The sequence below is a fragment of the Carassius carassius genome, chromosome 27 (genome assembly GCF_963082965.1).
Source record: "Carassius carassius chromosome 27, fCarCar2.1, whole genome shotgun sequence".
Lineage (NCBI taxonomy): Eukaryota > Metazoa > Chordata > Actinopteri > Cypriniformes > Cyprinidae > Carassius > Carassius carassius.
Genome location: NC_081781.1, coordinates 9,948,392 through 10,083,421, shown reverse-complemented (window position 1 = coordinate 10,083,421; position 135,030 = coordinate 9,948,392). Strand labels below are relative to the sequence as shown.

The 135,030-nt window shown below is 38.0% G+C and overlaps 4 long non-coding RNA genes across 8 annotated transcripts; all 4 read right to left on the bottom strand.

The window, feature by feature from the left end:
- Positions 1-35,082: 35,082 nt before the first annotated feature.
- On the bottom strand, positions 35,083-59,778 carry LOC132106677 (uncharacterized). 2 transcript variants are annotated; one of them, XR_009424178.1, is made up of 7 exons: positions 59,627-59,778; positions 58,113-58,250; positions 49,760-49,996; positions 48,817-48,922; positions 38,936-38,979; positions 38,163-38,299; positions 35,083-35,099 (listed from the first exon to the last, which is right to left on the bottom strand). It is a non-coding gene; the product is annotated as an uncharacterized LOC132106677 (long non-coding RNA). The 2 variants fall into 2 exon arrangements; XR_009424177.1 differs by lacking the exon at positions 38,936-38,979 and having other exon boundaries at positions 59,627-59,774.
- A 2,456-nt stretch (positions 59,779-62,234) lies between these two features.
- LOC132106680 (uncharacterized) lies at positions 62,235-97,542 on the bottom strand. Of its 3 annotated transcripts, none has more exons than XR_009424184.1 (7): positions 96,892-97,542; positions 90,788-90,898; positions 87,627-87,740; positions 77,162-77,264; positions 64,595-64,772; positions 63,953-64,066; positions 62,235-62,492 (listed from the first exon to the last, which is right to left on the bottom strand). It is a non-coding gene; the product is annotated as an uncharacterized LOC132106680 (long non-coding RNA). The 3 variants fall into 3 exon arrangements; XR_009424182.1 differs by having other exon boundaries at positions 62,236-62,492; positions 77,162-77,269; XR_009424183.1 differs by lacking the exon at positions 90,788-90,898 and having other exon boundaries at positions 62,237-62,492; positions 77,162-77,269.
- An 8,224-nt stretch (positions 97,543-105,766) lies between these two features.
- Positions 105,767-116,045, bottom strand: LOC132106679 (uncharacterized). Of its 2 annotated transcripts, XR_009424181.1 has the most exons (4): positions 114,944-116,045; positions 112,228-112,290; positions 105,934-106,056; positions 105,767-105,849 (listed from the first exon to the last, which is right to left on the bottom strand). It is a non-coding gene; the product is annotated as an uncharacterized LOC132106679 (long non-coding RNA). The 2 variants fall into 2 exon arrangements; XR_009424180.1 differs by lacking the exon at positions 112,228-112,290 and having other exon boundaries at positions 114,944-116,042.
- Positions 116,046-116,674: 629 nt separating this feature from the next.
- LOC132106678 (uncharacterized) lies at positions 116,675-126,539 on the bottom strand. Its single transcript, XR_009424179.1, has 3 exons — positions 126,358-126,539; positions 117,996-118,185; positions 116,675-116,888 (listed from the first exon to the last, which is right to left on the bottom strand). It is a non-coding gene; the product is annotated as an uncharacterized LOC132106678 (long non-coding RNA).
- Between the last annotated feature and the right edge of the window lie 8,491 nt (positions 126,540-135,030).

Here is a 135,030-nt window from a genome sequence, read left to right as displayed (position 1 = left end):
TTCACAATGGAGTCAATGTGAATGTCCCACTTCAGGTCCTGAGAGATAGTGGTGCCCAGGAACCTGAATGACTCCACTGCAGCCACAGTGCTGTTCATGATGGTGAGTGGGGGAAGTGCAGGGGGTTTTCTCCTGAAGTCCACGATCATCTCCACTGTTTTGAGCGTGTTAAGCCCCAGGTTGTTGAGAGTGCACCAGACAGCCAGCTCTTTAACCTCCTGTCTGTAAGCAGACTCGTCACTGTCCTGAATGAGGCCGATGAGTGTGGTGTCATCTGCAAACTTCAGGAGCTTGACAGAGGGGTCCTTAGACGTGCAATCATTAGTGTACAGGGAGAAGAGCAGTGGGGAGAGAACACAGCCCTGTGGAGCTCCGGTGCTGATTGTACGGGTGCTGGATGTGTATTTTCCCAGCTTCACTAGCTGCTGCCTGTCTGTCAGGGAGCTGTTGATCCACTGACAGATGGAGGTGGGCACGGAGAGCTGAGTTAGTTTGGGCATGAGGAGGTTTGGGATGATCGTGTTAAAGGCCGAGCTGAAGTCCACAAACAGGATCCTCACATAAGTCCCCAGTCTGTCTAGTTGTTTAGGTCTGTCTAGCTGTCTAGGCAGTCCGATGTTTACTGCATCGTCCAAAGACCTGTTTGCTCTGTAGGCAAACTGAAGAGGATCTAGCAAGGGTCCAGTGATGTCTTTCAGGTGGGCCAGCACCAGTTTTTCAAATGACTTCATGACTACAGACGTTAGAGCCACAGGCCTGTAGTCATTTAGTCCTGTAATTTTGGATTTCTTTGGGATGGGGATGATGGTGGAGCGTTTGAAGCATGAAGGGACTTCGCACAGTTCCAGCGATCTGTTGAAGATTTGTGTGAAGATGGGGGCCAGCTGGTCAGCACAGGATTTCAGACAGGCTGGTGTAACACAATCTGGGCCTGGTGCTTTTTTCCTTTTCTGCTTCCGGAAGACCTGGCGCACCACATCCTCGCTTATCTGAATTGCAGGTGTGGGGGAGAGGGTGGATGCAGGAGGTGTGAATGGTGAGAGAGCTTGATTGGAGAGGTGTTCAGGGCGGGTTGCAGGAGTTGTGAATGGTGTGAACGGTTGTTTGGAGAGGCATTCAGGGTTGGTTGCAGGAGTTGTGAATGGTGAGAGCGGTTGATTGGAGAGGTGTTCAGGATGGGTTGCAGGAGTTGTGAATGGTGTGAACGGTTGTGTGGGGAGGCGTTCAGGGCAGGTGATGGTTGTTCTTTCAAACCTGCAGTAAAACTCGTTCAGATCGTCTGCCAGTCGTTGATTCTCCACAGTGCTGGGGAGTGGTGTCTTGTAATTGGTGATCTCCTTTAGACTTTTACACACTGATGCGGACTCGTTCGAAGTGAACTGAGTCCTTATTTTTTCAGAATAATTCCTCTTTTGAACTGTCTGAGTTTTGCAGTGAACCACAGTTTGTCATCGTTGTAATTTAGTTGAGTCCTGGTAGGTAACTGATATATGATGTTACAGTCTCTGTGAGTTCATCCAGATCGGTGGCAGCAGCTTCAAAAATACTCCAGTCAGTGAGGTCAAAACAACCTTGTAAATCCTGCTCTGCTTCATTAGTCCATCTTTTAACAGTCCTTAATACAGGTTTAGCTGATTTTAGTTTCTGCCTGTAGGTCGGTATAAGATGAACCAGAAGGTGATCAGAACGTCCCAAGGCTGCTCGTGGAACAGAGTGAAATGCATCCTTTATTGTTGTGTAACAGTGATCCAATATATTACTGTCTCTTTTGGGACATGTGATGTGCTGTCTGTATTTTGGCAGTTCATGGGAGAGATTGGCTTTATTAAAGTCCCCAAGAATGATTAAAATGGAGTCCGGGTGTTGTTGTTCTGTCTCTGTGATCTGCACAGCGAGTTTCTGTAAAGTTGAGCTCAAATGTGCTTGCGGAGGAATGTAAACACTCACCAGAATGAACGAATGAAACTCCCGCGGCGAATAGAACGGCTTGCAGTTAATTAAGAGTGTTTCAAGATTTGAACAGCACATCTTCTTTAACACAGTTACATCTGTACACCACCGTTCATTGATGTAAAAGCATGTCCCGCCGCAGCACGATTTCCCCGTTGATTCTGCTTCGCGATCCGCTCTAAACAGCTGAAAGTCCGGCAGGTGGAGCGCGCTGTCCGGTATGGTGTCATTCAGCCAAGTTTCCGTGAAACACAGAGCAGCAGAGTGTGAGAAATCCTTATTTGTCCGAGAGAGCAGAAGCAGTTTGTCCGTTTTGTTGGGTAGAGAGCGGAGATTTGCCAGATGGATGCTAGGCAACGGCGTTCGAAATCCGCGTTTTCTGAGTCTTACGAGCACGCCAGCTCTTTTTCTCCGTCTGCGCGTCCTCTTGAAGCGTGTGATCAGCGCTGCCGCTCCGCCGACAAGAATGTCCAGCAAAACATCAGAATGGTCGAAAATCTGTGATATATCGGGAGATGTGTGTTGCCGAATGTCCAGCAATTCATCCCTGGTGAACCTGATTGCAGGAATATAACTAAAGGCAGGACAAACTAACAAAAACACAAAAACAACTGCAGAGCACGTCACGGAGGCAGCCATCCTGTATCGGTGCCAGCGATACATTCTATTTTACATTCTATTATTAATTCTACAGTATACATCTTTTTTTATATTTTATTCTTATATTTTTTTTGGTTTACTTTCATTTCATTCTTTCATGGCTATATTTATGTATATTTTAATCTGTGTTGTATTCTTTAATAATTGCACTGTCCATGGAGCGGACCTGACTCACAATTCACTGCTGGTTATATATGCTCTATATAATTGTGTATGTGACAAATAAAAATCTTGAATCAGTTTTACAATTTGAGTTGAATTACTGAAGTAAATTAACTTTTCCACAACATTCTAATTTGAGATGAGCCTGTAAATTTTTTTACATTCCAAATAACATTTAAACTAGTCAAAAATGAAAAAAAAAAAGATCATGAAAGATAATGGAAAAACACCACTCATTCTCTTCCTTTCTCAGTGTCTCGTAAGAATGCCCGCATTTCAGCTCAGTGAAGCAGATTATAGCAATTAAGCAAAGATTAAAATAATTCAAATGCTCTTCAGGGATGGTGAAGAATGTATCACAGTTGCATAGTTTTCTTTTCGACACACAAAAAGCCCCCGACAGACAAGAGCGATTAGTAAAGCACCGATTTAAAGCTGAATATTGAAAACTTGTGTCAAGAGTTCTCGTTTCAATTTCTGTAGGTTTCAGCTTATGTCCAATTTAGGACTAATGCACTGTGCGGCTCAGTGGAGTGAGAAACCATTCTGCAATGTTGTTAAAAACCATCCTCAAATGTTATTAAGAGCAGTCAAACAGTCATTCACGCACTGCTGGAAAATATTGACGGGAAACTCAATGTACTCACCCTCAAGGAAACAAAGGTCATTGTGATTGTGGCTGTGTGTTAGAGATCTACTATTCAAAGCACTGCAGTGCTTTGAAATCAACCCATACACACATTTACAAATGATCTCACACAGTTATCATTTTCCAGTTGTCTAGACAGATCGATGCTTAAAACTGGCAACTATATCTCTCTATCAGCAGAATTGTTTGGAGATTTTAAGTGAAGTCTCTTAAAGAAGAAAGCCAAATTAAAAGAAAATGTCCTATAGTTTCACCTTACTCACTGCAATGCATTGGAATCCTCTTTCTTTCTTGCATACTTTATTCTGATTCTTGTGGAGTCAACAGATCAGACCCTTGACCCTTATTTGTTATGCACTGCTTAGCTAGAAAATTATACATAGGAAAGCCCATAAGTCTATATGCGAGGAAGAGAGAGGAGGAGAGAGAGCTTGACCTAATCAGAAAATGGAGACCCTCTTTAACATATGTTCTACATAAGACTGACTTACAGAAATATTCAACAGCTGTTCACTTTTTCACCTCCCTGAGAACTCCTGTTTGTTTTTAAAAAGCATTTATTTAGACAAAAATATAATTTTTAATAATAATAATAAGTTCTGTCCATGTCCAGAAAGGTAAGAAAAACATAATCAAAGTAGTCCATGTGACATCAGAGGGTCAGTTAGAATATTTTGAAGCATCGAAAATACATTTTGGTCCAAAAATAGCAAAAACTTCGACTTTATTCAGCATTGTCTTCTCTTCCGGGTCTGTTGTGAGAGAGTTCAAAACAAAGCGCGGTTCGCGAACAAATCATTCGATGTAACCGGATCTTTTTGAACCAGTTCACCAAATCGAACTGAATCGTTTTAAACTCCAATAAGCATTAATCCACAAATGACTTAAGCTGTTTACTTTTTTGATGTGACTCTCTCAAACAACAGACACGGAAGAGAAGACAATGCTGAATAAAGTTGTAGTTTTTGCTATTTTTGAACCAAAATGTATTTTCGATGCTTCAAAAAATTCTAACTGACCCTCTGATGTCACATGGACTACTTTGATGATGTTTTTCTTACCTTTCTGGAAATGAACAGTATACCGTTCACACAGTTTCAATGGAGGGACTGAGAGCTCTCTGGCTAAATATAAAATATCTTAAACTGTGTTCCGAAGATGAACAGAGGTCTCACTGGTTTGGAACAACATGAGGGTGAGTTATTAATTACATAATTTTGATTATTGGGTGAACTAACCCTTTAATAATAACTCCGCTCCGCGCTCACTGATACCAGAAACACCGCTCCTCCTTTTCTCTGTGGCTAAAGTATTTCAGTATGTTTGAAATGTTATGTACATAATGTAGCCTATATTTAAATAAAAAAATAAGATAACAGGAGAGTTTCAAAGTGGCTTAGGCTATTGTGTGCAAACTTTTTTTCCTACCACATGCCAAACTAATAACATGGTTGTTAGCATTAAAATGTATAATTGCTACATTCTGCTGTGCACATTTTTGCTTGTGATTAAAATAACAGTACATTTTCATCAGTTATTTCAGATGCATTTCTTACAGATTTCAAAATCAGTTACAGATGAAGAAACATTTAAAAGCACATGCAGTTAATGAGAGAGTAACTCTATATAAATGTAATGAATTATTATTATTATTATTAACTCTACCGCTGAGTTAATAATGCTATGAATATATGTGATGTTGTACAGTATATGACAGAGGCACCGGAACTGCAGCGGATAGAATGTGTGCTGTACCACGATACTATGATATTTCTTCAAAAGCAGATTGTGGAAACATTTTTATCATCCACGATCAAAAATCATCATATCGCACACCCCTAATTTGGCTTTGTTGTCCAAAAGAAAGTTGTCCAAATGAAGTTCTTAGCAATGCATATTACTAATAAAAAGTTAATTTATTAGTTTGTAAATTTTTTATTTACAAAATATCTTCATGGAACATGCTCTTTAATTAATATCTTAATGATTTTTAGCATGAAATAAAAATCAGTAATTTTGACCCATACAATGTATTTTTGGCTATTGCTACAAATATACACCCAGCTACTTAAGACTGGTTTTGTGGTCCAGGGTCACATATGTAACAATAAACATGCCAGACCTAGTCATGTGACTACTTCAGACAACAATGCTTCACGCAGCCACACAAATTTGAACCTGCATCACCACAGCTCCAGCAAACCCATAGCGCATGCACCAACAGCTGCACCACAGCTCCAGCAAGACTCCACACCTGTTCATATCCAGTGATATTGAATTTTGTTAATTTCTCTGTTTGTTTGATGAAACACCACTTGACTCCATTAAGCTGTGAGACCTCACTGCTGTTAGCATGATTGTATGTGATTAGCTGTTCAGGCAGACCCTTACAAAGGTGGAATGTGCTCCTCTTAGCTTCAGAGGATGAGAGAGAGAACGAGATGAAGAACACAGACAGAAGTACCTGGAGCATAATTAAATATTAAGTTAGCTCTTTGATTTACCCAGAACCAGAAGCCAGAGATTACCCTGTGCTCTCAATGTACAGCTGATCTAAATCCCAGTGCTGGGGGACTGGAGTTTGATATTCTGATCCTGTCTTAAAAGGACAGACATTCAGATGAAGGGACATGCACTCACACTTACAGCATAGAGGAGAAAACGGAGATCTACCTTGATCAAAGAAGGCAGAAATCAAATGAGCTGTCTAGTCTGTCCAGAGTTAGTAAATTAAGTTGTAAACTAATCTTAGACAGGACCGATCATAAAATCTAGTACTTCTGCCATGCTTTTTCACATGGCATAGTAGTCATAGATACTTTGAAACTATAGATCTCCAAACTACTTAAAGCTACTTACTTTTTAAAATAGTTAAACTACAATGAAGCTACCCTTTTACAAATTTTTCCAAACTGCAAGTGGTTTGTGAGTTGATACAAGTCCAATAAATAAATCCTAAACATTTAAAAAGAAGATAAATATATTATGAAATAAATATTATTTAAAATTGAAATAAAAGAACGTTTTTTCCGATTTTTTTTTGTTTTCCTTAGTTTATTGGAAAAAATATCCAAGATAGTGGCGCGTGCAGCCGTGCACACGCAGCGGCTTCTATCTCTTCTGTCATAACGGTGTTTTCGTGTTTTTTGTCTTGTGAGTCGCAGTGTTTTTGTATGTCTTCATCGTGTCTACCTGTCTTTAAGCGTGCATAAAGTCGTGACTTTCTGCTTGATGTCGGCAAAACCACATTTTTAGAGTTAAAATAAAAATAAACTGGACTACTACGCCCAACTCAGAGGACTGTAAGAGACTTTTGTGTTTTTGTGTTCACAGAAACATGGCTCAGCAACAGCATACCAGACTGCACTTTTCTTCTCGATCAGCTGACAAGCTATCAAGTGGACAGAGTTCTAGTCGAGGGAGGTAAGACCCACGGTGGCAGGCTTTGTGTTTACATCAGTGGTGCATGGTGCTGCAATCCTGTTGTGGTCTGCAAACACTGCTCACCCCTGGTGGAGTTTATGATTATTAAGTGCCAGTCATTTTATCTACTGAGGGAATATACAGCCAAACTGCTTGTTGCTATGTACATCCCTCCCAGCTCCAACAACAGCAACAGGAGTGAGGCACTAAATGAACTGTACCAGCACATCAGTGAGCAGCAGACAGCCCACCCTGATGGTTTTCTCATCTTAGAAGGGGATTTCAATCATATAGACTTAAAGAGTGTGTTCCCAAAAATACACCAACACATAGACTTTCCAACACGGGGAAACAACACTGGACTTTATTTACACCACCCAGAGAGGAGCTTACAAGGCCCCTCGCCAAACCAGTTCACAAACAAATACAAGTGTGGCCTGAAGGGTCATCAGAGGCTTTTCAAGACTGTTTTGGCACCACTGACTGGAATATGTTTAAGCAGGCTGCCACATACAATAACCCCACAGACCTCCAAGAGTACTCAGTCACTGTCACTGCCAACATCACCAAGTGTATTGATGTAACAGTCACAAAGACCATCACTGTCCAGGCCAACCAGAAGCCTTGGATGACAGGGGAGGTCTGAAATTGCGGAATGCTGCCTTCAGAGATTGAGATGAGGTAGGCCTGAAGAAAACTAGGGCCAACCTATCCTGAAGCATCAGAGAGGCTAAGAGACAGTATTCCAGGAGGATAGGCCATCAATTCAGTGACCGCAGAGACACTCGGAGCCTGAGGCAGGGGGTACAAACTATTATGGACAATCCCTCACTGCGGACCTGTAACATCACCATCTCCCTGGTGAATGCCACCTTCTCTCGCTTTGAGGAACAAAACAGCATCACTGCACAGAAGACTCCCCCTCCTCCTGCTGACAAGGTGATGATGCTGTCCTCGGACAGCATGAGGAGATACCTCAGCAGGATCAATGCATGCAAAGCTGACAACATTCCTGGGCATGTACTGAGAGACTGTGCATTGGAACTGACTGATGTCTTCACAGACATTTTCAATATCTCACTAAGTCAGGCTGTTGTCCCCACATGCTTCAAAGCTACCACCATCATTCCAGTCCTGATCAGCAGTTTCCATCCTTCTTTAATGACTACAATCCAGTTGCACTTACTCCTATTATAACAAAATGCTTTGAGCAGCTAGACATGCAACACATCAAGCAGAACCATAACAGAGGACCTCTCCTGGACTTACAACACCGCAGCACTGGACAAGAAAGCACAGCAGCGTCTCTATTTTCTCAGCAAACTGAGAAGAGCCAGAGATCTGGCCCCCATCATGTGCACCTGCTACAGAGGCACCATCGAGAGCATTCTGATGACTTGCATCACTGTGTGATATGGCGCCTGCAACACATCCTGCCGCAAGTCACATCTACGTATAGTGAGAGCAGCTGAGAAGATCGTTGGTGTCTCTCTCCCCTCACTCCAGGACATTTTTGGAACCCGTCTCACCCACAAAGCCTTCAGCATTGCAGGTGATCCCACCCACCCATCACACAGCTTCTTCAGTCAGCTGCCATCAGGGAGGAGAACTAGGAGTTTCTGAACTAGGACCAGCAGACTGAAGGACAGCTTCATTCATCAGGCTGTCAGGAAGCTGAACTACCTCCCGACTTTGACCCCCCACCCCCCCTTTGCTCCAGGCACCGTTAAACTCTGAACCCCCTCCCCAATTTGTCCCCCCCAGGTCCTTCCACTCCCCCCTCCCAATAACAAACTGTGACTTGCACCAGACACTTTGTGCATCATTGGTCTGCTCACTTCTTCATTCAGCATTGAACTGACCTCATTCAACTACCTCTTCCATCAGTTTAAATAAAGAACTGCACTCTGAGCTTTTTGTCACTTTAATCAGACTGAATAAGCTCTTTTGCACTACAATCATTTTATCTCCACGGTTTGTTTACTTCACTGGTTTGCTTTATTATATATATTTTTTACATGCCATTATTTGTATAGTTGTATTTTATATTTAATCTGTATCTATCTGTATTTTTATGCTCTACTGTTAGTGTTATCTGTATGTACCAAGGTCCTGAGAGTAACACAATTTCAATTCTCTGTATGTATTTGCTGTACATGTGGAAGAATTGACAATTAAGCAGACTTTGATTTTGATAGTAAACACAGGTGCAAGGACAGGTGCTGAATCTGTCAAACACCTGTTGATCAGATTTATTTAAATTAAGTCTGAACAAAGTAATTTACTAAGGTCATTCAGATGTAACAAATGATTTACTGTTTTGAATGAAGCAAACAGATTTATAAGAGATGATGAGGACAAAGTTTGTTGATTATAGCCTTGAGGTGTGGTTGCATTTACTGTTCTGCAAAATTTGTGTGATGAGGTGCATATAAAACCCAGTGTATCTTCTCAGCGCTGGCATAAATCTGTCACAGGTAAAGCAGTTTCCATACTGTATATAGCCCAGGGTCAGTGTGCTCTCAATTCCTGAGAACATTACGTCAAAGCTTAGTCACCTTTAAGACACTGAACACCTGAACTCAAACCTCTGGAAACCTGAACTCAGACCTGCCTAATGTCATGTATGCAAATAGGACATGCTCCTGGATCACAAGCCATTGTCGTTACTGAAACAACCACCAACTATTGCTCTATGACTTTAGGAGTAAGGTAAAAACCTGGAACAACACTTTTTCCATTCCAAAATGCTCTCAGACCTTGTGTTCCTGCTCATTTTTGGTGACATAATGCTGCATAGACCGTTGGGAGAAAGACCGCACCCATGTAGCCCTGACAAGGTGGAAATTAAAAATAGTGCACCCTCTGGTCTTGTGAACTTCACGATTGACAGGCCCTGTTGCAGGCATTGTTGCAGGCCCTGAATCACATTGTACCTTCTCCTGAAAGCTCCTTGTGTAACCTTTTTCAACGCACTGTGATTGCCTCCATCACACTTTATTCAACATCCTCCTCTGAACTCTTATCTAACTCCCCTGACCCCAGTTTCCCTTCTAGAAGCATTGTTTCTATAAAAATGTCAAAATTAGGATTCACTTCCACAAAACTGTCTGAACTCTGAATAGCATAATGGCATACAACTATTTTCCTTTGCTTAATATGGTAGAAACAGTAAGAGACTAGTTTTAATCCATTACTGATACCAAATTACACAACACAAGTTGCAGTTAGCAACATGTTCCATTACATTACACATTTTGTGTAATATAATGTGACTACTTTTTGATTACATTTAGATTACTACTTTTGTCCTAACTTGTCTATCACAATAATTACAATAGGATATCCTGTACCATATTGATATAAAGACGCAAAGAAAAAGAATTCCATTTATTGTAATTTACAACATGAATTGCATTAAAATATTACATTATGTCAAGGTTTCCTAAACTGGGGTCCGTAAAGTAACTGTAATCTAAAAGTAAAGAAATCTGAATACTTAATCCAGATTACATGCAATCAGTTACTAGCCAGATCTGATAGTATATCTTCCTTCACCAATACAATCATAGACTCCTATATAATTATATACCAGGACATTTTATATTACTATTATTAGAAGCAATTGTAGTGCACAGTGAGTCCCGCCTACTAATTAAAACAGCCAATCACAAAAATTGGCTGTACAAACCTAAAATATACTTTTTAATGATATTTGAGGATAAGAAACAACAATTATAGAAGTGTTTGTCAAATTTTATTGCTGATTTGAAACATGTCATTTCAATGTGAATTTGGCAATTAATTTTTGAGATTTATTCAAATAGATAGCAAAAGGTTGTGCGTGCCCAAAGTATGCAATTTTGCAAATATGCCCGTGAGTAAACTGACTTTTCTTGAAAGGGATTTTTGATATAAAGTCAACAAAAATAGAATGCTAGAAATTAGAGGAATTTCAAGGAATTAGAAGCAGAGGAACTCTTACTAAGACCTTAGGAAGTTAATGCAGGGGAGTACAGCAAGTGAAATTTACTGACACTTGAAGCCTGTGAAGTGGGAGATGATGCAAGCATGGCCCCGGGCTGTGCCAGAGAGGCGGGGCTAATGACAGAAGAGAATGACATGTGTGCAAGACGAGAGTGCTCGTGACAGAGTCGAGCTGACACACTGCCAGTGGGTCTGATGTCACATCACGTTGACATTTTGAAGACACACAATGTGTGTGAGATATTTTTCAGTCAGAAAATATAATAAATATTAAGCACAAACTGTTTTCAACATTGATGACAAGAAATGTTTCTTAAGCACCAAATAAGCATACTAGAATGATTTCTGAAGGATCATGTGACGCTGAAGACTGCAGTAACGGTGCTAAAAATTCAGCTTTGCTATGACAGGAATAAATTACATTTGAAAATACATCAAAATAGAAACATGTTGTTTTAAAATTTTATTGTTTTGTGATTCAGATCAAATAAATGCAGCATTGGTGACCATAAGAGATTTCTTTAAAAAAACATTGCTATATAGTAATATAATCTGAAAAAATCTAGAATAACTAGGCAAACCTCACTAATTTACTAGTTATTAACAGAAAGGTTTGAATGTTGGGCATTTAGCTCTTTCTCTGTAATCAACAAACAACCAAATACACAACCATGCAAGCCCACATACACACACACTGGATAAAGACATTAAAATGGCACTGCTAAACATGGCCATATTAAAGCATGCACTCCGGGGGGAAACAAAGACCTTGTTTTAATGACCACATTAACCCTAGTCATTAAGCTTGTCTACGGTTAAACACACACAAAACACATACACACACACACACACCCTCCCCATTTAACCTAAACACTGATGGCTTCTTAAAATGATAAATGAGTCCAGATTATCAAGTCAAGGGACCATGGCAATGATAACATTCCATGTCTGATCCCAAACACACATGAACATGCACGCCAGCATCCTCAAATTCATTTGCACTCATTACATCAATAACTACTTCAGAATACAAGTAAACAAGGGAGTCTGGGACACGGATAGCTGCCAAATAAAGATTCTCAATTCAGACTGACAAAGCTGCTGTCCTTTGCCAAGCGAACAGTAAGTACTCATAGGGATTGTGACATTTTGTTGCCGTTAGGCTAAGACGGATGGCTAAAATTAAGAGACAAAAAAATCCACGTCCATGTGCCACCGGGATGAGAATCTGAACACAAGTCATTGCAATGCCAAATGGGTAGAGGTCGTTTGCATAACACAGGCAGAAATTGCCAGGGAAATGCAGATAATGCAAGTCATTTCAATCAAATTCCTTTTAGGAAAACATTTGGTGAGGTAAATTACATTTATGGGAAAATTTGCAACATTATTAAGTTGTTTTGGAGAAGCTCGTAATACATCAAACAAGACATTCAAAAGCAGCTTATTAAATCAACACAAATCACTATCATTAGTGCCACAGAGTGAGAACTTAAAGGGGTCATATGATGTGATTTCAAGTTTTCCTTTCTCTTTGCAATGTTACAAGCTTTTTGTGAATAGATAAGATCTCTAAAGTTGCAAAAACTAAATCTCAAACCCAAAAAGATATTCTATTTTAAAGTTAAGTCTTGTCTACTCCCTCCTAAAACAGCTTGTTTAACAGTTTGAGCAGTATGGTCCCACATATGGGATTTTTATTTCTGTGCCCCTGGGAGTACAGTCCCCCATATGGGATTTAGAACGCTCGGTGACATCACTGTGCACAGTTCAAACTGTGCTTTCACACTTTAGCTGGTGCTAAGCCATAGAGAGAAAGGCACTGCCCTTGCATATTATCACAACTATGAAGTGTTCTTAATCAAATAAGGCAAATTTTAGGTTTCAGACATTTAAATACACATAAGTACTAGTAAAACAATACATTTAGGGTTTGTAAAATAAACACATATGTGTATGGAAGCAACATTAATTATCCATTTAAATATAATTTGCTTATGTGTTTTATTTATATCAGATACACATAGTGTAAGTAACTGTAAAGTTCACTCTATTCTTCTCCCAGTTCACTGGCCACTTATTACTTGTATTTCCTGAGAAATTGATAAATTCACCTGCTGTAAATCCAACTGACAGGACTCTCTGAACTATAGCGCGAACAAACATGGCGGCGCCCATCTCACATTATAGATCACGCTCAAGATATTTTAGAAAGATTTTAAACAAGAAAACACACTCATTTACTATTACTATATACTGTTGTCCAACTTTAACAGGGGGCCGACCGATATGTGCTTTTCAGGGCTGATGACGACTTTGATTATACAGATCAAGTAGAGCGATAAACTATCATTTTAATCAATGAACATGTCTGGTGTAAAAATGAAAATGAATGTCAAAATAAAGAATAACAATGGCTCTGGAAAAACTTTCATGAAATGCTTTTAAATAATTTTATGGGAATATCATTTTAAAAATGACCTATATCGATAAACATAAACATGTTTAATATCGACCAGGCTGATAATTGGTCAAACACAATTTTTTTTATTCATAAAAAATATATAAACTCATTTTGATTTATACAACTGCAAATACTAAAACATGTTGGTATATGTAGAAATGGAAATTAATTTAGTTAAATACTAAAAGTAATTTTTTTTTTAAATTGTAGAATTAATAATTAGTAAAATATTCATCATTCACAATATGGTTTTCATTTGGCATTCGCAATAAAGAGTAGCTAGTAGCTAGTAGTTTTAATTGAACCAAATTCACATTTGTGCCTGGGTCTAGCAGTTCACTAGACTAAACTCAAAGATCCTATGTACAGGATTGGCCTGGTTTGAGCGTCCAGTGGGGGAACAAGCAGTTGAGTCGACTGTCAAGGCAATTTGTGAAAACGAAGGAAAAAGTGCAACCTCAACAAGGCAGCAAAAAATACACACAGCTCTACAGAAATTCTCTACACCTACAATGATTTCTGCTGAGGGTAAGTATGTGTCATTTTATAGGGATGCCCTTCAGCAATTAAACCTGATGAATGTAATCGAAAGAGTTATCACATTCCACTGACAGTTACTGAATGAGACAAAATGTCCAACCACTCTCATTCTGTCTGCGATCAAAGTCATTTCCTCAATCAGACAACCGTGCAATAACCGTCCCGGTGCTTTTCACTGCTCACATGCGCTGCTTCTTTCTCTTACTATAAGCTTTGACGTTTCCTCTTAGAGAATTTGAAAGGACAGCCCCTATTATGCTTTGATAAAGTTCAACAATGCTACCTCATACATCAGGGAGATAAACACCACCGCAACGCAGCACAAGTAAACAACAACAGAGAATATAAAGCTCAGCAAACAGAACAAACAGATGCAAGACCTGAAATGCAACTCCTGTTTGGCACAAGTGAAGTCGCGGTTGCTATGGTGCTGGGTAGAATGGGCCGGTGTGCGAGTTAGGAGATGATTAGTTTGGGATACAGGGGGTAGAAGTGTTATATTAACAGAGAAACACGCACACAATCCTGTGGGCATGAACGAGCACAGTACAAAAACAGAGAGAAGCAAAAGTACCCAGGTATCGACATAAATGAAGACACACATACACCTGGGGCAAACCAGACTCCATGAACCAGACTCTGCTTCTCAGCAGACACGTGGCCTGATGCCCATAGCTCAGGGCGTACAGGCCCGGCTCAGCGCTCCCAATCAGGATTTAGGCATCTGAGTACGCGGCCTTCACATCTTGGTGAAATAGAGCCAATCCTCTTTCCATTCCCTCAATCTGTTCATTTTAATTACTCCTCCTCCTTCAGGGCATGACTTCTCATTACAACTCTCCTCATTTCCCTTCATTTTCAGATCACAAAAAAAGACACAATTAATTCATTTCATTAAGGAAAATAAAGCTATTGCCAACACTGGAGACCCGATGTAGGGATACAGCCAAGCAATAGGAAAGAAAGCCCCAACTGAGACTATTTTAAAGAGAAGTGAAAGGATAAACTGTGGAATTAAAGGTTAGACTTCATCCTTAATGTTCTGAACTAGTCAATTCCAAATCTGCAACATGCCAAAAATGTCTCTTTCCAACCATAAGCTTGGTATTCTGGTGTTTTCCACTAAATAACGCTAATCAAGGACTGATAGGAAACTGGAACTACTTAGAGAAATCTTGAGGGGCTCTTTTGCTTTTAAACCCCTGAAGTTTGAAAGTTGCATTTAATTATTCTATTGAACAATTGGTGGAGTAATCCTCTTAAAGTGAAACCAAACATCTGATGTCGTCTGCTTATATAAATATTCATTTGCATGATTAAAGTTAAGTGAAAGAATGGATTATGTGATTTGGTGGAAAATGGAATCACAGCATGTATTTTTGTAATGTGTGTTGAGTAAGATGAGTTGACTCTTCTCCTTATGTCAGAAAACTAACTAAAGAGCTATTAGGAGTTATATTAATTAGCAAATTCTTTGATTCTTGTCTATTCATCCATGCTTCTGTTCATGCATGCATCCATCTATCTATCTATCTATCTATCTATCTATCCATCCATCCATCCATCCATCCATCCATCCATCCATCCATCCAATCATTTAGAGATTAGTTTCTTTGTTAAACAAACAAAGCCTCATTTCTTCTTTTAAACATTAATAATTTCTCTTCAGAAAATGTATAAACAAGCTCCCAAAACTGTAGGTAGTTCTGAGGGGCAATAAACATTCTAATATTAGAATATTTATAATATTCTAAATTAAATTAAATGTATGCATTTAGCAGACACTTTTATCCAAAGTGACTTACAGTGCAATCAGGCTATCAATTTTTACCTATATGTGTTCCCGAGGAATCGAACCCCAACCTTACGCTTGATAGTGCAACACTCTACCAATTGAGCTACAGGAACATATTATGTTGAGCTAGTATATTTATCTGATCTCTTTGACTTTTGTAAACCAAAAGTTTACCAAGGAAAATCAGGTCATTCTCCTGTGAAAAACACTGACATATTTAGACAGAAGAGTTTCTTAGTTCTTCCATATATTCAACTCTTAAATTTACTCCTGCTTCTCGGGTACATATGGAGAGACAGAGTACACCACATAAAACGGCAGAATGACATGCTCGCACCCCCAAAGCAACATGAGGTGAGGCCAAAGAGCATGGTTAAGTAGGCAATTGGTAATCCCTGGACCAAATACATCTCATTCCTTCACACACACACACACACACACACACACACACACACACACACACACACACACACACACACACAGCACTACATGTGTGAGAATAGTCAAGCAATTCTAAGCACATGCTAACTCGCAAAGGGCTGAGCTGTAAAATGAGATTACATTCACAGTGCCTCACAGAGGAAATAAAATAATACTGAGTCAGAGATGTGGGAATGTAATAATATTTATGTGTGAAGTGTAAATCATGTTTTATGCCAGTGTGGGTATATGCATATTTTTCACCTTTCTGTTGGCCAGCAGGCTTACAGAACGGCTTGGCTTCTGAAGAACACCAGTAGGTGGATGTCTTGATAGCTGACGCTGAATGAATGTTCTAGGATCTGCAGGACCTCAATTCTGTGTCATACAAGTTTAGAATCATCGCAACAAAAGGGTCGTAACCATGCCAACATGTCCTCTGATGTTACCATATTCCCCCTGAAATAAATTAATATTAGGATTATATAAAATCAGGAAAGAAAATGTATGTACAGATAAATTACAGATCATACATAGCAATTTTTTTCAAAGATTTTTACAAAACAAAATAAAATTACTTGAAATGGATTTATTAAGTTGATGGTAAATATATCTATAAAGTTACAAATAATTTCAAATAAATGCTGTTCTTTTGATCAGAAATCATAAAAAAAGAACTATCACTGTTTTCTCAAAAATATTATTTATTACATCATAATAAATATTAGTAATAATAAGTGCTTATTTAGCACCAAATCATCATCATATTAGAATAATTTCTGAAGGATAATATGACATTGAAGGCTGAAGTAAGCAAATTAACACACACACACACACACACACACACATTTTTTCTTTCTATTTTTTCTTTTCTATTTTTATTTTGAGACACCAATATTACTAAGTTTTTTTTACAAGACAATCCACAAAGTAAATCACAAATTAGGTAATTTACAAAATGTAACATAAAAACTGTCCAAATTGTGCATACATTTGATTATTTACTCAGAAATAGTGCTCAAATATTAAATCTTAAATGCATCTTCTTAATTTTAATTTTATAATGTTAATTTGTTCCACACTGTTTAAAATGATCAAATTTGGCTCTAAAAATCTGATTGGATAAGTCTTGTTTGAAGCACCAATAAAAAGGAGATATATGGACATCTGATCGTATATCAATTTAAGTTTGCTTGGCTGACAAACCATTTTCACATATCAAAACAATTGCTTACTGTAGTCATTACTATTAGCTTTCTTTTATCGAGCTAATACTGCTTCTGCTTTATGCCGTGCCAAACAATCCCATTTAGTAGCAGAAACATCCCTGTAATTCATACTCAACATATAATGTATTTTTTACATTATTACACTAAAGCATACCTCATATGACTGTATACTACCAACTTATCCCTTCGTGTGAGGTCAAACGTACAATACTATGTTTCAATAATAGCAAAAGGGGAACACTGCACCAAAGGAAACACCTACCCACCCTGAACATTAGTGTGCACTGCTGCAACAATACCTTCCAGCACCTTCAAGGGGTCTGCGTAATCTTTCAATGTGTCCTTGTCACCGCTGAAAACAAACACACACACATACACAAAGCTTGAGTTTGGATTCAGTGTCTTGAGGCTTTTAAGTGGCTTTATGGCTGCAAACTTTGTGTGTGTGTGTACACTGAAGGTTGCGATTTTCACACTGAGCAATCTTAATGCTCTTCTGCTGATGTTCTAGCTGCAGGGCTCCTCCCTTCTCCCCTGGCCTTGTCTGTCTCCCTCCATTAAAGGTGTTTGTGTTATGCTTTTATGCATGAGGCTGCACCGCCTAATTATGTTTCTAGCTTTGTATTTTTACACCAACATTTTCTTATTCCATTCCTACTGCTGCAGTGAACACTTTGTCAGTCTGGTATTAAATAATCTGTGGTCTCTTCAGAGGCATCTTCTTCTCCATGATGTCAACAAATGCTCTATTTTGCAGTTTCCTTCAGTGCTGTAGTTGTATGTTAGACTTCACCTTCTCTCTTTGGTTAAGAGATTAATATAACATGAGCGATGCTTCGTTGGGAATGACACATTTCTGTTGTGTTGCTTCCAAAACATTCATGTTTCAACATCTTTTGTAGAATATATAATATTATTTACTTCAGCTGGATTCCCACAACTGTATCAAATCACAGTCAGTGGATGTGCTGTATAAAAGAATAAGTGATTTGTTTTCAGACTTTAATTAGCAGAGCCCTTAGTTGGGACACATTTTTCTGCTTCGCCCTTGTTGTAATCTGCACAGCAGCCCGTTTTATTGCTACAGCATCATTAAAATGTTCATGTAGTGTTAAATTCAAAGAATTGCTCTGTTACTCCTGTTATAATAAGTTTAGATGGTTTGTTTTTAATTCCAACATGAATTAGTCCTCCTTCAATCATCTAAAATATTACATTCTGATCGTAATGCTATTACAACAATCATACATAGATTACAAAGACATCAATGACTTTTCTATTATACTAATACTTAAAATATTCCACATACAGAAATATAGCATTCAAATGTTTGGGGGTCAGTAAAAACATTTTTTTAAATAATTAAATGTAAAATAATTATTTTACATTTATTTTAAATTCATGCTGTTCTTTTGAACTTTATACTCATCAAATAGTCCATAAAAAAATTTATCACCTTTTCCACAATTTTATTAAGCAAGGACAACTGTTTTCAACACTGATGATAGTTGCAAAATAGTTATTAAGACTGAAAACTGGATTAATGGCTGCTGAAAATTCAGCTTTGCCATCACAGGAATAAAATACATTTAAATATATCAAAATATAAGAAAACAGTTATTTGAAACTGTAATAGTATTGTATTGCACAATATTACTGTTTTTACTGACACAGTGACTTGTCATGGGGGGGCTTCTGCCAGCTGAGTTCACGCAGAATTTTCAACCGCCATTTTTATTCGGATAATTTTCAAAATATTACTGTTATTGTGTCATGAAATGTAGTTTTAAAAGTATTTCAAGCGAGAATGTAGTTGTTTTAAACTCAAATATGCGGTTTATTTATAATGACAGCGTCTATTTAAAAAATGTGTTTCGCCGATCTCGGAGATGAGCTCCATGCGATCAGCGGGAGCTCAGAGCTCAAGTATCCGCCGCTCAGAGCTCAAGTATCTATTAATATATATATATATATATATATATATATATATATATATATATATATATATATATATATATATATATATATATATATATATATATATATATAGGTCCTTTATTTTATTCCTGTCTTTATAGAAAAATGAACTTTTGTAATATAGCTCTGGTTGACTGCTTAACGCGGCGCGAATTGACGCCAAAGTTCAAAATTTTCAACTCGGGCGGCAAACGCGAATTCGCGTCAAACGCTTGAATGCACAAAAGCACCATTCGCGCCTAACGCGCGTATCGCGCTAAACGCCCCATTGCGCCGCGAGACCTCCAGACGCGCGTAAACGCGCCTTTGCATTGACTTAACATTGAAATCATTCGCGCCAGACGCTCTATTCGCGTTTGGTGTGAACACAGCATGAAGGTCCTTTCACACTGGACGTGATTTTGACGCGCGAATAATTCGCGCGATGGTTTTATTTTTTGATCAGCTGTTTGTGTAATGAGTGCTTTCACACCGAACGAATGTGCTGAGGCAAAAAAACGACTTTTATTTTTTTCGCTTCGATGTCGATTTTTTTTTACTTTTGAGGCGACAAAAAGGCTTCAGCCAATCACATACAAGGAAACAAAGGTGACGTCACAGCAAAAATGACGGATCTTCTGATTACTTGTGTGTGTGTTCTATGGGCTGATGTTTTTAAGAGGACAGCTCACCTTAAGCAGACTGCCAGACGCTGCTCCGGATCAATTGGTTCCCTGAAGTTTGTGGTTTGTCTCGTCAGATGCGGTGCCACTATCTGAAGGAGCTCCTCGAATTGTCCCACAGACATCCGAAAGTAAGTGCGGAACCGGCCATGATAAAGTTTTAGCTCCTGTACAAGATTGGCATACTCCCCTACAGACTCTCTGTTCTTTAGGACTGGGTGCACCCAAAACCTTCTTTCGTCTTCACTGGATGATGATGTTGAAGTGTCCATTTTCTCAACTGTCGGCGCGAAAGTTTTGGAATGTTGAAGCTCTCTGAACGTCACAGACATCGCAAATTCGCGTCGCGGCTGATGTGAATGTTTTTGACACGAACTATTCTCACGCGAACTATTCGCTTTTTCGTTTCACTTTTTCGTTACGCATCCGGTGTGAAAGGGCCTTAAGTCGTGTTATTGCCGGCCAGATATTCGAACCCACAACCCTAGGGTTAGGAGTCAAACTCTCTAACCAATAGGCATTTTCTAAATATTTTAGCACCCCATCAGTATGCAAGCATTTAAGCATCATCAATATTATGACGCAGTCTTCAAAAACTTAAAACCTTCCTTTAAAATTCACTAAAGGCAACCGCACACACATATATACTCCAGTGTCCTTGGAGGAAAACTGTGTTTCTAAAGGATTATTTACACATGAAACGTAACCATAATCTTTTACTCCCCAGATAAAAACATCAATCATGAGCAACTTTGTAGACCACAGATTCCACCTACTTTTAAAAAAAGATAAAAAAAAAACAAAAAAAAAAACAGGTCGCAAGACAGCCGAGAATGCAGTTTGATGAAATAAACTTTGCAGGATAGTTTGACAATTCCCTGTGCCCAAATAATTTCTTTGATAATTAATAATTTGCCCACCTCTGCAAACCAGTAATTAGCAGCAGAAGACAGGAACACGCTTTAGTTTTAAGCAATTACCTAGAATATGAATCACTCCAGCAGAGAGAAAAGGGGGAGCCTGCCTTTGAATAAAAACAAACTGTAATCAATCTTAATTTTTTTGACCATCGTTTTCTCTGATTCAGGAGAACTTCACTAATCCTGCTTGATTATGGATTGAGCAGAAATGTCTGATCAGTACAGACTCACGAAGCAGGATGACTAATCAGGAGGTGCAGAAAGATGGGGTCCCACTCTTTGATGGTCTTGGAGATTTACTTATTTACCTATTCAGCCTATCCAAAATAAGATTTATACATATAAGTGATGAAAAGTAGGGATGTGTATAATAAATAATAAAATTCTGTTTGAATCTGATAAGATGGCAATTATTTCATGGTTGACAATGGATGGAAAATACAAATTTATATACTATATAATATAACTTAGATATACATTTTAGCCTATACTAAGTTTTGTTTTATAATGCAACTTTGTTTTACACTTTTTAAAATACAAACATTTTTAAATGCATAATAGTTCATTTTGAATAGTTCATCCAAAATAATATTAAAAGTACATATGGTTCCATTCAAATACTAGTAGTCACTGTCTAAAAAACATTCAAATAAAAAAACTAAAGACATGTTGGCCATAAAGGCTAGAGGTGAATTTAGGCAATATAAAAATGCTAAAATTAAGAATGCACAATTTAATATCCAATACTGGCTAATTGGTTATATGTGACCCTGGACTACAAAATTATGGTGAATTGAGATGTATGATATTGAAATTGATATATGATATTGAGATTTAAAAAAATCAGCTTTCCATTTATGTATGGTTTGTTAGGATAAGACAATATTTGCCCGAGATATAACTATTTGAAATCTTGAATCTGAGGGAGTAAAAAATCTAAATATTGAGAAAATCTCCTTTAAAGTTGTCCAAAAGTCCTTAGCAATGCATATTACTAATAAAAAATGTTTTTATATATTTATGGTAGGAAATGTACAAAATATATTTATGGAACATAATCTTTACTTAATATTCTAATGATTTTTGGCATAAAAGAAAAATCAACAATTTTGACCCATGCAATGTGTTGTTAGCTATTGCTATTAATATACCCATGTGACTTAAGACTGGTTTTGTGGTCCAGGGTCACATAAATGATATATGATCCAATACTGGCTGATATAGTCATCCTCCATAATGCTACTGACCCTTTCAAGGGAACTTCGAACTGCGTCCTCTAGGGCCACTATGGGGAACATCTCGTCGTGACTCATGTCTGAAGCATACATTGAAAAAACACCAACGAGTTGGCCAGCGACAGTCTCTGACGTCACTACCGGTGCGACTATAAACAGGCATCAGGAGAACACGTCATTCTCTTCTTCGTCTTCACTGACTGTTCTGTTTGAAGCGTGCATCTGAAAGAACCGGTAAGAGGTATCTTTCTCTTTCTATCATGGTGACTACTAGCAAGCATTTAGACAATGTGTGCATCCGTGTCGGTGTTATTTGACACCCAATGACACACGCGAACTTTGCGTCATTTGTTTGGGTGAAGAGCACGCACGCAATGTCTTTGAGGAGGCAATCTGCATGCATTGTGAGTGTTTTTTCAATGAAAAAGCTAAGCTCTCGTTCGTCTCTTTTTCAAGAAAAAAAAAAGGAAAAAAAGGCGGCCATCTGCTTCCCGTGGTTCAAGACCCGCAGCTGCTGAGGCACCGTGGAGAAGGAGCTCATGAGAATTTCAGGTGGATATGTCTGAATGTTTAGACAGGGACTTTCCCTTTCGTGCTCGTAATGGCGGCGGACGAGAGAGAGCCTCGGGATGATGATGTTATATCTTTAACACTTTCTGATACTGAGGTGTGTGCTCTGCTGGGTTTTTACCCAGGAAAAGCAGGAGATATTTGAGGATGGTGAACAAGCTGAGGCTGAGCCTTCTCAATCCTCCTGGCTGTGTATGTAGAGCTGTTGGAGGTTATGGATCACGCCACGGCAAAGTTGGACTTGCCATGAAAGTGCGCTAACAGGTGGTGCCGTGAGGCCGCCTTAATGAGTGTTATCTTTCTGACCATAGCCCTCCACCTCAGGTGAGCCTTCCATTTCTGCCTGTTCTCCATACAGAGATCGAAAAGAAAGAGGCCATTTTCTTCTCACATCCATCGGTTTCGGCATAAGAGTTGTGCCGACATCAAGGTGATGTGCGAAAGTGGCTATGAGAGGATGCCCCCTGTAGATATATTTCTACGGGGGAGACATCCTCTCTTAATCTCCCTCCTTGCCATCTAAGCCCCTTTAAGAAATACATCTCGCTTAAATGGCAAGTCATACACAGCAGCAGGTCAGGCTGTGGCTTTATTACACACGATGGTGGTGCTTCAAGCATATCAGACTGATCTGCTAAGAGACCCGGATAGAGGCGAGGGCCTTTCTCCTGATCAGGTAGCCGAGCTGCGACGCACCACAGATTTCTCTCCATGCTACCAAGAAGGCCACCTCTGCCATGGGCAGGACTATGGCGGCCATGGTGGTAGTGGAGAGACATCTGTGGATGGACCTGGCAGACATCGGGAAGAAAGAAAAGGCTTTCTTCTCGATGCTCAGGTTTTCTCCTTCTGTACTTCTCAGAACCTCAGAACCTTCTCAGCTCCTTCAGCAAGCTTATGCGATAGCAAGCGGTAGCCCTTGTGTGACAGGCAAGACTTTGTATAAAATGCTAGGCTCTTAGCCATATCCCTTTAAAGGAATCTTTCCTGATTCCAAGTCTTCAGCTCTACCCCGACCGAGGCCCTAATGATTAAGTTGGGTATTTATCTTAGGCTTTTGGCCGTTATTGGTACTGTCACAGACAGCCATTTAAACGTTCCAGGGGCATCTCCCATGTGTCTCCCAGTGTCTCATTCCCTACTCAGGGAACCATGGTTACATTCGTAACCTGAGATGTTTTTCTCACATGAAGATCTAAACAAAAATCCTCTGAGAAATATTTGGCTGCATAGCTGCAAGATTCAATACTTGACACCTGCTGAATGTGACACCAAGTTAAATTATTAATCACAGTAACAGTTTGTCCACACCTCTGAGCTCTTAAAAGTAGGCAGTTGGTCTGAAACTTTAAAAAGTTTCACAAGTTGTGGTGGAAAATCAGAGATTGGTTCAAGAAATCTAAGTTAGTAGCACTACATGATCTCTCTGAATGGCTAGTATTACTAAGGACACAGTGTTATTAAGAACCAGCCAGCAGGGAAGGTGGTGACCTCCTAAAAGCAGGAGATGAAAGGTAAGAAAAAGAGAGAAAGTGAGCTGTAAAGGAGAGGGGTTAGAGGCCGGGGCAGAGGCCAATGCTGTGTTTAACTCAATCAAGCAAAAACACATCCAGCCTGACACAGGTTAATAGAGGTATAGGCCATAAAGAAACAGACTGAGAGAGCGAAAGAGAGACAGAGAAAGCAGTACTAGTGAGAGTATAAAACTGACAGAGAGAAAATGAGGGTGATATTAAGAAAACGACATCAGCAAAGAGAAATCGGCCAACTGCAGCTCATCGTAACTGAGAGCAGTTATGATTCGCTCCACTGCGTCCTGGACTATGGTCTTCGGCGACAGGTCGCTTGTTCCTACGCTTTTTACGAGCAGCTGCTGGACTGGTTCGAGGGGCTGTCTGTCCATGGCCACTGTGACGGCCAGATGGTGCACCTTAGATAACTTGGATCTGGACAGGTCATAAATGCGACTGTACGTCTGCAAGAGCTCCTTAAAAAAGACAAGAATACAAACACTTTAACTTCAAATCATGCCAGGAAAACATTTCTCTCTTTATGTTCCCCATCCTCTGGCAGTAATCAATGAGTAATATGTGTGTGGAGACAAAAACAATGCCTTAAGACAGAGAGACATACAATAGCGGTACACCTGAAGACAAGGAACAAAACAATTTGTTTGGTTGCTGAGAATCGAGGCACAAGCTCATCAAACATACAAAATTCCAAATGTAGTGCGCTCCCTACTGAGGCAGTTTTTAATGCCGTCATAAGCACATTCCTGGCTCAAAAGCTGTTCCTAAAACATTGTTATGTTTCCTAGCATTCCAGCCAGACATACACTGTCATTCAAAAGTTTGGGGTCAGTAAGATATTTTGTTAAAAATATGAATTAATTTATTAAGCAAGGATGTATTTAATCAAAAATCAAATAAAATATCATAGTTTTTAACATTATTAATAATATGTGTGTGTGCTGTGTATATGTAATAGTTATCAACCTTGCCAAGACAGAACTGTTTGTGATTCCAGCAAACCCATCGTTTCATCACAATTTCACCATCAAGTTAGGCATCTCAACCGTAACTCCTTTAAAAACAGCTAAAAGCCTTGGAGTTATGATTGATGATCAGCTGACTTTCTCAGACCACATTGCTAAAACTGTCCGATCCTGCAGATTTGCTTTATTCAACATCCGAACTTAATCCGAGCAGCTGAGTCCTTAGTCATCTTCAAGAATCGGCTTAAAACCCATCTCTTCCATCTTTATTTGACCCTCTAACTTTAACACTCACTATTCTAATATAAACTACCTTTCTAAACTTTTTGTATTCTATTTTCTTTTCATTTATTATGCAATTGTGTATGTGTGTGTGTGTGTGTGTGTGTAAAGACCTCTAACACTAGTTTGCTCTATTCTTTTTTTTATTCTGTTTTCTTTTTATTTATTATATTATTTAAAAGCCCATGCTACGTGTACTGTGTTAACCTAACTGAGACTTGTTATAGCACTTATATCATTGCTCTTTTTGTTGTTTTTGATTGCTTCCACTGTCCTCATTTGTAAGTCGCTTTGGATAAAAGAGTCTGCTAAATGAATAAATGTAAATGTAATGAAAATGTATATATAAATACATACACATAGAAACTTTGAAAATATACCTGTGATAACAGTAAAGAGAACAATCCAACCGACACACAAGATTGAGTCACTCACATGTGCTTTTTAAAGCATTGCCCTAGTATTATTTCTGAACGCATAACCAAACAAGTTTGTACAATAGCCTATGTAATTGCAGTTCATGCATCTTTTCTGCAAACAAGTGATTTTTTAATTAATTTACATCACGTTGACAATTTAATGTGTGGTGAACTGGTGAAAGGAATTAATAAAGAAAAAGTTACTTGCATCATGTTAATTTTCAAGTTGATTTGTTAAGACAGCACTAATTATTGTTAACTTAAAATGTAATATTTCACAATATAATTGTTTTTACTTTATTTTCTATCTTATAAATGCAGCTCTGAGCAGGGTAAGTAATCTCAGCGTACTATTTATCTCAATACACTGCAAAAATTTGAAGAATGAAACGAAAAAAAGAAAAAGAAAAAAACATTTTATGATTCCATTTGATTATTTAGCAAATGTCTTTAGCAAATATGTGACCCATGGGCCACAAAACCAGTCATATGGGTTAATTTCTCGAAACTGAGATTTATGCATCATCTGAAAGCTGAATAAATAAGCATTCCATTGATGCTTTCCATTGCTGTTTCCAGTGATTGTTTGATGGGACAATATTTGGCCAAGATACAATTATGTGAAAATCTGGAATCTGAGGGTGCAAAAAAATCTAAATACTGAGAAAACCACCTTTAAAGTTGTCCAAATGAAGTTCTTAGCAATGCATATCACTAATCAAACTGTAGGAAATGTACAAAATATCTTTATGGAACATGATCTTTACTTAATATAGTAATGATTTTTAGCATAAAAGAAAAATGTATCATTTTGACCCATACAATGTTTTTTGGATTATTGCGACAAATATACCCCAGTGACTTTTTCTGTGGTCCAGGGTCACATATTAGTACATTTTTATAATTATTAGAGTACTGCTCTAATAGCTTAGCACCATGCTAATTTATCATAAATCAATTGTGAGTCAAATATCCATTTGCTGTTCTTTTCAAAAAGCAGTTTTTTAATGAAAAATCTACACCATTTTAAAAACATCTTAAGCTACTGTCTGAAAAGGTAGTTTTTTGACGGCATGAAAAAAAATCTGTTTTGTGAATGCATGTTATAGATTTTATTTCTAATGATTCATCCAATCATTTTTTGTTTCTAAAATATTTACCTATAGTATGCAGGACTTCAATCATTTTTAATCTACATAAACCCGCTCCTTCAAGCTCGCATTTATCTGCATTCAATTTTAGGTGCAACGCCCACATCTCAAAATCCAATCTCCAACCCATGGATAGAACCAAGTCCAAGTTTTTCTTTTTTGATAATCCATTACACTCAGATGTACATCGAAATATGGTAGAAAAGATCTGTCACTACTTGCATATCATTGTTAATTTAAGTTAGCAGCATTGATACTTTAATTTAATGACTCCCCTACACTGGTAGGTTGCAGGCAGCAAGGCTACTGGAACAGAGATTTACACTGCAGTTTCTGGGATCATGCACATTCCTATGGGAGCACGTCGTGTGACACGGTGAGGTTGTGTCGGTGATGAGATGCGGCAGTATCTGCTCGATAAAGTGTGCAGTGTAAAAATGAATTCATATATTTCCATATACAAATGGCTCCATGTGTGCATTTAAGAAACCACAGGTTGACATGGACTGCCTGCTACTATCCTGCAGACAGGACACAAGCTACAAACCTGCCAATCAATCACAGCCACTGTCACACAGGTCAGGAAAGTGAGAAATTGTGAAGGGGGAGGAAAACAGCATGAAAGAGAGAAAAAGAAAAAAAAGGAGCTTTCTACGCACGCTTCGTGATCTCCAGCCTGGCCTCTACAGAGAGCTAAACACATACAGAAAACACACGAAAGGCATATGTTATATATAATGTTACATTTTTTTATGTTTATTTTTTATATATCAGCTTAACAAATATAATGATGCATTTCCTATATAAAAGCAGCTATTTATTTTCGTTTGCATTAAAATAAATTATTATAATATTAATATACAATATATAATATATAAAATACCATTACAACAATCTTTTTGAAAGTAGCTGCTCACTTATGCACATTTATTTGATCAAAAAACAGTAAAACAGTGATAATGTTAAATATAATCACAAGTTAACAAGCAATTTTCTAATTTAATACATTTTCAATTTTTAAAACATACAAAACAATACTTTAGAAATGATTAGAACGAGCTAAAATAGTGCTCAAGAAATATCTTATTATCAGTATTGAAGACAGCCGAGTTGATTACTATTTTAGTGGAAACTGCAATATATACTTTTTTCAGGAATTTTCTTTTTTGGATGGATATAAATTTCAAAAGAACAGCATTTATTTGAAATAGAAATTTTCTGTTATAAAGGTATATATATATATATAAAAAAACAATGTCACTTTATTATATTGACATTTTAGCAACACTTAAAGCATTTATGTATAATGATTTATAAAGGATTATTAAAGAGTTTAAAGCATTATAATTATGCATAATGTGCATTGTAATACCTTGTCGTATATAATTCTAACCAAATGCATAGTTTAACAATGAATTTATAAGTATTATAATGTATTAACTGTGGTTAAAATTATTCATGAGTTTGTACAATGCATTATGGTGCATTGCAAAGCATAATTAATGCATTGACACTTCTTTTTATAATCCAATTATACATAAAAGCTTTAAGTAAAGTGTTTTTATTATATCTAAAGTAAATTATTTAAATATTATATGGATTTGCAGTTGAATTGGAATTTATTTGTTTAGCACTTTTGACAATAAATATTCTTCAAAACTATAATGAATCAAAAATATAAACTAGTTTTCCACCAACCAAATAACTGATAAGTGAGATTGACTAGTTTATCTGCACATCCTTCTTTTGCATTCTGTTCAAAAAGTCAGAAAGATCATTAAACTATCCATGAAGTTCACATATTCAAGCAGTTCCTTTTCAGGAACTCGAGCTGCGTCGAAACGCTTTTGGGGAACGTCCCTTACGAGACCGACTCTGAATATCGTGTGCAATCAGTCCATCGGAAAGGCGTGACGTCACGAGCGGGGTGACGTAGCGACCAGGAAGCTATAAAAGCACGTGCCGTGCAGCTGGCTCCAGCTTCGAATCTGTCAGCAAGCGCTCTGTGTGTGCATGTGCAAAAGTCTGTCCTGTTGGTCCTATTTATTGTTGTCTGTCCCTTAGCTTAAAAAGATCGCTAAAACGCTCAATATGCCTAAGCAGAAGCAAAAGACCAAACATTTGAAGGGCGATTCCAAGCCGCGTTACAGACTGTGTGTTCCTCCCTGCACTCGCTACATTACGAGCGGGGATACACACAGGCTGTGCGTGGCTTGCCTGGGATCGAAGCACGCTGAGTCGGCTCTCGAGGGGGCCGACTGCCCGCATTGCGAACGTTTGCCAATGCGGACGCTTCGATCCCGGAGGGCTCTCTTCGAGGAGGGAGCCTTCACCAGCGTTCCTCGCGGTGCTGGCCCCGCTTCTGCCGAGGCAGAGCGGCTGCTGCACTCGTGGGGTTCGCAGGTGGATCTGTTAGAAGGAATGGAGACGGGCCAGTCCTTATCTCCTTCCTCATCTGCCAGATCCGGCGCCCAAGCCCTGGGTTCGGAAGCACGCTCGTCGGTTTCTTCCCCCCAGGGTGAGGGATCAGCTCTTCACCTCTCGTCTTCCGAGGAGGTCGATGTGGAGACTGTTGCTGGGGATTCGCCACCCCTGTCGCCCCAGTATGAGGAGCTTTTGGAGGTGGTCACGCGTGCAGTAGATAAATTAAAAATCGACTGGCCTGCTGAAAAACAGACTGAGCCGCAGAGAAGCAAATTAGACGAACGCTTTCTGCGGCCGAAGCAACCACCTCCACGTCGGAGCCTTCCGTATTTTCCCGATCTCCATGATGAGTTATCGAGATCGTGGAATCACCCGTATTCGACCCGCCTCTTTGGCCCTGATTCACTATATTATGGCAACGTGATGGGGCTGGGAGAGCGTGGTTATAGAGCGATGCCACGGGTTGAACAGACGCTCGCGGGCTATCTGTCACCCGGTTCGGCCTCGTCTCTAAAGGCTCCGACATTGCCCACTAAGCCGCTTCGAGTTACATCATCGCTAGTGGGCAAAGGTTATGTGGCAGCAGGTCAGGCTGGGGCGTGCCTTCATTCTATGGCAGCCTTAGTGGCCGCGGAGAGGCATTTGTGGCTGACCCTGTCAGAAATTAAAGAACGAGACAGGGTCTGCCTCCTGGACGCCCCGCTTCAAGCCTCGGGCCTGTTCGGCGACACAGTTAATACTGTCGTCGACAGGTTCCAGGAGGCACACAAGCAGGCGGCGGCGTTCCAGAGTTTCCTCCCTCGTCGCTCTCGTGGTGCATCTGGGCGGGAGATGACCACGCCACATACCGGCTCCTCACACCGGGAAGCGCAAAAGCAGAGCGTCGCCACTCGTGCTCCCCCACGTCGGGACCGAGGGCAACGACGCTCTGAGTCGGGGGCTTCTAGGGCGAAAACCGATTTAAGATCTGTCATCGAAGCCCGGAAGTCCTCGACGAAAAGATCCTGACGCCAGGATCCAGAGGGTAGCCCCTGCTGGGGTAGAGCGCGGTGCCCGTCTCACCTCAGTACCCTCAGGAGGTCGGTCTGCCAACCCTGCCAGAGCTTCAGGGCGCAGCGGCCTCCAGCGAGTGCCACCCCCAGTTACTTCCGCCCGTGAGCGTAGCGGAGCTGGGATGCTCGCCGCCCCTTCGGGGGCCTCTTACACCAGAGGTCAGTCTCGAGAGACTGATTCCCTTAGTAGATTATTTAGCAGCGTGGAAGCTACTGCCAAATGTATCTCAATGGGTCCTGCGTACAATAGAAAGAGGCTATTGCATTCAGTTCGGTCATCCACCACCGAAGTTCAACGGGGTTACACCGACTGTGGTCGGCCCCCAGCAGGCTCTGGTTATGGAACAAGAAGTGAATACCCTATTAAGGAAGGAGGCCATCGAGGTGGTCCCTCCTCTAGACAGGGAATCAGGATTTTACATCCGGTATTTCATAGTTCCAAAGAAGGATGGGGGGTTGCGTCCGATCCTAGACTTATGTCTCCTGAACCGCTCAGTTATGTCACTGAAGTTCAAGATGCTCACTGTCAACCAGGTTGTAGCTCAAATCAGATCCGAGGACTGGTTTGTCACAATAGATCTCAAAGACGCATACTTCCACATATCCATCCTTCCACAACACAGGAAGTTTCTGAGGTTCGCTTTCGGGGGCAAAGCTTATCAATATCGAGTACTTCCCTTTGGCCTCGCACTCTCACCCCGCACGTTCACAAAATGTATGGATGCGGCTCTGGTATCCCTCCGTATGCAGGGCATCCGCATTTTAAATTATATCGACGATTGGTTGATCCTAGCTCAATCAGAGCAGATGGCGGCTCGACATCGAGATGTCGTTCTCGCACACATGGGGGAGCTGGGTTTGAGACTAAACGCCAAGAAGAGTGTACTTTCTCCAGTTCAGAGAACCACCTATCTAGGCGTAGTGTGGAATTCGACCACGATGCAGGCACGCTTGTCTCCTGCTCGGATCGAGTCGATCCTCACATCAGTCGAGAGAGTCAAAGAAGGCCAGTCACTCACTGTCAAACAATTCCAGAGATTGTTAGGGCTGATGGCAGCTGCGTCCAACGTGATACCTTTTGGCCTGCTGTACATGAGACCCCTACAGTGGTGGCTCAAGTCCAAGGGCTTTTCCCCGAGGGGAAATCCACGTCGAGTTATCAAGGTCACGCGGCGGTGCCTTAGACATGTGGAGGAAACCTTGGTTCTTGAATCAGGGCCCGGTGCTGGGAGTTCCTTGTCGCCGTGTAACGCTAGCGACAGATGCGTCCCTCACCGGTTGGGGTGCGGTCATGAGCGGCCACCCTGCCCGCGGTCTGTGGAGTGGTCGCCATCTAACATGGCACATCAATTGCCTAGAGATACTAGCGGTCTATCGAGCATTGAAATATTTCCTCCCAGACCTGAGAGGTCACCATGTGTTGGTGCGCACCGACAACACATCAGTGGTCTCTTATATCAATCACCAGGGGGGTCTGCGTTCGCGCCCCTTGTACAAGCTGGCACACCAGATCCTTCTGTGGTCCCAAGGCAAACTCCTCTCGATCAGAGCAGCGTATATTCCTGGGAGATTGAATGTGGGAGCAGACATACTGTCGAGACAGGGGCCGAGGCCCGGGGAATGGATGCTTCACCCCGAGGTGGTGAAGCAGATATGGAGAGTATTTGGTACAGCCCAGGTGGACCTCTTTGCGACTCAGGAGACATCGCAATGTCCCCTCTGGTTCTCTCTAGTTCATCCAGCTCCTCTGGGACTGGACGCTATGGTACAGAACTGGCCGAGGCTTCGTCTGTACGCTTTTCCCCCTATCGCTCTGCTCCCGGGAGTTCTGGCGAGAGTACGCCGGGACGGGGCCCGTCTGCTACTAGTAGCCCCGTTCTGGCCGGGCCGAGTATGGTTCTCAGATCTAGTCTCGCTCCTCGACGGCTCTCCGTGGGAGATACCGATCAGGACAGACCTACTCTCACAGGCGCAGGGCACGATAATTCACCCTCGCCCGGAGTTGTGGAAGCTGTGGGTGTGGCCCCTGAGGGGGCACAGCTGTTAGCAGCTGGTCTCTCAACCGAGGTTGTTGAGACCCTACTCCAATCCAGAGCTCCCTCTACGAGGAAACTGTACGCCCTGAAGTGGAAGCTCTTCACTTCATGGTGCAGAGACCGCCAGCTTGACCCAGCAGACTGCCCAGTTGGTACAGTTCTGGAGTTTTTACAAGCCAGGCTCTCTGCGGGGTTATCCCACTCCACCTTAAAGGTTTATGTGGCGGCCATAGCTGCTTTCCACGTCCCTTTCAATGGTCAGTCAGTGGGTAGACACCCCCTAGTTACACGTTTCCTCCGCGGTGCGCTGAGGCTGAGACCTCCAGTATGATCCCGTGTTCCCCCCTGGGATTTGGTTGTGGTTCTAGAGGCTCTTTGTAAAGCTCCATTCGAGCCAATACAAGATATCTCAGATAGACATCTGACATTTAAAACTGCCCTGTTACTGGCAATCACCTCACTAAAGAGAGTTGGAGATCTTCAGGCCCTTTCGGTGGCCCCTACCTACTTAGACTTTGCCCCTGGTATGGCCAAAGCATTCTTATACCCTCGAGCGGGTTACGTTCCGAAGGTTCCCTCTGTTACACCACAACCTATCGTACTGCAGGCCTTCTGTCCTCCTCCCTTTCGGGAGCCAGACCAAGAGAAGCTAAACTGTATGTGTCCAGTGCGAGCACTGGACGCATACGTCCACAGAGCTGCCCTGTGGAGAAAGTCAGACCAATTGCTTGTTTGCTACGGTCCTTCTAACAAGGGTTCTCCTGCCACCAAGCAGACCCTTAGTCGTTGTATAGTCGAGGCTATCAACGTCTCCTATGAGTCCTCTGGTCTTCCCCCTCCTTTGGGGGCCAAGGCTCACTCTACTCGGAGTATGGCGGCCTCCAAGGCCTTCTCAGCAGGTGTGTCCCTCTTGGACATCTGCAACGCTGCGGGGTGGTCCACGCCCTCCACATTTGTCCGGTTTTACGATCTTGACATGCGAGCCACGCCGGGCTCTTTTGTTCTCTCGTCTTAGCTGTGCTCTTTTGACTACACACTAGGCAGGGATTTGGAAGTCTGGCAGCGTGGGCACATCGTTCCCCAAAAGCGTTTCGACGCAGCTCGAGTTCCTGAAAAGGAACGTCTCAAGGTTACGTATGTAACCCTAGTTCCTTGAAGGAACGAGACGCTGCGTCGCAGAGCCATACTCCCGGCACCCCTGCCGGCGCTTGCTTCCCTACTCGAAGCTGAAGCCAGCTGCACGGCACGTGCTTTTATAGCTTCCTGGTCGCTACGTCACCCCGCCCGTGACATCACGCCTTTCCGATGGACTGATTGCACACGATATTCAGAGTCGGTCTCGTCAGGGACGTTCCCCAAAAGCGTTTCAATGCAGCTACCCAGAATTGGCCCACAACCTAAAATGAAGAACCATTGTTCTGCGGCATATCTACTATTATAATCCCCAACAGTAATGATGTCGCATAATTCGGTCTCATCCAGATTCATCTCGCTGAGAACACTTCACATGCCTGGATTCATCTTACACTGTTTACCTCCAACACTCCCCTCCTACACTCTCCTGCTGTCATTTACGCACACACGCACATACGTTAACTGTATTTACTTCCAGTTCACACACAGTCTACGGCAGAAGCGTGGCAGATGTCATTGGTTGTTTTTCCCTGTGGTATTCTTGAGCACCAAATCAATGCGGCTCTCACCTTAATGGTTGTAGTGGGTGTGTGTTTATGGCAATGAATGTTTGTAACTTGTTTTCTGCAAACTCTAATCATTCTAACATTATATCAACATAACAATCATTACAATAACATCATCTGAACACTCCAGGGGCCACTGAGCATCAGCGATTAGCCTTTTGATTACAGAGGCTCATTTAGGATGTTTGCCACAGGGCCATGCGTATGGGTCTTTTTTGTATGCATGTGGATGTTTGACTTGCAGGCAGAATAAATAGAAAATGAAGCTGTGAGAGAAAGGAAGAAATTAGAGGTGCTTAAACATCAAACAACACTTAGTAGGCATGAACATGTCCAGAGAAGTATTTGAACACACCATACATAAGTTATGGCATATAGATGTGCATATTTTGATTTGAATGATTCATGTTAATTGTAGAAACAGACCTTAAACATGTTAGTCTGGCATTCTGGAGTATATGGGAGCATTTCTGATTTGATGCTATTAAGTGGATACAATGTGGAAAATACAGTAATAATCACTTTAAAAGTGCATTTTTAAATGGAAAAGGCAGTGGCCATTTGCCTTTGTATAGAAGTAAATACATAGTAAATACATTTATGTAACAGTTAAATGTAACAGTAAAATAAACTTTTCAACTGGACAAAAAAATTGATATTTAACAGAATCTACAGGCAGAAGTTGGTCAAAGTATTTGGCACAGGTGTCGCAGGCATGCAGAAAGTCGTGATCACACAGGTGGGCTTTTTCCAGCACATGCTGATCCCTTTCCCAGAACAGTTTATGAAGCCAGGTGGCATGTACAGCACCAGAAGTAAGCATTCCACCTCCCTTCTGGGGGATTCAAGGGGCCAGATTGGAGATTGACAGGACGTTCTGGCTTCTTATAGTCCAGACCTAAAGAACAAGACATTATGACTTCAGCAACATATAGAATACAGACTAGGGCTAGTTGCCACACTTTCTTCTGCAATTAATATTTCTCAGGATGGGTGAGTTCAATGTCTTTAATCAATTTCTATACAGGCACATACCTTTAAGTCTACAAAAAAAAAAACTATTTTGCACATTATTCACCAGTTCCCTGAACATGCTGGCCTTTTGTGACCATGCTGTCACAGTATGGGGCAATTTGACATACTGGAATCTACTATGTGAAATTTGAGAATACTTTCTCCATCTCTGCTAATTCAAAATTTATTGGACATTTGTTTTAGTTTCAAGTGTTTATGTGGCTTCTATTTGTGTCAATCTATGTGAATAGGTGTAGACTTGGCATGCCTCCAGGATATATCAAGTCAGACAGACAACATTACACTGACACACAAGGCCTCATCAGGGCATTAAATATTGAAACACCTGCCTCTGAGAATGGGCCCATCTCACGACAGGGGCCAGAAGGGCATTCAACACACACACACATACACTCTAACAGACAGGGATGTGAAAAAAAGGTGCTATCTCTCTCCCTTGGGTTGTGGCAGATGCTATGAACAGTCTTTACAGGTCTGTCTGGGAGCATGTATGCGACAGAGTGTGTTTTCAGTGCCTACTTAGTGTAAGTGTTTAAAAGGGAAGGTATATGAGTTGAGACAGAAGAGAGTGTGGTTTGAAAATTCCACTCCTGTCCTCTCAAAACACTCTCTCCAAGATTATCAAGTTTAAACAAGCAGACATCATTAGTTCAAACTCTTTTCAGAACTACTGTACACTGAGTCAAAAGGCTGTCTTATTTAAGGTACTTTTATGATATTTAAAAAGTGACACAAATCAACTCAGAACCAAAATATTTTAGTATTAGACTATGAATAAGCAGCGTACACTGTTTAAAAGTTTGGCACTGGTAAGATTTTTTTAAACACTTTTAATAGAACACTCTTACACTCACCATGTCTGCTTTAAGTGGATTGAATATGGTAAAAACAGTGATATTGTGAAGAAATCTTACAATATTTATTTTTAATAGTATATGCTAAAATGTAATTAGTTCATGTGACAGCAAAGCTGATTTTTATTTATTTATTATTACTTCAGTCTTCAGTACCACATGATTCTTCAGTAATCATGCTTCTATGCTTGTAAACAGATGATATTTAAAAGGATACAGTAGTTCACCCAGAAATGAAAATTCTGTCATCAATTACTCACCCTCATGTAGTTTCAAATCCATAAGAATTTCATTCATTTTCAGAACACAAAGTAAGATATTTTTGATGACATCCGAGAGCTTTCTGACCCTGCATAGACAGCATTGCAACTACCACATCCAAGGCCCAGACATGTAGCAAGGACATTGTTAAAATAGCCCATGTGACATCAGTGGTTCAACCTTAATTTTATGAAGCTACGAGAATACTTATTGTGTGCAGAGAAAAAAAAAAAAAAACAACTTAATTCAACAATTGTTCTCTTCCATGTCAGAAGGACTATTTTAATGATGTCTTTACTACCTTTCAGGTCCTTGAATGTGCTAGTTTGTTGCTGTCTATGCAGGGCCAGGAAGCTTTCAGATTTCATCAAAAATATCTTAATTTGTCTTCCGAAGATGAGCAATGGTTTTACGGGTTTGGAATGACATGAGGGTGAGTAATTAATGACAGAATTTTCATTTTTGGGTGAACTTTCCCTTTAATGTTTTTTGTGGAAACTGTGATACATCTTTTTTCTGGTTTCTTTGATGAATATAAAGTTCACATATACAGCAATAACTTGTAACAGAAATCCTGTGCATCATAATAAATGTCTTTACTGTCACTTTTAAAAACCTAATGCATCCTTGCTCCATCTAATTTAAGTCAAAAAGAAAAAGAAAAAAATCTTACTGAACCAAAATTGAACAGTAGTTCTCTCTGTCTCGCTATATATGTGACCCTGGACCACAAAACCAGTCTTAAATTGCTGGAGTATATTTTTAGCAATAGCCAAAAAAACATTGGGTCAAAATTATAGATTTTTCTTTTATTCCAAAAATCATTGGGATATTAAGTAAAGATCATGTTCATGAAGATATTTTGTAAATTGCCTACCCTAAATATATCAAAACGTAATTTTTGATTAGTAATATGCATTGCTAAGAATTCATTTGGACAAATTCAAAAGCCAATTTTCTAGGTATTTAGATTTTTTTTGCACCCTCAGATTCCAGATTTTCAAATAGTTGTATCTCGGCCAAATATTGTCAATAAACCACACATCAATGGAAAGCTTATTTATCCAGCTTTCAGATGATGTATAAATACGCAATTTCAAAACATTTACACTTAAGACTGGTTTTGTGGTCCAGGGTCACATATTATGTGTATGTATGCATATTTACATTTATGTATTTTAAGCAGACATTACTAACTGCAGGCACATGTAATCATATTTAGAACTAATTATTGGGTATGCGCACCAGTTGTGAATCTGGATAACATTTCACATAAGTACATAACTCTCATGCAGTTATTAGTGAATGATTCCTGTTAAGTTTGCTATTATCACCTGCATCCCATGCAATGCCCCAATACTGAGAATACTACAATCTCATGTTCTTCACAATAATATTTATTTTCTTATCAGAAAAGAACAAAAATGCATTGTATGGGGGCTAATTAACATTCCTCTTACTTTCATTGGCACCTTCACAGCTCAGTGACCCATTTCCTGTTGCTCAGCTGGAGAGAGATGTGTCATTACATGGGAAATTTCTGGTTACGGTGTTGATTGACATGCTTGCAAGCAGGAGCTAATTTATCGCTTCATTTGTGTTACCAGGTCACCTAGGTATCGACTGAATCCTCTTTTCTTTAAAACGATTTCACAGTAATTTCACTGCCAGGCTATAACCAATGTTTTTTCAACACAGGCTTTGTTCATAGTGTAAAGATTTAGTTTTCAAATCTGATCTTTAAATATGACTACCAATTTGGCAGTGATGAAATCTGATCCATAAGATTTAAGATTTTGGCTGTTACTCACCAACAGCAATAGTTTTGAGCTTCTTGAGCAGTTTGAGGTATTTAGTCATGTGCATGTAGAATTACTCTGGGTCTGTCTTTAGGGTCTCAAACAGGCCCAGAGCCTCCATTCTGTACTCAATGTCTTTGGTGGAAAGCCTGAAGGAAGAGAGAAATGAGAGATGGATGGAAATGCAAGACTGAAAGGTGAGAGAATTGAAACAATGAGCTCTCGTAACCAAGGTCTGTTGAAGCAGTGATCACTCAACCTTTGAAAATTGCTTGTAGAGAATCAATTAAGGCAATGCACAGGCATTTTTCCCCCCAATCGTCCCCCAAACCAGATGAGGTACATTAAGGTCATAGTTAATACGTTGTGATGGCCCACTTGTGCTGGAGAATTGATTTTGTTTAATCTAAAAGAACTTCGCCAAACTACTTAAAGGCAATTAAACTTTATTCACTGTGGTTTGACCACTTCAGGACCAAAAAAATAATAACTTTCAAGCAGTGAATTATAGCCTATGGCCAGCGTTTACCGACCCACAATAAATTTGATGTCAGGTTTGGATTCTATGGGTGTCATGTTTTATGTTAACGCTGCTCTGATTTCCATAATTTATCTCCACGGTGACTTCATAAGCAGGCGAGCGGACTGGCCCTCCACCTCGCTCTAATTGAATGGCTTTTCAGTAAAGATAAACAGCTTTACTGCACCACGGAAATATCGCATAGCAATTCTGATGCATGGAAATGTTTTATAGAGTTGGGTTATCAATATATTACTATGCGAACCTTCAATGACTGCCAAGTCCATTCATCCAGCAGGTCTGCTGATGCTGTACGTGAGGGCGTAAGGGGATGGAGAAAGAGTCGTAGACAGAAAGAGAGAGAAAAGACATAAAAAGCATGCTGACTCGCAAACAGGACAGGAAATAAAAGATGGAGTCAGATAAGTGGGTTGCGCAGACCTCCACAGGGGCAGAGAAAAGGGCCACTTAAAAAAAGTCTTTGCTTCTGTATTTTCTGTTTGCACATTTTTAACATTGTTATTGGCATTTTTTTATTATTGTTTTGGACAATGCAAGACAATGATCTGAAATGCAAGCATGTCTATAAGAGAACAGCTGAATGGAAGTAAATTCTTAACATAAACTCCACTAAAACGCTGATGGAGGAACCTGAAATGGGCTAGCATGCTCATAAATACAAATGCCACAAATGAAGCAGTTCTGCAAATGAGAAAAAATATTAACAAATAACTACACTAAGTATTTTGGTGCTGTTATTGCTGATAATTGCTTTCATTAATGGATACATGAAACATGCAAATGTAAAAATGTATTTAATATAAATCTCTGTGTTTTTTTTTTTTACTTTTACGCATTCATAGGTTCTGGTTGAAGTTCTAATTACATTTAGTGTAAAAATATGCAAAAAAATACATGGGAGCGCAGCACTGCAAATGAGATACTATAAGACACTTTACTTCCAGACTACTTTCTATAGAATATTAGAGGCATAAATCACGTTTCTATTGTTAGAAACATGGTGTCAGTAAGATTTGTAAAATGTTGATTTTAAAAGTCTCTTATTTGATTAAAGGTACAGTAAAAATAGCTAACTTTCAAATATTACACATTACAGTAACCGTTTTATATTTTAATATATTTAAAAATGCTATATTAAAGCTGAATTTTCAGCAGTCATTACTCCCATAAAGAAATCATTGCAATATGCTGATCTGATTATGTTTTCACAATGGCGGCCTATGGCACTTTAAATCCAGTGTTGGGGAGTAACTAGTTACATGTAATGGCGTTACGTAATTTAATTACAAAATTATTGTAACTGTAATTACAGTTACAGTTACTAAGAAAAAATGAGTAATTAAATTACAGTTACTTATGAAATTTTTAACGATTACAAAGGGGATTACATTTGAATATTTACACACATCCACATACAGATTTAACTGATTTCTTTCCCAAATTGCACTGACTATTCTGAGACATACCGCCCTAATAATTTCCGGGATGCGGAAATACAGTCTGGTTCGTAGAATCCAGTCATAAAAACGAAATGCCTAACGCGGACGGAATATGCCACATTTTGGATGACTAAATCAAAAATAGGTCAGTACACTTGAATCAAAACATGACATCGACTAGTGTCTGTGAATATTAAGCCCCAAAAATGCAATATATGACTTGCACATTCTGCGTGTCTGTGGAAATCAGGTGCGGACTGGACACCGGGAGAACCGGGACAATTCCCGGTGGCCTGGCAGTCGATTTTGCCCCACTATTTAATATCATTATTGTTTAATTGCCTGCCGAATGTACTAAAGCGATCATATGCGAATCCGCCATTTGATAATTAAATCTCTAATAAGTCATGAATTGTTAGTCATGACTCGCGCGCTCTCCGCGCCGCTGCCAAACGGTTTGGATCAGACTCAGAGTAATCAATGCGAGAGAGAATATAGTGGACTGTGGAAGCGCACAGCTGGAGCAGAGAAGCAGAATTACTGTTCAGGGTTTCAGGTCAGTTTCATCTGTAAAGATGCTTTTTTTGTCTTTGTTTTTTTATTTAATCAAGCAGCAGCACGTTGCTCATCAGTCATCACTCAAAATACTATATAAAGGACATCATTATTATCTGTTGTAATGTTACAGTAGTAATTTAGCTAAAAAAAAAATCCGATTTTTTTTTTATAGGTTTAGGGGGAGCTAGGACAGTCAACAACACAACCCTTATGAAAATTAACATTTTAATATTTAACTATAAATCCAGAGAAAATGGTTACTATTGTTTAACTGTGATAACCAAAAATGTAAAATTATTTTACAAATGTATTTATTTAAAAATAAATACAAATCCATTTATTTTACTTTTATATAGGCTAATAAAAGCATGGTAATTTTTTGTAAGGGAAAAACATGACTCGTGTACAGTATTAGGATTTTTCTATAAAGATATTGTAGTATTGTCGAGTATTGTATTGTAAAGTATAGTTTTGTTCAATCTTGAGTATTAAAGTCATGAGAGAGATGGATAACAGGGCAAAATAAAGAGACTGAAGAGAAAAAATTGAAGTGAAGGTGCAGTTCAGGAGAGAACTTTTAATTATTTTGCCTGTCCCCAAATTAAAGATTTAAACCTTTTTTATGTCAGGTCCATACAAAAAATAGTTTTGTCCATGAATTTGTTTGTATGAGTTTGAATTTTCCAGTCTGAATTTTTTTCCCAGTCCGCCCCTCCTGTAAATTAATGGCAAAGACATGGTTTAATTTACTACACATAGGCCTACTGAAGCTCGCAGTGTTTTCAACCACTGCTGCCTCAATATAGGAGTACACGAGCACATAAACATAATTTCTAGAACTGCTCTGTGTCACTTCATGTGCATTTTACTTATTTTGAGAAAACTATCATCATATACAAAGAGACAGCACTTTAAAAAAAACACCAATGTTTCAGGAGTTTATTACACAGAATACGTCACATGCTTATTAGATAACTGTATTTAAGTTGATGTATATGCTTTTATTTATTATTCTTTAATTTTCACAAATTTAGAAAAGTAATCAAAAAGTACTCAAAAGTAATTAGTTACATTACTTTAATAAAGTAATTGAAAAAGTTCCACTACTATTACATTTTAATCAGGGTAACTTGTAATCTGTAACCTATTACATTTCCAAAGTAACCTTCCCAACACTGTTTAAATCACCTTGATAAGTCCAACACCTATTTCAATAAAAATTACTATAAAAATGTATTTCTTTGTTTAATGACCAGAAGGACACTTTTACATTACAGAACTAATGGGTTTGAGCCTCTGTGGCATCCCAGTGTGCCACTGTTCTAGACAAAACACACAGAAACATTCATAGAGTACAAACAGGTCTTAGAATGTGTGTAGGTAAACACTATTCCTGCATGTTCTTATTGTGTTACAGCTAATCATATTCAGCGTTAATTGAACAAAATGAGTGAGCAGCAGGGTGCATGTGGCCATTTGGACAGAGATCAACCCCTATCCATTGTCTACAGATCGTAACCAGGGTTCTAAATTAACTTTTTTGATCACCAGCCAATGTGGCTGGTAACTTTCTAAAGTTACCAGCCAATCAGAATTTCCACTAGCCATTTTTTTTTTTCGGTAAAAATAACAAATTATGAGTGCCACTGAATGCATTTGATAATTTTATTAACATTGTTGGCATGAAAAACACATATAAAGTACAATGCATACAACAAAATATACACTGACTCAAATTTAAAATTATTAGTTCCCACCACGAAATTGCTTGTTTGTTTTTTCTTTCACGTAACTTACATGCAGCAATCCTGACAAAGCATTACGACATTCTTGTGATCAAACACAGGCCATTCATGACCTGTCAGCCATTTGACATTAAATTTTCTTTTCTTTGTTTCTCTGTCCGTAATACGGAGCCCCGCACGTCACCTGTAGGAGAAAAAAATCAATCCGTGGCGACGGTTTTGCAATCCGTCCCTTCAGTTTATAAACCGTACTCACGAATTCATAAACCGTTCCCTCGGTTTAACCAACCGTGCCCACGAATTCCCAATCCGTGCGCTCAGATTTTTTAAACCGTACCCTCGGTTTTTGAATCCGTAGGCCTACTCACGAATTCATAATCCGTGCGCACGCTTTCGCAATCCGTTCCCACGGATTTGTAAACTGACACGCATTTGTGGCCCCCACCGGCAGATTCATTTCTGTTTATTAAACATTATTTTTCATAGTATCCAACGAGACCACGATCAGCATTCACAAAATAGTCTTCTTTTTAGCGTTTATTTTACATTAATCACCAATAGGATAAGACACAGCCGCCTGTGTTTTATTGCCAAAAAATTAACGCTAAAAAGAAGAAAATAAGGGTAAAAAGCAAAACAAAACAAATAATATGCCGTTTATGTTTTCATTCCTTTTCTCTCTAACTGAATGCAATGTTATTTTTGGCCTAATTATTTAATAATAACATTAACAGTGAAACTGTTAACTCCGGCAGGTGGGTGGGGTGGATGGAGCTTAGTATAATAAAATCACAAAAATAAGTCTTCATGTTAAGAAAGAATTGTACACAAGCATTTCCAAAACTGTCAAAGGTTATTTAGAAATAAAGCAATTCATGAATTATTTTATGACAAACATTTTTACTTGTGATCATTGTAATCATTTATTTAGCCTACAAATTAAAATTATAAAAATAACTTTCTTTTTATTTTTATCATTATTATATACTATTATACAGGTTATGCATAAGAATCTTTTATCCAAAACAACTTACAAAAGAGGAAAAATAATTACTCCAGAGTCAGTCACAATGGCAGGTTTATTGTACAATAATAATCAAGTGCTATTATAAGATTATCACAAATTTAACAAGATTTTGATGCACATCTTTCTTGTTAAATCTTTGTATTCCACCTCGTACTACACTTGATAGAGAATCACTTAAGACACTTTGCTGTAGACCCATTCCACATAATAATATTCATTAAAACTGTATGTTAACACGTAGGAGCTTGCTGCATGAATCTGTGAGTACGGTTTACAAATCCATGGGAACGGATTGCGAAAGTGTGCGCACGGATTATGAATTCGTGAGTAGGCCTACGGATTCAAAAACCGAGGGTGCGGTTTACAAAATCTGAGCGCACGGATTGGAAATTCGTGGGCACGGTTTGTTAAACCGAAGGAACAGTTTATGAATTCGTGAGTACGGTTTATAAACTGAGGGGACGGATTGATTGTTTTTTCTCCTACAGGTGACGTGCGGGGCTCCGTAATATCCTCATCCCCTGCCTCGTTCCTCTTTTCGCCCCCAGAAATCTGTCCCAACCACCACCGCATTTAGTTTAATCTTAATTTTTTTCTTTAATAGCTAACTCCCTCCTCTTTCAGTCTATGTTCCCTGCTCTGGCTCCATTCGTTCTTCTTCCTTGTGTTTTCTGATGGACGCTCTATTCGTTTCCATGTTTTTTTGCGCTGGTTTAACTGCAAACTGCGTGCAGCCAATGGGCATATGAAACGTCATCACGTAGCTTTACAGCACAGTGTTCATGGGAAATGTAGGAAGTGCTGCCAGGGGGATAAATGACCGAGAACAGAGCCTCATGCCATGGATCACCAGCCAAACTGGCTAGTAAGTTTTAATTAACACCCGCCAAAATTCATTTTAACCCGCATTTGGTGGGTTGGCGGGTGTTAATTTAGAACCCTGATCGTAACCCCTATAGACCTTAACTTATGTTTAATGGATATGACTATATTGGCTGGAGGCAAAACATCCAGGGGCAAGAAAGAGCAATGCAGAGAGAAGAATGCAACACAAGCTGGAAAACAACAACAGGCCAGAACAAAGTGAGGAAAAGAGAAAGAAGATAGCAGAGACAAAACAGGTAGGACAGAAATAACAGGAAGGAAATGCGGCAGGGGAGAGATAAATAGGGAAAGAGGAGCCTCTGACTGCAGTCTGCTTATTAACACAGAATAACTGCTTTTAACAGGATCAATACTTCACTAAACACAGCAGCCATTAATCCTGTCTCCTCCTGCAGTTACAAACCCAAGAACGGATAAAGGGTGTATGTGAGAGACACAGAGGCAGAGGCTGAATTCAAACTGAATTCTTCACTCAAGGGCCGACTGAGGCTGACCACTGATCACTGACCCTTTTCAATATATATGTTTATTATTATAAAACCAAATAGTTACAGTCCCCTAATTTGATTGGTCAATCAACAGTCCAACAGCATACAGGGTATATTAGGCTACAAATCTATTTGTGTGCCTCCATCTTGGGTTTAAAATTTATGTAAACCTCAGCTTAATGAATAAAATAGAAAAGAAAGCAAAAAAGGTATTTTATGCCACCCCCCCCAAAAAAAATGTCTGTCCAATTTAACATAGTAATTATAATCTGGCTCAAAACACATTCATCTATATAAGATAATGAATTATATGGCAGTCAGTTTAGTGTCTGAATCATGAATTTGAAAATAAAATGGAATGGAATAAAAACCCATTTGATGCCTTTCATGTAGAGTTTGGTAAGTGTATCCTCAGTATGGAGGGTTTATTGGGTCAGATTATAAAATAAAAGTCTAAAACTAAAAGTCTTAAACCAAAACTAAAAATCTAAATTTGAAATTTAAGGTCCAAGTCGATAATTAATTTGGTATTTAGGATTGGGCATTTTGTATTTAGGATTGGGCATTTTCTATTTAGGGTTGGGCATTTGGTCATTTAGCCATTTAGGATTTAGGATTGGGCATTTAGTGATTTAGGATTGGGAATTTGTTATTTAGGAATGGGCATTTAATCATTTAGCCATTTAGGATTGAGGATTGGGCATTTGGTGATTTAGGATTCGGAATTTGTTATTTAGGAATGGGCATTTAATCATTTAGCCATTTAGGATTGAGGATTGGGGATTTGGGGATTTAGGATTGGGCATTTGAAGATTGAAGATTGGACATTTGAGGATTGAGGATTGAGGAGTGTATGCAAATTAGGAGGCGTGGCCCAATTACTGGAGGCTGGGTTTGAAATGGCTGGTGTGCAGAGGAACCTTATGGACAGCAGAGGGAACTCCCAGTGCTAAGGAGCACACTGTAATGAAACCAAAGGGAGCGAGTGATCGGCTTGAGCGAGGACTGTGTGATAACTTCAACTTAATGACAGCTTTGTAACATTTGTCGCCTCAAACACAAAGTCACCAGTGAAAGGAGTGCTATCGGTCTGACGACGAGAAAGCAGCAGACAGTGCAGCAGGTAAGATGCTAACATTAGCTACTAGTTATATAAGCTGATATTGCTAACATGCTTTAGTAGGGTATTATTATATTGGCACATGCTGTTTGGTTTTTTTAAACTGCGGTTAACCCCTCTGACATTAGTAGATTTGCCACTAGATGGTCTTGTTTCTGTTTTTATTTTATTTTTTTTGCTATATAGCCTATATATATTTTATAAAGATTGTGAGAGAAAATAAATTAGGCTTGTTCGACTTGAACCGGCGCTGCACACTGTAAGACCGATCGGTTTATGACATCAAAGTACTGCGAGAGCAGAGCGATTCAAAAGCTTAAGGAGCGTCTACTCTCTTTGATGTCATATGTCGTGTGTGTGTGTATGTAAATACTCTATATATAGCAAAAAAAAAAAAAAAAAAAAACAGAAACAAGACCATCTAGTGGCAATGTGAAAGGAGTGTATCTACTGTGTCTACTATGTCAGAGGGGTTAACCGCAGTTTAAAAAACAAAACAGCATATCCCAATATAATAATACCCTACTAAAGCATGTTAGCAATATCAGCTTATATAACTAGTGGCTAATGCTAGCATCTTACCTGCTGCACTGTCTGCTGCTTTCTCGTCGTCAGACCGATAGCACTCCTTTCACTGGTGACTTTGTGTTTGAGGCCACAAATGTTACAAAGCTGTCATTAAGTTGAAGTTATCACACAGTCCTCGCTCAAGCCAATCACTCGCTCCGTTTGGTTTCATTACTGTGTGCTCCTTAGCACTGGGAGCTCCCTCTGCTGTCCATAAGGTGCCTCTGCGCTCCAGCCATTTCAAACCCAGCCTCCAGTATTTGGGCCACGCCTCCTAATTTGCATACACTCCTCAATCCTCAAATGCCCTATCCTCAATCTTCAAATGCCCAATCCTAAATCCCCAATCCTAAATCCCCAATCCTAAATGGCTAAATGATTAAATGCCCAATCCTAAATGCCCAAATGCCCAATCCTAAATCCTAATTGGCTAAATTACCAAATGCCCAACCCTAAATAGAAAATGCCCAATCCTAAATACAAAATGCTCTATCCTAAATACCAAATGCCCAATCCTAAATACCAAATTAATTTTCGACTTGGACTTTAAGTTTCAGATTTAGATTTGTAGTTTTGGTATAAGACTTTTAGTTTTAGAATTTTAGTTTATAATCTGACCCAATAAACCCTCCATACCTCGGGGCCCACAGTGCAAAAAACACGCTGGGCAGAATAAGGTCAAATCTGCATTGAAAAAGTAATCAAAGATAATATCTAAAACCGAGTGACCTCAAGTATCATATACAAGTTCCTAAAACCCATTAAATTAATTCTGGGAAGAGCCCATTCAGGTGGTCTACAGCATGACTAATATTACTGAAATGACTAACAAGAACCTGGCTTAGCCAAGTGATCAGTGCACAAAAATAAATGACTAAAACAAACTGCAATGTTATTTGGCTCCAAACTGAATATATGACAACAGGGTACCTGAGAAAAAAAAAACATGATTTGGTGCAGACTGAACAGTCAGGCTGGCATCAAGGCAAAATGGATAGAGACAAAGCAGTTGTCCAGAGAAAGCAACATCATTTTGAACTGACCATCTGTCCTATGTAGGATTCAGGAAAATTGTCCCACAGTTTGTCCTGATTACTGACTGCGATAAAACTCACATACAGTATGACAAAAGGGTTTAACTCTTTCACATTTTGAGTGAATATATATCAATAAATCTAGCCAAAAATGAGGAAAACGTTTAATAGACCAAATTGTCTATTGTAATAAAATAAATTTAAGCATTTATATAACTCTGCTGTGCCTTGTGACATAGTAAACAAAATCAACCATCAAAAAAACAAAAACAAAGAACTGGCCCTTTTTCAATGCCTTTGAAATAGCATTATATAAACATATCATATACAAATCATGGAAACTGAGTAAATAAGATAAACGATGCAAAATATGTGTTTACAAGTCCTCATCAGTCAGAAAAGCCTATTTGCTGACAAATTAGCAAACAGAAACCGCAATACAATAAAACTTTTGTGTAATTGCCAAAGTTGCTCAAACTCCCCCTGGTGCCACTCTCCTTTGATAACATCTTTGATGGGGGGGGATTTTAGAGATTTCATGTTCTACACAGAGCTACGAAAAAAACAAACCAACAAAATAAAACAGAAGCCTTGGGGATGCTAATGAGCACGCAAGGACTCTCACAAGCAGAAAAAAAAAAAAAAAAAAAAAAAACATTCACAGTAAATCAGTTTCACCCAAGCAATCTGTACTAAATACGCGAAGTCAAATGAGTGCATGTTTATGTGGAGGGAGGGAGAGAGAGAGAGAGAGAGAGAGAGAGAGATTCAGGGTGATTAAACCCGGTGAGAGATGGAGAGGGAGTTGATTAAACCAGGCTTTGAACAATGATTCAGCGACAAATTTACCGTGCAGCAAGCTCAGGAGAGTGGATTTTGTTTGTGTGTGGATTTTCAAAGCTGTATTAAACTGACTGCAAAACTATTTAAAAAAACAAAGAGCTTTCTAGCCTTTACTACTAAACTGTAGGTATGGAAAATTGCACAAACCGATGGCCTGGAAGCCAGTCTCTGCAATCGATCCGTGCAATCTTCTGTTTGCGCCTCTAGAGCACAGGGTTCGCAAGGTTCTGACCTGCCGGGGGCCTCACGTCAAGGAAATAAAAACTGTTACTCGTGGAAGACATTGCTTCTAACTGAGGTTTTGCAGGCTCATTTCTTTGAAAAAGTGTTGTGTGTGCAGTAAATCTTGAGTGTGAGTGGTGCTAAAGTCTGCTGTGTGTGTATGTGTGTGTGTGTGTGAGAAAGTATGAGTGTCTTACCCGCTATCACAGAAACTTGAGGTGTGTCATGTGCACTTCTCAGAGAGGGATGCTGTACTGCTGAGCCAGAGATCGAGAGATCCCATACACACTCTTATCCAATGTCCTAGATAATCAGGTAAGAAGAACAGATCAAATACAAGACTGATAAAGAGGAAGAAAGAAAAACTTAGACAGACAGACAGACAGATAGATAGATAGACAGATAGACAGATAGACAGATAGATAGATAGATAGATAGATAGATAGATAGATAGATAGATAGATAGATAGATAGATAGATAGATAGATAGATAGATAGAAAGAACACAGCTGTAACATATTTCTAACAATCCTGACCCGTCTTGCTCTGAAAGAATGTTTGATCCCTTTTCTGGTTGCTCTTGCAAATCAGATCTGGCCTGAGCTGCTGGAACTTCATTCTGCAGTTCCTACAGTAAGTATTGGCCGATGGCAAATCTTGCCAGGCTTTAGTCAACCCAGACCTGTGACTCCAGTCCTCATAAAACTGAGTCTCAGGCTCTGTAAGCCAGAACTCTGGTTTGGATCAAAAGATCAATCCTGAAACATGATCTTTTATTCTAGAGACCAGCGGAAAGTCATATTCAAAGGACAGCCAGATTAAAAGCTGCAGGATGTGTGTCATTCTCTTTCAACTCTAGACACATTCATTGTGAATGCCAAGCATCTGCAAAGTAGTAATCTAGGCAAAAGGTCACTTCACAATGTTATATTAAAGATAACTTTACCTTTAATGTAAAATATGAAAAATATTAAATAATCCAAGACGAACATCAATATACAAATATATACAAAACATATATGGAAAAAAATAAAATTAAATAATTATAATAATATATATATTATCTATTGTTCCCTTAAGGTCACTATATACTAGAAAAAGTAATGTTTTTTTTTTTCACTGTACACAGGCACACAGTACCTACTCCACCTGTCCCAGAATAGTCTCTTTCTTGTACTGGTTGTCGCTGCTAAATGTCTTCACATCAACTCCACGGCCGAGTCCCTGTAGCACCTGAGCTTGAGTCAAATCTGTCGGTCTCTCACTGTATAGTCTCAATTGACTAATCGGGGCCTGCAGTTACTCATCTCCCCAATCCCATCCAGCGTTGTCTTTTACATGCTTGGTCACAAGACGAATAAGCTCTCTAGGATCAGCCTACATGGAAACAAAAGTCAAAGAATCAATAGTGTTAAAACAAGCAGTGAGTAAGACTGCAAAAACAGTGCTTTACTATGCAAAGTAGAATCCTACTTGGCACATTCTCTCCATAAACATTAATCCAACTTAACCACAAAACATTCTATTTCCACGGTTAAACTAAATTGTGAATCTCAGATTCATAATGTGGTCTCACACTTCTCAACCTGTACAGTACACAGCCTCCATTATTACTGTACACTATTGTAATCGTTATGCTAAGTAAGAATTTGAATTCAGTGTAATCTAGTTTGCCACGAGGAGATATGAACAGGTTAAGAGTCTTGACAGAAAAACAGGATCTAGAATGATTACTCACTAATCTATATGGAAATTATTAAAACAGCATGTTATGAGTATAACAGACTCTGAGCACAATGACAAATAAAGTGTGTTAGGGAAGATAAAGCACAGAGCATGATAAAAGGATGAGAGAGATAGAAAAGACAGTGGTACCTAAGATGAACTAGTTTTGTCTTTTACTATTATTATTATTATTATTATTAATATTAAATAAAAGGTAACACTTTAGTTTAGGGACAAATTCTTACCATTTACTAATAGCTTATTTGCATGTATATTACTAGCATGTTTGCTGTTTGTTTTTACTTATTCTGCATGACCATATTTTAGAACCCTTAATGTACCCCATTCCCTAACAGTTACCTAACTATTAATAAGCTGCAAATTAGGAGTTTATTGGCTCCAAAGTCATAGTAAATAGTTACTTAATAGTGAAAATTGGTCCCTAATCTAAAGTATGACTTAATACAATTTTAAAAACAATTTAAATGTACTTAAAATTGCCAATACTATTAATCTTAATAAACAAATAATTATATTTAAAATATTGGAATTTGCATTAGATATAATATTACATATATTAAACACCTACAGTATATACATGTTACATTCAATATTGTTTATAAGCAGTATTTACAAAACAGTATTGTTTATCCTTACAATCAAACATTAACATTTGTTAAAGGTACCATGAGCTGCACAGATCCAACAATATACATTTATTCACTTATTCACTTAGCTGACGCTTTTATCCAAAGCGACTTACAATTGCCACATATGTCAGAGGTCGCACGCCTCTGGAGCAACTAGGGGTTAAGTGTCTTGCTCAGGGACACATTGGTGTCTCACAGTGGATTCGAACCCGGGTCTCTCACACCAAGGACATGTGTCTTATCCACTGCGCTAGCACCACCCCAATATACAAAAGTATTAAATGACAGAAAAAAATTATATATATATATATATATATATATATATATATATTGTGTTTTTAGCATTTCTATTTCTATCTTTTTATTGAATGTATTTTTAACTGAAAATGATTTCTTATTAGTTTTAATTAACAATATCAACACTGGTCTATCCTCACTGCATGCATGTCCTGAATGTAGTCAGTCAAAACTGAATTTACCATGTTGGCATCTACTACTCTGGCTACTTCTTCCAACTGACACACCATTCTTTAGGTTAGCTGCATTTAAAATAATTTTTTCACCCCACTGTCTGTGTCCAGAACAGACTGGTGACTCATTTTTAGGTCACCGGTTGAGAGACACTGATCTGTGGGATGCAGAAACGAGACATGATGGATGGATACGGCAAGCATTTGAACCTCCTCTCCAAGAAAAGCTCTTTCATGATGAAACCTCTTTATCCAGATATTCCCTTTTTTGTCTCTGCCTCACACTTTGTCTTTAGAGAGTGACAATCCAACCACAAGCAAGACTCAACCAGTAGTTTATCTGTCAATTCCCATCCATCTTTTGCTCTTCTTGTTGTTCACATCTGCCCTGTGTTATGTGTGCATGCAATTGGGTTCTCCGCGGGCCTTAGTGTGCATGTGAACTATAATAACTGACCTGCGGATGATGCGCTCAGAAATTCAGGTGGGTTTTAGATGGTAATTACCTCTAATGATGTTAAAAGACCTTTTTGGACAGGTTAATGTGCGGGGTTCACTGCATATTTGCATGTTTTTAGTCTGAAGTGCAGTAAAATAACAGGCTTATCGCATTTTGCATTCGCATCACATCTATTTATGATAAATGTCCTCAGGTGTGTGTACAAGAGTGCAGAGGTGGCCAGTTTAGTGCCTCCCCGTAGGGCCTCAAATATAATAATTGATCATTCAAATTTTACAATTACAATTTTTTGAATCGCAAATCAAAATAATGATAACTGCGGCATCTGAAAACACTCAAAAGGTTTGGGCAGAAAACTAGAGGGTGCTTACAAACACCTATTTAAATATAATGGGTATGCGGGTGGGCTGAATACGTACTTTTTGTGTTTGCTGTAGGCTATGATGAACGGTTGTGTACTCGGTGGCTTGCTCTCACCCTGACAATTATGCTAAACAGTGTTTTGATTCCTTTTCTCAAAGACAGAAGCGAGCAACTTGGCTTTGCCCACAAAAAATCCTGTAGGATGGGGTTTATTTAAAAAAAAATTTTTTTTGGAAATAAATAAATAAAAATCAAAGCATCGCCTACTAATGCTTAATGCGTAAAAAAAAGAAAAGGACCAAAAAAAAACAAACAAACATGAACATACTGTAGTGTACTGTTAAAAGGAACATCCATCAACATCAAATAAAAGGCTGATAACTAATCACCGCATCCTCGCTGGTACTCAGAATGCAATATTAAATTACAAGCTCGCACTGTGTATGAAAGACAGAGCACTGGCTGTAAATGCGTCAATCGTTAATAATGCTTTTATCAAGCAACAATATCTCTGTAAGTATATTTCAAAAACCAAAGGTAGTCTTTTAGCTGTCGTGCCATTTTATAATCATACAGGAGTTCTGTCAGTTATTCCACATTAGCGAATGAATGCGTGGTATAGTATGGGCTGGTAACTGAAACTTTGGCCATACAAACCCTTCGGGGGTGATTCATGAACTAATGTGTCCTGAGCAAGACATTTAACCGTAGACACTTTATGGAGATTAGGCGGATTGGATGCCAATGCGGAAAAAATATGACAGAAAATGGGTTTTATTTCAAATTCTTAATTCATTATTTCTTCACTATCTTTACCTATGATACTGTGTGACAGATTAGGAAATAAAAAGTAATGTTTTAGGGTATCGTACATGTAGTAAATTTATTAAAACTGAATCTACTACAGAAGATGATTACAAATAATAGTTTTTAATTTAATTTATTTTTATTTATGATAAAAATAAATTGATATAATAGTTATAAATGTATTTGAATTTAATATTTGATCATTTTTACACATATACACACACTAATGTCTAAAAGTGCTAATATATATTAGCAAGGACACATTTAATTGATCAAAAGTGACAAGGTTCAAAACAGCATATTAGAAGTGTTTCTGAACAATCTTGTTAACTTTTTTTCTGGCAGTTTTAATAAAATAGACTTTGTTTTTCTGTCAACGTTAAGAGTTTTAACTTTACACTTTACACTCCATTTATGTGTTTATAACATGGTATATGGAAAAATAACTGTTTGAATAATGTTTATATATAATGCTATATATAATATGCATATACAGCATAGCATATTGAAAGTGTTAATCTGTGTCAAATTTAGCAGAACAGAACCATGTGGAGTACTGCAGAAGAATTTTGGACAAAAACATCAGTTAGGTAGTTATTAGTAAATTAAGTAGACTAGAACAAACACAAACTATAATTCAGCAAAGACTAATACCTTTGTTTTAAACAAAGATCCATCTAAACATAAGTAACTTCAAAGATCGGAGATCTTTTCTCTGGATGAATAAGAATACATTTCCAAAGATGCACTGCTTTAATTTAAGACATGCGCTGCTTTCCATTTCAACAGACTCAGGAACAGAAAACAACACCCAGTTACGGGAGAAAACACTTGCTCACTGTTAGTGGGGCGTCACAGTACAACAGGATCACAGACTCATTCCTACACAGAGAACATAATTATGCACTTAGATTTGAAAGAAACATCTTGTTGGGCTTAATTTGCAATGCAAAGGCAGTGCGCCGTATAAGATGGAGCAGAATTCATCCAGAGGCCCGACTGCATGCTCCTACGGACCTACTTACTTTCAATAACAACACTTGCATGTGCTGCCTGTGATAGTGATGATGTCTGAGGGGGATCTGCTTGGAAAAAAGGGCAGAGAAAGCAAAGGAAAGCACAAGGATGGATGTGTGACAGGCGCGAGAGAGATTATGTGTTACGTGAGAGAGAACGAGGAGGTTTAAATTAAGAGAAAAGGACGGATAAATGGATTACCATAAAGGAAATAAGTGGAGAGAGGGAGAGAAAATGCAAATGAAGAGACAAATGAATAAAGACGGTACGAATTTAAGAGGTACAAATGTCGGGGGCGTTAGAGGCCTGTTGTACAGCTTGTCTGCCGCAAGACCATCTCCTTCAACAAATATCAGCAAACACCAATTGAAATGTCACTTGGAAAGAGAACAGATGAAAATAAAACACACAGAACATCGTATTCTTTCTCTTTCCATCAGCGGTAATGGATTTTCTCTAGCATTTAACCAACGCCACTCAGAGGTACATTACCATCCATTAAGAAGAGTGCGCATGTTCATGCGGATGTGTGAATTGCCATACGGTGTACAGTAAACACTGGCCACTTATTACCTCAGCTTCTCTTTAAAAAAAACAACAAAAAAACATTCTTAGTGCACGTGTGGGCAACAGCATGTGGCTGTGGATTCAGAGAACTGTAACCTTGAAAAGATCTACGAACAATCATTCCCTTCCATTAGCTTTCGTATTGCTCTTTACAGGGGCAAGCCATTTAAAGTTTCCAGCTCGGACGTCAAAGACATTGAAAAAAGGAACAAGCTAAATTATATACCTTAAGGGTCTGTCATTATTTTATTTCCTGCTGAGGCGCAATCGAAACACAGCTAAAAGGACATAAAATGGAACCAGACAATATACTTGTGACATGCATTATTTGAGTGTGTTTTGTTTATCGCACACTCCTGGAGCAGCCCTGGGATTAACTGCGGCGCTCAAGGGTGAAACAGTTCTCGAGTGCTTTAACATTTCTTTTTTCTTGTCCTTACACAGACTCACTAAGCCTGGTTTTTGACTGGAGACATACAGTATAGTTTGGCCGTCATCGCAGCTACATTACAAAAGTTTGGGGTCAGTAAAATTGTTTAAAGATTTTGAATGCTTTTATTCAGCAAAGTCATATAACATTTATATAACATTTATGATGTTACAAAAGGTCTTCTTTTGAACTGAAAATTCATCAAATAATTCTTTAGTTTACTGTTTACACAAAAACTATTAGGCAGCACAACTGTTATGAACAATGATGAAATGATAGTAAAAAAATGTTTCTTAAGCACCAAATCAGCATATTAGAATGATTTATGAAGGATCGTTTGGCGCTAAAGACTAGAGTAATAGCTGCTGTAAATCAGAGGAAATAAATCAAATTTATTTATCAAATTTATATATCAAATAAAAAGTTAATTTATATAATATAATATAATATAATATAATATAATATAATATAATATAATATAATATAATATAATATAATATAATATAATATAATATAATATAATATAATATAATATTTCACAATATTACTGTTATTACTTTTTTTAAATCAAATAAATGGATCCTTAGTGAGCATAAGATGCTTTTTCAAAATAAAAAATAATAAAAATCACCTTTGACCTAAAGTGTAAAAAAAAATCTGTTTTTTTTTTGTTGTCCCATTCGTAGGCAATGTTAATAGTAAGAAAAAAATAGCAAATTTTTAACCAGTTTTAACTCATAACTCCTTATTTCCCTACTTCAAAACATTTAAAGGGATGCTTCACCCAAAAATAAAAATGCTGTTCCTTCAAACAGTTCGTGTGGAAAATAAAATAATATATTTTGAAAAACATATATATATATTTTTTTGTCAATATAATGTCTGTCATTGAGGTTCACTGTTGTTAGACCCCAATATTCTTTAAATTTATAGGTCATACATGTTTGGAACAACTTGATGATAAGTAAAAGACAGTAGTAATTTTTAGGCCAGGTAAAATGCCACTTTGCACACTGAACACTTGATCTTGCTGCAAACAGTGACTTTTTATCTGTGATGAAACTTTGACAGAGCCACAGTGCTGCTTTATATTTTTCACACTGCGATATAATTACAAGAACATTTCCTTGTGTTTTTTGTCATCCAAGCTGTTCAGCCCTTAGCTAAGCAGAGAGCTGATAACTAAGTGACAGCTCTCAGAAAAGAACTGTGAAGACTCTGAAACAAACACAGACGGTTTCAAGCTCACAAAAGCAAAAGTTTAATGACTTGAGTTCAAAGAATTAGCTTGCAGGTCTAGTTCATTAAAACAAAATGTCTTCAAACTGTCAATCTTGTGTCAGCAGCAGCCAAATGTTTAAACTTTGTTTAAATATTCAAATACCAACTTCCGAATCATTGTTTCCTTTCCGTATTCGTCTCCTTTAAGCCATATTTTGTAAAACTTTGTGTGTACATATTGAAAATGGATTCACCATTAGTATACGCAATCTATTCTTCTTATTAAACCTGTTAGAATGCCAAAAGCTGTGAAACATTTGTATGTAATGTCTTTTGAGTTCGTGTCGACATCCAACACAAATTGACTTGAGCACTTCTAGGTTATCCTTCAAATTCAGTGCAAGGCTCTATGCTTACATATTTCACGAGTCAAAGTCTCAAAAATTTAGGGCAACAGTCAAAGTTCAGTTTTTTAATGAGTGTAGTGTAACATTAGTGTTACAAGCAGACCAGAAGTTGCCCTCCCTGAAGTCGAACTGGGGAAGAATGAAAATTGAAAGAAGCAGTGTGAACGGAGTCACTTTTTCATGATTTCCAGGATGATTCCGAAGTTTTGAACAAATATATAAAAAGTTAGAGTCGGTGGATAGGGGGAAAAATCACTCTGACTCAGCACTTTCCACCAATACAATACACTAGGTTGTCCATTTATTTTTTTTATAATAAAGGATTATTATTATTAAAATCTTTTTTAATAACTAGTACTCTGATGTATTTCTTATGTTAATGTAATCACTAGAATAACTGAAACCATTGTTTTCTTTTAACTGTTTCAAGCTTCATGTACAATACCATAAAATAGCTCATTTAATACTTAGTTTGACCTTCTGATGTTGACAATCAACCCTTTCAGAAAGTTAAGCACTTCTTTGCTCAGACTATTTGTGAAAAGTGCCACACAATTCTTATTGCATTACAATCATCATTACAATTACAGTTCTTCATAACCCCATGCTTCACACCATAAACCTGTGAGAACACTTCAAGCCTTGATGCTTGCTCATAATGCTTGATAGGTTTTATGAAGTGTCAGCCAACTAGCACATAGACGCTGACCTATGATGAGGATGCTATGCATACTAATATGTTGTTTTCGTGAGTCAGGTGGTCAAGGAAAACACGGTGTGAAAAGTGAAGACAGAGACAGTGTTCCTTGTTAAACAACAACTTTTAAAGTGAACTGAGAGGAGCATGCATCATTATAACAGAGAGAGAGAGAGAGAGAGAGAGAAAGAGAAAGAAAATGAGAGGAGATGAGACGAGAGTTACAAGAGGAATGAGAGGGAGAGATGCTAAGGTGCAACAGAGGGTGAAAATGAAAGATGGAATTATGATAATAGAATGGAAGAAGAGAGTAAACGGAGAAATGAGTAAAGAGGGATGTGGAAAGAAGATGCAAAAATTTGCAGGGAAGCAGTAAAGTGCTGTCATGTGTAATGCAGATAAACCTGAAATATTACAAGAAAAGAGAAAAAGAACGACACCGCAGGAGCTGTGTAAAAGAGACAGAGGGGGAATGTGCAGAGAAATGGGCAAAACAAAGAGAGAGAAAAGGCTGATCCCGTTTTATCGGTCTGGTTCAAGGTGAGAACTTGTATTGTATCGCTAATGGATTCTGTTCTTGACTCGTGTAAGTGTTTTGGAAACTTGCTAAAATGCCAGATAAAGAAGAATGGCTGTGGAATGGAGGCTGACAGAGAGAAAAGTGTATGTGCAGGCTTACCCGGCAAAGCGGGCTGCACTTGTCTTTAAAGCAGGATGCGAGGCAGGAGCAGATCTGAAGAGAGTAGTAATATGCGGCTAATTGCAGAGACAGTGCTGATGGAGGCTGCTTCTCAAAACACGTTTTAGCATCCAACACCTGAAATAGAAAAAGACAAAAAGTTGCGTTCACACTCTACGTTCACACTGCACACTAATCTAATTTGGTTTCCAAAATAGAACTTTAGGAACACTAGTGCATATACAGTACTGTTAAAACCACTGACTCATTTACTACATAGTGAATTTTACATAGTTTGTTATATGGGGGGTAGAGGGGGAGCAAAAACAAAAGTATTTTCATTAACCAAAATAAAAAATAATACAACTAGGAAAAACAAGGAGACTAAATTTGAAAACATTTTAATGACCCCAATATATGTATATATATATGTACTAAATATATACTAAATAGGGGTATCGCATTAACAAAAATCATGATATTCAAATGATAAAAAAAACAAATATCGCGTTAATTAGGGACAGTATTGGCGATATTCAAAAATTATTGGTACACATGCACGTTTTGCATAATGAAATATGAGGAGACTAAACGCATTTTTAAATTTTTCATGATTTCTATAGATATCATGATAGATTGTTATTATGATTTTTTTGACTATGATAATCATGTAGTTCAAAATCTGATATCGTGACAGCCCTAAGTAACTAAAAGTAAAACTGAAACAAAAATGAATAAAACTATATTTATATTTAAAAAACATTTTTTAAAAAGAGAGGAAGAGGGGGAAAATTAATTTTAAAAATACAAAAACTTTAACTAAAATGAAAAAGAATTTTTTTTTTTTAATAAACCTATAATAGTTACTCAGTGATACCAAAATAACATTGGTTCAGACCACAAAAATCAAAACACTGATTTTATTTTTTATTTTTCTCCATTTAAAAAAAAAAAATGTAAAAGTGACAAAAAGAAATGAACCAAAGGGACTTTTGGCACTTGCAGTAATCGCCATAATAATCAGGATAAGTACTTTGAGTGACTGGATGTCTCAGAAACTCGACCCATGAGGACCATCGAGGCTAAAGCAGTAGAGGAGGACAATGGCCACACTAACTGCACATCAATTTCAACCCAGCTTCACCTGATAATGAACTGAGAGGCATCACCGGGGACATGCTATCAATTGTAAGCCCATCAAGATTTTTTTCAGATTATTTCATCAGAGCATTAAACGATCTAGATCAGGAAAATGCAATAATACTTTGAAATGGAGGCCCTGGACATAACAGGACAGAGGCTAACTGTATTAGAATTCATATTAGATTTTTACCGACTTTTAAATGGTTTTATCTTTCAATTCCGAATGCTTCTGGCTGCAGTGAGAGAAACAGTTATGAAAAACCATAATCTGAGGCACCAGAGCTCAGGCATGCCCTGCTGCACACACGCACACACACACACACACACAGTCACAGAGAAAGAGAATCTGCAAATAGAGCAGTCAGACTCACCTGAGGTAAAGCTAGTAAATAGGCCAGGGCAAGTGTCATATCTTTGGGAAAAGCATCACTGGCCAGTTGAAGGAGCACTGTGGAAATGACAGAGGAGATGGAGAGAGAAAAGAAGGATGAATATTTCAGAATTATTACTGCAGAGAAGCAAGTCCTTGCTGTACCATTACATGACGTGACAGAAGAAAAAGAGAGGGAGGAAAATGAGCCGCTATGGCTCTCAATAGCAGCCTATAAACCTGAAATGTGAATGTGACAGCAATACAGAGAGTATGACGCAGATTCAGAGGACATATTCTAATCTTCTACCAAAATACCATTTTAAAAAACAATAAGTTCACAAGCAAAATCTCCTTAACATGTTCTAACCAGACACAACAAGAAGCCACAGAATATTTTGCTATTTGCTTGGTGACCATTTCTGAGGCACTGCAATAAACAGCCCCGCCCACCATGGAAACTCATTGGTCCAAAATATTGACACTCAGCAGTAAATTAACATCAAATACATTCTGATTGGTTGTCTAGTTGAAAAGAACAAACAATGGATCTATGTAACATATTACATGATTATTTTCTATGACAACCCTTGAATGTAGGCAATTATGAATCTGTAAACTTAAACTCACTTAACAGTGAACAAAACCTTAGAGGAATTGTGGCTAAATTTGATCAATTAGGATTTGACCACAAACACCCTGGGGGGACGATTGTAAACACTCCTTAAACCTGCAGCAACACACACGAGAACAATCGGTGCAAAGCTAGTGAAAAAATGTTAGCGTTCGAAAGCAAAGGCAGACTGCTGTGCAGACATGTACAGTTCCAGACTCTCAAACACGATTAGCAGGTGATGCGAGTGTAATTTTTCAGGCAGCCCATCAGTTCCCATTTCTCACAGAACTGCAATACAGTGTTAAGTTTTATTCTGCTATTCTGAGTCTGTGATTGTATCAAAGGCATTTTGTGCATCAAATAATCCTTGGCAAGACAATGTTATCAAAAACAGCTGGAGCTGAGGGAGTCTTGTGCATGCAGTCAATCTCGCTAGATGACGACATACATGTTTGCCTCTCTTTGCTCACATACTGTATTTTAATTTAGCTAAATTGTCAATAAAACAATAAAAAAAAAAAAATTCATTTATACAATTTACTATTTCTGTTAGTAGGGATAAATATGTAATACACACTAATACACTTCTAATATCTAAATCCGTTAAAGGATTTTTAGGCTGCATTAATTAGGTAAACCGGAACTGGGAACACTTCCCATAACACCTGATGTACTTGCTACATCGTTAGAAGAATGGCATCTATGCAAATATTAGTCTGTTTCTCTCTTATCCCCTTTGCGTGCAAGGATCGGCGACGGCCCCAGTTTATTATTGTTTCACTTTCACAGCACGTTAAACATCACTCTCTTACTTGATCTGGACAAACTGTGCATCAATTGAAAGTTTAAAGACTCTAGCTTCTATATTTGACCAATGTTTTGATAAAACATTGTTGCAGTGACAGTTATTTAGTAATTTATGTCAGGAGTGCCAAATAATAAATCCGTATTATGCCACATTTTGAATAGAAATTCACCACTCATTCATATTCAGTCTTGTTGTGTTGCATGTAGTTAGGACACAGTGTAATGCTGCTGTAATGTTGTTGTTTACACAATCAGAATTGTGCAATTATAGAAAATTTTATCCAGCATAAATAAACATAAATAGTTTGATTTATTAATATTATTATCATAAACAAATTTGGGATGTAAATATATATTTTATTGAAATATTTATTCCATACTTCAAGCGTAAATCAACATGTTATTTATTAAATAATGTTATTTATTTTTTATTTATTTATAACATTTAGTAAATTGTTTACACAAACAAAAATATGTTTTTCATTTAGAACTCTAAATGAGATGAAAAAAAAAATACTGTTTCATAGTCAGAAGCTTGATGCACACATGAGGGGGAAAAAATATCACCATATCAGCAGCGGGAAGCATCCTTAATTCATAACCTTTACGCATTTCACAAATAAGCACAGAGATTAGAGAGGACATGAGCGCAATATCTAAACAAGAGCACAGAACCATGACTGTTCTTATAGGAAGAAGTGTTATTTAGCATACGTCTTAACGTGCAGGTCATTAATTTAGCGTTATCAGCCCGACGCAAGCACTTTCCTTTCATCTCACGTTCTCCCGCACGAAGGTGACTTTACGCCTGCCGTGCGAAACTGAACTGAACGACAGTGACACTGAAGGAATTAAAACAGAGCAGAAAAAAGTAAGACATAAAGGGAGAATCTATATTTGCATTCTTCCACCAAAGTTCCTGTACCCCTCCCATCACTCCGCATTGATTTTCTCATTCGCCTCATCCATCTTGACGCAAAAGGCCTTGATATTTTGACTAGCCGCTATCTTTCTTGTATCGGGAGGGTGCGCATTATTTACTGCTGTCTGCTTGTGGTGAGTACACATTAATTAATCAATATGACGCTATTCTTCCGGACATGTAGCCAGCGAGTGGTGATACATCAGTGTGAGATGAGGCCAGGCGGAGGGAACGGCTGCTACCTGAGAATCTGCCCCGGGGGCCAGAGATGATAGTATTCCTAGCAAGGACACTGCAGCTAACAAGAGGGTGATGGGGGACGGGTGAGGTCACCAGTCACTGTGATGGGAACTGATTTTAAGTGCAAATGTTTGTATACAGCCTTTAAGGAGCACTAACTTCGGTTGCAGGAAAGATATTCTGTCCCTCGATGTTGGTTTCAGCCAGTTTGCCTGTCCGCAGTAAAACTTCAGTGAAGTTTTCTTGAGGGGTGTAGTCATAAGAGGAATACACATCCTTGGACTGAAAAATTAATTAAAGGACAACAAGGGATATTACACTTTGGTTTTTACTTGTTTATTCTGACATTTTTACATAAAGCTTTGAAATTCGTCCTAAAATATCTATTACATGATAGAAGCGAATACCTGTCAACTGAATGAATTAATAAAAATGAATAAATAATAATAAAACATTTATTGTGCCATATTCCAAGTTTTCTGAAGCCATATGATAACTATGTGTGAAGAACAGTTCAGTGTTATTCACTCAAAGTTTGGAAGCTTAAGATTCATTGCACAGAAAAGTGTGACCTGTATATTACTCAAAACGTCTCCATTTGTGCTGCACTGAAGAAAGTCCACATGAAGGTAATTAAATGAAAAACTTTTGAAAATCATATTTCCCATGTTACAAAAACTGCATTCTTCCATCTTAGAAACATTGCCAAGCTACAAAACATGTTACCTGTTTCTGATGCAGAAAAGCTGGTTCATGCATTCATGACCTCTAGACTGGACTATTGTAATGCACTTCTAGGTGGTTGTCCTGCATCTTCAATAAACAAGCTATAGGTAGTCCAAAATGCAGCGGCTAGAGTCCTTACCAGGTCAAGAAAATATTATCATATTACCCCAATTTTACAGTCTCTGCACTGGCTACCTATTAAGTTCTGTATCAGTTACAAATTATCATTACTTACCTATAAGGCCCTAAAGGGTTTAGCTCCTGCGTACCTAACTAGCCTTCTACCACGCTACAACCCATCACGCACCCTAAGGTCACAAAACGCTGGACTTTTGGTAGTTCCTAGGATAGCAAAGTCCACTAAAGGAGGTAGAGCTTTTTCACATTTGGCTCCCAAACTCTGGAATAGCCTTCCTGATAATGTTCGGGGTTCAGACACACTCTCTCTGTTTAAATCTAGATTAAAAACGTATCTTTTTTACCAAGCATTCGAATAATGCATCTCTTAAATTGTGACTGCAGTTGTTTCTGATCACATGTGCATTCTTATTCTTTAGCTTGGGTTAAACTAATTAATTTTACTTTGTTGGAACAGCAGCTATGCTAATGATGTCTCCTTTTTGTTTCAATGTTTTGCCATGGGATTTACATCAAGTGTGACTGCATCATATAATAACTGCTGCTAATAATGTTCATCTGGCTGACTACGTCTTGTATGAATTTTTCTGAAAAATCCTGTCATATGCGCACAAACTGACAGTCACCACTTATAAGCTACTACTAAATATTGTAGAAACATAATTTTCTGTAAAGTTGCTTTGTAATGATTATATTGTGAAAAGCGCTATACTGTACAAATAAACTTGAATTGAATTGAATGATGACAAAAAATCTTTAATATACCCTAGAATAATGAACACACAGAACTAAACATCATACTAACAAATAAAGCTACAGTATATGAGAAAAACACAAAGAGATGAGAGCCAGAAGGATGGAGAAACAGTGAAATTTACCCTTTTGACGTATGGATCTTTGAACAGCTACTCGTAGAAAGGACTGCACCCCTGCCTCTCCAGTTCGGCGTTCTGATTGGACGCACATGTACAGTTTCTTTTCACAGCTTGTCCCTGAGAGGAGATAAACGTTCATTAAACATTCATAGAATAATCATAAAACATTCACAGACATGCATGCAGGAGCCATTAATGTTTTAGCTGCACTCGTAAATGTTCATAAGGCGCCAGAGCCTTCTGCCAAGGACAGGGGGAGATTTGGATTGTGGCCCTGAGAGGCAGTCACCAAGGAAGGCCATTAGAAATGCACAAGCTTCAGCTTGTCATCGACCGTTTCACAGGAAGGACTCTGGCAAATCTCACAGATGGAGGACACAGAAACAGGAACTCAAAAAACAAACCGCTTCACAAAGAGACACACAGACGTCGGTCAGGGAAAAGTTCGTTCAATCATGCCGGGTTTTAATGGCCTAACAAAACCTGCCAAAAAATGTGCAGGCGAGTCTCACTGTTGAGTTCTGTCCAGCCTGTTCCTGGCGGTTGTGTTTTGAAGAGGAGTGATGCATAATGGAGCGAGGCATGCGGTTACACTTCAGAGAGTGGCGAATAAAACCTCTCAGGCTGAATTTAAATGGGACTTACGTGCAGTGGGCAAAGTAAGCTGAGGGACTCCCTCCACCAATGGGAGTCACTGACGGCAGTAAGCACGACTCTGGTGGTCATGGTGGTGTTGGTCAGGACCCTGCTATATAGTGCGGGCTGTGGTTCTGTACAGAAGGTCTGTGGGGTTAATTGATCCAGGAACAGCAGCTCCGGCCTGCTATGGGCAGCCAAGGCAGGTCAAACATGAGCCGTACTGATCAAATTACAGTTGTTATAGCTGAACTATAATAAACAATATATATACAGTACTAGGTCTTTTTCCTTCTTCAGACACCTTTGACTTTCACACTAGGGGTTTTAAGAAAGAGTTTCTTTAAAACTGATGTGAAACTGTGTGCTTTATAAATAAAGGAGAACTGCCTTGACAAATCAGGACCATGATGCTGTGATTTGATTTTTTTTTTTTTATAAATGAAATGCAGAAACCACAACCAAATATAATATAATATAATATAATATAATATAATATAATATAATATAATATAATATAATATAATATAATATAATATAATATAATATAATATAATATAATATAATATAATATAATATAATTATATTATATTATATTATATTATATTATATTATATTATATTATATTATATTATATTATATTATATTTAGTGCTGGGCAAGTAATAATTGCATCCAAAATAAATGTTTTTGTGTAAATCAAACACCCGGCGCAATGCGATGCAAGGCACAGCGCAGGTGTGTTTGCTAGTTTCAGTCCGGCGCCCTTCGCATTTTCCTGTACAGCGACACGTCGTTTAATTAGCAAATGCATTTGCGCTTATTTTTGTGCCCATGGGCGTGTTGGTCTAAAAAAGAGGTGTATTCAGGTGCATTGCTGTAGGCTATACATATGTATATATATATATATATATATATATATATATATATATATATATATATATATATATATGTGTGTGTGTGTGTGTGCGCCTACATGTCATAATGGATAGTCATCGCATGTATCAGAATTAGGCTATCTATTTGCTCGCACACGAGCAGCTCCGTTTCATCTCGGAGACGCGTTCTGTCTTTGCGCTTGCCAAATCCCACCGTGTAAATGGCAAATCCGTCATGGCACGAGCACAACTGGCTGTTAAAGGGAATGGAAGATGAGACTCTGATTGGTTTATTGCAGGTTACGCCCAAAAACACCCATTACTCATTAAGAGAATAGGAACAACCCGTTTAGACCATGCGCCTGGGCGCACCAACCTTTTTTCCATCGTTAAAATAGCAAAAGTGGTTTTGGACACGGCCTGAGTGAACCTGCGACGTGAGCTTTACACTTTGCATTTAGATTGTTAAAATAGGGCCCTATATGTGTACTGTGTATATTTATTATATATATCTACATACACACATATGCATGTATATATAAAAAAAATTATATATATTTGTAATATATTTATATATAAAGTATATACATTTAAATTAGTGGTAGACCGATATATCCCATTTAGCATTTTTCAAATATCGGCATCAGTCAATACGTTTTTCTGTTAGGCCGACTTTTATTTTGACAGCTCACATTCTCCCTCTTGTTTGCCATCGTCATTAAAGTTCTGTCTAATATGGATAAAAGTCTGTCTAATAATCTGATAGAACTGTTAAACAAAGGAATTAATGTATACAAAAAGTATTATAACAACTGCTTTTATATTATTATTAATAGAAAGGCAAACATTATAATTCTTTCTCGTTTGCCATCAGCATTAAGCAAATACACATTTATATCATTTACACAAATCTTTGAATGGTTATTGAACATTTATTTTTATAAACCTTGCAAACTTAGTCGAATTCAGCTGTGCAGTTTTATCCAGCATGATCGCGTGTTCTCTGTGTGACGGTCGGTCGGTGTAAATTGAATGCTTTAAACTTTAAACTTGTGATTTAAAATTATACTGCTCTTTATGCATTTGCCCACTGTCATATTAATGTAATTTTCTCTGTGCTGTATGTAAAATTTGTGTTATCCTGGCTTTATTTGAAAATGAATCCCAATGCACACAAACTTCCCAGAATACGGAGTGCCCTGTTGGTTCCGGTGTTTACTGCCTTTTTTAATCATATTTTTTATTTGTGAAAAAATACTTTGTCATCTTAATTATGTTCATTTTACAAATTTATTTTTAAATCCATTGTCAAATGATTTAAAATTTCTTAAATATTAATAAAAAAAATTAAAAATTATATTGGCTTTACATCGGCTATCGGCCCCCACTGCTTTCCAAGATATCGGCATGGGCTGTCAAAAAAACACATATCGGTCGACCACTAATTTAAATGCATGTAAATATTATACAGAACATAATAAATATACACATTACACACACATATATTATACAAACAGAGATGTTTATTTTGAATGCGATTAATCATGATCTATCATTGCTCAGCACAAATTACATTATATTATATAACATTAGAATATATTATGGGTTAGTGTAAGATAATTTCATTTCATTTTGCTCCATTAATTTACTATACTTTATTTTATTTAGTGGACTTTTAAACAAACCAAAATCAAAGCGGGCAGTCTGGACATTTATTTTCTGCTGTTTATTCACAGACAAGTGCAACCATGTAAACTCGGGTAAATTGTTAATTGCAAAAATGGCCAAAAGTGTTGATCTACAAGCTGAGACTGTAAATATTATCATGCTGCAATTAGGGGGGGGGGAAGTATACTAATTTACTTAAGGCAAGCGTTACACAGCGGGGATAATACAGACACAAAGAAACTGGAGGAAATCCCAGCAGGGACAGAGATTTCCATTTAATCCTATGAAACAAACAAAAGTGCTACTATAGTCATCACATCGAGCTAAACTCGACATGCATTATAAATGAAGGTAAAGGCACAGAGACGTAAATTGACTCCTGAGTGAAAAAGCTCTCCGCCATCAGTGAAGCAAAGCTCTGCCAGCTCGCTGTAGCAACATGACATTAATGAAATTAATGTATTTATATGTTACCGCAATGAGCGAACTTTTCAAAAATGTCAGAAACATTGTGACTGTGTGTACAAACCCAAACCACGTATCTCACCTCATCAATACTTCATTCAGCTTTAAATAGACATTCAGCAGATAAACAATGCACACACATTTACGCAAATGTATATTTTTGTGTGCATATGAATCTTTAAACATGTCTGTGGCAACTTTTCTCATGGTAAGTGAAAACAGTGCTTGCTATGAGTAAAGCAGCTGAGCTCTGAAGCTATACATACACTGTATGAAAAATGCAGAGAGAGTATGTTATTGAAGCACTGAACTCAGAGTTCAGTCAAAGGCTGTGCTTTACAGCCCACTTTAATGTAATGATCCAGGAGAAGATTTTACTATTTTATAGCCATGAATGAAGCATTGGTGCTTAAGTAAAAATGTGTAACGAAAGCTTACAGAAAGCACAAAGCCCAAATGAACCCTTTTTACTTTCTTATTGCAGGTTCATGGTTCTATTGTAAATTATTTATCTATGCATGTTATTAGAAATATAAAAAAAAGCTTATAATCTTGTATTTATTGAATAATTTGAATAATTATAATGAAAAAATTATATATATATATACATATATATATATATATATATATATATATATATATATATATATATATTATACTTTTAATGTATTAATGCATTATACTTTTTTCCTTTAAATTCCAACCCAAAATGTTACCGTTGAAAAGCTAAATTCCATGGAAACGTACTCGGTAACTAAACGTAACCTCGGTTCTCTCGTAACCTCGGAAGCAAAAAATTATCCTTAATTTTGTATTTTTGTAAAGCGCATTTGCAGCAGTACACAGCCATAGGCGAGACGACTCGTTCGCTCATTGGCTTGTTCTGCGGCAACTGCACAGCCTATCGAGCGGAGGCTGATGCAACATCAGACCAATAAGGGCGCTTCGCGCCCTTCTTGCCACTTCCCGCTGAAACGGGTGTGGCCCAACCTATAAAAGGAGCTCGAAAAGGCTGACTCACCTGATTTATTTCATCGCCGAGGAACCAGAGTGAATCGTACGCACGGCAGAGAACGCAGTACTCGATCGCTCTTCTAGAGAGAACCGAGGTTACGTTTAGTAACCGAGTACGTTCTCTTACGAGAGCTCTCTTGTACTGCGTCTTAGCTAAGACGCTACGGGAACCCAATGTAAAACGCCGTGCGCGCAGGGATCACACACCAATAAACCTGAAGCAACGCCCAGGATTTACAGTGCACAGTCACCTGAGGGACTCCCAGAGAGTCCAGGACAGAAAGGGGGAAAGCCCTCCGTCCCATATCTAGCAGCATCCGTAGATGCGGCAATATGACATAACACAGTCGAGGCAAGGCCTGACCAATGTGGCAATGCGGGTCTTACACAATACTGCCCATATAACAGTCGGCAGCGCATAGCGCTCGTGAACTCAGAATTCCCCTCAGGGCCCTGATTCGACTATACCGACAGCAGCCTTGCTTGCAAGGCGGGAACCTCCAGGTTATAGAACCTGATAAATGAATAACCTCGAGCTGTGCACCAGCTGGAGAACACCGACCACTTCGAGGCATACAGACGTCGTGTTGACGGAGCTCTAGCCTGAGTGATGGTATTTAGCACTCCCACTGCGAGATCAGCGGGTAACCGTTGAGTGCCCACACATGGAGGGACCACAACTCCGGTTGAGGGTGCCAAATCGAGCCCCTGGCCTGCGAGAGGAGGTCCCTCCTCAACGGTACCGGCCACGGGGCGAAATCTGCTAACTGCATCAAATCTGGGAACCATGGTTGGTTCTTCCAAAGAGGTGCTACAAGCAGTATTGAACATCTCGTTTCTCTCACCCGTTCTATCACCTACGGAAGGAGGGAGACGGGAGGGAACGCATAAAGCGGGCAGCATGGCCATCTCCGTGACAGCGCGCTTTCGTTCTTGGAAAAGAACGCGGGGCAGTGAGCGTTTTCGTGGGACGCAAAGAGGTCCACCTCCGCCATGCCAAATCTCTCCCACAACAGCCGGACTGTTTGCGGGTGTAGAGACCATTCGCCCGTAGGAACATTGCCTCTGGACAGCCTGTCTGGACCCAGATTCTGCAGTCCAGGCACATGCACTGCTCTCAGCGAGCGCACGTTGCGCTGAGCCCAAACCAGGAGGCGTTCCGTCAGCCTGCACAGGTTTCGGGACCCGAGACCGCCCTGGCGATTTATGTAGGACACCACGGACATGTTGTCCGAACGGACTACGACGTGGTGATCCTTGATATGGGGACAAAAGCGCGTTAGCGCGTTCTCCATTGCCAGCATTTCCAGGCAGTTGATATGATGGAGCTTTTCCCGTTCTGACCATAGGCCAAAGGACGGTCTGCCTTCGAGCAGCGCTCCCCATCCCGAAGTGGAGGCGTCCGTCGACACCATTTTCACACTCGGGGAAGTCCCCAGGCTTACACCTGATCGGTACCAGCCGTTCGCTGTCCAAGGTGCTAGAGCCGCAACACAGCTCTGATCGACCTTGAAATGCAGCCGGCCAGACGCCCACGCTCTGCGCGGCAACCGAGCCTTCAGCCAAAACTGCAGGGGGCGCATGCGGAGCAGGCCCAGCCGCAGAACCGGAGATGCTGAGGCCATGAGACCCAGCATCTTTTGACAGTGTTTGAGCGACACGGTCGCGCCGCAGCGGAAAGAACTCGCTGCGCGCTGAATGCCCATCGCGCGCTGTGGTGACAGCCGCGCCGTCATGGAATACGAGTTCAGAACTATACCCAGAAACAGGATCATCTGACTGGGGTTCAGCGAACTCTTCGCCCAATTGACACTGAGACCGAGCTTCTCGAGGTGATCGAGTAAAACGGCCCTGTGGTCCACGAGCTCCGCTCGTGATTGGGCCAGAACCAGCCAGTCGTCCATATAATTCAGCACTCGTATGCCTCTGAGTCTGAGAGGAGCGAGCGCTGCATCCATGCACCTCGTAAACGTACGAGGAGTTACGGACAAGCCGAATGGCAGGACTGTAAACTGGTATGCCTGGCCCTCGAAGGCGAATCTCAAATATCGCCTGTGGTTTGACGCTATCTGTATTTGAAAATACGCGTCCTTCAGATCTATTGACATGAACCAGTCCCCTCTGCGAATCTGCGCGAGGAGCTTCCTGGTCGTGAGCATTTTGAAACTGCGTTTCATCAATGCCTTGTTCAGTTGTCTTAGATCCAGTATGGGCCTGAGACCCCCGTCTCTCTAGGGCACCAGAAAGTATCTGCTGTACAGCCCCCCTTCGCTTTGAGCTTGAGACACAGGCTCTACAGCCCCTTTGCTCAACAGTTTTGATATTTCGGCCCGAAGTATGTGTGCTACTTCTGTTTTGACCGTAGTTTCGACGCGCGCTGAAAAGCGCGGCGGGCGTCGAGAAAACTGTAGCGAGTAGCCTCTCTTTATAATGCCTAGCACCCAATCCGAAACCCCTGGAAGCGCTGACCATGCATCTGCATGAATGGCTAAGGGCTGGATGCGAAACGCGCTCTGTTGACTGGGCAACGGCGGCGCTCGAGTGTGCTGCGCATCTGAGGCGGGGAGCGCGCTGATCACAGCGGGCAGATCGCTCTTCCTCGACCCCGTTCCGGTGCTTAACCGACTGGGGGGAGGCTGAGCGGGTCCCATGGGACTCGATATATCTGCGAGTAACTGTGGGCTGCATGTGTGCACTTTTACCACTTTCAACTCGCTGTCTGCCTGTGCAGAATGTACATGCACGGGCCTCGTTTTTACAGAAGCCCCGCGCCGTATGTGACATAGTGTATGTGGGCACTGGGAAGTGGGCACGTTTACTATGCGGCGCGCTCGACCGATCTGTGTCGATCTTATGTGCGCTAGCCCTGAGTGCAGGGCTGTGCTTACATGTGGAGATGGGCACTGGGTAGTGGGCATGGTCACTGCATTTATAGCACCATCGGCCATGGCCGGACGAGCGTGCACGGGTTTCGTTTTTACAGAAACCACATGACGCGTGTGACATAGTAATTGTGGGCACTGAGGGGTGGGCACGTTTACTATGCAGTGTGCGCGACCGACTTGAGTCGACATTATGGGCACAGGCCCTGTGTGCAGGGCTGTGCTTACATGTGGAGATGGGCACTGAGGAGTGGGCATCGTCACAACATTTATAGCACCATCGGCCGTGGCCGGAACACCAGAAAAAACACTCTTTTTGTGAAACATCTGGGTAGCCGTGATAACGGCTTTTGTGTGCAGGCAAGCGGGCACTCGTGCAGGCTTGCGCACTGCAGAAGACACTGAGGCAGTCACAACTCTTGGAACTGCAACAGCGGCGCGCTTGGGTGAGAGCTCGGCCGCAGCGGAACTCGAACACCGGCGCTTTCCCAGCAGTGCTAGGATGCTTTCGGGGCTTCTGGCTTCACCGCAATCCTCTGCCGCGATTCCCGCGACGCGGGGCGACGGCTTGAAGAGCGAGAACGGGGTCCCGAGCTGCGTTGCTGACGCTGTCGCGATGACGCAGCAGGAGGCGGTGGGCGTGACTGAGAGCTCTGTGGGGCCGGTCTAGAGCGGCTAGCTGCAGAACTGGAGCGCTTCGGCAAGAAGTGCTTGAACGCCTGCGAAGCTTTCTGATCCTCGGCGAATCTCTCCACAAACTCGTTGACGGAAGATCCGAAGAGGCCGACAGGAGTTAGCGGCGCGTCAAGGAACGCAGCGCGCTCAGACTCCTTGATGTCAGAAAGCGTCAGCCACAAATGCCTCTCAGCCACCGTAGCGGAAGCCATAACCCGTCCCATGGCCTGTGCAGCGGACTTAGTAGCGCGGAGGGAGAGATCCGAAGCACTCCTCAGATCCGCGAGACAGATCGCTTCAGGTCCCATCTCATCCAGCTTGCGGAGAAGATCGCCCTGGAAAATCTGTAGCGTAGCCATGGTGTGTAACGCAGACGCAGCCTGTCCAGCAGCAGAGAATATCCGTGCGAGCAGCGATGACGTCATGCGGCAGGCTTTGGATGGCAACGCCGCCTTAGTCCGCCGTCCAGCAGAGGGCGGGCAAAGGTGCGCTGCTATAGCCTGTTCCACCGGCGGAAGTACAGGTAGCCTCTGTTCTTAGCACCGTCCAGTGTGGAGAATGCTGGCGAAACAGATGAGCGGATTCTCGCCGAGAATGGAGCGTCCCAAGCTTTCGCCACTTCTTCGTGAAGCTCAGGAAGAAAAGGGGCGTGCTTTGAGCTTGAGGAAGAGCGCTCATCCAGAATATAGCTACCATCCAGCCGGGAACGTGAAGGGGGCGCTGGTGCAGACCACTCGAGGCTAAGGCTCGCCGCGGCCAGCGAGAGTACACGCATCAGCTCCTTATCGATATCCCCCCGTCTGCTGGGCCTCTGAGCAGCGGGCGCGAGATCCACGGAGCTCGCCCAACCCTCACTGCCCGAAGCAAGCAGAGAGCACGTGTCTTCTTCCTCCGACGCGGGCCTGAGATCCACTTCCTCAGATGACGCGTCGGCAAGCAGCGGACGCTGAGCATCGGGAAGCGATGCAGGGGAGGCCGGCGAAGCGGAGGGAACCGGCGAGCTCGGCCGAGCTGGAGGCGGTTCTGGTAGGCGCTGCGAGCGGCGCTTCTTACGGCGCAGCGGATGATGCAGGCTTCGAGAAGGATGCCAGGCGAGTCCTCAGAGTCACCATAGGCATTAACTCGCAATGAGGGCATCCGCCATCAGCGAGCGCGAGCGCTGCATGGTCCTCACCCAGACAGGAGACGCAGATGACGTGACGATCTCCTTCGCTGAGCGGGGCTCTGCACGAGCCGCACGAGGGCATCTTTAAAAAGACGCAGCTCTTTTGTGAATGTGCGTCGCAGGGCGAACACACACACAGGATATAACAGAATAAGGATGTAAAGGATATGGGCGCCGGATAGCGCAGCAGGAACGGCAGTGGAAGGCGGCGATGCCAGCGGCTTCAGGATGGCTCGTCCTGCTGATATGCTCTTCCAGACGGCGCTTGCTTCCTCGTGATCCAGTGATGCGTGAGCTGAAGAGCTGAAAAATCAGGTGAGTCAGCCTTTTCGAGCTCCTTTTATAGGTTGGGCCACACCCGTTTCGGCGGGAAGTGGCAAGAAGGGCGCGAAGCGCCCTTATTGGTCTGATGTTGCATCAGCCTCCGCTCGATAGGCTGTGCAGTTGCCGCAGAACAAGCCAATGATTGAACTTTTATGCATATACATGCTTTTAAGAAAAAAAAAAAACAATTACACAAAACCGTCATATGCAATATTCTAAAATACCCCCCCCCCCCAATCTCTTCAAAGTGTCGCAATAAATAAAGACCTATGATGTGATGGATGCAGAAGAGCTGTTCTTTTGCTCAGACATTTCGCAGCCCGTTCTCCGGGCTTGAAAGTGATCAATCTTGTAATTTACAGCCTGGTACAGAACCTAAGACAAGAGAGGAAAGTGAAGCATTGACTTTCTCAGTCCTGCCCTTCAGCACAATACCTTTTTCTCTTCAATTTTCTTTGCTCTTAAATGTTTAATCGTTCTGGCAGTATTTATACTTGGCACGGCAGTAAAACGTATTTAAATTACTATTCCTTTCCTTAATACATTTTCTTTGGAGTGTTTCAATATGGCAACTATCTCGGTATACGTAAATCTACTTTAGGCCTTTCCTGAAAGAAGTCTGACACCAAAGCAGTCAACACAGAGGGAGACAGAGGTGACTACAGCTGGAAAGAGTGCTTAGGGGGTAATAGTATGTGTGTGTGCTGGAGGCGATTTCTAAAACTTTAAAGTTCAGTTTTAAGTCTGTCTATGCATACTGTGTCCAACACAACACATGTCTATACACAGAAATTAGGTAAGATAGGAGGTGGAAACTTGGTAGAAGTTTCTATAGAATAACTATTCAAAGCATTCCAGCTATAAATATACTGTATGAGACATCCTGTGGTTTAAACTATGATTGAAGTGGGGGTCAGGAGTTAGCTTTTACCTTGAAGTATCAATTACTAGTTATTAATTATAGGAAATATTGTAGGCCTACATACAAAATAGTATGTAGACACTAGCAACCATTTCTCTCTCTACATGTATAAAATAGTTAAAGGGACAATATATCTAGGTTGACAAAAAGGCATCTGTGTCTGAAGGGAACTGGAAGCTGTTAGCAAATTCTGGATGTTGCAGGGAGGACAGTGTGTGAGCGGGAACGCTATCAGCTCCTGACGGGCAGAAAGCTGCGAGTGCATCTCACACTGACCCAACTGAGCGCACACATCCCGACCATCACTATAGCCTAGAGTGAGAGGGGAACAAAAGAAATTTATAAAGATTTTAAACTGACTTTGGAGGAGGAGGTCAGGCATTTCTTAAGTTTTGACTTGTTTTTGAATTTTAATTCAAAAAAGAGAATGGAAATGGAATAATATATCTGCTATGCAAGTGATTTTCAACTAGAAAATGAAAGTCTGTCAATCAATGCTGGTTTGATAAACCTAGATTGAAAATTTCAAAAGTCTATAATTAGGCAAACAGAATGACAGAACTACAGATAGAATGTTAGATAAAGAATTACAGAATAATACAAAAAGATAGAAAAGAACAAAGAGTAATAGAAAGAATGACAGACAGATCGAATAAAAGAATGATAGAACGTTAGAACAGATAGACATAGAACAACAGAACTATTTACAGGTCCTTCTCAAAAAATTAGCATATTTCTTAACTTTCATATATTTTAGCTCCAAAATCTCCTGATAGCTAGCTGCATTGACCCTGCCCTTGATAAAACACAGTGGACCAACACCAGCAGCTGACATGGCACCCCAGACCATCACTGACTGTGGGTACTTGACACTGGACTTCAGGTATTTTTGATTTTTCAGCAAAAGGATTCCCGACCAAGTATTGAGTGCATAACTGAACATAATTATTTGAAGGTTGACTTTTTTTTGCATTAAAAACACTTTTCTTTTATTGGTCGGATGAAATATGCTAATTTTTTGAGACAGGCATTTTGGGTTTTCATGAGCTGTATGTCAAAATCATCAGTATTGAAACAATAAAAGACCTGAAATATTTCAGTTGGTGTGCAACGAATCTAAAATATATGAAAGTTTAATTTTTATCATTACATTATGGAAAATAATGAACTTTATCACAATATGCAAATTTTTTGAGAAGGACCTGTAATATAGAACGACAGACAGACAGACAGACAGACAGACAGACAGACAGACAGACAGACAGACAGACAGACAGACAGACAGACAGACAGACAGACAGACAGACAGACAGACAGATAGATAGATAGATAGATAGATAGATAGATAGATAGATAGATAGATAGATAGCTCTTACAACATCTGCCCAGCAACAACAAAAACATCAAAACCCACAATCCCCTGCTTCAGCACCAGCGACTGTAGCTCCACGGCTTTAGTTATAGCATAGTCTGAAGATTCTCTTGAAGTTCTATTCTTGTTTTTCCATCCGTGGCTCTTATTGCCTCATGTATTCTGTAAATCTTTCTAATCTCTAGCACTCTCCCTCTCTTCCTCATTCTCCATGAGTGAATGAATAATTACACAGTGAAGCAGGAGAGAGGCTAACCCATTTTCCAAACTGATGTTAGTGAGGCTGTGAGACCGCTGCCGATAGCAATCAGAGATTAGCAAATCTTCTGTTCTCAAGCCTGCATTAATCTACCCCAGCCTGAAGCATACACACACACACACACACACACACACACACACGCACGCAACACCAGTCTCTTTCCAATATCTGATGGCGCATTGACTGAACAGCACCACACAAGCGCACACACATAAAACACCTTTGAGCTCTGACTACAGATGCATCTGACTGGAATGATAAAGATGGGTCTGTTGATCACATTCAGAACATTTTGTTATTCAAACTTCACTTAGGTAAACACCAAAAAAGCAACTTCTAGCCAAACTAGCATAAAAATGTCTGCAGGAACCTATTTAAAAACACTGTGGGAACCCTGTAGATTCTTTTGAAGATGGTTTTATTACAGCAGAAACACAACGTTTTTTTACATTATTAAGAAGATATATTGGTGAATCTTCTTAATTTGTATTTGTTATCGTTTTGTTTGCACACAGTACCATCCAAAAGTTTGAAAAAAGTTTCTTATGCTCATCAAGGTGGCATTTATGTGATCAAATATACAGTCAAAATAGAAGCTTTGTGAAATATTATTGCAAATTAAAATAGCTGTATTTTATTTTACAATATTTTTAAATATAATTTATTCCTGTGATAAGGCTGAATTATTTAGCAGTCATTACTCAAGTCTTCAGTGCCACGTTCCTTCAGAAATCATTCTAATATGCTCATTTGGTGCATGAACAAAAAATGGAACAGCAAAAAAATATACATACTGTAATATCGTCATTTTAAAATTTCAAGGATCTTTCTTGTTAAGCTTTAAGATTTTAAAGTATAGAAAAGCCTGATCCCTGAAAATCCCCAGTGCATTTCTTGGATTTAAACAAAGTAAAAAGTGAAGAGAGATTTCGAGTCAAGCTGTGCTGGCTTACCTGCAGCCATCAGATCCTGGCAGTGGATGTAGGAGGCCTTGAAGTCCTGACAGTGCAGAGCCTGTTCTGCCAGCAGCGTGAGCACCTGACCCTTCCTCTTGACCTCATCTTCACGTAAATACACACCACAATCATGAGATATGGCAAACTCTGGAACACTGAAGGAACCGTTCACCAATAAATGAAAACTTTATTGAAAACTGACTCTCATTCAAGATGTAGATGAGTTTGTTTCTTCATCAGAACTGATTTGGAGAATTTTAGCATTACATAACTCACTGAAAAACACATCCATCATAAATTATGAATTTATTAAAAAATATACAGCATATTTGTTTGTGTTAATTGCTTGTGGATTATAGTGATGTTTAAAGGGGTTATATGAAGTTGCTAAAAGGAACATTATTTTGCGTATTTGGTATAATGAAATGTGTTTCAGTTTAAGGTTCAAAAAACATATTTTCCACAAACTGTATATTATTGTTTCTCCTCTATGGCCAGCCTTTCTGAAAAGCATAGTTTTGTTTACAAACCTCACTGAAAAGCGAGGTGTGCTCTGATTGGCCAGCTATCCAGTGTGTTGTGATTGGCCGAATGTTACACCCCTCACCATACTTGTTATGCTGCGTGTCCCAGTCAGAACACTGCCACGAAAGGACAAAACTAATAAAACCCATTACAAATGAGGGATTTGTTGCATCCAGTGGGGTCAAAATTACTGATCATAATGACTTATACTGTCTTTTTATGCGTTGAGTATCGCGTAAACAAAACCATGTCTGCATTTGTGATTGGAGGATTAAGTGCTACTCCACACTGCTCAAAACTCACGTTTGAATCATCAGTGGCAAATTTTTTATGTATAAAAACTTACTTATAGACTGTGAGTCAGAAGCACCAGACTGTCCTTGCAAAGAATAAGGAATGTGATGACCCCAGGACGCTTAAATCACATCATATGACTTTTTTAAATCAGCTGAATGTACTTTCATTCTGACAGCACCCATTTACTGCAGAGGATCCATTGGTGAGCAAGTGATGTAATGCCAAATCTGTTCTGATAAACAAACCAACTCATCTACATCTTAATTTCAGTTTAAATTAATTAAAGAGACTGTCACTCATTTCAAAGTTCACTCTTACACTCCTCAATATTCTGATCACTATCATATATTAACAAATATCCCACAAAACATTGCTTTAGTATTCAAATGTTCAGTCTGATGGAAGTGCAAAGGTCCAGAATATGAAACTGTTCAGCAGTAAATTCATTTCCTTTCAGATGTTTTTCTGATAAATTCCTGGAAGGCCGCTTAGATGTTGCACAAATATCACAATCACACCTCAGAGAATGACCTCTTACACAGCTCTGATCTTGGTCCAAAATAAAAAATAAAAAATCAAAGGCAATAATACGAGCAGAGGCAAGAGAGTGAGCGTGCACGTGTGCAAAAGCCTGCGATATGATTATTCTGAAGTCAAATCAAAAGGGTTGATACTATAGGAAGTAGCATATCTCCTACTGATTTATGTGTGACATGGAAGTCTTGATATATCAGGAGTATTTATTGCTGTCCGTTTCTCCTCGCTTCACCTCTTTCTTGTGCCAGTGCAGATACAGGCGCAGGAGCGCTGACACACACGCACAAACAAAATAGCCCTACGGCCATTAGTCGAGGGTAAGCCAAGGTGAATGCATCAAATACTAGCATTGCAAACACCCAGTCACTTCATAGAGAGCTAATCAATTCCACTATATACGACAAGGGCTTCTGATGTCCTGCATACTGATCCACCTGACATCCACAGAGGAGAAGAGAGTCACCTCAATTACCCCTGCAACCAACAAAAGAACTGATCGCTTCACATATGAGAAGACGACTGACATTCATGCTGGCTTACAACATAAGTGGCCGAAAGAGATGCGAAAGAATGTTAAACAAATGATACATTTTTTTTAGAGTCATAAACAACATGCATTCTGATGTAAGAATTAACTAGATATGTTAGATAATTCAACAATAAAAAGCTATCATAACATAAATCTATCATGAAATAGGTAGAATTAAATATCATAATATTTGTATCCCCATTTAAATGCAGATTTTGGCCTACTGTATTTAATTTCTGAGATATTTAATAATTACACCATATAGCAATGTTGTGATTTGATTTTTAATATGTTGTAATATAATTAATTCAATATTTAGCTGTTACCCCTGTTTAATGGTGCCTAAAACTGTTATTGAATAATTTCATGTTTCTTAATTTTACAAAAAAAAAACTGTTTACTGATTTAAAGCAAAGCTTAATCATTAAACCTAATATAAGAAGGAAAATATCAAATAATTATAAATATTGTATATCACTCCACTGTTCAAAAGTTTGGGATTGATAAGATTGTTTTAATGTTTTTGAAGGCTCTTATGTGTACCCAGGCATTTATTTGACCAAAAACACAATAATACAGTCTTTTTCCCCATTTTTATTCTTTATTAGAATGTTCACAAGAACAGTACTTATTTGAAGCAGGTTTTTGTAATAATATAAATGTTTAACTATCATTCATACATACACACACACACACACACACACACACACATTATATATATATATATATATATATATATATATATATATATATATATATATATATATATACACATATACATACAGTGGTGGACAAAATTATTAAAACACTAGTATTCTTACCAGCTAAAAATGGTTTTAAGTCAGTTATTTCTATATTTTTCTGTAGTGTGTCAGTAGGAGATATGAGTTTACATTTCCAAACATTAATTTTGCCATTAATTAAATCTAGTGATTTTCTTTTGTTTGCACAAGGAGCCTGACAGCAGTCAGTGCTCTACACAGATCTGATCTCATCATCATCCGTCTGTCTGGAATAACATGAAGAAACAGAACAAACTGACACAGACTAAATCCAGAATAACTGTGGCAACGTCTCCCAGATGCTTCGGATCTCAACCCTATCGAGCAAATTTGGGGCAATTTGGAAAATAAACTCAAAATCTAATTATGAGATAACAAGCATCAAAGTATTATTTCAACCATAAATTTCACTATGATTTCAATCTTTGACATGGCCTTATTCATTCAACATTTAAAATATGAATGTTATATTTTCACAGAATGTTCTACATCTTTATGAAGGATGATTTAATGTAAAAAACATAAAAAAAGACTAGCTGGGTTTTCACAAGCAGGGTATAAGTCATGGCAAGGCAGGTTTATTTATATAGCACATTTCATACAGAATAGTACAATAGAACAAAAAAATCACAACAATACAACAAGGAATTTAAAAACTTTGAGAATTATTTAAAATTGATTTAAAATGTTTAAAATGATTTTAAAACAGTTAAGAATAGAAAATGATTATATATAAAATATAGTCCAATCAGTTCGGACATTGCACAGTGCTCAATCAGTAAAAGCACAGCTAAACAGTTGAGTTTTGTGTATGCATTTAAATTTACTAATCTACTAATTTTGTAGCACATGTGATCTCTTCTGGAAGCTGATTTCAACTGCGGGCAGCATAATAACTAAAAGCAGATTGCCCTTGTTTTGTGTGAACCCTTGGTATTTCTAACTGACCCGATCCTAATGAGTGGTCTGTTAGGTTTATATTCAATGGACATATCTGCTATGTATTTTGGTCCTAGGATATTGAGTGATTTATAAACAAGTAAAATTACTTTAAAATCAATCCTAATTTTAACTGAAGGCCAGTGTAAGGACCTGAGGACTGGTGTGATATGCTCAGATTTTCTGGTTCTAGTCAGAATTCTGGCAGCAGCGTTCTGAATGAGCTGCAGCTGTCTAATGGTCTAAGAAAATTCTGGCACATCCAACTGTCAATTTCATCAAAGCACTGGCAGAGGGAGTCAATGGGGCTGTAGTCATTTGACAATAAAGCTAAGTAAATCTGGGTATCATCAGCATAGCTGTGAGAGGCAATTTGGTTCGTTCTCATTATTTGACTAAGTGGGAGCATACACAGGCTAAACAAGAGCGGTGCAAGAATTGAACCTTGTGGGACTCCGCAAGTCATGGACGTCCACTTAGACTTATGCTCTCTTATACTCACATAATAACCTCTCCCTTTTAAGTATGACCTGAAACATTTGAGTACCATCCCAGAAAGCCTGACCCAGTTTTCCAGTCTCCCTAACAATGTTTTATGATCGACAGTGTCAAACGCAGCACTGAGATCCAGTAGTACCATCACTGAATCAGATTTAAGTGGATATAATTTATTATCTCAATGAGCACTGTCTCTGTGCTGTGATGCGATCAGAAACCAGATTGAAAATTGTCCAGGTATCCGTTTAAGTTTGAGTTTTTGTTCGGCTGATTAAAGACTACCTTTTCAATAATCTTGCCTATAAAAGGAAGATTTGATATTGGGCTATAATTGCTCAAAATTGTGTTATCAAGATTGCACTTTTTCAGAAGAGGTTTAACAACTGCAGATTTCAGGGAGTTTGGAAAAATCGCAGAAAGAAGTAAGGCATTCACCACTTTTAAGAGGTCTGCTTCTAATCAGTTAAGCACCCTTTTGAAAAAATATGTTGGAAGTGTGTCAAGACAGCAGGTTGACGATTTTAGGTGCTTTACTATTTCTTCCAGAATTCTGCTATCAATTTCTTCAAAAGCAGACATAGTATCTTCTTTTTATATTAGTATATTGTATTAGCATATAGTATATTGCAATCGAATCCGTCTGAACTCTGCATAACTTTGAGATGTGCTAATCGCCTTCCTGATATTATTGATCTTCTCAGAAAAAAAAGAAGCAAACTCATAAATATTTGCTGTCGGAGAGCATTTCACTGGGAATCTGACTTGGGGGTTTTGTCAGTCTCTCAACAGTAGCAAAAAGAGTGCAAGTGTTGTTTAAGTTACTGTTTATGAGGTTTGAGAAAAGGGTCTGTCTAGCTGTGGCTAGTTCCACACTGAAAGCAAGAAGGCTATCTTTATAGATGCTATAGTGAATTTCAAATGTTGTCTTCAGTCACATTCGCTCAGCTTTTCTGCATTGTCTTTTCATACTCTGAACTGGAGTCGATTTTCTCCTAGCCGATTTCTGTCTGCCAGTCTTCTTGCTAACTTTCACAGGAGCAATGTCATCAATAACATTTGTTACTTTTGAGTTAAATGCAAGGGCGTAGATTTGGTTTGAACATTGGGGGGGTTAAACGTTGTATGCTGCCCGTTATTTTTTTTCAAAAATTTTTTTTTTTATGTGTATTGTTATTGGATAATTTATTTCTTCCTATCTATCTATCTATATGGCAACATGCTTTAACTGATTACAAATTCAACATATACAAATATGAAAGAGACAACATTTAGACATTTATTTTAAGATTTTTACATTCCACCTTAATGCATTTTAATTTTTTTTCTAAAGGGAAACACATCTTTAAAACATTAAAGGCATTAATGTATAGCCTAACTTTACAAAACTGCTGTTTTTCTATACTGTTTCCTATTTTATTTTATTTTATTGATTGAATGGTATCTTCTTTACCTGATCACCTGCTCCTCCTCTCCCTCTGCTGAGTTTTCTACCCTGCAGCTATATTTACCTCGAATCTGTTATAAAAACATGTTAAGAGATTATACACCTCATGTTATGAAATTTGTGTATAATCATCATTCATAAAATTCTAACATAGTAGAGATTATCAAAAGAAAGAAAATAAGTATTGAAACCGCCAGTAGGCGGCAGTGTTTCACTGTTTTAATGAGTTAGCCACTTAAATCGTTAATTCATCCAATTCGTTCAAAAGTCAGATTAATTTAGTAAGAAAACAAACACCGATGTGGATACTTTTGTCGTTGATAATTACAGACACTATTGAAAAATATACTAGCAAAACAGACAGCTGCTTTGGTAACTTGTTATACTGATAGTACATAGTACTAAATACAAACATTGCAATGGATTAGCTAGCTAAAATATATGTGGTGTGTACTAACTATTACACAATATTCTCATACCTCATTCTCAGTACATGCTTTGTTTTTTTTTTGTTTTTTTTTTGTTTTGTTTTTGCATCCCTCTCTGACCAGCAGTTAAATATAATCCGCTGTGCAGCGCTTCTCTTCATTTTTGGCGTTAACATTAACCGTGTGCTCTCCCATTCAAACACCACTCGCTTGTTTTGGTGAAAGTGCGACTCATTGGTTGGGCGTTACCAATCGGTTCAATGGAGGGGGAGTATTTTTTGTCTGATTTATTATGACATACTCATATTTGATTAGGAACAAAATTATTTTTACAAAATAAATGAATTCTATTTTTTCACATTATATTTTTCATTTGATCTACTGTGATTTTCATGTTGAAATATTGGGAGGGTTGTAACTGATGGATTTGAATATTTGGGGGGTTACCTCCCCCCCATCCCCCCCATAAACTACGCCCCTGGTTAAATGAATCAAGAAGATCAACATAGGCTGCAGAAATGCTTGGTGTTGGATATATAGCCTTCATAAATAGCATACTAGTGTTCTTGTTAATGCATCTCTTTCTGACAGAGACTGATCTAGATTCAGTGGCAGCAGAGATCAATATATGAATACATTATTTTGTAGTTTTATTTTCCGCATTATCTATGTGAATATTAAAATCCCCAGCAATAGCAAAACAGTCAAACTCTTAGAAAATCATTGATAACATTTCTTTGAACTCTTCAACAAAGGCTGGAAACACACACACACATACAGGTGTATCTCAAAAAATTTGAATGTCACGGAAAAGTTCATCTCAAATTATTGTGAAACTCATGTATTACAGTTTTTCTCAGTCACTTTGGTGCATTTTTCAAAACAGAAATTAAATTCTCAAAACTACTTGTACAACCTCCACATCATCTAGTCATTTATACACATCATAAAACCAGTTTCTCATTCTTTTGAACAAGTTGCGATTGCTTTAATACTTGCTTTTGTACAGTTGTCACAAACTGCCAAGCACACTTTTTATTTTTATTTTTACACATTATTATTAGACTTTTTGTCAATTTGGCATGAATTGTGCAAGTGAATCTTGACTAATGAAGAGAATGTAGATGATAAACCAATGATAAACCGTTTCTCTGAAATAGCTCAAAGGTTCATCTCATGAGACTTCAGTTGGAAAGCATATACTGAATAGACAGAGGACAACACAAGAGTCACAAATTCTGAAAATGGAATTATTTTCATCTTTGTGCCCATATTTCCTTTTCTTTTTCTATATCACAAAAACATTGTAACGGATTTATTTATTTATTTATTTATTATTATTATTTTTGGTCAGACCACTAGTAAAAGTGTAACTGGGAATTCTATCCAGTCTCTTTCAATCAATATCCCACATACAGTGATTTTAAATGTTTACTTTTGAAATGGATATATGGCATACATAAGCATATGGCATACTGTTCAATACAGTAGTTTACATCAGAACATACATCAGTTATATTGACAACATGACTAAGCAATTTGACGGTCTTATCCGTAAACTATGACACAAGGACTTGTCATTCTGATGGCATGTTCATTGACACAAATATTTATTTTTGAGAGATGAACTAAGGATTTTGAGCAAGAGACTGGCTTTTGCAGGAAATCCATTGTGTTTTGCTATTTGTACGAGTTGTTTTGAGAAATGCACTTACTGTTTTGCAAATCTCAAGGATGATTCGAGAAATGTACCAAAGCAACTGAGAAAAACTGTAAATTCAATGCACACAGACTGAAGTAGTTTAAGTCTTTGGTTCTTTTAATTGTGATGATTTTGGTTCACATTTAACAAAAACCAACCAATTCACAAACTCAACAAATAAGAATATGGTGACATGCCAATCTGCTAATCAACTCAAAACACCTGCAAAGGTTTCCTGAGCCTACAAAATGGTCTCTTGGTTTGGTTCACTAGGCTACATAATCACGGGGAAGACTACTGATCTGACAGTTGTCCAGAAGACAATCATTGACACCCTTCACAAGGAGGGTATGCCACAAGCATTCATTGCCAAAGAAGCTGGCTGTTCACAGAGTGCTGTATCCAAGCATGTTAACAGAAAGTTGAGTGAAAGGAAAAAGTGTGGAAGAAAAAGATGCAGAACCAACCGAAAAAAACACAGCCTTTTGAGGATTGTCAAGCAAAATCAATTCAAGAATTTGAGTGAACTTCACAAGGAATGGACTGAGGATGGGGTCAAGGCATACAGACTTGTCAAGGAATTTGGCTACAGTTGTCGTATTCCTCTTGTTAAGCCACTCCTGAGCCACAGACAAGGTCAGAGACGCTTACCTGGTCTAAGGAGAAGAAGAACTGGACTGTTGCCCAGTGCTCTAAAGTCCTCTTTTCAGATGAGCACAAGTTTTGTATTTCATTTGGAAACCAAGGTCCTAGAGTCTGGAGAAAGGGTGGAGAAGCTCATAGGTCAAAGTTGCTTGAAGTCCAGTGTAAAGTTTCCACAGTCTGTGATGATTTGGGGAACAATGTCAATGTCAGTCAATGCCATGGTGTTTTTTGAAAACCAAAGTCACTGCACCTGTTTCCAAGACATTTTGGAGCACTTCATGCTTCCTTCTGCTGACCAGCTTTTTGAAGATGCTGATTGGGGAAGTCCTGGCTTAGTGGTTAGAGAGTTTGACTCCTAACCCTAGGGGTTGTGGGTTTGAATCTCTGGCTGGCAATACCACGACTTAAGTAGACCCTTGAGCAAGGCACCAAAGCCCAAACTGCTCCCCGGGCGCCGCAGCATAAATGGCTGCCCACTGCTCCGTGTGTGTGTGTTCACTGCTCTGTGTGTGTGCACTTTGGATGGGTTAAATGCAGAGCACGAATTCTGAGTATGGGTCACCATACTTGGCTGAATGTCACTTTCACTTCACTTTTATTTTCCAGCAGGATTTGGAACCTGCCTACACTGCCAAAAGCACCAAAAGTTGATAAATTACCATGGTGTTGGTGTGCTTGACTGGCCAGCAAACTCACCAGACCTGGGGTATTGTCAAGAGGAAAATGAGTAACAAGAGACAAAAAAAAATAAAAAATAAAAAATGCAGATGAGCTGAAGGCCACTGTCAAAGAAACCTAGGCTTCCATACCACCTCAGCAGTGCCACAAACTGATGCCATGCCGAATTGAGGCAGTAATTAAAACAAAAGGAGCCCCTACCATGTATTGAGTACATGTACAGTAAATTAACATACTTTCCAGAAGGCCAAGAATTCACTAAAAATATTTTTTATTGGTCTTATGAAGTATTCAAATTTGTTGATATAGTAAATTGGTGGGTTTTTGTTAAATGTGAGCCAAAATCATCTCAATTAAAATAACTACTTCAGTCTGTGTGCACTGAATTTATTTACACGAGTTTCACAATTTGAGTTTGAATTTTTCCACAACATTCTAATTTATTGAGATGCACCTGTATATATAAATATATATAATTTTTGAAGTTTTTAAAAGCTCCAGGACCTATGTTGTATACTATTTGTGAAAAGTGCCTAATTTACACTAGGGTTGCATTTTGTGCCCATTTATCCTGTTAGTAGGACTCAATTTAGTTGGAGGTCATATTGTTACAACCACAAAATTGCCCCAGTCTTTGATTACACACAACCATTTCCTGCACTGGAGAAATACAAAAAGCCAAACATTTCAAATGTGGGAAGAAAAAAGTGCAGACCAATTATCTGCAGCCGAAAACACAGCTTGTGTTGTCATGTGGCCATTTACAAACATAAATTGAATATTTTCGATCCACACATGCACCCTTACAAAAGTGCACAATGGATTTACTTCAGAAAGAAAGAAAGAGAGAGAGAAAGCTAGCGACCAATCGTTATACAGTCCCTTCATTTTACTGACATCATGCTGATTCATGGAACTAACTGATTGTAGATTCATGAGGTCACATTTCTGATGCGCATCTTTCTGGGCTGTCCGATCTAATATTAATCTCTTACCCCTGAGCAAAGCATACTTCAAAGAAATGTCTACTTATTCATTCAGTCGCTTACTCATGCGTATTCATCTATTCATTCACCTGTAGACAAGACGCTGCTGACATGGCATATACAGATTAAACGCACACTGGATAGCATACAGATTAACGCTGTTTGATCTACAAGAAATAGACGCTGTAATGCGCTGCCTTCTGCTACGACTGTCTTGTCATTTTGGAATGGCATGAAAATATTTAAAACTTTCGAGGACTGCACTGACCAACGACTAAAACAAAACCCTGGCTAAAGCAATGTCAAGAACTGATGTGAGCATTTTTCATCGCAACTGCTATTGCAGGCTGTCTGTGACAGTGTTGATGAATCTTCGTATCTGGAAATACTTCTGTTCAAGCATTTTTCTGCCATGGACATACATAAATGGACCGTTAGTCTAATGCTGAGGAGAGTTTCCATGCGGTTTTACCTGCAACACGCAGCAGTCTGGCCAGGCTGAGGAGGAGAGTGGACAGTCTGTAGCCAGTAGGGCCCTGAGAGATGCACTCCTTTATCAATGATAGACGATCCGTCCGCAGACGTACTGCAGAGATAAAGAGGAATTGAGAGAAAAGAACAAAACAAAAACCAAAAAGTTCAGATCTAGCAGAAATGCAGTATAAGCAGACTAGAATAGCCAAAATGTGAAGCAAACAATCTGGTTAACTGTGCATAATTTGTCACATGAATATATATTCACACAAAATCTTTGCTTGCTTGTGAGGTGACCTTGGGTGTTTTGAAAGGTGCCATTTAATAAAATGCATTATTATTACTCTTATTATATATATATATATATATATATATATGTGTGTGTGTGTTTTGTTGGTGTTTTTTTACACACTTCCTTACATTTTCAAAAATAGCATGCCTTATAAAGTCCGCACTGTGCCGTATGCATTAGCTAGCATTCCATTTAAAACACAGCAAAGATCTGAACTATATATATATATATATATATATATATATAAACACCAAATTCAACCCATGCATTCTCATCACTCCCTGTCATAAAAGGCAAGTACTTGTGATGTGTGGTAATTGGATGGACACAAAGCAGCTGTCTGACTGAGCACAGTTTAAAATATTGAGCTGGAAGTGGTCTGTGCTGGAGGTCACACTGGTCTAAACCAGGCAGGGGGCCAAGTGGGCCGTGAGTTACAGGCCTGTGGGGGGACCGACAGCTCCATCTTCTGAGGAGACACCATGGGGGCAGCACCTGAACCACACACAGACCAGCCAGCCATCAGCAGCACCTGCCAAAGCCATTAACCTGATTCCAAAAAACAGTCACGCATCTGTGTGTGCCACTAAAAGGTTTGTGTTTACTTGAACGTGAGCGTCATTGATCACAGTTTAGCTTCATCGCTCACTCTTTTACTTGGAAGACTACTGGAGGAGGAGAAGATGGGATATAAGCACATATATTGAGCCATAAGAAGAGCTTTGAAGGAGGGTTCCGGCTTCCCATTGGCTGACGGTCAGGTGTATAACTTCGCCTGCTAGGAAAAAGACTGAAGTGCACAGACAGCTGCTCTCAGGTCACTCGGGTCATGAAGGGCGAAAGAGCTCAAGGAGAGTTTCCTCTTGATGTATTCAAACTTCCTTTGTAAGTTTAGGAAGGAGAGTTGAGTTGCTCCTGGTCTTGCCTTGACTAGATAAAACAGTTTCTTCACTTCTTCAAAAGAACGCTGGGAGAAGCACTCATAGGGCTTAAGAGGCTTTCCTTTTTTAGAAATGTGTACTTTTACTTCAATTTCCACTTGTGTTGTACTACCAATGATATCTTGATTTTGTTTCCTCACAAATGTGCTTCACTGACAACAATAGATTGACAATAGATGACTGTCCACTTTAAATCTCCAGATTGAATATTACAGTATTTTCTGGACTATAAGTCACACTTTTTTTCATAGTTTGGCTGGTCCGGCGACTTATAGTCAGGTGCGACTTATTTATCAAAATTAATTTGACATGAACCAAGATAAAACATTACCTTCTCCAGCCACGAGAGGGCACTCTATGCTGCACAGTGCTCCTGTAGTCTACCACTGAAAGCATAGAGCGCCCTCTCGCGGCTGGAGACGGTAATGTTTTCTCTTGTTTCTTGGTTCTAAATAAATGCGACTTATAGTCCAGTGTGACTTATATATATTTTTCCTCATCATGACGTATTTTTGGACTGATGCGACTTATACTCAGGTGCGACTTATAGTCCAAAAAATACGGTAACTTTGGTTTTACTGAATATCTCTTTTGTAACCTCAATAGACTACTGTATCTAGCAGACAACTGAAAATGGAAATGTGTGAGAAAAGCTCTTGAGGACAGTGTCAGTAATACAATAAAAGTGCAAGTTTTGACACGTTCTTGAGTCAAAACAACAAGGTTGAGCACAATAGAACGGCTTTGAAATATAAATAAAATAGCAAGTCGTGGTGCAACGGCTGGATATGTTAATGTGCATATAGACAAATAATGTATTACAAAGCATGTATTGTGTAAAGCATGTCACGATTGTAACAGATCATTAATACACTCTTCAGTTTTCACAGCATGAACCAGAGAGAATCACTCCATTTACTCTTGACAAGACAAAAAAAAGTCATTTTTGACCATTGCATTATCTGTATGCGATTATGCTCAAAAAGGTTGACCCAAATGGCTTTCCTCCTGCATAAAGCGGTTTTTGTGTAAAAAATAAAAATAAAATACATGCATGTGGCTGTTAAATGCTTTTTATTGCTGTACTGGAACTTAGACAAAGATTATTAAATGTTATTCTCCCTAATATTCACCTAAATAAAATCTATGGGAAAATGTGCATTGAATGGATGTGTAATTATTTTTATTTTTATTATTAAAATAAAATAATAATAAACCTGTTTGGTCAAATAATGGGGAAAGTGACTATTTTGAGCCATTTCAGAGGAAATACATAAAAATGAAATAAGTGTGGGATAGTTTTTTAATGTCCTTTAAAGCCTTCTGCTCATCAAGGTTGCATGTATTTGTTAAAAAATGCAGTATAAACAAGTAACCAAATTTAAAATATTCAAGCGTTTTGTATTTTCATAATTTTAATTCTAATATAATGTTTTGGTGGTCAAGTGTTAAAATAATTCATGCTTAATATTTTTGTGGAAACTAAGATCATTCTTTTTGAATAGAGAAGAATAGAATGGAACAGCATTTATTTTAAATATAAACTTCTGTCAGATTAAAATGGCCTTTTCTTTTGATCAATTTAATGCATCCTTGCTGGAAAAAAAATTCTTAGAATAAAATAAATTACTGAGACTCCAACCTTTTGAACCCTAGTGCATTTTAAATATCATCACTAGTCTGAAAAACAGATATGCACATATAGATTGACACACCATCAAGCCCTGGTTTGACATGTTAGTTTTGTCTGTTTTTATGAGATTTTTTTCCCTCAAGCTTAACAGGAAAAGCAAACATGAACAGAGCCATAAACACAAACAGGTGCATCAGGGGGTTATTTTCCAGTGGTCAATTTGATCTAGCAGATTTAGTCAGCTTGAGCACCAATCTCCTGGAAACAGTAGTAATAGGTTAGTGCTGCAATACCGTAAGGGAAGAAACTTCACGCCAAACTCCTCCAGTCGAGAGAGGGTGCTGATCAGATCCAATTCTTCATGGACAAGAGAAGGACAATCCATCATCAACAGCAGACATGACCTAACGGACACACCAAGAAGATTCCAAATACAACATTTAACAGACAGTTCATCCAAAACTGCTTCACTTTTCCGACAATAAAAAACTCCTCCACAGAAGAAAGAATCTCATATTGGTCTGGAACGACCAATATTTTTCCAATTTTTAACTGAACTGTTCCTTTAAAGTGAAAACAGAAAAAAGCAGCAGCCATTCCTTCAAATGAGTTTTGATTCTTCTTATTTCTTAATTACAGACTGAGACTCTGGCATCACGTCGCTTTCATACTGTTATCAGAGGCTTGCAGAGCCCTGCGTCTGCTCCACATCTGTGCTGCTATAAATGTGCTTCATAAGACAACGGGGACAGACCAAAAAACAAATAAAAGCACAGATCCCGGGCCAGCTCTGCTGTCACTTTCCAATATAGTTTGGCCGAGACAGCTGGACCTGGGGAAGCGAGCGGTGCACTTTTGAGCCAAGACAGTAGCAACAGAGAAAGCAGAGCAAAAATAATAAGTCAATTTAAGAGCTTGAGGAAAAAACAACAACAACAAAATGCAGCAGTATTTTTCAAGCAGTTTCCTCTACAATCTGTGAGGTTTACATGGTAGTTATTTTCAGTGACACTGCAATTGGACCCTGAAGATTGTTTCCAGCTCCGCTTTGCATAAGATTTACTGTGGGTCGTACAAATACTGGCCAATATATAAAAAAATTATACTACCCTTCTAACAGTTTAAGGAGCTTACGCAGCAGTTTTTCCTACGAATAATGTACACAGCGTATTAATCATAGTGGTGTGGCACTGTGATCTGGGGTGAGCAACCACAAGGTTGTAGTTTAAAACTATCACCAGTGACCTTGAGTTAGGCACCTACATGTACTGTGAATGCAATATCTGTAACATAAAAAGCTTTTTTTAAAGTGTTTGCTAAATGATCCTTATCAATCAAACTGCATTTCCCCTGGGCTAAATTAACATGCAACAAACGCAGACAAAGGCTGATAGGAAATACATTTGGACTCCAATAATTTTTGGAGAATGCAGCCATATTTAATGTCATTGCAATAAATACAAAACATATCAAACCTAGTGTCATCGAATTACGATCTATTGATTTAAAAAATAATGATCATCATTTTTGTAATTACTTAATTATATTAATCTTTAGTGGATGTCTGAAATCCACATTTATCACATTCCCTAAACTGTAATGAGCAGTTCTTAGAAACCCTCTGTGGTTAACAATAGAGAACCTTTAAGGTCTGCCTGCAGTTTTCCGTCAAAACAAACATTTGGTGGTTTAATGTTTGAAAACTAAGAAAATAAAACAACTACACATATTGGGATTGCAGATCCCATATACATCTTTTTCCTTAAATGATTAAATAATTTCTTATTTTTAGAATGAAATATAAATTTTAGATGTGATAAATTAATTATGATTAATCTGATCCAGAATAAAAGTTTGTTTAGATAATATATGCGTGTGTATTGTGTATATTTACATGTGTATATAAAAATACACACATACATGTATACATTTAAGAAATATATGTAACATATATTTATATATAACAAATAATATACAATTCTAAATATATCATATAACATCATCATCATCATCATCAATTCACCACATCACAATCCCAGCAGATTTCTAAAGCACAGACAGCTGAAAACCCTCATGATCTTTAACCACACCTCTCCACTTTCTTTCCACTAAACTCTTTAAAAACACTCTGCCCAACGTGTCAGAGAAGCCCAAATGGTTTCAAGCCGTTTCCAAGACAACTGTGCTACTATTAAATTGTACGTGAAAGCACCAGCTACATGTATCTTCAGAATCCCAATAAAACCCATTCAACATGAAACAACAGCTCTGAACACCCAATGCACAGTCCTCAGCTTCCTGGGGATAATGCAGTCTTTGTAATGAAGGCCTCTGATTAGCCTCAGTAAGCTAATAATTACAAGTGTTTTTCCCAGTTTTGTTTGGCAGGAAGTGACTGTATGCAATGATGACTTAAGCTCTCTCTCAAGATTACACACAGCATGCCTGTTTTTGTCAAGGCCAAGAGACAGCACTTGTGGACATTTAGCATGTGGAGATTTTATATTTTCCTGAACATATTTTAGGTTGTCACACTTTTATTCTAATAAAATTCCACACCTAGTTTGAAAGTAGTATTTAGTAGTATCTAATAGGCCAGTGTCTGTCAACAGTTGTGGGTGGGTCTGTAAAATGTGACGTAGCATTTTACGGATTTTCCAAACTGCTTGTCCTGAGATGCTGCTTATGATTTATGGGGATTACAAAAAGGTGCGGGTGGATTTTTATCATTATAGGGTGGTGGTGTACATGAACTACCAACACACATTTTTGCTCAAACAATATTGTGTGCAATAATAGGTGCCCTTTAAAATGATCCTAGTGCCTGGTTAAAACCTCATATATCATTTAGACACACACATTCAGTGTTCGAAAGAAGAGGGACAAAAGGAAAGTTAGACAAGAACAGAAGAGAAATCTAGGGCATCTTTAGCATTTTTTTTTTTTTTTTTTTTGGAACTTATTTTGCATTTTATCCTAGTTTGAAAATCCACAACAGATGTTTCTGTGCATAACCTCTTTAAAAAGTTGGATATATTTAAAAAGTACATGACCTAACTCAACACAGTCGATATATCACAATAAAAATCAGATTTTTTAAGAAAGTGCCATGCAAAAACCAACACCTTTATACTAAAATGGGAGTTGGGACATTGCAAGGTGATTACAAGGTGGAATGGGTGCTTGCTAGGTAGTTACTAGAAGGGGTTGTCTTGTAGGGCTACATATTTATCATTTTTGTTTTCAGCAACAAAAACATTTAGTAGTGGTCTGTGGAGGAAACATGCATTTATTTGGAGATCCATTAGTTTAATTATTAGACCACTATTAATCACCCTTTTCATCGTCCTCAAGAAAATTCTAAAGTAATAACAGACAACTGCAGTGCATCAAATAAAACATACTTGTTAATGCAGAGACTCAATGAGGTTTGTTCTGGCCCATCAAACAAGTAAGGTTGAGCTTCCATTTACCATATTTGATATGTGTTGATCCATGTTTATATACAAAAATCATATAAATTGATAATGTTGCTTTAGATGACTTGGATTAAACCACTAAATTCATTTAGATTTCTTTTCTTAACTCTTTCAGAACTTTTTGAAGTGTCAAAGTGGACTTTTAACGGAGGGACAGAAATCTCTTAGGTTTCATTAAAAATATCTCTGTTTGAGCTTCAAAGACGAATGAACATCTTATGGGTTTGGAACGACTAGTAAATGATGATTAAATTATGACAGAACTTTCATTTTTGGGGGGTCTATCCCTTTAAATAGAACCACTACAATTCCTTCAGATCTACTGACTCCGAAACAGGATTACTGATTCTTTCAATGAAGAGGAAATCAGTTATTCTCTTTCCAGTCCTAGTTTGTCCCAGAATCCTTCACTGACATATTCACATTCTCCTACCATTATACTTTCAATCTTTCACAGTCTCTCCCCTTCAGTGGAGGCAAAAGTGCTATAATTTAAACATTAAGCTCATAATTACTGTCCATCCAAGTGCCCAAGTTCCCTGTCTGTCTGTGGCATGGGCGAGTGAGCGAATGACAGTGATGTGAGATGCGTGTGAATGCATATGGAGTGGCGGCCTGTCCAGCTTCCAGCCCGTGAACTGACGACGGCCTAATTACTGACCGACTTTGCAACATGGTCCATCGCTCACGGGCTGCAGTCTGTCACCCTTAGCGCTCCAGCCCAACAAAACAAAAATAGACAGACAGAGAGACTGGAAATACATTAACCTAGTGCTGCAGGGCGGAAGAGAGCGACCGACTGTCTGTCTCTGATGGAGTCAATCTCTAATTATGGCAGCTAATTACACCAATAACAGCCAATGTGAAGGGCTGGACTCATAACAGGCTGGAGACCAGAATGACGTTGGACCGTTTGATTCCTGCGGGGTTTCTTCCTCTTTCATCATAAACTCCTCAAACAACAGCAGAGTTTGAAGAGGTAGTTTCAGGCTATTTTCACACATGGTTTGATTGCTTGGTCCGAACTAGAGTTTGATTCGACAACCCCTGCCACTGTCAACTCATATTTCTCGACACGATTATGCATGATCCCATTATTCCAGTGGTTTTGCCAATATTTTGGTGTTTTAAAATTTGCATAATGAAAAAGGTTTTTTTATGTAAATATTTAAGTGTTAAGTTTAAGTAATAAGTATTTAGAATTTAGCTGAGACTTACTAATGAGATAAAAACATCAACCTACAATATTAGTATTTGTAAAAAAAAAAAAAAAAAAAAAATATATATATATATATATATATATATATATATATATATATATATGTATTAGTCCGCTATTTCTATATGTTTCCTGTCAAAAGTGAATAATAAAAAATAAAAAATGGGTGAAAATATATAACAATAATAAATGTATTTTGAGGTATTTTAAGATATATTTGCATAATTAAAATGATTAATTTTTATCATTTTATTTTATTGTTGTTGTTAATAATAGTATTAGTACTACTACTAATAATAATAATAATAATAACGTTATAATTATTACTAATGATAAAATACTTGTAATAAAATAATTTGACTGTAATAACAACATTTTATTAACTCATTATAATGATACAAAAAAAAACATATAATATCAGAAATTAATTAATAAAAAGCTTTACAGGAAAACAATAAATAATTTAAAAAAAAATTTATAAACGATTTAAATTTGAACTTGTGAAAGACAATAAGGCTTGCGAATTAGGGCCATCTACCCCCAATATCTCTGGAATATTACAATTTAAAATATTAAAATGCTGAACACTACTTTGTGCTGTCATTGGTGGTTAACATGGGATCAAATTCTTGCCAAATGTATTGGTCACAGATTAAAAAAAATACAAATTAACAAGCGTGAAGCCAAAATGTAAAAATGCAAATAAAAATGTACAATTTAAAAATGAAGGCAAGGTTTTGTCACAGAACAAAAAATAATAAAAGTGAATCAAAAATGTAATAACATAAAAAAAATAAGCATGAAGCAAAATTTTAAGCACTTTTAAAATCATGTGAAATATTAAATGAAAATATCAATATAAAATTATCCAACTTCACACAAAAGCACAGTCTCCATGTTTTTTTTTTTTGTTTTCTTTTTTTTGTGCTCAGACATTTTCTGGTCATATTTTTTTTTTATTTGTATGCTTATGCTGTTTTCCCTTTGTGCTTATTTCCACATTCTGTGCTTGCTTTTCAAATGTTGGTTTAGAGTTTCATGTAAATCAGGGCAGACTTAAGTGTCATCACTGGTCCAATAGTTCTAGATTGACAGCTCCTTCTCTAGCCAATCAGTCGAAGAGGAGAGTTGACTTGTTTGTTATGTGTGGTGCTATGTTTTGTGTGTTGAAGCTGCAGTGAAAATGTAATTTCCTATAAAAGATCAATAAAGTATCAATCAATCAGTGCACCTCATGAACTGCTGATGCTCAATGTTCTGTTCACTTGTACAGGTGAAAATGAATAAATGTCAACTTTGATAACAACTTACAGGACTTTGGCATTATATGTGTCTGTCTGTCACTGCTGTAATAGATTACACTAACACTGGCCTACTTTTAGCTATGCCCTGGACTTGGTTCCCTCGCTGGCTATGAAACTAAGTAAATAATAAAAGAAATTAGCACAATAATATTATGTATTTGCGATCTTAAAGGCTGACGATAGAACGATATGACTATGGAGCATATCGGCCAACACTAGAATTCAATTCAATTCAAGTTTATTTGTATAGTGCTTTTTACAATACAAATCGTTGCAAAGCAACTTTACACAAAATTAAATTTCTACAATATTTTGTAGTAGCTTAACAGTGGTGACTATCAGTTTGTCTGTTTGAACACCATCTAAACAAATCAGAAGATCATGGGACAACATACCATGCCAGGTTTATGCAGGGGTCACTGAGTGTGGCCCGAAGAGTTAAAGTATTCACAGACGGCAGCCAGAAATTCTCACACAGTGCTGCAGTGCATCAGCTGACGTGCCAGACGGATGTTTTCCTCTCGTCCCGAACATAACAAACTCTCCACTAACACCTGTGTGGACGAGAGACAGAGATTGACAGAAAAGGAGAGAGAAAGAAATCAGTGCTGTGTAGCGGAGACCCATGGGAAGGACACGTTCAAGTGTGGCAATTAATCACCTGTCTTTAATCAATTGCTGGCGAGACAGAATCTCTACAGGAGAAATATCAAAAACTGCTCTTTCAATGACAACACAATCTCATGAGCATCTCTCTGCAACAGCTGTGGTGTTCTGGGTAATTTCAATGTTGCCTTCAGCTACATTTAGGCAGAATAAGTCATCAGCGTTTTGTGTGATTAGGCCTATTTGTGTGTTGAACCAAAAGTTCCCTCATTAAAACATCATAAAATCCAAAGAACAAGCATTAATAAATAATAGATTGAACTAATTCTCTCTTGATTCCTGCTGTTCTTCACATAAAATACACTATCCATTATTTGTTGTATGGTGATGTTGAGGACTTTTAATGTTTGTTATTTGTCTTTGTTATAGGGAGCAACTGGTGGGTTCCTGAAGTAAAAAAAATATATATAAAAAATAAATAAATAAAATAAAAATTCTAAACTGGGGAATTGTTTTTTAATGATTTATAAGTTATTGATAAGCATCAAACCTCAGTGGACAAAAATTATAATAATTTTTACTTTAGGAAGCAGACAGTTGCGCTCAATAACATCACATAAATCAACAAAGTATAACCCTGAGCTCTTAAGCTGTTAAGAACTAGGATATACATATAGCAATGCCATCAGTGCACAATTATGGAATGATATTGCAGACTTTTTTCAAAAGGAATTGCAAATTGTATTTGCAATTGCGTTTTCAATTTGTGGACGCATAAAATGTGACATAATCCAAACGCAAATGCAAATCGCGCATTACCGTTTTCATTTTCGATTAAGTGAACGCACAGTAGAAGTTAGTAGGATAAACAAAAAAATAAAGAACGTCTGTGTTGGCGCGGGTTTCGAACACGCGCTAAAAGATGGTATGCCGTGAGAGATGACAGTCACTAACCACTGAGCAACCAAGCTACACTGAATTAGCATCAGATCTCTAGATTCAAGACAGGACTCTCGGCTGTACATCGTGCAGCTGCTGAATCAAGGAAATGTGACCGTGTTAACTTGTGGCCTGTGTTTACCTATTATGAAAATAAACAATAGCAGAACACTGACTACATTTTATGGTTCATGATGTTAAAGAACATTTCATAACGTCTTAGACAACTGTACATTTGTGGCTAATGTGGCTTAATTATAAACACTATCGTTAACTCATATTTACCCTAGTAAAAACATGGTACATTTTAGTACGATCGTCACTTCCCAATGCAAACACGCCCAATAAAATGGCCCCACCCCGTCACTTGATTGACAGGTTTCCGTGTAGACATTGGAAATTCAAATGCAAAAGGTATTGCGATTCCATTTGAGTTTTGGCAGTTTACATGCACAGTGCAGAGAGAGTGAAAATGCAAATGTGGTAATTAATATTGCTATTTAAATATGACAGGCTCATAGCTCGTAAGATATGGGAAACACAATTGCAAACGGACTTTGCATTTCCATTTTAAATTTGGCAGACACTGTGCGTTCACTTAATCGAAAATGAAAACGGTAATGCACGATTTGCATTTGCGTTTGGATTATGTCACATTTTATGCGTCCACAAATTGAAAACGCAATTGCAAATACAATTTGCAATGCCTTTTGAATAAAGTCCGCAATATCATTCCATACACAATATTTCAGCTTTTTTTAAATTTAATTTACATTTAACAGTGCATTTCCTTGTACAAGAACTACACTACCCACAACCCTGCTGGGAAATTTCCATTCCAATCAGACAATAATAAAAAAAAATTAATATTAATAATAATAATATATATATATATATATATATATATATAGTTATGGGCTGCTGAGGTACAAATGTAAAACGACGAACAAGATCAACAAAAAGGTATTTTAGACACAGGTAAATAAATCTACATTACAGCAACGAATAAACATTAATGAAAACAGACAAGATACCAAACAGGAATAAGACTTTAAATAAGGCAGCTGACGAGGGGAAAACAGCTGGAGGGAGTTAACTAATAATGACTAATGAGCAAATTAATAAAAAAACATTGAAACAAACAAGGCAGGAGAAAGGGTATCACAGAAAACTAAACCAAAACAGATCATGACCATAACACACCCACACACATATATATATATAACACAAGAAGAGTACTGCAGTGACTGCCCATTCCCATGAAGCACTGTGAATTACACAACTTGGTTTCCCTACAATCTCAAACTACTATCGTTTAAACGTTTGAGTTTTTAATATTTTTATTTAGCAAGGATACACTGGACTGAAGTAAAAAAAAAGTGAATGCTTTTCTATGGGGGGTCATATAAGCCATAATTCATTCTGGTACTCTCACACACATACATTCTCCTTTCACATACATACATTTCTACTCTCACACACATACATTCTCCTTTCACATAAATACATTTCTACTCTCACACACATACATTCTCCTTTCACATACATACATTTCTACTCTCACACACATACACTCTCCTTACACATACATATATTCTTGCTTTCACACACTTAAATTCTCCTTTCACATACAGTACATTTCTACTCTCATACACATACATTCTCCTTTCACATACAGTACATTTCTACTCTCACACACATACACTCTCCTTACACATACATACATTTCTACTCTCTCTCACACACTTACATTCTCCTTTCACATACATATATTCTTGCTTTACACACATACATTCTCCTTACACATACATAATTTATTTTTTGCTTTCACACACATGCATTCTCCTTATACATTTATATATATATATATATATATATATATATATATATATATATATATATATATATATATACAGTATATATATATATATATATATATATATATATATATATATATATATATATATATATATATATATATATATATATATATATATATATATAAATATATATATATATATATATATATATATATATATATATATATAGTACAGACCAAAAGTTTGGACACCTTCTCATTCAAAGAGTTTTCTTTATTTTCATGACTATGAAAATTGTAGAGTCACACTGAAGGCATCAAGGGCTATTTGACCAAGAAGGAGAGTGATGGGGTGCTGCGCCAGATGACCTGGCCTCCACAGTCACCGGACCTGAACCCAATCGAGATGGTTTAGGGGTGAGCTGGACCTCAGACAGAAGGCAGAAGGGCCAACAAGTGCTAAGCATCTCTCGGGGAACTCCTTCAAGACTGTTGGAAGACCATTTCAGGTGACTACCTCTTGAAGCTCATCAAGAGAATGCCAAGAGTGTGCAAAGCAGTAATCAAAGCAAAAGGTGGCTACTTTGAAGAACCTAGAATATGACATTTTCAGTTGTTTCACACTTTTTTGTTATGTATATACAACCCGAATTCCGGAAAAGTTGGGACGTTTTTTTAATTTTAATAAAATGAAAACTAAAAGACTTTCAAATCACATGAGCCAATATTTTATTCACAATAGAACATAGATAACATAGCAAATGTTTAAACTGAGAAAGTTTACAATTTTATGCACAAAATGAGCTCATTTCAATTTTGATTTCTGCTACAGGTCTCAAAATAGTTGGGACGGGGCATGTTTACCATGGTGTAGCATCTCCTTTTCTTTTCAAAACAGTTTGAAGACGTCTGGGCATTGAGGTTATGAGTTGCTGGAGTTTTGCTGTTGGAATTTGGTCCCATTCTTGCCTCATATAGATTTCCAGCTGCTGAAGAGTTCGTGGTCGTCTTTGACGTATTTTAGTTTAATGATGCGCCAAATGTTCTCTATAGGTGAAAGATCTGGACTGCAGGCAGGCCAGGTTAGCACCCGGATTCTTCTACGACGAAGCCATGCTGTTGTTATAGCTGCAGTATGTGGTTTTGCATTGTCCTGCTGAAATAAACAAGGCCTTCCCTGAAATAGACGTTGTTTGGAGGGAAGCATATGTTGCTCTAAAACCTTTATATACCTTTCAGCATTCACAGAGCCTTCCAAAACATGCAAGCTGCCCATACCGTATGCACTTATGCACCCCCATACCATCAGAGATGCTGGCTTTTGAACTGAACACTGATAACATGCTGGAAGGTCTCCCTCCTCTTTAGCCCGGAGGACATGGCGTCCGTTATTTCCAACAAGAATGTCAAATTTGGACTCGTCTGACCATAAAACACTATTCCACTTTGAAATAGTCCATTTTAAATGAGCCTTGGCCCACAGGACACGACGGCGCTTCTGGACCATGTTCACATATGGCTTCCTTTTTGCATGATAGAGCTTTAGTTGGCATCTGCTGATGGCACGGCGGATTGTGTTTACCGACAGTGGTTTCTGAAACTATTCCTGGGCCCATTTAGTAATGTCATTGACACAATCATGCCGATGAGTGATGCAGTGTCGTCTGAGAGCCCGAAGACCACGGGCATCCAATAAAGGTCTCCGGCCTTGTCCCTTACGCACAGAGATTTCTCCAGTTTCTCTGAATCTTTTGATGATGTTATGCACTGTAGATGATGAGATTTGCAAAGCCTTTGCAATTTGACGTTGAGAAACATTTTTCGCAGTCTTTCACAGATTGGAGAGCCTCTGCCCATCTTTACTTCTGAGAGACTCTGCTTCTCTAAGACAAAGCTTTTATAGCTAATCATGTTACAGACCTGATATCAATTAACTTAATTAATCACTAGATGTTCTCCCAGCTGAATCTTTTCAAAACTGCTTGCTTTTTTAGCCATTTGTTGCCCCCGTGCCAACTTTTTTGAGACCTGTAGCAGGCATTAAATTTTAAATGAGCTAATTAAGTGGATTAAAGTGTAAAATTTCTAGTTATCTATGTTCTATTGTGAATAAAATATTGGCTCATGTGATTTGAAATTCCTTTAGTTTTCATTTTATTAAAATTAAAAAAACGTCCCAACTTTTCCGGAATTCGGGTTGTAATTCCATATATAATTCCACACGTGTTAATTCATAGTTTTGATGCCTTCAGTGTGAATCTACAATTTTCATAGTCATGAAAATAAAGAAAACTCTTTGAATGAGAAGGTGTGTCCAAACTTTTGGTCTATACTGTATATATATATATATATATATATATATATATACAGAGCCGGATTATCCATAAGGGCACTTGGGCCAGTGCCCAGGGGCACCAACCATTCACAACAACTAGGGGGGCACCACATGACACAAGCTTTAAAAATACTTTTCGTAAATTGTTTTATTATTAACTTGAAATCCTTAAAAGACCACACATAACTCGTTTATGAACACTAACTTAACAACAATAATAATAATAATAAATTATGAATAAATAAAGATTATATGGCCACTATCAGTCCCCCCCTTCCGTCCCCAATCTGTCAGAGTTGAGTTGGTCCACAACAAGTACGCGCAAATGTGTCATTTTTTAACGGCTACAGAAAATGAATCAAAATGGACAGATGTCAATTGAGTGGTTTTGCAAAAAGAACGTTAAAGAAAGACAAGGACGCTAGATGTTTAGTTACAATTCAAAATGTTCCAGGGATCGAACGTTTTTTTTTTAAAACGAGTGAAGAATGATCTCAGGACGACAATGACACAGAAGCGATTGACTGCACTCTCGCTTGCTCTCCCTGTTTACCATTGAAGTTAAAGTTAAAACATTACCGTCTACAGCCGCGAGAGGGCGCTCTATGCTGCTCTGTGCTCCTGAGTCTACAGCTTTCAGTCTACACTGAAAACACAGAGCGCCCTCTCGCGGCTGTAGACGGTAATGTTTTCTCTTGGTTCTTGGTTGTAAATAAATGCGACTTATATATGTTATTTTCCTTGTCAGGACGTATTTTTGGACTGATGCGACTTAAACTTAGGTGCGACTTATAGTCAGAAAAATACGGTAGTTGGACAAGTTAATAAATTACATTTGATTTAAAAAATCACCTTAATTATGTCTGGGGGGGGGCATTTGAGGTATAGTACACACTGTCTTAATACGGCCTAACTAAATATATATATATATTTCTACCTTTTTTGGTATCCATTACCTGTTTAAGCAGGACGTCACTCTCAGACCAGGAAATACATGTGCAAGACCTGCTCAGCTCTTCCTCACAATTTTACAGTTATGCTATTCAAAGTCATCCTGTTTTCTTTTCAAGTACATATTTTAAGTTTTTATTTTTAACATATCATTATGTAACCTACGTGTTCTAAAGATCTGTGTACAAGTACTAAGACACTGATTTTGATCGTATTAACAGGGCTAAACGCTAAAGACATTTTCAACTGGTCCGGTTCGGCCTGTGGTTTATTTATTTTTTACTTGCCCTGGCAAAATTTTCACAGGAATTGCCACAATCAATCAATCAATCAATAAGACTTATTGTTTTCATTGTTGACTGTAACATTGTATTGTAATAAATAATAACCATTTTGCACAAATAAATAAACCATGCTTTTTCGGGTCTTTCAGGTAGGCCTAACTATTCCAGTTAAGGATGCACTGATCAGGATTTTATTTATTTTACTATCAAATGAGCCGATTCCCATTCTCGTTGCCAATTTATTTAGTTCTCTTCTTCTTTTTTTTTTACATTAATTAAATGTTTATTTTGCTCTGTTACTGGCCATACTAACCTTGAGCAAACAAACAAACAAATAATATATGCAACATGAAGCAAGTGCACAAAACAAAAACATCAGATTGGCTTAATGAATATATTATTATTACTATTTATTATTATTAGTTTCATTTCCTTAATTATATGTGTGTCTGCACTATGTTTGTACTTTCTGTACTGGAAGATCCTGACGAAATTTCTTCTGTGTGTAAACACTTGGCAATAAAGCTCTTTCTGATTCTAATGAAAATGCTAATTCAATCTCTGACAGCAGGTGGCGCTTATAGAACACTAGTCTAGCACTGAGTACACGCAGAGCTGCAATTGAAAAAAAAAAAGATTAAATAAGAAAATGAAAATCTAAAAATAAATAAACCGCAATGAGTCTTGAGTTATTTAAACAAAGATATCGCTGTCCCTAACTTGCAACACCCCACTTAATTAACTTCCTAAATTAAATGGAAAAAAAAAACCTTGTACGCTTATAATTCGTCTATCCGGCAACACAACTGAGGCTGAGCTCGCGTCCTCAATCACAACTCGCTCAAAGTACGAGGCCATGTAAAGTTGTCACAATAATAATATTTTTTTTTTTTTTTTTAAACCAAGATAGTGTATATGTATATGTATGAGAAAAGAAAGTGTATGTGAGAGTAGAAATATATATATGTGTAAGGACATATATATACACACACACACACACACATATATCCGACAAAAAAGACATTTTGCATTAGGTGAACTATCTACATTTAGCTGATGCTTTTATCCAAAGGGACTACAATTGCTATATATGTCAGAGGTTGCACGCCTCTGGAGCAACTAGGGGTTAAGTGTCTTGCTCAGGGACACATTGGTGTCTCACAGTGGATTCGAACCCAGGTCTCTCACACCAAAGGCATGTGTCTTATCCACTGTGCCAACACCACCCCAACACTACGTATCTATTTAAAATCTGCAAAACAATGTGGCATTATGGACAGATATTAAGACAGTTGCTGAGAGAACTTAAAAAAATATATATTTTTTTTCTCCCTTCCACTGTGCGCTTGTGTGTGTGCTGCAAAACCTGAATGTCATTAACCGTGGCCCTTGGAGTGTCACATGGTCTTTAGAAATATAATCTGCAAGTGCTTAATCTGTCTGCATTAGAGAATCCAATATCTGCAGTGCACATTGCACCTATAACCATAACACGGTTAACTCCTAACACCACACAAATGAAATATCCGCCCCTGCTTGGTCTGCGAGCCAATGAGCCATTCCTAATGCACACCCACAGAAGTGAGGCAGAGTTTAGAGCTGGTTGCTGAGGTTTGTGTAAGTTCATTAGCTGTTTAGCTATTGAAGAGATTTCAAAGCAACTCTGCTGCACTCTTTCAAATGGACCCAGACGCAGAGGGGAAATGGCAAGAATGCCAATTCCATTAAACTACATCCAAGTTCTTTCATTTTCCTCTCAGAACTTTCAATTTACTGTTCGTCTGGGATCGTCTTTCAGTAGCTTGGAGAAAAATACAGTGCAGGAGCCCGTACTGACAGGGACTGGGTAAGAGCAATTCGAACGGAGTAGAGGCTGAAGGAGAATTCTCCTTTGTTGTTGTGTTTTTTTCTTTCTTGTCATGGGGTGAGCAGCTCAGAGTTGAGGATGAACTCCTGGCCGTATGTTCAGCTAAGCGGTTCTGCTCTTGATTGTGATGAAGAAATCAATAGTGATATGAACGCAGCCTTGTAAGAGAATGCAGCTAAATTACAGAGCAAACAGACAAAGCCCACCATCGGCATCAGACAAACACAAAGCCTGAGACTCTTTTACACACATATACGGACATACAGAATTACACTAGCACAGTAGAGCAACAAAAGAAGGTAATGAGATGACAGATAATGCTGGAGCTGAGGCAGAATGAAACGGTTGGAAAAGTAGAGGGGAAAGATCACAAGAATTTTATAAAAGACTAACACAGCAGTAAGGAACATAACATAGAGGCATAGTACAGAAAAAAAAATAATAAAAATAAAATATAATACCTATATAGCTAGACAGGTATAAACATTCTGCTGCATGTCCAGGAGATCTTGAAGTAAACTTCTCCACACTCTCCCACTCACAGGAGGGTTTCTGAGTAAACAACAGACAGTGAGACGGGTACACACAAGTGCTGTGGGAAAAGGTAAGGTGGCCATATGTGTGTGTGTGTCATACTTGTGTCCTGTGTGACGGTTGAGTAGGACCATCAGCTGGTGAACTTCCTCTTTGCCATTTTGACTGTTCCTCACGAACGAGATGGGCTTCTGGAGGACGTGTTTCTCCAACACCTAAACAACACTGGGGAGAGATAGAACAGAGCCTGATTTAAATAAAAGTGCCTAGATGGTTAAAACTGGCTTACAGTATTTGTGAAGCCATATAAACCAATGCCAGAATATACACGTCTCTCGCGCTGCACACTACCGTTCAAAAGTTTGTAAAGTTATTGAAAGAATATTTTATATATACGAAAAAAATACTATACTAAAATAGGATTTTTTTTATGTGCATTTAAAAGGATTAGGTCACATCCTGATAGTTTACTCAGTCCCATGTTATCCAAGATGTTCACGTCTTCCTTTCTTCAGCTGTAAAGAATTTTGAAAATTTGTGGAAAACATTCCAAGGATTTTTCTCCATATAGTGGACTTAAACAGGGGCCAATGGGTTAAAGGTCCAAACTGCAGATGGCGCTTCAAAGGGCTCTACACAATCTCAGCAGTGGAAGAAAGGTCTTATCTAGTGAAATGATCAGTCATTTTTTAAAAGAGAAATTAAATGTATATACTTCATCTTGCACTAGCTCGGCGATGCCCGTCCTCAACTTCACTCATTACGTAGTCACGTTGGAAAGGTCATGCGTGATGAAGGTGGAAGTACTGATCCAGTGTTTACAAAGTCAATATGCAAAGACTAAATGAAACATCCTTTATAAACACAGGTAAAACAATGTCGAATGATTTTAAAATTGGAGAACAAAATCAGATGGATTTGGGCACTACTTCTGCCTTCGTCATGCAAGTCTTTTCCAACTTTATTACGTATTGCACGAAGTCAAAGACGTGACCACAGAGCTAGTGCAAGACGTGGTTAAAATTTGTGGTTATAAAGTTTATACTTTTTTTTTTTTTGGAACATGACTGTTTGTATTGCTGGATGAGACCCTTATTCCTCAGCTTTGAACCTGCATTGAAACTAGAATTTGGACCTTCAACCCATTAATCTGGAGAAACATCTTTTTTCTTTAAAAACCTTAATAAAAGACACAAACATCTTGAATGACAATGGGGGGAGTAAATTATCAGGTAATATTTATTCTGGAAATTAGCTAATCCTTTAACATCAGAAACAGATCGGAGACCTATTTATGAGTTTCGACCCACCAGTTAAGAACCTCTGTGGCTTAACCACAGCTATATGCTAACAGCTGCTTAGAGGAGCCAAGAGCAGACAGAGGTGTCTGAATGAACCTCAGTTACCTGAACTGGTGCCATGTCTGTCTGAGATGCCCTCAATAAATGAGGAAGCACCATCCCTTGGGAGCATCTAGCACAGATGTTTTCTGTTTCCTTCCTTTCTTCCTGTCTCACACTCCTTCCCTCATGTCTCTTTCTTTCTCTCTACAATCTGCTGGGGCCAGACTTGTGTTTTTTTTTCTGTTTCACTTACATATTTTTGAGCTTCCCTCTCTCTCTTCCCTCTTTTTAACTCCTCTCTCCATCTGTCTGTAGCTCTTTAAGTCTTTTCCAGTGATCATGACCTGCTCATTAAATAGCTGCTTAAACATGCAAAACATTTTATCTTGCACTTTATTTTGTTTCTGAAAGCTTTATTTTACTGTACAACATTTCTAGTGCAGTGACACATACACACACACACACACATATATATATATATATATATATATATATATATATATATATATATATATACACATGCATACAAACATACGCAAACATATATATAGATATATATAAATACATATATATATAAATATCGGCGATGCAATATATTTTGGAACGCTATCGGAATCGGCCGATAATGGCTTAAAACGTAAACATTGCCATGATATGAAATATTGATGAATCGCATCCAAAATAAAAGTTTTTGTTTACATAATATATGTGTGTGAGCTATGGATATGTATTATGTACAGCGTATACAAATACACACACATACAATATATATTTTGAAAATGTTTACACACATGTACAGTATACATTTATATTATATATAACACAAATGTAAACTAATCTCATTTTACTAACCAATGTCTTTGCTGCTGACCTTTGATGATCCAGTTCAACCTAATAAGCAAAAATGACTTTAGATAAACTAACAGTATTTTATTTGTGTGTTGCAGAGTGTTGAACCTTCTTCTCCGGTGTTCTACTGTACAGACGTTAATTTACTTTTCCTTCAGCCTGAGGTTTATTCATTACACTTTTTGGTGTGAAAGGGCTTTTACATTTGCTATAAATAGAACTTTTATATTAAAAACAAACAATCAAGACCCTGCTCATATTTAAAAGTAACTTAAAAGTAATTTAAAAGTAACATAACGTATTACTTTCCATTAAAAGTAACTAAGTAACGTAATTAGTTACTTTTTTATGGAATAACGCAATATTGTAATGTATTACTTTTAAAAGTAACTTTCCTCAACACTGTATACACACACATACAATATATATTTTGAAAATATTTACATACATTACATACATTTACATATATTATATATGAATATATTTAATATGTAAACAACATATTTTACTTAAATACAGTATGCATGCATGTATGTGTATTTATATATATATATATATATATATATATATATATATATATATATATATATATATAAATTAGGGGTGTAACGGTACGTGTAATTCGTACCGGACCGTTTCGGTACAGGGCTTTCGGTACGGTGCACGTGTGTACCAAATGACCGAATGCAATATTTTGTTTGCGGAACATATACATTTTCGTGTTTCCAAACGAACAAATTAAGTGGCGGAAGTCTTCGCGTTCAGCGCAAATCCCGCCCTGCAGCTGATTCTAAGGCCGGCGACACACTAGATGCGTGGCGTGAGCGTGGCGTTTCTGCTGTTTGTCAGTTGCGTGACACCTGCTCCGCGTTCTCTGTGTCTTTACACACCAGAATCGTGCCTGACGCGGCGCTGACGCACTGCTGCCACTGTAGGTGACATAGAGGGAGACCGCCGACAGACCAGGATCTTGTCTTCACGACAACACTATCTATACTTCATGTTGAGCATAAATATAAAGCCTACTGATAAAGGACAGCGTCAACAGTATTGACGGCAAAATAGACTATGTTTGACAGGTGCAATAAGCCAGTGTGTCACCGGCCTAAGGTTTTCAAAAGGCATCACGCGAGTGTGAACATCACTACAACTAGGAAAAAACGATTGTAATTCAAACGCAGCTCCCGTCGGCATTTAAACAGACCTTTGCTCTTAATTCCGATCGGTCCAACACTATAACGAAATCTAAGCAGGTCTCAAAACTGAAACGGTTGATGCTGCACTTCACACTTTGGAAAAGTTATATATATTTTTTTTTAAATATGAGCAGGCTTACAAGCTGGGATTGGTAATGCTGCACTGTAATCATAGTTATTTATTTATATTTTTCATTATATTTTATTATATGACAATGGATTGAGACTGAGAGATTTTTATTTAGTGGAGAACTTTGCAGCAGTATTTTATTTCTTATTCTTTTTTATTTTATATATATTTTATTAAAAAGTAATAAAATAATATACAAATTGTAAACAAATTGTTAAAAAAAGTTTATAGTAATAAACAACCTGCAGTTTAATGTTTGCATTTCTTTCCCTTACTGTACCGAAAATGAACCGAACTGTGACTTTAAACGGTTTTAAAGTCACGGTTCGGTTCATTTTCGGTACGTACCGAACCGTGATTTTTGCGTACCATTACACCCCTAATATATATATATATATATATATATATATATATATACACACACATTACACACACACACTCACACACTGTGATATGTCTTTGTATTAAAGTGTATGTAAAATTTAAAGTGATAAATGGTGTAAAACAATCAAAATAATAACTCCTAAAGCCACTTTTGGTAATATCTATTTATTGTGAACATTACAGAAGGTCTACATTGATTTCTTCCAAAACAGGAATGAAAATCCGGTTTTGATATGCCCTCTTTAACATTCAAACAGAGAGTGGAGAGCAGGGGGATAAAAAGAAAACACTGGCAAAGTCACAATTCAGATAAAAAGAGGGGAAAGGGGAAATCTTGAGAGACTGAGTAAAACGAGTGATAAGTTAGAAAGCAAACAAGAGAAAAAGAGTGAAATTAAGGCTGCAGCGACTGTGCCCTCCCAGGCCAGTCATAAATATCTGAAAGAGAGACTTTCATCATCCTTTCCACCGACAGAATTCTAATGGATCTAAAGGAATGTGTCTCTACGGAGCCATTACAGGCTGATCACGTCACCTGAGCTGGAGTTGACACACAAACAGACAGAAAGACAAAAACACGGAACAGCATGCAAACAAGGTGCAGCATACAACATACATACAAACATGCTTTGTTCAGACAGGCAGAACTCGATTTGTTTGGTTTGTCTTATTCAAATCAGTTTCTTTTCTTTCTCTTTTTCTTTCTGAAGTCTTTTAAGTTGTGAAAATTAAACCTAATGTTTATAAATCAGATCCTAAAAATCAGATTTTTCTCTGGGAATGTGTCTCAGTCTGAACAGCCAGACTGAATTTCAAGTACTGTAGTTTCTTTTGTCATTCAGGGAGTATTGCATATGTCACATCACACAAAGTGTGCAATATGGTCTCAAGCGGTTAACAAATACAATCATTTCTGCTCCATCTTTCCTAACATAGCAAACTAACTGACATTATCTATGTAGTGAAAGGTAAATGACTAAATGAGTGAACACTTCAGCAGGTTTTGTAGACTATATGCATGAAAGCCTAAAATGCTCTTTTCTCTCATGTGCTCGATGAGGGAGATGTCATTATGGACATGAGTAGACAAAAAACTTTCAATTTTCCCATCCGCTCTCCTCAAAAATGACAGCTATTTTCAGTAGTTGCATGAGAAAGTCTCCTGCAATGTGCTGAAGCTTACATCAGTACACACCAAATACTGACTACACCAGCGGCTCAAAAACTTTTCAGGTCAAGTACCACCTCTGATCAAATCAAAACGCCCAAGTACCAACGAGACACAACAATGTTCCTTTCTTTTTCATTAGCTTTGATTGCTGAAGGGCTTTGAGAAACATACACATAATGCTGCATTCAGATTAATATCGATGATTCTGCAGTTCAGATCATTCATGTTGCTGTTAGACCCTAATAAATCCCCTGACTGGCCCTTTGCAGACGTGTGGAAGGACCCTACCAGGAAACATACATATATCACAATAATGACATCTAGAAAGGATTACAACGCATTTCTTTGAGTTAATATGAAAATTTTGGAGTCCAATTCAAACACATAAATAATAAATAGCCTAGTATGGAATATGAGGTAATGTGGCCAATCTGTCTTGAAGTGTTTGAAACAGACTTGTTATGTATTTGATAAGCTACTATGTTGAGTGATGAATCCAATGTTTCAGAGACAAAATGAAGGCCACTTTTAAAACTGATAAAATCAACCATTTGAAATTCACATCTAACATTGATGAACTAATAATATTGGCTATGAAAAACAGTTTTAAATTTACAAAGCTATATTAACCGAATAAATAATTTACAAATTTACAAAAACAAAATATTGAAAAAATAAATAATACATTATACTAAATATTTAAAACCATATATTAGGCAATGCACAGTATTAATCTACACACTACCGTGCAAAAGGGGACAGTATGATTTGTTTTAAAGGACGCATTATTGTGATCGAATGTATTACTATAGACATTTATAATGTTACAAAAAATGAATCCAAATAAATACTGTTCTTAAAAAATAATCATAGCTTCAAAATAAAGGTTTTCAACATTAATAATGAAAAGAAATGTTACTTAAAGCACCAAATCTGCATGTGAGAATGGTTGTGTTATATGAAGATGAATGATTAATTTATATCATATTATATCATATCATATTACATTGCATTACATTTTATTATATTCAGAGCATAATATATCTCTCTGAAAGAGCTGAAAGACTTTAATCACACTGAACACTTGATCATGTGTCAGAGTCTGCAATTACAAATAAACCCATTATATTTAGATAGAAGTTGTGAGGATCATCTAAACCATAGCAATATATTACCAGCTCTAAAATCACTCCATGGTACAGCATTAAGGCTCTAAAACGTGACAGTCTTTCTATAAAACTGCCTTGAAATGATATGTATTATGTAAAGCAAAAATAATGCAAACAAATTTAGCTTGACTTGAATCATTCGTCCTCTTCTTACCGCAAGTGTTTCTCAAGAGGGTCCACCTAGTCATGCAAGGCTTTTGTAGAGTCCAAATCTGGTCTGAGAAAGAGAGGAAAGTAAACAAGACCAAAGATCAGCCATCTGAACACACACAGACTACGTTTATTGAAAGTCACTTCAACCTTCTATTATCTAATAACATCACCAGCTCAGTGCTTCGGTATGCCAGCCATTCTGGTTATAAGCTTTTATACTTGTTCTTTGTTATAAAAACTCATTGGTTATAGTGGCTTCCATGACTACTCAATACTTTTTTTCTATCTGATCACCAGACAAGGTCAACACACATTACAATAGCGAGAGGGCTGGTCCAGTTAGCATTTGCTGCCAGATGCTGTAATAACACCATCTGGACCCAAGAAGCATTTTTCTTCACAAACAGTTATTCAAACATTAGCAGAGTATTCTGACTAAATGAAAATGTTTGCTTGAGAGAATTAAGTTGCAAATATTTTGTTCACAAGTGTTTAGAAGTGTTTTATTTGTTTGTTTTTTTTAGCTGTGCCCCTTATGTGAACTTGAGCTGAAATCAAGTGCAATTCTGCTTGAGAGTCCAGTAGCCATGGAGATGATGTCTGAATTGAAAAAAAAAAAAATAACATATTGCTGACAAAACTCAGACTTCATAAGTCTAAACTAAACTTTAAATAAGTGCAATATTTCCCGAGGCACTTTTCCGACATTTTACTAAAAAGCTCTTTACATATTTTGTTGTAGTCTGTGTAATCCAATTCATCTCCTCATCCCATATCTGAATAGCATTTACAAACACGTCATTTTTCCAAGGGCAGCAAAAGATAACTCTGGAAAAACCCTTAAACATTGATCCTTGTACAACAATAAGAGTGTAAAAACACATTAGGGTTTTGCAAAGGTACAGAGAGATTGTACAACAGATTGACTGAAAGTGAGAATGAGAAAAAGCCAGATGGCAGAATGTAGAAATGTATCAAAACTGTTTTTAGCATAACAATATCGAACCCTTGGGATAAAGCAGTCACCAAATTTTGCGTATCACATTATTTCTGGTGTAAATGTGTTATGTCATTGCCCCATGAGAGAATCATGCTAGAAAAACACCAACCCTTTGTACACACGCTAACACTTCATTTGCCGTCCAAAGACTGGACATTTATATTTAATGTCAATATTTATTTTCGAGTGACAGGCCTCTCAGTCTCCAAGACATTTAAAGGCAGCAGGAATATAATAAGGAACGCTGAGAGGTTTTGAGGGTTCACACTTTGAAGGCAGAAAGACACATGCTGTGCTAATAATGAGATAATCAGGGGCTTAGTGACAACTGTGCACACGTGCTAATTGTGTGTGTTTGACATGGCTTTAGTGACAGCAGTGGCAGAACAAGTTTTGAAGTTGAGAGGCCAGCTTTAATGACCAGCTTTGGAACCACTTTGTATGAAGTGTCTTTAATTACAATGTACTAACATTTAAATTACTCATTTGATACAATGCACTTATTGTGTACATGCATACTTTTATGTTGTACTTATCTAAAAATACCAGCATATAATTGAATCTGTAATTACATTGCTGGCACAATCCCACCGTCAAACCTTACCTGTATTTCACCCCAATAGTAGCAAAAGTGATTTGCAATACAACATGAACACAATTATAAGACTGCACCATTTTTTTTTTATTATTGTTTTTATCATTTTAAATATTAATAATAACAATATATATATATATATATATATATATATATATATATATATATATATACACAGACACACACACACACACACATTTAAAAATTTAAAAAGTCAATTAGATTTTTAAAATAAGATTTTAGTGTTCATCAAGCTTGCATTTATTTGAAAATACATAGCCAAAAACAGTAATAATGTGAAATATCACCACAATTTAAAATATTTATATTTTAAAGATGTTTTTTTTTTGCCTTATATTTGTAGTTTAAAAATGTTATTATTCATTTATTTATTTTTTATCTTTACCATTACTCTAGCATTGAAGTGTCAAATCAGCCTTCAAAAATAATACTAATATATGACCCTTAAGTCGCTGGGGTATATTTTTAGCAATAGCCAAAAAAAGACAAAAAAACAAACAAACAAACAATTGTATGGATCAAAATGATAAAATGTTCTTTTATGCCAAAAATCATTAGCTCATTAAATTCATGAAGATATTTCGTAAATTTCCTACCGTAAATATATCAAAACCTAATTTTTGATTAGTAATATGCCTTGCTAAGAATTCATTTGGACAACTTTAAAGGCTATTCTCTCAGAACTATTTTTCGGCACCCTCAGATTCAAGAGAAATAGTTGTATCTCAGCCAAATATTGTCCTTTCCTAACAAACACTGCATCAATGGAAAGCTATTTATTCAGCTTTCAGATGATGTATGAATCTCATTTTTGAAAAATTGACACTTAAGTTTTGTGGTCCAGGGTCACATATGCTGATTCATTTCTTATTAATAATGTTGGGTGGATAGTGTTGAAGTGTCTTTACATTCATTCAAGTATTTACTTGAAGCTGAAATCTTTTGAAACATTTGTATTTTGATCAATGCATCCTTGTAATTTCTTGTAAAAGAAAAAAAATCTTAGTGACCCCAAACTTTAAAATGCTTGTGCGTAATATTACCATAACAATTCTGAGTGAATAGCTGAATCAAAAATTGTTATCAGTTATGTGAGCTCACCCATATCCTCTCTGTAGCAGACATTCAAGAATATTATAGCAGAGTGCAAGCTGGTCGTCTCTCTCACAGCTGTAGATACACTCTAATGCCACGGACATAAGCTGATCCGAATCTCCAATGACTCTGCAGGTAAACAAACACGTTATTATTGGTAAAGTGTAAATTAATGGCAAAACCTAGTAAAGAAGAGACCTATATAGCAATTCCGAGGATCATTGGCTTATTTTAATGCTCAAAAATGAGGGAGGTTTGAACAGCCAACTTGTAAGGCTATACAACAGAACATAACTTTGTATGTATGACCTTCATACGGTGTTAATATAGAGCCATTTCATCGCATCTCCTCTCAGACAATAGTAACTCAAGCACAGATGCACACACAAGCTGACAAAAAAATCATGTTAGTGTGGATTAGATTGAATTTTATTTTACACAACATTGAATGTGGAAGGCTGATTCATAGACACAAACACAAAAAGAAACAAAAAAACCCATGTACAATCTCATGCACCTGATTTCTCTCCAGCCGCTTTTATTAATTTCCTGTGAGGGAAATTGATGCCTCAGATGTGTAAGCAGGTCATAAATTTTTTATCATGGCCTTGTGAGAGAGCGTGTACGTGTGTGTGTCTGAAGGTCTTCTGTGGCTTTGGACTCTGAATTGGAATGGCTCTTCCTCTAATCATTTCACTGCTCCCTCTTATATCTCTATCTGTGTGTGACATTAAATTACTTACATTTATTCATTTAGTAGCCGCTTTTCTCCAAAGTGACTTATAAATAAGGAAAAGAACAAGCAATTTATCATGACAGAGCAACTATATTAGTAGTGCCGCTACTGAATTTTTCATATTAAATCACATCAGTACAGAAAAATTAGACTTGTGTACTTGTTTTGCCAGGTGCAAAGTATCTTCACAGCTCATAAAATAGGCCAAAAATGTCTTGAGTAAAATAAAGGGTTCATATTATGTCTATTAGGAACAGGAAGTATTTATGAGTATGATATCATTCAAGGAAAACAAATGTTAACAGGACATCCTCATAACAGCATGTGTACAAATTTGTGTTAATTTATTTTACAATAAAATATACATTATAATAAATACATAAAATATGCATAATAAAAATATATTAATATTTATAATTATATTGTAAAAAAAATACAAATGATGATTAGGTCAAATGACCAGCGACTTCTAGACTGTCCTAGATCTAGACTGAGAACCAGAGGAGACAGAGCATTTTCTGTTGCAGGACCTAAGCTATGGAATGCTCTTCCCCTTAATATTAAGGAAGCTCTATTGAGTCATTTAAATCGCTTTTAAAGACTCATCTTTTTGAAAAATCTTTTAATACAATACGAGCTGTGACGTTGTGATGTTTGATTGTAAAAATGTCTACATGTGTTTTTAACTACTATTATTATTATTGGGACATGTTGCCTATGTAATTTCTCTTTTTGATTAATTAGTATGTTTTTATGTTTGGTATGAATTTCTGTACAGCACTTTGTGGCAGTAATGACTGCTTGGAAATGTGCTTTATAAATAAATTTGACCTTGACCTTGATTAATAAAATGTATATATAAATAATGAAAAAAATATATTATATTAAGAATTACTTGAATATTATATTTTTTTTAATTCAAAAAAGTGGTATGGGTTGTAGGGTGTAGATTACGGTTAATAGCTAGTATTTTAACATTTATTCATTCTAAAACTGCATTTCATATGTGCTTGTTTTGAAAGTGAAGTATACGTATGCAGTTTGACTTACATCTGGCTTTGAGTGCTGGAAGATTTTGAGTGGGAGTGCAAGATCATCTTTGGTGAGGGTTACCAGATATTCTCTAAACAAAGTGGAGGCAGAGCCCACACACTGTCCTTCACAGTGATGCGGAAACAGGACAATCCACTGGAATGAATTCCTCACATATCAATCCTCACTGGACTAAAACAGAGAAATCGTGAAATACAATAGAGTCGGTAAATGTTAAAAAACACAATACAGTAGTTACAAATCCATATGATTTTCTGTCATTAAAAGTACTGTATGTACTGTATGTTTTCCCCCGGACCTTCCTACTCAGACACACACGTAGGTTGCCAGATTGACGACAGAAACAGTAACGAGCAGACTTGATGATAAATGAAATTAAATGGGCTCTGTTTTCTGCCAACTGATAACCTGAAGTGCCAAAATACAATTAGGTAAACTGGCAGTGGGCAGGTTTCACAAATCAAAACAAAGACAGATATTCCATCCCAGAACGCACTTTTTTTTAAAGGAGAATAGCTGACTGTAGCATTATTTTTCAGATAAACAAGTATGTTATCTTACCATGTTTTTTAAATATCTGCAAACATATTATGGTATTTGTATGCCTTAGTAGAGTCAAAAACAGCACCTTTAAACACAAAACGCTTAAAAAAAAAAGCTTCAAAAACATTGCCTTTTTGAAAGAAGAAATCATTCAGATCCTTTCAGAAGCAGTTTTTGTCTCCTTTTATGTTCCACAGAAGAAAGAAAGTTTGGGACGACATGAGGGTGAGTAAAAGCTGACAGAATGATCTTTTCTGGTTGAATTGAGTGTTCCCTCAGAAAACATTAAAAGTATCACTAGTAAACAGACGCTAAGATGGCAATTCACCCACTCAAAGCATTTCCCCTTAAACGAGCAACTGAGTATTAAATCATTTTTAATGAAAGCATTAAATCCAAACAAGCCCGCTGGATGTGCTTACTGCAGTCATAATGAGACCACCCATGTAAACACAAATCTAGACACACTCTCACAGATCTATCATTTTCACTAGTGCTCCTTTATATAAAGAGCTGCTTAAATATACAGTTTGTATGACTGTTGAGCGAAGCGGAGGTGTTTAAATCAATACAAGGTGTTTACAGTATGGCTACAGACACTTCAGACAAGAAAAAAACATTACACTATGTCAGTATTATATACAGACGGCGATAAATGCCAACATAATAATACAAGTGTTGAAGGAGTCTGTAGACAGCAAAACAAAGAGAGAACAGCCTCATAACATCCATTTTTCATGAGGAGGCGGAGCTTGTCAATGTCCCTGAGCTGCTGCAGCTCCTTTAGTGTGAGACTCAGGTAACATGATGTCTTGTACACCAGTGTCTCCATGGTAACCAGGTCCTCACACAGCACCTCCAGCCCAGGAATGTTCTGCTCTTTTCCCAGATGCACCAGAGACAGAGCACAATCAACCTGTGTGGACCAATCAAAAAGCTTAAGCAATCTAATAGAGACGTGCAATATAAATAAGAGGGAAGCACTGTCTAACACATTCAAATAAGAATACAGGTTTTAGGAACTAGCATCAGATTTCCTCCTGGAAATTTAAAAAGCAGAAGAACTGTGCATTAAAATATAGTTCATATATTTTGTATTTTAATGTATATGTTTAATGTATGTTGCCATTTTAAAAGGTCTTTCGCCATCATTTAATGATTCAGCTACAAATTTTTTACATTTTTTGTGTGTTGGTGTCCTACAAATCACACAGAATACTGTTGATTAAAAAAAAAATTAAATCCATTAAAAGAGTGTGTACAATTGAGTGAAAATCTGAATCTATGAAACCTGTCAGACCACATCAAACAGAGATGCAAAAATACAAAAGACAATAAAACGAAAGAATGCTACAAGTAGAATCCCCTAACAGATGCATAAAAAGTAGAACCAGTCGATGGAATCTCACCTGCCTCAGCGGCCCATCAATACAGTAAGCATCATGAGCTGACGATTGGTATTCCTCTACCAGTTGACAGGCAGAGCATGGTGCCAATCAATAGTGGATGCCTGCGTAGAGGAAATGATTGCTGCTGTTTTCTCACCTGGTAGGAAACGAAACCCTTGACATTGGAGTTAACAAGAGCCAAACACCTCCGGAGCAATACAGCCTTCACAATAACACAATACAACAAGCAGAGCTGCTTAACACAACACTAAATCAGGATCAAAAGCAGTACGTGTATTTGCCTTATAAACAAATGATTGCAAACAGCACACCTTTGTTTACACACACCTGCATTTGGTTGAACAGAAGTATTGATCTCTATATGCACAAACATTTTGCCATCGTTCTCAGCCATTCTTCCCTTCTCTAAGGACCAAACAGGCAGGCAGAGCTCAGATGATCAGATCCCTTATTACATTAGATTTATTTTTCTGTCTTTTTTTTTCAGTTTCAATCTGCTCCCAGGCACTGCCAGTACTTTTTCCCTCACTTCACATGTCAGGCTCTTTCAGAGCAGCCCTTTCTCCTTGCTTTAACCTCTGTCCTGACAGAGTGATGTCTCTCCTGCTTTGCAACACTTCCTGAAACAGGCTGTGCCTACAGTTGAGTGATAGCAGTTGTCATAATGTTCATATTTTGTGAGGACAAAAAGTTTGAGACTAATCATAGAGAAAATACAGAAATTCAGGCTGAAAAACAAAGACCAAAAATCTTCACTTTAAATTAGACTGTATTTGGAATAACTAAAACTCTCCAGGTGGGATTACTTTTAAAACATCTACGCCCCATTTACTTAGAAATTATTTAAAATATTGCTCAATAGATGACTTTTGCACAATGTAAGCACATATTGTACAAAAAAGAATATACTGTAAAGTGCTTATGAATACAAAACAAAGGACAAGCTGTCATTAGGGTGAAAGTGGACAAAACAAGTACCAAGATATTTTGAAATACGTATTTTTTAACTGCACTCAAAAATCTTATGCTAAAAATACAATTTGTAATGACAAAAAAGTACTTAATCAGAAGAATGAAAATTAAAAGCATATTAAATAGAGGTCTCACACTTTTGGACCCCACTGTAATTGCAGCTTTTAGCAAAATAAAAAGCATTTGTGGAATTGTGAAAAATCAGTGCCTTTTAGTGTTTCCTTTAAAGCAGTTCTTTTAGAAATATATATCTTTGAAAAGCATAGAAAGAAAGAAAGAAAGAAAGAAAGAAAGAAAGAACGGACGGATGGACAGATGGAGGAAAAGAGATAGAAAGACTCAAAAAAGAAAGGATGGGTGGAAGGAAGGAAGGTGGCAAAGAAATAAACTAGGAAAGGAAGGAAGAAAAGTATGAAACATAGAAAGCAAGAAAGATAGACAGAAATAAAGACAGGCAGACAGACAGAAGGCAAAAGGCAAAAGACAGAAGGAAATCAGGAAAGACAGAGAGAGAGACAGAGGGAAAGACAAAAGAGAGAGAAAGAAAGATCTGTGAGTCAGATGCACATCTGTATGTGTATTGGAGGAAGTTGTTTGTTTTTCAGCCGGATAAGGTGTCAGTCAAGCGAAAGTGCAAAAGAGAGCGGTGTGCTTTGATACGTGTTTGAGTGTCAACTTCTGTCAGCGTGTGCACTTGTGTACCTGGCGCGAATTGCTCTCTATGGCCTGTGCCCTGGCCAGGTACCACTCAGTCAGCAGTGTGATGGAGGGTTTGGCGCTACAAAACCTCTCTAGTTCTGGTTGTTCCTCAAATAAGACGTGGTGGTCATATACTGGACTGGGGTCCACCACTCCTCACACACAGTCATCAGTGATCAACATCACCACAAAAACAAGATTTCAATCACCACAAAAAACAGTGCGATCATACCTGCACTCAGGAACTTCCCACCAGTCCAGATCTCGGCTGTGTCGGCTCTCCTCCCAAGGAATGAAAGACAAATTACCCTTCTTATCCACACTAGAAAGAAGGATAGAGAGAGAGAGAGAGAGAGAGAGAGAGAGAGAAAGAAAGAAAGAAAGAAAGAAAGAAAGAAAGAAAGAAAGAAAGAAAGAAAGAAAGAAAGAAAGATCACAAACAAATGTTTAATATCAGTAACTAAGCTAGATTTATGCAATTAATAATGAAGCGCCAAGATGAAAAATTATTGGTCAAATTAGAAAATTCTGAACACTAACCACAAATATTAGTGACTCTGAAGACAAATGAAATAGCAAGCCACTGACTAACAACCAACGAACAATATAACTTCAAAAAAACAAAAACATTAATAAACCAACCACAATTTATTTTTCTTTTCTTTTTTTTCAAATAAAACTTCAATACATCAAAACAAGCCACTAACTAAATAATTGGTGTCATTTCAAAGGGAACTGAAAGAGCAAGCCCATAAATAACCAACCAATGAACTAACTAATCAACAAACAACCTAACAAACAATTTAATCACAATGTTGGTGTCTTTTCACAGAAATCTGAAACCTACAGTAAGTAGACCAAACATGCCACTAACTAAAATTACATATGTACTTTTAAAGAGTAAACTAAATCAGCAAGCCATTAACTAGCCAACCACCAAACAAACAACCTAGGTGTAAATTTTTTGGTGTCAAAGACAACTTCCACTAACTAAATAGCCAACTAACCAACTAAATAACTAACCAGCTAACCAACCCATCACAATTCTTGGTGTCCTTTTAAAGATAATGAAAACTTTGAAAGCCACTGCTACCAAAAAATAAAAATAACTAAAAATAAACTGTTCTAAAGTAGCGCTATAATAAAATAACTTTCACAACAACACTCAAACTAGACTTTCAGAAATAACTAACTGGTTCAAAAGTTAGACTGAAGAAACATTTTGGAGATGACAAAATGCACTAGTCATCAGAGCTAATGTATCTTCTTCAGATGAGCGAACTCCGTAAGAGGACTGAAAACATACTGGAAATGGACAAGAAGAAAATACAGTTATTTAGAGGTGAAAATGGAACAAATAACAACCTAAAAATACGAAAACTGGATATATTTTGTCCCACTGATCATTTTGAAGGCTGGTAACGGAACCAAAGAGATAAAAAAGTAGGCAGTCATATTTTCTGAAGAAAATAATGACTGGTGTTTGGCCATGCAAAAAATAAAAATAAAAATTGTGGTGGAAAAAATTGCAGTACTTTCCCTCAGATCATGACTGAAAAACACATTTATGTTCCTCACACATATACACAAACTCCTCCCATATGAGACAACTTTTTAGAAAAAAAAAGCAATGTCATGCATGTGAACACAGTTCAGCAGATCCTGATCTGAGGCCTAAAACCATACAAAGTAAGGTAAGGTATGGTAAGGTAAGGTAAGGTAAGGTAAGGTAAGGTAAGGTAAAGTAAAGTAAAGTAAAGTATTAAAGCAGGTCCCTCATTGACACCCAGTGGTTCTAGGACAACAGCAAACAGAGGCCAATCTTAATTTAATGTGGTAAGTATAGGAGGAATGTGTCAAAGTCATTTATATGTGTCAAACTTCCTGCTGCCAGCTGCTGGCGCTTTGATTATAACTGAATGGTGGCATGTAGATGTCTTCAGGTCAGGACTTTTATCAAATATGAAGTCTGGTGCAGATTGAATATGGTATGTTTGCGTTAGTGTAAAGCATCATGGCATATCCTGTTGCCAACAGGTGGCGCTATGGTTATAATTGAATATTGGCATGTCAATTTTTGCTTCCGACATTAATAGCATGCTTTAGCACTAAGTAAGTGTTGCTAGCATGTTTGAGCATGTTTCTGACATGTTTATCATGCAATGGCATAACTGTATTGCTACTAGTGCATCATAGTGTTAAACATGTCACTTCCTGTTGACAGTAGGTGACGACTATAACCGAATATGGGCATTTAGATGTGTTCAGGCCAGGACTCTTATCAGACTTGTTATTTCTGGGGCAGATTTGACATTGCATGCCTGAGTTACAGCAACTTCCTGTTTCACTACATTAATAGCATGCTTTAGCACCAAGCTAATTTTGCCACACCCACTTCTGAACACACCCACTTCATTTTGCCACACCCAGTTCTGAAACCCATAACAGATGTACATTTTGCCAGTTCTGACACGTGCAAAATTTCATGAGTTTGGAGCATGTTTAGGCCCTCAAAAATGCGATTTAATTTGGAGAAGACAACGAAGATGAAGAAGACAAAGAAGAAAAGAAAAGTAAATTTTGGCTGTGTTTCTTTCTAGCAGAGACGGCAGATGGCGAGAGACCACTGGTACGGTGTGAGTCCTGCAGCAGAGCTGTTAGCGCTCACAGGCCGGGGAGAGAAGGAAACCGACCTCCAGTTGCTGAGCGGTGATGGATGTTCACTGCAGAGGCGACTGACCTCCATAAGAGAGAATGGGCGGAAGGAGGGCGACCGAATCCAATACACTAAATCTATTCTGTCACCCCCATTACTGGAACATTAGGGGGGGAAGTTGCAAATGCCATTACTCTGTGCATCTCTCTCTCTTAACACACACAAACCTGTCCACTAAATCAGCGCACTCCCATACACACACACCGAAGCGTGTATAACCACCTACCTAACAAAAACATTGCTAGATTACAATATGTACAAAACAGAGCCGCACAAGCTCTCACCGGGTCCTCATCTCAGTGTAAGCGTAAGTGTAGAAGCTATTGTCTGTTTCCTCTGTTTTGATACTTTTCGTGTATATATTTAGAGTGAGCAATTACATCAGTCTTTCATGTCTGAGTTCTGAGGGCGTCAAAAGAGACAGCACACTTTTGGAGTGTGTCATCGGCGAACAAGATCTGTGCGAAATCCCTAAGGAAGTCTTACCCGACGCCACCAAAGCGTTCACCGTATTAACGCCTTCAAATCTGCAAAATCTCATTTCTTCTTGCTCAGCTATGAAGTGAAATGGAAATTAAAGCTAAACTGAAGTATATTTTTAAGATGGCTGTCAAAAGCTGCTGTTAAAAGTAATTATGACAATCATGTAATACTACGGATGTTACGTACAGCTGTCTGCCACTCGTGATTAATTGCTCCTTAAATACAAATCAAGCTCAACAGAGTTTCTAAATGAAACCACTTTTTCCTCTTTTCAGGAAAAGAACAAATGACACTTAAAGCAGTGGCGCAGCACAAAAGTAAAAGTGTCGGGATGGACTTAGGTTGTTAGGTTGTTGCTGGTAATGGAGAGGTCACTGATTCAATCTCTGCGACTGTCTTGGGATATCTGATGTTTGACATTTAAGGCTTCTGAGTTCAAAACGTGTCTGCTCTTAAATATAATGGCTCTGTTACACATTGTTCTGGACTCAAATATCTGAGGTCTTTCGGAGTGAGCTCAGATATGTCTGTCCCGAAGATGTAGTCCCTGATTTTAATCGCTTACTCACTTCAGGATATGGCGAGAAATCTTTTTTTCTGAAGGAGCTCGCCAGGAAAAATTCTGGCTGGCAATTTATGAAACTTATTGGAAACACAAACGAGAAACTAGAGTTAAATAAACAATTATACATAAGTCAATTATACCTGCACTTTATGGACTTGGAAATGAAAGTTTTGTAATCATTTACGCACCCTCATATCATTCCAAACCTGTTTCTTTCTAATGTTGAACACAAAAGAAGATATTTTGAAGAACCAAACAGACGTCCGTAATAGGGAAAGAGATACTATGGAAGTCAAGCGGGACCATCAACTGTTTGATTACCACCATTCTTCAAAATATCTTCTATGTTCAACATAAGAAACAAACTCATACAGGTTTGGAATGAAATGATGGCGAATAAATGATGACAGTTTTCATTTTTGGATGAACCCTTTAAAAGGGTTCATCCAAAACGAAGACAGAACTCCTGGTGATTCCAGTTAACCCATTGCTTCATCACAACTTCTCTATACAGCTGGGCTCATCAACCATTACTCCTTCGAGGACAGCTAGAAACCTAGGAGTTGTGATGGATCATCAGTTAAGCTTCACAGACCACATTGCTACAACTACCCGGTCCTGCAGGTTTGCCTTATACAACATTAGGAAGATTAGACCCTTCCTGTCAGAGCAAGCAACCCAACTTCTTGTCCAAGCTCTTGTTCTCTCCAGACTGGACTATTGTAATGCTCTCCTGGCGGGCCTTCCTGCATGTACTGTCAAGCCTCTGCAATTGATCCAGAATCCAGCAGCGAGGGTTGTCTTCAATGAGCCAAAAAAAGCTCACGTTACTCCACTCCTCATCAGGTTACACTGGCTACCAGTAGCTGCTCGCATCAAATTCAAGGTACTGATGCTAGCCTACAAGACGACCACTGGCACGGCACCAACTTACCTAAACTCACTGGTTAAATCTTATGTGCCCTCCAGAAGTTTGCGCTCTGCAAGTGAACGACGCCTTGTGGTACCATCCCAAAGAAGTTCAAAATCACTCTCACGGACCTTTTCCTGGACTGTGCCCAGCTGGTGGAATGACCTCCCAATCTCAATTCGTACAGCTGAGTCTTTACTCATTTTCAAGAAACAGCTAAAGACTCATCTTTTTCGCCTGCACTTAACCAACTAACACTAGCACTTTTCCTTTTCTTGTCTTTTTATTAAAAAAAAAAAAAAAAAAAAACTACCTATGCGTTCTATACTAGACTAACTGAGACTTGTCATGGCACTTGTACACTGTTGTTGTTCTCTTGTTGACCTGACTGCTTCTATTGTTCTCATTTGTAAGTCGCTTTGGATAAAAGCGTCTGCTAAATGATTAAATGTAAATGTAAAAGGTTTTTGTTGCTGACCTGCAATATTATATTGGTGTTTACATTAATGTTGCTATGTCACATTTCACTTGTGTGAGCTTTGATAATAATAAAATAATCAAATTAAACAAGGAACGCACATAACTTTTATTAAACGCCCCATCTAGGTTTGATTAATTATCAGCTTGGCCATAAAGAGGGTCTTTCATCATCATTTACTGATAAATGGGGGACTTTTGTGTATGTGTCAGTTCAATCAATTCTTTTATTTTAGAATACATACAACATAATACAGAAAATTAAAACATCATGCTGAATAAATGTGTTAAAGTCAACTAAAATAAACCTTTAACCACACATTTGATGAATTAATTTTGATAGTCATACATAGTACCGTTCAAAAGTGTTTTTTTTTTGTTTTTTTATGTATTCAGCAAGGATACATTAAATGTATCAAAGCTTTAACCAAAAAGTTATTTTTTTTAAATCACGGTTTCTCAAAAATAACAGTTTTTAAGCACCAAATCAGCACAAAAATCTCACCGACCCAAACTTCTGAACGGCTGTGTACATATCCATTCAGTGTTTATTTTTAGTATTTTTGGCCCAGAACCTGCAGGTAACCTCACAGCCTGCAGTTATTTCATAATCTTAAGGTCTCAAAGACTAAAGCACATATGGAAAAGTTGCACTGCAAAATGTCTCATTTACATAACCAACCTGTTTTAAACTAGCACCTCATTCGGTCATATAGCAGACGGTACCTAATAACCTCTTTCAGTGGACCCGTCATCTAAAAATGACCTTTTCCCGTTAGGCTCTTTCAAAAAGATTTATGTGGCTTTTGTTTATCCTGTTCACGGTAGATCGGCATCCTCTAATAAGTAATTCTTACCCTGCCTTAGGCAGAAGGTCGGAGTACTCGTGAGGAGAGGTGGTTTCTGGGAAATTGAAAAGAACAGCGAGCCGGTGCTGGAGCAGCTCAGAGTTGTGGTAAGTGAAGAGAATATCCAACTCTTGCACGTTGCTCTCCTAAGAGAGAGAAAGAGATGAGAGGAACAAGATTGATAGAGATAAATAATGAATAGATGATTTATGAAACAGAACTAACTACGGACAGCTTTATACTCTGCAGCAATATTTCCCACATTACAAACCCCCAGAAGCCTTTGCAATGGGCAGGTCGCCATATTTCAGACATCTACACTTTAAAATAGTCAGGATAAGCAGGGAATCCATATTTTACGCCACACGCTAGCAAGGGCGCACACACTTATCTACAAAACTGTGAAATGGTGACTATAATTCACACCGCAGGACCCCGTTACAGACGCTCGCGTCATGGATGGAGAACAAAGGAAGAAAGATTTACCCTTGCACGTTCTTGCTGACAGAACAATATTCTGATTGCAGAACCTCTTGAAAAACTCAGCATCAAATTGCTGCTCTGCCGCATGGGGTCCACCCAGAATCTCCTGAAGAAAAGTGATGTAACAAGAACGATTAGAGACAGAGAGAAAGACAGCAAAAAAGCATGAGAGTTCAGGAGAGGGTCTCGCACGTATACGTCTGAGGAAAATCCTACCAGTCCACACTGCTGACATTTATCGCTTTGACATTTACAATTACAGCCTTTAAGTCGACAGTGTAAAACATATGTATGTGTGTGCTGTGCACTTGCACGTGTGTGTTTAATGTCTCAGAGGTCTGGTTACATTCAGAACTATTCCCATAGAAATCAATTACAGATGAAGATGCTGACATAGGCCATCCATCACAATATGAGCAGGACATTAACTATGCGATAGGATGAAACAAAGACCCTCTCCTGCTGATTACTTTTAAATTGAAACAAAGCATTACGATATGAAGTCGTTCACACATTGATCATTTTATTTAGCAAATGGTGAGATGAAATGACTAGATAACTGAGATAACTAAAGATCTAAAATCCTAGTCACGCCATTTGCTGTGGGTTTATGGTTTCAGGATGATCAAAGATACTTCAGAAGGCGGTCTGTATCATTTTACTATCAATTAATTACTGACCAACATCCAGTATCTGCAATAAAATTGGTGTAATGTAGAAATAAGCAGGCTATTTTTGCTACTCTGCCTAACCTTCACATACAAGCATAAATCACATCAAGGGATTGAAATGACAGCAGCTGAATACTAAATAGGTGTTGACGGCATCTAAAATTAACTATCTGCCAAAAGTGGGTGAATTGAGAAAATGTACTGAACATAAATATTTATGCAGACATGAAACATATATTCAGTAGAATATTTTTTTTAGTGATGCATTCATAGGTGGAGTATGAACCAACTCCAGGGTAAGGCTAAAAGCAGCCAAATGTATTAAATATCATAAACGCGTCTTTTAGTTAAGAATCAGACATCGGTGTCATGTAAGCTAAATAAAATTTGGGACTGAATTTGACTGAAAATAATGGGACTGAATTTGTATTTAACATGATTAAATACAAGTCGTAGGGAAGTCGTGGCCTAATGGTTAGAGGGTCGGACTCGCAATCGAAGGATTGTGAGTTTGAGTCCCGGGCTGGCAGGAATTGTAGGTGGGGGGAGTGCATGTACAGTGCTCTCTCCACCCTCAATACCACGACTTAGGTGCCCTTGACCAAGGCACTGAACCCCCAACTGCTCCCCGGGCGCCGCAGCATAAATGGCTGCCCACTGCTCTGGGTGTGTGTTCACGGTGTGTGTGTGTTCACTGCTGTGTGTGTGCACTTTGGATGGGTTAAAAGCAGAGCACGAATTCTGAGTATGAGTCACCATACTTGGCTGTATGTCACTTTCACTTACTCACTTCACTTACTTCACTTTCCATTCCACGGTTATTCAGACAGCAAATAAATTATATATAGAAAGTGATGTCACTAACATTGATCTATGGCGAATTTTTGTTTAAAAACAAACAAACAAAAAAAACTATCGTTATAATCACCGAAGCTTTATACACTGTGAAATGAATCTTTTACTTACATTGTACGTTCATCTGCACTTCATTGTTTATGATGGGAGTACTCGCAAGAGTCCGGAATTCAGTCAGCGAACGCGCACGCACTCAACAAAACAAAGTTTGGACTCATCTGAACGCCTCTGATTGGCTATTGCATTCCTTAGCTCAACAGAATTGTGCAACACTGTAAAAATGCCTAAAATGAAATAAAGTCTACATTGTCACAATCGACAAAGTCTATTCATATACACTTTTTTTAGCAACAGACATAATAGATTTCAATTGTTGGTGCAAGGGCTATTGTACAATTTAGTGGCATTTTTGCCCCAAGTACCCATGGCGAGCCTTACACATTTGTTACTGAATGGTTCATTGGTTCCACATTTTTGAATGAATCAAGTGAGTCAAGGATTCAGTAAACCATTCAATAAAGGCAGTAGGCTGTGTCTAAAGCCTAGGCAGCTGACTTGCTGCCTCGCTGCCTTATGAGGCAAAGACTTTGCAGGCAGCATTTTTGCATGGAGGCAACTCGTGAAACTGATTTCAGACAGGCTTCTGAGGCTATATGATAACTAAACTGGTGATAACTAAATTAATGTTTAATTACTGCAACTTTGAGATGCCATCTTTATCCGTCACTCAACTGTCATGGAATGGAACGCACAGGCAGCGAAGGATACATCTATGCTGCTTTCAAAATGTTATCAGAAGAAGGTACCTCCGGAGACAGGAAGTAAAGCAGAATTTGGATTCGGACATGCCTTGAAGCCTTCCTGCCTTGGAATGCTGCCTCCGAAGACAGCATTTTATAGCTTTCGGACACAGCCTCGTTGCTGAATGAATCATCCATTTGGATGAATCTGTTAAATGAAGGAATAAATGACTCACTCATTTAAATGGTCACTTTGGTTTCATATTTAAAACTATCATTGCATTTTCCCCAATATTTCTTATTTGTATGTTTAAAAATATTTAAAACATTCATCTTATTCTTTATGCATTCAAAAGTTTGCAGTATAAATGCATTTATGGCACCTCAGCTTTATCACACAGTACGTGTAAATACATCTAATACCACTTCAGATTTTTGCTGATGTTCTATGTTTGCTGCAGTGGAAATATTTGAACGGTAACAGCTCTACAGTTTCTTATTATTCTAACTGAATTAATCAAAAACAATGTAAGAATTTGATGTGAAAGATGACATTTAATAAGGTTAGTGAAAAATGACAATTTGAGAAACAATGGGAAATTACATCTGTTTTGTTAAACAGTACAGCAACTGTTATTTCGACCTTTTTTTCTAGTCACAGAGCGCTTTATTTTGAGAGTTGTTTACGTGAGAGAACATCTATAACTTTGTCTAGATTGGGAGAATTGTAATGTTATTATATTTATATATATAATTATTTATATATATAATTTTTTTGCATTAAAAAAAGTATAGATTTTTGTCTATATATGCTGTCAATTATAATTTTTAGAAAGAAAATCTGAATCTGCAAAAATCGGTGTCGGCAGGTCACACTTAGAAAACAATCAGAAATTGGAATCGGGCAAGAAATTTATAATCGGTGCATCTCTAATTTTTATTTTTAATTTTTTTTTACACATACACACACTATATTAGAAACACTTGGACTAGTGACTTAATGCCCTTTAAAAAGCTGTAAAGGCCTAATGGTTAGAGAGTCGAACTCGTAATCCAAAGTTTGTGAGTTCGAGTCTTGGGCCGGCAGTAATTGTAGGTGGGGGGAATGAATGTACAGCGCTCTCTATGTACAGATGTTTTTATATTTTCTCCTGAAAACAAAAGTCCAAAAAAACTAATTAAAAACTCATTAAGAAGTCTTTTTTTTTGCAGTGTGTGTTGCCACAGAGTTTTGAAGAGGAAAAAAGCATACTAGGGAGATGACAGCGATAAATTCTTATTTTGGTTTATAGGCTAGATGTGATATGTATATTAGGGTAGTATAAAGTGCTACCAGCTTAGTTTTCCAAAACGGTTTTGGTCTGGGGAGGAAGAAAAGAGAAAATCCTGTTCTCCATAATATATCTTTTTAAAACCCAAACTGGTTTCTATTAAAGCCATATTCTGTAATTTTAAAGCTTTATTGAATACAAATATAAAGATTTTTTTTTTTTCTTTTTTTTCATAATTTTTTTCATCTACTTCTGCAGAGCTCCTTCTGCTCTAGAGTCAGTCTGGAAGAGCACGAGATCAACAGGATTAAGCATGCAAACACAGTCTTATCTGGAGTTTATCAGCATCCATCCACTTCAGAGAGCCACCGCTAATATCCATGAAAACGGTGTAATACAATAAAGCTTCACACACTCTGGGGGAGGGGTGGATGATTTGACAGACGTGCATAGAGGCTTACAGATTTAATGAAAGGCATTACAAGGAAATACAGATGAATGGGACGATTTGATATTGGAGAAAAAAGGGCTGCAAACAGAGGGAGAAAAGTGCTGAAAGGGTAGTGAGCCATTATAGACCCAGATTAGGTCATCAAAGACAGGCTAATGTGAGGCGACCGATGCCTGATTGCCTGGATGCCCATGCGAGCGCGTTTATCAGTCAGCGTGAGAATCCACAGAAGGCAATTACAATCTCATCTCATTCTCTCTGCATTACTGCGGAAACCTGAGCATCCTGTTGTATGCCAATGAGACACGCACACGAGGACAGATCATTGGACTGAGTGAGAATATTGAACTGCAGGATGTTATCGCAATGCAAACATGATAAAAGAAGATTGAAAGAATAGGCTATGCATAAACACACTCGCTCGTGGACGCGTAGGGCACATCTGTTGTCGGCCTACACACGCTAGAGCGATTCTTTTCCAGTCGTACAGATTGTAATGAAACTAAAAAGCAGAATTCAATGGCATGTCAAGGGTTTATGGATGGCCTGACTGTAGAAGCAACATTTTAAAAGTGCACTGATTCGGCACACAGCTGTCAGCTCACCAAACAACTAGTGTGATGAAGGTCACTCATCTTTAAAAGTGTCAAAACTGACTACTGACATGGTCAAACTTGAAAAAAGGGAAAAAATACTATAAAAACCATTTAAGAACTTGTAAAAGTATAAATCATTAGAATGATTGCTTAGCAGAGAAGAGAAAAGAAATAGGCTATTGATTTGCTTTGGAAAACAAAAAAGCGGCAGGTTAGTAATAGGTGACATTCCAAACTAATACAGTTTTTGTTTTGTTTTTTACTTTTAGACCAATTTTCCAGCAAAACAAAGACTGAAAAGTAATTAAATACAGGGTTTTAATCACAAAAACAGTTTGAAACACCACATCAATAACACAATTTACAAGTTGCATGCAAATTGACATCAAAATCTAAGGTGCCACTGATGTGATGCATTATTTCATTTCAATCAACACTGCGCTTTTGCCTCAGAGCCCCTTTAACTGTTTTTCTGGCCTCAAATTATCTATATCTATAATTTATATGCAATATACAATATTTAAGGATTTTTAATTTGTAATAAAAAATATAAATGACTTGGAATTTTTAATTCTTATTTAAATGGGAGCTAGAGGTGTAGGCCCAAATAAAGTGGGAGAACAATGCGACAACAAACAATAAAGATGGATATATCGAAACACCAATCAGCATGCAAATTGTTGTAAAAACAAGATAGCCAATTTCAGCCAAGTAGGTAAATTAACGATGAACACTATTTTCTGCACTACTGGCACCATCAAACGTTTACAAACAGGCAAAAGCATCTTCACATCTTGTTCCAGCTTCAAAAAAAAAAAAAAATTCTATGCTGTCAAAGTGCACCTGGAAAACTTGATTCTCCAAATCGTCCATTCGTTATTACAAAATGACATGCATTCAAGTCAGAAACATAATAGGGGGAAAATACTAAAGTAACACACCTAGCAATAAACCAAAATAACTACATATGAGTTCAAACTGAAGAATACGGTTTATGTATATAACTTATTTTCACGTAGTATTTAACAAAAAAAAAGTAAATCCTGAAAGTTGAGTGATTAACTTTACACTTGTTGTCTAGAAGCCAATCTGTACACATAGCACCATTAAAATTACTGAAATAAAGCATGTATACATTAAAAAAATTATAAAAAAATTATAATAAAAAATTAATTATAAAAAAAATTATATAAAAAACATTCAATAGTGCAATAATCAAAGTATACAGATTAGAGCTATGTATTATTATAAATTATACTACAGGGCCGTTGAATGCTTGAGTCTGATTGGCTGACGAACGTTCTGAGGTGTGCAATTATTTTCTGGGAAACGCATGGCGAACGTAGTTCCAAGCAGCTCTCTTGACCGCATTACAGTTCCATATCACTTTGCATGGTAAAACCTTAATAACGGTCACACAGTTTGCACAAAAAGGTGTTGTCAGCGCTGCCCTGACGATTTTATCAGATGACATTAATCACATGACATTTCCAACTAGCGATGTAATAACATCTCTGTGTGTCTCTGTCGCTCTCGCTTCTAATAACTAAATTAATAACTGCATTAGAATGCTATCAACATCTCAAGCCTCCGTTACCAGCTTTAAAACGACGTTTTGGTACTAGCAAAAGAGGAACTGGATCTTCACATCTTGTTCCAGCTTCAAAAAAAAAAAAAATTCTATGCTGTCAAAGTGCACCTGGAAAACTTGATTCTCCAAATCGTCCATTCGTTATTACAAAATTACATCACAAAATGACATCACACACACTGGATGAGATGCGGAAGAAATAGTCCTACTCACAATAGCGATTTAAGTACAAAAACCGGACGAACCCATTTAAATAAATCATCGGATCGATGTCTTGAGGTGTGGTAACTGTAGTATAACCGGAATAATTGTTTAATTATACAATTATTCCTTACTTAATATATTTCATTTTATATAGATCAGTGTTTCCGCAACAACACTACAATTCGTCTGTCATCTAGAATAATGATATTTTTGGCTCCACTTGACAAGTTTCATAGTTTCAGTAATATAATGTGCTTGTGACACGTAATTTAAATTATATTTACATTTTCCTCATTTAGGCTCAATAAAAAATAGATTATTATGCTCAAAAATTAAAGCAAAGACAAGCAAAATATTGTATTAAAATGCAAAACAGAAACATTTTTCCCCGTTTTATATTTTATTTTATAAATAAGGTTTAAAATAGGTAGCACACATAAGCCTGAAATGATCTAGAAAACTACTGCATGTTTGAGAGGAGTCCATGCTGGAGCTGAATTAACTACAGGCAGTGTCATTTTCAACTGGGAGAAAAATCACTGTGAGACTGAAGCCTGATTGACAGGCAGACATTGTTAAGGAGAATCACTATCAAAATATGCAATGTAGCTGTGATGGTAAGAGAAGAGAGGAGCATTGAACATTCTCTAACACACACACACACACCTTCAGCGAAACCCAGCAATCTGATCGATACTACACCATTGCTATAATAGCGGCGTAGTTAAAAAGAAATTAACAGAATGATGATTGTCTTTTCTGTCGTTGCATTACCACAGCTGAACATCGGGTGAAATTAAAGTACACCATTAAAGTCGCTCTCTTTCTCAATGTTGATGTGCCTGTCTATTTTCTCTTTCTGTCACTCTTTATCTCTTTTGCTCTCTTAAAGCTTTTGTTTCTATTTTTCCTTCTGTCTTGGCATTATTTCTCGGTTTTCTCTCGGTCAATCATTATTTCTTCCTTTGATGTAGGGAAAAGGACATCATGCATCATTCACAGAGACAGCCACTCATAAACAGCCATATTAACACGCACATTAAATATGCTGACTGCATACAAACAAACAGCCTGAGGAGTAAACACACAAACACACACTCTGGCGTCAGACCGCTGGCGGAAACGTACAGTAATTAAGCGCAAATTAGATACAGTTCCGTGTGATATGCATGGAGAGCGTGAGTTACGCTATGAAAAATTAGGCAATTTTGTCTGTGTGTAAACAAGTGTGTTTTGATTAGTGCAGTGTTAACAGCAAATGTTAGCCAATCTACGATTTTTTTGTCTATAACTTCCACCCTAACGATTGTGTGAATGTTCATAATTTGTGCTCAGCAAGGGCTCTTTCATTAAAGGCCTCTTGGGCAAAGCACAACAGAGGCATAAATTACCTTATGCAGATTAGAAATAAATCTATAAACGGCTTTAATTTTATCCTGCTTCTCTTCCTCTCGCTTCTCTTTATCTGTCTCCTTCTCTTTCTTTCTCTCCCTTCCCATCTGTGCTGATCTCTTCCACTGAATTTAACTTCCTCATGAGGGTTATGAGAACATCTACTAGGAGTGGGTCACGTCCAACAAACAACTAGTGCATTAGTAAGATCAACTAGTTTTCTGTATTTTTTTTTTCTTTCTTTTTATCATTACATTTAGCGGTGGTGCTTTAATTAGTGTGCTGAGAGCCCGCTGTGCTTTAGCTCTTGGGCAGATTGCATGGTAAAACTATTCAGGATAATTCAAAAAGTTATTAAGTCAAGTTAAAAATAGTCCAGCTTTTAAACATGCCATGTAATCAAATTTGGAGTTTTGTGGCTTTTAGTA